Here is a 120,951-nt window from a genome sequence, read left to right as displayed (position 1 = left end):
CACATTTATTAAAAAGAGAGCATTTATCAGCAGTTCCCACTATGAAGATGTTCCACTATTAAGAGCCACAACTCAGAAAGGACAGGGCATCTCAAATGCTTTCAGTCCACTTTCTGCTGCCTGTAGCCCTCATGGGTGAATTAAATCAATAAGTAGAGTAGGATTCCTTATCGACCTTGATCGCTTTGTCTCTCACACACTCACACAATAGTCATATGGTGTGATTTACTTGCCCATGTGTAGTTTTTTCTATACCACTGTGGGGGACAATGCTAGAGAACATAATCAAATAAATTCAAGACTAGGTAACATGACAGCAAGTCTTTGGTTCTTATTTGAGGTGAACTAATGTAAGGTTGGGAATTAAGCACACCAAGATGTTAGGGGGAAAACAATGTACCGTGCAATGAAGTGAACAAGCACAACAAATAAGAAACATCAAAGCGGATGATGGTAAAGCACAAATGTATTCAAAATCAAGGCAACAAGGACTCAAATCAAAACACAAAACACATAAATGACCAAAATATACTGTTAACAAATAAACCAGTGAGTGCAAAACTTCACACCAATAAAACATCATGGTAAAACAAAATCCTGAGGAAAAATAAAGACATAAATCCATCTATCTTCAAAATATCTCCAGATTAGCCCCCAATCTCCTATTTAAATTATACAAAATAAAATGTAAAAACCCCATATTCTCAAACTCATGTCATTTGTCTTTCTGACAGTCAGGGTCTGCCTGGCTGCCCATTAAGTCCTTCTACTTTTACTGTGTACCAACAACCATTCAACCCAAGCAGAAAGGCCACATTTCTTCTTTATACCAGCAAACAATTAAAAACCCTAACATATTCATAATTACAATCAGAACAAAACTCTGATGAACAATAACCGTTGCCACATAATTAGCGTGACAGTGTACCTTATATACACACGCAATTGTGTAAAATTTCTGATTCGCCAAAAACAATGTTTGGACTTTGGTGATGAATTACATTATTTTTTTTATATTTTTTTTTTTAAAGAATAAAGGTGCATCTATTTGGCTATTAAATATTTGAACTTCTTGTTCACAAAATGACAAACGAACCAAAAACACAACCATAAACTGACCAGCAAAAATCTTAACTTCTGTATTGTCCATTCCACCAGCATAGAGGGCAACACCAAGGGAGTGAGAGGCGATTCACAAACCTGAATCACCCTTTACATGTCAAGTTTTTAAACAACTGTCAAACAGGTAGAGGGACTGGTAAAGTTTCAGACATACCAGTAGAACTGGTTTAATGAGCTAGTGGAACAGGGAAGGTTTGACATGCCCCTTGTTCTTGGAGATGAGATTCTTGGAGTCAATTTCAAACGACTCTAAGACAACAATTTAGAAATGAAGGAAGGGCTGCTGAAACCACCAACCTAAACTAAATCTAGACTAACATTTCTGGACTGAACACATTTTGCACAAGCCCTTGGAGTTTCTACAAACTGGTGCATAGCAAATATAGATACACAATTAAAAGTCCCAAGTTTTTATGTATTTTTTTATCAGCTGGGGATCAAAATGCGGATTCACATCCAAGCAGAAATACTTTTGACACAGAAACATTTGGGCCCTTTCTGGTTTTTACTCATGACACAAACCTGAGTGGGTTGACAATGTTAGATTCTTTTTTTTCCTCTCACCTGTTCACCTATTATTTCTTCACTACAGCACCAATGGCCTGACTTCAAAGGAAAATTCACTACAGCAAAAACATATGCATATCAATGTGTTATAAATGGTGACGTAGGCAAAGTATTGTAAAGAAATAAAATGCAACAAAAACACTCTTTGGTGAAATAAAATAAGGCATGCACAGTTGTAGTCAGTCGAAAAGGCAATTAACATGACAGCAGACTAATGATGTTTGTCTCTAAGATAATTTGTCAGGATTCAGATAAGGAATTTGTACCAATCCACTAATACTGGTTAAGTTACTGTGTCTCTCAAAGCAACACAGGCATTAAAATTGGAGGGCAGGCCCTTAAAAGGATTTCACATCTCTTACCCTGTTATTTAGCCCCATGTTCTACTACTGAAATGAGAGAATATAATAAGATTCTCCTATTGAGGTACTAATGAAAATCTTAAGCAAATTATTTATATAGATTTGTGAGAATGCTAAATTAGCGTTTAACAAAATAGCATAAGTAGTCCATAAATGCAAAGACATGGCTGTGAGGCTTATATAAGTCATTGTTGAAATCATCAGCAAGTCATATTATCCTCAATAACTCCTGAAATAATGGCATAGCATCTGTATCAATTTAGCTTTCTACAATACTAGAATGTCTGAGGGAAAAAAATTAAATACTATCTTACCAAATTGGCAACTGTTTATCCGATGTCCACTAACAGCTTACATTACATAACTTTCTCCAGCAAAATTAATTCCCAACCTTTACATAAAAAAAGGAAAATCTATCATTTTTGGGGTGTCATCACCTACTGAAAAATATTCAACCAAATGTTGAGTGCATCTACTGTAGATCAGAATAGCAGCTTTTCTTTCTTTGCAATTAAACCACACCCAATCAAATTGAAATGCACACAAATCAAAACATATGTGTTTGTACAGGAGGGACTGTGGCCAGTTGCTCATTAACTACTCATCAACCTTAGCACAGTGATGCTGTTATAATCCTGTCCTGGGTTGAGGAGTCCAAACTCATGTCTTGTGTTCGGTAAAATATAACATGTTCAAACAGAGTGCTAGATGTAAAACACACATACATGAACTCTTCATCGTATTCTCTCTACGCAACCTTTCAGTCAGTGCGGAAGGCGTTCCATAGTCAGTCTGCCCTGCATTCCATTTTAGTTGTCTCTCATTTGTCCTCTGTCACAAAGATTCTTCCCAAGGCTCTTCTGTTCTTTCTTGTCTGCGTGCCTTTTCCTGTGTCTACTGTTGTTTTGACCCCCTGCCCCCCCCCCCCCACCCCAACCCCAATCTTCACAGTCTCATGTCCATCAGGCTCCCCTGTTGTCCCCTCCATCTCATGTTCTCACAGTCGACAAAGGCAGAAGAGTGTGGGTATAAACACCCCGAACGCCACCAGGATAGGGAACATGAGGCTGCTGTTATCAGCAGCATATGGGTTTGGTGTTCGGGGTCCTGACTGGACCCTGTACTTAGGAGCTGCTGAGGCAGTCTTCTTACCGCCCTCCTCTCCTCCCTCGGGTTCTTCCTCATCTTCTTCCTCCTCTTCACGTTTTTCCAGCCCAGGGTGAGGTTGCAGTTTTGGTACATCTGAATTTGAGGAAAACAACAACAACAAAAAATGCAGGTGAAGAATGAACCGGAGATGTGGTTGAGTTTGTATCATCCAATGCAAGGATTATTGTGTAGTGATAATTGTGTAGGGATATGGGTGTAAAATAAGAGTGGATATTGCTGTGCCTTGAGAATGTTAATGCTCACCCTCCAATGTCCCCTTCATCACGTAGAGAGCACAGACCTTGGGGTTGTCATAATAACCCTGAAAAACATTGAAGGGCAGGTTATCACTTGAAAGTTGAGATAACGAATTGAGGCATGTCAAAATGAAGTGAGTGTGGTCATAACCCTCTGTCTAAAAATAATTAGACCCCAAGTCTTTAGAATACACTTCATATAAGAAATAAATACAGTGGTTTTTCATATGGGAATTAAAAGTCAAATGCAGTGTAATTAAAGTAACTTACCTTGACAAACTCCACATTGAGCTTGCCATTGAAGGTGGACACTCCCCCCTTAACACTCAACTTTCCACGGTGTATGGAGAAGGAGACTATCTCGTCATGAGCTGTACTGTGACCCACCCTCTCAAAAATATCCAGGTCATTCACCACCGTATGGCCATTGAGACGAACATCAAATACCTAATCAAATCACAACGTCAGACAGGACACAATTTAGAACATAGAAAATTATATGTGATATCTGATGACAGGAACTAAGACTGAGTTGGGGAAGAGAAAGTTGCAGTACCTTCTGTTGAGACTGGGCAAAGTACACCTCTGAATACTTCATGACAAGTATATAGTCCCCTTCCTCTCGTATTGGCACCTCATATCCAAATGTATCCTCATTGTAGCGCTCTGTCTGATAGAGAACCTGGTCCTCTGGACTAGAGCGTAGTATGGGCAATCGTAACCCATAATCTGAAGCTAGGGCGAAATAAAAAAAGATTAATATAGAAAATTAAAAGGCATTTAAGTCCATCATGCACCCCAAACGCATTACATACCACACAAAAACAAAGCTATTTAAAACATATGTGCACAGTGAATTAATTTAGCTAAGATTTAAACCGTGAGTTTACACACGTGTCAGGTTTTCGGTTGACTGGTCAATAGATAGCCCTATGCTGATTCTTCAATGGGTTGGGTTTAAATGCGGAAGTAAAAATCATGCCTCAGCTACACACTTCCAACTGGAATCAGCAGGAAAGAAATTGACATGAAAAATGGTCCTTACCTTTCCCAACCTTTCCTTCCAAAGGATCTTTCTTGTAATGAATACCATGCATGTCCGTGTGCGCTTCCCCGCCAGCATTTACTGCCCAAATAACTCGTTCAGCTAGACTAGGGCCCCCACCGTTGGCCCAACACTGTTCAGCCAGCAGCGACACCACTGCCGCGACCAGCCCGGCGACCAATGGCACCGTGACCCGCCGCATTGCCATACACTGCTGGACAAGCAAACACACACCAGTTGGTCCGATGACTCTGTGTGAAGGAAGGCATCAATAGTTAATGAGACAGTGAGCTGACTGGCATAACTAGCTTGCAAGCCAGCTAGCTCTATATACACGACAACATAGCCAAAACCCTCCCACTATTCCCTAGATAAGGCAGTCAAATATATATAGCTAGCTAGCTTTTTGCAGGCTCTAGCTAATTCCATGATTCACAAAGAACCAACTAAGCATTGCATTAACAGATTTACAATGAAAATGACAAATACTGCTACGAAATACGAATTATTGACAAAATAACTGGCCCCATTGGTCTGTCCATTTGGTAATTTAGGAACACACTTGGCTAGAAGTGGCTAGCAGGCTTGCTAACGATACCTGTCAGACAGAATTAGTTCATCTATCCTGTATTTGCTTTCTATTCTGCAGAATACTAGTTTTTGCTTAAAAGTGGAACTTGCCTCTGTTGCCTAGTCCTGCAAATGTATATAAAATCTTCTACAATCTAAAGTGCAGAAATCGTTGACAGCAAATGCGGTTGACTGACGTTGACTTCATACAATGTGCATAGAAAGCTGCTGGAGCGGCTGGTGAGGAAGGTGTGACCGAACGTGCTAGTTTTGTGTTTTGTCAGTCAAAATGAGATCTGTCCAATCGGCGCATACTTGCAATTCTCTATTTGTGGTTCTGTTATATTCTTTTACACATGCCTGTGATAATCAATATCACACAGTACATCAAAATACTGGCATAATTATATTTTATTCTAAACATAAGTATTCGCTAGATCAAAAGTAAACGTAATCCGAAATCAATCATAAACTGATGAACTGAAGACGAATAGGGCTGATGTTACAGGTGTAGTCAAGTTTGACTGAGAGGGACGTTGTTCTGCTGGCAAAATGCGGAAGACAGATACACACGTTTCCTCATGCGGGGAGTTCTCTATTTTAATTCTAATGCATATCCCCAACCAGCCACTCATGTACATGTACAAATACAAATATCACGAAACATATCGATGAATAACAAATATGCATTCTTACAATGTAATTTGAATCCTGTCTGATGGACCTAAATATATAGATATTTTACAAAATATCCTTTTTCTTAAGTGGTTTAAGCTACTGACAGTTCATCTCATGACAGGTAAAAAATAGATTGACAATCGGTATCTTGGTAGAACTATTGAATGATAATGCATAACCAATCAATAGACTACTTATATAAATCTATATGAATTATTAAATATATCGTTATTTTAGCGAAATACCTAAACATAGTCGGATTGTAATCCACATCTATCTCGACACCCCTCAAAGTAGATGTTTGGTATGTCTTAAAATATTGTCCAATCACGAGAGTCCAACGCAGCGCGTTCACGAGGTGCGCTCTAGATTTACCAAAAGAATGAATGAACCAAACGTTGTCATGGTAACGTCTTAAACCCGTTGCCTAAAGTAATTTTTTCTTTGCAGTCACAGGTTACTGACACCTTAAAAAAACAGCAATCAGTAATTGTTGTAGGCATCTCACAAAATTGACATGCGAACAATTCGCTACATCTCAGTTGCTCCCACTGTTAATGAGATCTATTATACGTAGACTAGTTACAGTCGTGCTAGCTGACTAGACTAGCGCTAGTTATATTAGACCTACTGTACACAGTAGTAGTCTAGCTAGACAAGTAAGCTAGGTAGCTACTAACAAAACCATTGCAAATAGGCATAAGTACATTTGTTTGATTTAAATTCAATCCAGCCACCGCAAGGTGGTGCCCTACATGTTTTTAAACATGTTTTTGCTCATATCAAGATATCGGACTCTATGTTCGTGTACTTGTAGACTGAAGTAGTTGCCATGCCAACCTGTACTAGCCAGACTCGGAACCAAAGGCACACTGGAAGTAGTTATTATTGTATGTAAAACATTCACAGCGTAAACATTGTAAAAAAAATGTTTTATGAGTTTATGGGAATAAAGAAGGAGGTGATGGGGGACTCAGTGAATTATATATAATAGCAGTTGTCCTTTTATTGTAAGTCACATTTCATATTTTACATTACTCATTCAACAGTGAGATATATAAACTCAAAATATGGATCTACATGGCTTTTATTCAAATTAAATGTATCTTTGGCATGCACAGAAATAGCAAAGATGAACACTTACTGTATCTCCAATCTTACTAGGCCACTGCATATATGAAAAAACACACCTAACCCTAAAAAAATCTAACAAAAGGTTTCTCAGCTGTTTTTGTAGTATTAGGTGTCCTTAATAACATACTAAAAGTTTACCAAAGTTTGACCACTAGAAAGGTGTAATTTTCAAGATGGCGTCCAAGATGGGCTGGAAGCCCTTAAGATATCCTAACTCCTTCGTTATTTGACCTAGCCAAGTAGTCTTGGTGTCTAACCCCATGTTTTCTGGGTCTATGAATCCATTGGACTTGTCTAAATTGCACTGACATGATTACATACTTATGGAATACATGATTTTGTGAGATTACTGTAAGGTTTTATCTTTGTTTGGGGTGAACCAGAGATGTAAACGATTTAGCATATGTCATGTAACTCCTACTCAGTACGTGTTTTTGGACACAGTCTTTTTGTGCTAAAACATAGACTTGACATTCAATGTAAAAGTTCATTCTGAATTAGCCTGAACAGAGGCCTGTACGTGAACTCTCCAAAATGGTCACTCATTTCAATTTGAATAAGGTAATACATGCATCCTAGATGTATATAGGTGACATTATACTAAACCCAACAAAACCAAATTCACAATTTTCAGCAATTCAGAAGATGGTGGAAGAGAATACTGACATTTGATATTGCTTGCCTCATTGAAATGTTGTTGGCAGCACAGTGTATACCATTTTGCTCAAACAAAATTCATCCTTGACTACGTAAACCCCCCCCCCCCCCCACCCCTCCTCCCTGGGAACAGTCATTTTCCCGCAGTCTTGCAACACCATCAAAGTTGCCCAAGACTGAATCATTGAACCTGCTTTGCTGTTCCAACGGTTCCTGATCATGTCAAAACTGAACAGTTTTCACTGGAAGATGTAATGAGCTATGAGCTCATTTCCTGCAGCCCTGTTCGAAGGAAAGGGTGACAGTTACGGTGCCATTGCACAGTCATATGCAGACTTTACCATACGCCATTATGGTAAAGCAACAGTTGTTTTTGAAGTTATAGCGAAGGTCCTTCCATTAAAGACAATACGCATCAGAGACACTCACCCCATCGTTAACATCAATGCAGAGACTGAGTTTGTGGGAAGAAAGGATGATTTTCTTTCCAGATCTTGCAACAAACAAGGACTTATCAATCTTATGACCGAGGAGCTGGAGAAGGGCTGCACTGTTATCAATGCATCAGGTGATGCTGACGTGGACATTGTTAAAGCTGCAGTCAAGGCCTCAGAACATCAGCCCACAACCTTGATAGGGGAGGATACAGACTTATTCTTCTCCTATCCTCTACTACCTCTACAAAGCAACTAAAGTGTACAACATCAGTGAGTTGAAAAACGTCCTGGGTAGTGACTTGTGTTCCCAGTTGCTGTTTATTCATGCCTTCACAGGATGTGATACAACTTCCCGCATTTTTTGTGTTGGCAAACAGACCGCAGTCCAGAAACTTGAGAATGGTGAATCAACCATCCAGTCCTGTGCAAATGTGTTTCTGCTCCCACATCAAGCAAGGATTGTCATAGAGGACCATGGGACCAAGGCAGCAGTGTTTTTTGGCAGAAAGAGTACCGATTCACTTGACTCTTTGCGCTACAACCTTTTTAGCAAGAACATTTATACAGCCAAATCATTTGTTACCCCAGAACATCTGCCTCCAACTGAGTCCTCAACCAAATACCACTGCCAAAGAGTTTACTTCCAGATCATGGTGTGGATTGGAAAGGTGGCACCCCTGTTTTGACTAATTTTACAGTACCACACAGTTCTAATGAATTTATTCTTTATTGGAATCAAAAGAATGGTTATGAACCACAGAAACCACCAACACTAGGCAAAACGATATGAGAAAGGAGAAATATGCAATTACTTAAGTAAAATTGTACTTACTTTCGCATAAATATGCTTGTAACCAATTGCTTTAATATATAATTGTACTTGTAATCACTTATCTATCATGCAAATATGCTCATTAAAATATTACATGGCCAAAACATGTATCAAGCACCAGTATTCCTGGTTTAGGAGGATAACGAAGGAGTAATGGTCATTTTAAGGACCTGACGGACGCCATTTTGAAAATGGGGCCTTTCTTGGAGTCAAACTTTGGTAAACTTTTAGGATGTTTTTAAGTACATCTGATAATACTGTAAACCACTGAGAAACCTTTTGTTAGGATTTTTTGGGGGTCAATCCATATTTGCAGCTGACTATACAGACAAAAACAATATTTCTCCAATTTGATTAAGAAGCATAAAATATCTCTTCAATTTTATATCTTCAATATAAAAAAAACAAACAACATGCAGACAATTTTTCCAACTATACCAATAACCATACAGATGTAAACAAACATGTACAAATCAACCATCAACAATGTCAATCAACACACACAAATGTGAGTGTAATGTACTCCTTAAGTTAACTTCCGTCCTCATAGCGTCAGATGTAAATTGCCTTTATGTGTAATGCTTTTGTCTCATACTTTCATGAGAGGGAATATGCAAATTAGGATGGCACATCACAGTATTTCATAAACTGCCAGGAGCCATTTTAAGAAATTAGGTGCAATGCTGCTCACTGGGTCTTTGGATTAGCACCACGGGTCACATAGAGATAACCTTCAAGAAGCAGCAGCGTTTCATTTGATTTCCTACAGGATGTGTTGGCTAGAAGCAATACAAATACAGCTGAAAACATTGCTGTAAAAATACTGCATCCTCAACCATGTAAACACAAATGTTCATTCTTCATTCAATTTGTTCGCTCTCTCACTCATAGCAAGGTGAATAATCTGCATGGTAACACGTACTCTAATATTGCTATTTAAATATGTAAATAAAATAAAAACAGCAGGCGACACATACTATGGGTTGTGCCTTTGCTGGGTCAGTGCAAACCACAGAAAAGAACTAAGATGGAGGTGTAAGCAGACAACGAGATAATACAAATACTTTATTAATTATATTCTTAAAAAAGCAGAACATAAGAGAAAGAAATATAAAGAAATGCAAGAAATGATATTTCTGAGACTTGACCCACAATTGTAGTTTGCTTATTGCTCATTTCCTCCCAAAAAACAAAACAAAACATTGGACAGTTACAGATGGTTTCAAGTGCAGATCCCATAGCTGGGTCAATCTGCTACAGTAGATTCTGTCTCAATGGGACAGTGGGTCCGTGGGTCAGTGTGTCCAGAGAGGTAAAGACTGCGATTCCAGTATTTCTCAGGTAAAGATGGCTCAGACTTTTAAGCATGTCTCTTTTTGGCTCAGTAGATGATGACAGAAGCGTGGAGGTTCACATTCAATATGAATAACTTGAGGTTGTATATACCATCCACTCCCTCTCAGCGAGACATCATTCGGACAAACTCTGCCAGAATAGGAAGTGAGATTTCTGATTTAGAATTTAAATATAATGATTGAATAATATGAAATGAAAATGAATATAATGAAAATGAATAATATTTTTTTTTCTTAATTTCTTCGTATGAAGATTATTCCATTTGCACCTGCAGTGTTTTTTAACTAACTTAATGTCACCCCATTTAAGGTGGTTTTATTACACAATCAAGAATGATTACACAAAAAACATTTAAGTGCCAAACAAATTGGGGCTTACCTTCAAAGTCAACATGCCCATCCCCATTCAAATCAATATCCCTAAGGATATCCTCCAAATCCCTGTTACCAACCTACAGTATTGGAATAAGACATGTATGGGCATATTTGAGTACATCAGAAAAAGTATTGAATACAATCATTAATAATTTCAGTAATATAATTACTATAATATATATATATTTTTTATTTTTAATGTCATTTTCACTTCTGGTCTTATTTGTATTTCTGGTAGAGGGCTTCAGTATCATAACACACCTGTTGGCCAAGCAACTTCTTCATAGCCTCTCTGAGCTCTGCTGTGCTAATCGCTCCATCCCCATTGGTGTCAAACTGAGAAGAGCAGAGGGAGGTCAAGAAGAGGCTTGAGCGAGACAGAACTATCTCTCTTTATCACTGTCATTTCCTTACCTCTTTAAATGCATCCTTCAGCTCTTTCACACCAATCATGTCTGCAGTTTCAGCAAGAAGTTTTGGACCCATTAACTCCACAAAGTCCTCGAAATCAACATGTCCCCCCACTTCAGAAAAACAAAAAGGATGTGATACAATAAAAGGGCATGTACTTGCAAGGTGCATGAATGTCAATACATGTTTTACTATGTAAACGAAACAGCAATGTTTTCTACATGCTTACAGTTCATGTTGATCTGTTGGCTCAGTTCTATCAACTCCATCTCAGTGGGCATATATCCCATGGTTCTCATACAATTCCCAAGGTCTTTGCATCCAATGAAACCATCTTTGTCCTTATCAAACTCCTGAAACGCCTCGCGCAACTCTATGGAGTGTTAACAGAAACAGAAAGAACGTGAAAATCCGAGCAGGTTACAGTTCCGCTGTAGACAAAAAAAACACAAACAGGTTGGTTGAAACAACTTACCGTCTATCTCCTCAGGTCTAAGCTCTCTATCCTGATAAAAAGACACAAGGGACAGTATTAGTAGACCAAATCAGAATTAGACACGTTGGTAAAATTAAGCTCCATATAAGGATATCTTATCTCATAATTAGATTAAACCTCTAGAAAACACAAAGGCAATGGCTGTAGTGACCTCTGAATGTGAACCAGAAACTTCCTCCATGACAATCTTCTGTCGATACTGGTATAATTCAGACAAGGGAAGAACACTTTATAGTACTGTGTGATGCTACTGGAATGTTTTCAAACATATTAATAGATACACGGATACAAACCTTGCATAATGACAGAGTATACCGGGAAACAGGCCACATTGGAGTGCACAAAAGAATGTAACAGTGTTCTTTTTACAGCTCTAGCTTACAATGAGAACAACCTTTAAAGGATATGGAGCACAGATGGGAGACAGACATATTCCAGAACACTGAGGGGTTAACAGCAGGAGCAATGATCAGTGTAAACAGAATCATCTGTGATGTCAGGTCCTATGAACTGTGTCTGACCAGAAACGCTGACACAGTTAATTCACCCAAAGTAGCAACTCTGCCAGATCATCTTACCGAACAAACCATGCTAACATATGATTCATAAATCTATGGATCCATGAGAGAATACTCTCTGACTGTCTCAACAGTCAAACTCCCCCAGATGTTGTCCTGACATCAGTCAAGATACAACATCCAAAAAACAAAGGATGTAAAAGCGTGATGCACTATTTCACTTATGATTATGCTCTGTTTCAGTATAATTTGTCACTGTCGTGTGTTAAGAGTATTTCAATTATTGACTGCTTTAAAGTATATGTGTTTCAGCCCAGACTTATGTACAGCCTGCTTGCTATCAGTCAGGCCCTTGCGCACAAATATGCAGGCTTGCCCCAATAAGTTGTGCATGAGAGCGCAGTTTTGTGCAAGGGCCAAGAGGGACTCCTGATTGGCCCCTTGACTCCCTCCCTGGCCCCTCTCCTCACAGCACTGCACCCCTCTGAGCCTCTTCTTATCACCCTGGGGCATCTTATCCAGGACGCCCAAGAAGGTACAGGTGGGGGGAGGGGGGGCAGAGACAGTGTTAGAGACCCATAGCACACAGAAGCTTTGGGACAGAATGGACAAGAGAGATGAAATTGAGAAGGAATGTGTGTATTGGCGACTGCAATGCAATAATGGTTGTTGTGTGCCGGATGTGCAATATTTTGACCTGTCAAAATTTTTCACTCATCTTAATGGAATAAACAACAGCTTTAGGGTTCGGGTTAACACTGCCTCAAGCCTCCTCATTCACTTAAGTGATATTTTATCAAGATAAGTTATCATATGCAGTGCAGTTGCCTGACAAAGTCATGAAAGATGCAATGAAGTGTTTACTTACACTAGATTTAGTAGATGAACCCATGTATTACAGTGCATGGCTTATTAATTAATTAATGAATTAATCAATCTATGTTTAATAATTTAGTGAGATAAACATAGACTGAGTAAGAGAGAATGTGTGAAAGAGTTTGAGAAGGAGAGAGAGGGGTGGATTGAGAATGAAAGAGAGACAGAGACATATAGCACACAACTGTTTTCACATCAATAAAAAAGTGTGTGGCCAACTTTCCATTCATTCATCATAACAGTTTACTGGATTCATTGTGTAGACTGTCACTTCAAATCTATACACTGTCAGACTTGGAGTAAACACACACAGGAGGAGAGAGAGAAAAGCAAGTGGATGAGAGAACCCGGTGGGACAGAAGAGAACATAGAAAAGCATAGAAATGTGCTCGTTCTCAATTAAAGCAAATGTTACGTCGAACTACTGTATGGTTGTACACTGCCAAATACATTAGTTTAAAATACACACCTATACATTTAGATTATACTTAGATGTTATATAAATTCTATATTTCTATAACGTAGCTGCAGACTGTGGTATATGTCAATACTGTTCAAATATGTAAGGCTGTACTATTTATCAAGCATTAAATATAATTGTTGGTAGGCTGAAAACTTGACCAACATGTTGATATCAACTGTAAAATATCTGAAGCCTTAGCAATAACTGCTAAGATCACCCAAAACCAAACTTTGGAATATACGACTTCTCTGTCAAACATGACAACAGACAAAGACATAAAATGGAAGGATTTAGAGAAAAAGAAGCACATGTGCCTCAAAGACCAGACCAAAAATAAACTTACCTTCTTGGAGATATTTTTAAGAGGTAATTTTATGCAGTTCCCCATGGCTAAGAAATTGTGTTCATATAGGAATTTAAAAAGACCACAAAGGCACTTTCCAAAGAGAGACTATGATTTGGGGCAGAGGATGGCTAACACAGAATTCAGTGACCCATGTGTACAGAGGAAAGACAAGTGAGCTGCTCAATACCTGAAGTTAGAGTGAAAATGACAATAACCACAGAGATGGGTGGAAAAAGAGAGAGGTTGTGTTTGAGAAAGGGGGGTGGGGGGGAGGGGGCTGTGCAAGAAAGTAAGGGAAGGATGGGTCTGTATAATAATACACCAAACATGAATACTCTGTCTCTCTCTGTCTGTCGATTGAGACGAGGTCACAGAGGGGAAGATATAGACAAACAGGAGGTGAGAGAGAGCGGGCAAGATAGGCAGTGCATTAAAAACCTATTCAAACCATCTTTTTATGCCAATAAGTGGGCTGAAAAAGCTATTTTGTTTGTCCTGTCACACATATGCTAACCGTCACATACAAGGATCTGTTAGGCCATGTCTGTTAAGGTGATCTGGTAATGTGTGTAAATGTGTCACTGGTGTTTTCCCTCTTTCATCCTCTCCATCACAGTTGTAAGAACGATCAAATTCATACTGAACATGTGGTGTGACTACCACCCTGATTCACAGAAAAGAACATAATATAGAAATTAAACACATTCTTCAACCTTTTATCATGATGAAACCCTTCCAAGTAACCTTCAAAGGGTAATGAACCATCATCATCATAGCCTCAACCTTTTCATCAATTCATGAATAAATATCAAAACATGCAAATATCTTTTGTGACCACTTCAGAGTTTTTTCTTTTAATAAATTATATGCCAACCTCTTTTCAGCTTTTAATTATCGATGGAGACTAAATTAATTTTGTGTGTTTCTATTGATGAATCATAAAAAATGTCACAAGAACGTACAGCAGGAATACAACATGTTGATTGTTTGAGAGAAACCGTTTGGTTTACTGTGGTCTGTCATCCCACCTTTTGGTTAGGTGGTGCTAAAGTCACACGGTTAATTGCCAGAGCTTAACACTGGATTAAAATCTATAATTAATGCCAATGATTTCCCAAAGGCTCAGGGAGATATTTAATGAAGATGATTGCAGAACACAATGGAAAACATGACAGTTAAATCATGCACCTGTCATCAATAGACCATAGCCTATGCTGTACACTTACACAGGTGCTATTAAGGGCTGATGGTCTACAATTATGTCATTCAGCTTCAATACTAATTATGTAGTCTACAGATTCTTTATGAAGTCATGTGTAGTCTAATTTAAAAAAAAAAGTATGTCAACTTCAGTTAAATTCAGACGAATGCTGAACTAAAATAAATGTGTTTATGGACACTTGAGAGCAAAATCATTAACTTTTGTGGCTCTTCATCTGGCAAGGCTCTTACCTGGCCATAGACCGAGTTGAGAATTGGGCGCAGATTAAAATCGGATGCTGAGGATGCTGCACTGGACCTCCGGGAACGGCGCGAAGATTTACTGGACAATGGGACCGGGGATGACGATGCTGAGGATGGGATGTTGGCATCTCCGCCAGTCAAAATGGCCTTGTGGTCCCTCGGTTCAAAGAAGGGCGCTGTGTCGTCGTTGCAGTCAGAGAATGACGGTGTTCTGGGAGGTAGATGAGTGGAATGGTGTGCAGGTGCGGGCCCGTCCCGAGTCGATTTTCTTCTGTGATGACGGTGTGAGTTTTGGGAAGATTTACAGCGTTCCCTTGATCTTTGGCTCACAGTTGGTTGCTCAGGAGAGTCATCCTTGGAGTGTGACACAGAGACATCAGGTGCGTGAGACCGGCTTTTACCCCGGGATGTTGCACTGTTCCGGTTACCGAGAAGGGATGGATGACACAGGGGTCTTCTTGCGCTAACGTCGCATTCGGCTGACCAGAAAGAATCCTCTGCAGTACTAGCCACGTGAGTAGCTGCGGGACGATGGTGATGGTGATGCCGGGGTTCTGTTGTGCAGTCAAGGAGGTGTGTCGGTCTCCTGCTAACCGCGGTAGATTTCAGCAGAGAGGTTGCAGATTCAGATTTTGGAAAGTAGCTCATAACTGCAGTCTTGTTTAGGCGTTGTTAATCAACGTTTTTACCGAGTAATTTCCCCGAATAGGCGAAATGCTGCATCAGTAACATAATAGCTGCCTTCTGAGCCGTCAGTAAAAGTTGCATTTTACCACCTGATTGCGCTATGGCCGCACCACTAGGGCGCGCGCAGACGCTAGTAACCAAATTCTGGGAGTGGACAATGTTCTTGTCGCGTCACCTTTTTTTTTTTTGCTAATGTGACCGTGCTTTAAATTTGGCACTACTCCCCATTAACAGGGAAAACATTAACTCAAGACCACGTCTTGGCGCATGACGTAAAAAGCTCAAATATTGTGCAACCACACATCTACCCGTGCCACCAACACGGTCTACTGTTGAAACAGACACATTTTCTATAATCTCAGTTTAGTCTGTAAGATTAAGTCCTCTTAAAATCTCGTTTCTAAAATATAAGAACCTGCAGAGGTCTACAGACTGACAAACATGGACAAATAAGTCACTGAATTTAAAACGAAAATCGGACATTTATTAAATATATTGTTTAAAATCAGCACAATGATAATCTATGAAGGAATAATTACACAATACTGTTGGTATGATTTAACGATCAATTATGTTAAATGTCACTAAACAATAGTAACACCACGTGAATTAACAATTAGAACATCAACTGATTTGAAATATTAACTAATTCCCACTTTCTGGTGAATAAAGAAAAAAGTACTATACTGTAAAAGCAGTTAAAGATAAATGAAATGCCATTTTAAACCCTTGTGGTTCTTAGTACATCAACCCTATTTACAGAAATACAAAGTTGATATCAAATCCAACCATATTACAACTATTTCTCAATTAGTAAATTTAACAAGTAACAAACATTTCTCCAGTGCAGCAACAGCACAGGATGCCTCGAGCAAATCATTTGACCTAAAATGTGCTTATCCAACCATGTTTTGTGAAAGCTGTATTGATTTTAAAAGGAGGACACAGTACACTTATCACACATGGGCAGGGATAATCACGCATTAAGGATTGTGTTTGTAAACATTTATGCAACATTTGACATTAGTTAGTCAAAGTCGTTAGCTGCTAAGAGAGGATACAGGGAGAAGTAAGGTTAGAAGACAACTGAGCATATATACACAGTGTGCTTGGGTACAGGTAGAGAAACTAAAGCTGTTTCCCATTCCCACTGTTCAATTCACACAACTTGCTCTCTGCTGTTTTCACACAATTACTCTCTGTCTCAGGTGTTTTTTTCACTCACTCACTCACTCACTCACTCACTCACTCACTCACTCCTCTTCTCCTCTCTTCTCAGCGTCCTGGAGTGAAAATGTAGTCCAAAGCCTGTCTCTCAGCAGCAGCCACATTAGGATGCCACAGGTCCACCATAAAGACAACTCTGGGACCATCCTCAGGACTCCCTGAAAACAGAGACGCCCAAAGTTGACAAACAGAACAAGCGCTAACTAAACCCTTCCCGTTCTCCCCACTCACTCCTCTCAGCGAAACCCCATTTTAACAGCTTCTACAATGACAGCACAAAGCAAACTTTTTTCCCGCCACCAGCTCTCCCACAAACCTCACCCTCATGGAAGGCCCTGTGCAGGAACGAGTCGTCAAAGAGCAGACAGCTGCCCTCAGACCAGCACTGTGGTTCGCCCCCAACCACCAGTTCACAAGAAGGGGGCACTTTGAGACCTGTGGAGGAAACACAGCAAAGGGTGATAGGCCATAAAATATGCCAACAGCTGGGGACATAATTACATAACATTACACCGCTCATGTAACACATCCATAGTGTATGTTTGAACAAAGACTTATGGTGCAAGCATAAACACTACAGAGCAAGGTTCAGGTGCCTCTATCTATGCCAGTACTATTTTTGTAAACGGATGCAGCCCTTTGGGCAGCTCCTACTCTCACCTAGGTGGCAGCGCACTCTGACATTGGTCGGGCCGTAATGCTCCGCGATCAGAGCCCCGGGGGTGAGCACAGAGAAGCAGGCGTTCCCAAACACGTTGTTAGCGATGAAGGTGCGCAACTGACCGAGCACTCGCCAGGCGCGGGGGCACCTCCGGGCGTTGAGGGCCAGTGGAGTGCCCTGGTTCACCAGGTAGAAGGTCCACCACTGTCCATGAGGGGTGGTGTTGGTTTTCCAGCCCGGAGGGAGGGCAGAGCCCGCCCTGGCAGGGGGGTGCTGGTAGATGTTCTCAAACTCAGCCAGCAGGGCGGGGAAGCTGCGCTCCAGCAGCTCTACATCGTGTTTCTGTGCGTCCCGGGAGAAGAAAGGTGCAGAGGGCAGGTCTGGGAGGAAAAACACTTCTGGTCTCTGGATGGTGGGCCGGCTGGTGAGGTAGCGGCCCTGGTCCCGCACCCCTTTGTGCACCCTCCCCATCCCGGACCAGGTGTAGCGCTTGGCGTAATCCTGCAAGCTGTGGTACAGCCTCTGGTTCAGACCCTCCCCAGTGTGCGAGCAACGGAAACACTCTGTGGACTGGCAGTAGGCGAAGCCATTCTGCTCCTCCACGCCGGACACCTGCCTCCCGTTTCCCCTGCCACCGCCCTCTGGGCTCAGTAAGCCCCCCGCGGCCCCTCCCACCCGACTGGGCTCTGTGCTGTAGCCCCCACGCAGAGGGCTGGAGCTGTGCTCACGGCCCACCCTATAACAATACCATACGAAGAGCAACAGCAGACACATAGCTGTGCCAAAGGCACTGGACTCACACTCCCTCATGGACTGCATTCCACCAGCCACCATCTCCCTAACCCACTCCAATGACCACTCCATCATAGAACCCTGTTGAGTTGGAGTTTTTTTTTTTTTTTTTTTTTTTTTACTGCAGTCGAAAAGGTCAGCGGGGGAAAAAAAAACTTTCTTAACACTGATTTCGAATGACAAAATTCTCCCTGTGTGTCTGTGAGCTGGGTTTCATGGAGCTCCTATCAGGCCCCCTGAGGTGTGAGTCTGACACTCTCAGACAGGACACACACACCCTGTTTCCGATCTTAACATTTTAGCACTCGAGGGGGCGATCCCTCTGCGGGGTGTGCGGTATTTGTGCGGCTCCCTTCGTCCGTCATTGGGGCGAATGCAGACAGACAGCCCACCTGAGGGAAGCTCTGTTCGGCATCAGGGGAAAGAAAAAGAGAGCAACAAAATGATATTAAAGACAAGCTTTTCATCATTAATGTAGCTAACATTACAACTGCAATCTGCATCGGTCCACCCTCCCCCCCTCCCCCCAACCTGCCTCCTCACCCCACCCACACACCCCTGAGAAACACCTGCTGAAACCCACACACCACCCTGGACACGCACTGACTGCATTGGCTACACACACACCGTACACACACAGTGAAGATGACATTTTGAAATTCAGCCCTCTAAACACACACAGGCTACACCTCCGCACTGCACTGTACAAAGCCATGAGTCATGAGCACATTGCTGCATTTAAACACTAGAATCGCTCTCACTATATAACCCTCTCTCAATATCTCCATCTCTTTAGCTCTCTCTCTTACACTCACACGATTACGCAAATGTGAATAGACAGTGATGGTATCCACCCACATGAACAAGTAGCCTAAAGCCTAAGAGCTTTGTAGGCTACACGTTGTATGTTGAAGTCATTTTTTTTTTACAGCGTTGCTGACATCAAGTTAATTGGGATAAATAGGCTACATGATGTAAACAAAACATGCGACAAAAGCATCACCAACCAAATAATTATCTGTCACTGCAAGATGCTCCAACCGCAATCACGTCACGCACAAGTCAGACTGTAATAACATAAACAACTGCCAAGGAGAAAGAGAGAAACTTCCTTATTCAGCTCCTGCATATGCCACCGCACCAACAACGGTTTGGCTACTGCTTGGACAGAATCGTTGGGAACCCCCAGTCCAACAAGACGCTCCCACACATTCTTCCGCTCTGCCAGGTTCAATCATTGCTTCAAGAACTGCGCTGTTAAACATAAAGCATATGGGCCCATCCACAATGTCCATCTCTCTCTCTCTCTCTCTCTCTCTCTTTCTCTCTCCTTCTTTCCTCGTTCCTTGACACCCGCCAACTCTATTTCCCATAGCCTCCTCCATATCCCTGCCCAGAAAACCCATGCGCCTGCCTACACACAAACCGTAGTCGGTTTTATGGGATACTAGTCGGCCATCAAGCTGTCTTCATAAACCCCGACAGATGCTATAGCTGTCGTAATATAAAGCACCAAAAATAATTATTCCAATAACATTCATTATTATAAGGATATTAATTCCAGCTATAATAATAATCAGGCCTAATAATAACACAGACATTGTTCAATCTCACCTATGTTTCATCTTTGTGGATCATAGGCTACATACTTGTCAAATGTCCACGGTTCGCCTTTCTGCAGCAATAACCACGTATAGTTGTCTATGACCGACGTCGTTCATGTTGCCCCATTCCGATAAACTAAGAAATCTGCGTTCACCGCGGTGCAACAGGAAGACAGTCGAAGAGAAAGGATTGACGGATATCACCAGCGCATCATAAAGTGGGCCTATTCGTATCTTTCATTGAGGTTGTTTCAAGTCGCTGAACTACAATCGTCGAATTTACGAAACAATAAATGTTAACCTAGTCCCAGGTCATGCAGCTATCAAACTCGGAATCTCACTTGAAAGACTGCTCCAACAGAAGCAGCGCTTGTTGACTTCACAGTAAAACGACATTTCCCAGATTCATTGCTAGTCTGAGCAGCGTCCAATCAGAATCAATGTGCCGCGAGTCCGGTGTTATAATGCAGCCACAAGCATTGAAATTATGGCAAATTACCTTTTTTTCTTTCTGGTCATGATCTGTTCGTGCACACACTACATATCACCCTGTTCAGAGGTTGCCTATGTTGTGGGATTGTTTGTCTTGTTTAAACAAACAAACAAACAAACAAACAAACTGGTGTTTCAGATTAGGCTAATAGCCAGAAGTGTTCTCGACCAGGTGTAACTCCATTGCTCTAATCCCTCAACAGCTCCACCCACCACATATTATTATTTACTGTAGTTAAATAGGCCAGATAATTGCTGACATGACATGACTCACCAATTTATAGGATTTCTATCCCTCTCGCGCGCTCGTAGCGTCTGGTCCTTAAATTGTCTTAAGGGGTGGAGATTTCTACCCATCTGTTCAGGGGAGGTCTGAGACTAGACTTTTTAGTTTTAGTGAGTGCCGCAGTGGGAATTGACGACTATGGCTAGATCAAAGGCTAGGTTATACACATGTTTGTCATTAACTGTATTATGCGTTATTATTATAATAGTTTGTATAGCTGTGTCTGTGAACCGCGGGTGTCCCGAGGAGGTGTATAAACACGCAGCCGTAGCTGCAGACTCAGAAACATGCTCAAAAGTTGGACGGTAAGTGTTCTGAATTTGTTCCGTTGGTTATTTTGATATAGGTCAAACTGTTTATAGGCTACTTAATTCCATTCAGACACGAGCGCAAAGAGCGCACAGGTTTGGATAGCTTGAGGTGTGTGGTTTCAGTTATAGTTTGTTAGATTCAGTTATTAAACAATTAATTGAAAGGGTCTGTAATGCTCTTATGTGAGGTATAGCCTATTACCTTTAGGTGCACGTATACTGAACGACCCATTCATGATCTGGGGTAATGAAGAAGTAGACTGTTTGTGCATTAAGTAACCTGATAAAAAGTCGGGAAACATTAACTTTTCCTATTGACAGAACCTTTCTAAATTGTTTCCAGAAACATCCTGCAGAAAGGAGGATCAGCAGTAGATGGAGCCATTGCGACTTTATTATGCACTTCTGCCATCCACCCACAGAGTATGGGCATCGGCGGGGGATCTATATTCACAGTGATGGATAGCAACGGTATGGGACGTAATTCATCAGCTCAAGTGAGAGATCCATGCTATAAACACTGCTGATTTAAACATGTATTTGGGTTATATAGGTGTTGTCAAGATCATTAATGCTCGAGAGCGTGTCCCTAAGAAGTTAACAACGGACTTACTGAGCGAATGTCCTCAAACAGGTAGGCACACCAAAATTCCGAGTTATTTTATCTTAGGGTGAAACAAAAGGTGTTTCAAGCGACTTGCAGTCTTCACAATATTTTTACTTACAGTCTGAAGTGCCTGCTCAGACCTGCCCACCCGCCCCCAAAGCCTCTTCTTTGGGCCAGCTTCCATTTTATAGGCTCCAGTTTGTTTTGATGGCCACTGCCCATTTACCCTACTTCTCCAGTCATTGCCAGAGGCAGATGGTCTTCTTCTCTAGCCCTCCCCCTCCTCAGAACAGTCTGATCATATACTGACAAAACAAGAGCCCTGGTATGGCTAAAGCAATGACATAACAGAACATGCTGAGTTCAGAGCCAAGGCCACACACAAAGAACAACTGTGTGTTGTTCAATATTTGTTAAGCAAACTATTTTTCTCTTCTGTGATATGTAAAGTCTTCATGAGCTTGACTCAATATGCAAAATCCTGATCAGTATGAATGTGGAGAACGCTTTCATTATTTCCAGCTCTTATTTTCTTATCTTATTTTCTTTCCAGGCAGCCTTTGGATTGGTGTGCCTGGTGAAATTCGTGGGTATGAACAAGCCCACCGACTATATGGGAAACTGCCCTGGGCCAGTCTCTTTCAACCCACTATCCAACTAGCTAGAGATGGATTTCCTTTACCCCCAATCCTGGGACGTTTTGTCCCTTTAGCTGACAGGAACGACACACCAGCATTACGGTGAGACACAGTATTTGTACTCCCAACATTTCAGCCTTCGTAAGGAAAGACTGGGATGGGGTTGGGTGACACGGTGGCATGTGTCATTTCTAGTTCTTACTCACTGTGATAATGTTCCCATTAGTATTGCTTTGTCTGATTTGTCTTTGCTTTGTCTTTGTTTCCCAGCCAGCTGTTTTCAGACAAGGATGGGAACATGCTAAAGGTTGGCGATACTCTGAAGTTTGAAAAACTAGCTGATACTTTGGAGGTCATTGCCAACCAAGGGGCAGATGCTTTTTATACAGGAAAAATCGCTGAAGATTTAGTCCGAGACATTAGAGAATCAGGTAAAGTACAAATTAATATTCTGAATCCCTTCCCTCTTCCATTCTGATAAGGCTGCCCCACATAGTTATCGGATCTCCAGTGGACAAATCGATGTTGTGAAAGAAAAAAAATCTATTGGAATCTAATTGAGCTGGAGCATGAATGTATTGAATTTCCCCCTTACTGCCTCTCAGGCGGGTCACTGACGATGGAAGACCTGCAGTCCTTTAAGGTCACAGTGACCGATGCATGGACTGTTCCCCTGGGAGAGTATACGATGCACCTCCCGCCACCCCCAGCAGGAGGCGCTATCCTCAGCCTCATTCTCAACATTATGAAAGGTTAGAGTTGCAACACCAAAGATCTAGAACCTTCCTACATGAATTTGGATCCGGACAGAACGAAGACATCCAGTTTGATCGCCTAATATTGTTTTGACCATTTAGGACAAAGCATCACCATGAGTGTATCCTACTGACAGACGATGCAATGTCGTTGCTAATTAGATACTGAAGACGCACAGCATCCTGACAGTTCAATCCGTGTTGATCTTTTCCTAATGTCATTGTCTGCAGGATACAATCTGGACGCCACCGCAGTGATGGGTGAACAGAAGATCCTCACCTACCACCGCTACATAGAAGCATGCAAGTTTGCCAATGGACTCAGGAAATACATACGCGATCCTCAGTTCAACCCAGAGGGGGTACGTTTTTGTATAAATTGCTGGAGATGGCAAGGAAGTCTGTCTCCATTAAGATCAATGCCAAGGCTGTAACAAAAACATTGATGGTTTTATCCGTTTTTTGGACGGAGCAGTCTCTGGGTCATGTAAACCCTCAGAGGAGATGTTAATGCTGGCAGGTGTGGTGGGGATGTTTGTCCAAATCCAACTCCTCTTACGGCCATCCAAAAAACATTGACGTTAGCTTCTCTGGGTCCCAGGTCCAACACAATGATCCCGAGGAAGAATGTTGATCTCCCTAGAATTGTTTAATTCCCTCTCATTCCACACCAAAAGAAAGTATTGTTTTGTTCTTTTTGGGCAATGTGGGGAAAGGCATTACCAGTGGCCTGGGCCAGCCTGAAAACAGAGCCACAGTTTTATTGAGCTTTCTCTATAAGGGTCAGCTCTCACCAACAATGCAAAACAAAGCTCAATTAAGGTACTGCAATCAGTCACATATAATGTCTTCTCATTGTGTTTTTTCACTTTTTTTGAATTACATTTTTCTACTGAATCTGTGTGGCTTTCAGTCATTTCACTATGGATCGAATCATCATTTTAGGGAGACAGTCCTAACAATGTCCCCATCTTTCTTTAGAAAGCATTCAACTTCACAAAGCAGAACTTTGCTGACCACATCAGGAGTAAGATCAGCAGTGACAGGAGTTATGATGACCCGTACTATGATGTCACTCCATACGTGGACAGCATGGGGACCACACATGTGTCTGTTCTGGCTGAGGATGGGAGTGCAGTATCTGTCACCAGCACCATCAATCACATGTACGTTATGTATGGTGTCTGGGTGAATATTATCGGTATAATCTCTGCATCCAGATGATCTGTAGATAAATATAAAAATACATTTTCTCATCACAGATTTGGATCAAAGGTTGTCTCTTCAAGCACTGGCGTCATCCTCAACAACGAGTTGTCGGATTTCTGTGGGAAGGCCGATCACATTGTTGCTGGTAATGCAAATGAACGCAAATGAAACTCAAGCCACCCTTTCCTCTAAATTCTTTATGGTATTCCTAACCTTTGGTTCTTTGTGAAGGGGGCTCTGTAATACAGTACGCCCTTTTGTTTTCTCGCAGGAGAGCAGCCCCCTTCTTCCATGTCTCCTGTTGTGCTACATTCCAAGTCTAAGACTCTGGTGATTGGTGGGTCAGGTGGAAGCATGATCACCACTGGGATGGCTTCGGTGTGTGTTCAGTGTGTCCACATCATGTGATCAACACACATTTACTGTACATAGATCACGTGAAATCCCACCCCACTGTATGTTCCATGACACACACTCAGTGTCCTTAACTTGTCACGCCGTGGACAGAAGGACTTTGTTCTTCCTCCTCATGCTGTTCGTTCTCTGTCTCTTTCCCAGACACTTATGTACCATCTGTGGTTTGGAAAAAGCCTACATGAAGCTATTTCAACCCCTATTGTCTTTGTGGATTCGACGAACGCGCTGAAATTTGAACCAGACTTTGACAAGGTACAACATTTACATTTACATTTACATTTAGTCATTTAGCAGACGCTCTTATCCAGAGCGACTTACAGTAAGTACAGGGACATTCCCCCGAGGCAAGTAGGGTGAAGTGCCTTGCCCAAGGACACAACGTCAGTTGGCTTGACCGGGAATCGAACTGGCAACCTTCGGATTACTAGCCCGACTCCCTCACCGCTCAGCCATCTGACTCCCTATTACACATAGTTGATATGAACTTCCAGAACGTTCTGACATGTAACTGGTCCAGCACTATGCAAGGTGTGCATGGCACAGGTCCACCCCCTGTCCAATCACTAACATCGTCTTCTGTTCCCTAGTCGGTCGTCGAAGCTCTGAAGGCTCTGGGACACACAGTGAAGTCGCAGAGTTATTTCTTCAATGTGGTCAATGCCGTGAAGAAGGAGGATGGGTGCATCCATGCGGTTTCCGATTCAAGGAAATTGGGCAAACCAGCTGGGTACTAAGGTACTGTCAAACGACCGCCGAAATATGCCAGCAGACCGGCGCTATCGCATGGCTGTCATACCACAGACAGAATATGAGACTTCCTTGTTCCTGTTTTAGCTGACTCCCAGGTCGTGCCTGTAATGAAAGTGATGAGTGCTTCAACATCCCCCTGAAGGTCAACAGCTGGTGACACTGAGCTGCAAATGGTACTGTGACAGTGTTTTAAATACCAGGTTATTTGTCCTTGTTCCTTGTGATCTTTTACTTTTAGTATATGCTATTACTGGAGAACATGATGTTCCACTGCTATAATGTATCCATCTTGTCGAATGTATGTACACTGTCTAGTATTTGTAATGTGCCAACAGATGTAAATGTTAAATTTGTAACCCTTTTGTTTAACTCTTATTTAACAACAGCAGTGGCTCCCTCTTAAGCTATGGTGTTTTGGTGGTGTTTTATGTATATGAAGTGTTTAAAACTTCTTGAAGTGAATGCCTTGCCATGGGGCTTACAGTATAGATGAAGCATATTATAAGCAAAGCCTTAGCAGTTGCTAAGGGACTTTAAAAATCGAATGTTATTGTTGAATCTCAGCGGGGAATCAGTGGGTTGGCCGCCCATATTTTATAAGCCGAGCTCATCCCTATTGAAATCTACTGGGTATTTTTGTAGTTCTGTGCCATATTTTGAAAAGAGCTGTCAGTCAGTTATGTTTTGTACTGGAGCATACGGATCTGGGAAAGATAATCGGATCAGAAAATGACTCACAACCGATACAAAGCTCTTTCCTAATTCAAAGTTTTGGAATAATATGTCATTGTGGATGTGTATCTCTGACTTTCTGATTCTATCAGGTGCCGATAACAATGAATGTTTTCATATGCATTTTTGTATTTTATTTCGTATTGCAAACTCAGTGATAAATCAGTGATAATTAAATCACATCAAATCAGTTCAGTTGGTAATTACTCAGTCTAATTAAATAGACTGGGTAGTCGTATTAAATATTAAAGACTTTAACATGTATTGAAGACATTGTTATTTGTTTCTAGCAGATGATTTCCCTGTGGTATTGATTAGGTAGAGTATTTTCCAGGTGACTTATGTATGTATCTGTAGCCTGGCCCCATGGTACTCAGCCCTAAGTGGTGTGACAGTCACAGTGCTGTGACCTTCTAGGGACCCCCTGGTGAAAATGTCACATTACCATCTCTGCCAGCAGGGAGCAAAGGCTGGGCAGGATCGAGGGCTGGGACACCAGACAGAGACCCAACCTCACCCCGGGCGTTGAGGGCAATTCACGTCTTTCTCTAAGGGGACCAATTACCCATTGATGAATGGCACACAGAGAGCCCACCATTTCAGTCCAGACGTCTTCTTTATACTGCCTTTAATGTGCATGCGGACCTGTTCTGATAAGAGACTACATAGGTCCACACATCCTGTTTCTCCCATTAAGAAGCTGACCTGCAGAGACATCAAGTGATTAACAGCCCCTCATATCCTCCCCTGGCCAGCCCTAACATTAACTCTCCAGACATAACAAATCAATCAACGCTAGCACACAGTCTCACCCACACAGGCTCTGGAGACTGAAACGTCCTTTTCTCAGTCTGGAACACATCAGCCTGACCAAACCAACACGGTACCTTTGATTGTTTTATTGGCAGTTAATTGTCATTCACAGTCAATGGCATGACAAATACAACTAAGAGAGTTGACAGAGAGTATAACATTGACACACAATGCAATGAGTGACCTAAGCAGACAGCTAACAGTAAATCTATTGACACAGAGAACGCTTTAAAACATCTTGATTTTATATATATAAACATACACACAATTTACAAGGTGAGCACATATCTGTACGATGTACTGAAAGCTGAATTTTCCCAACACAGTGTGCATTTAGCTCAGAAGTCAGATGGTGAACATTATGTATAGCCTTATTAAATGTCCACATTGTTTGTCTCCAAATTGGAAAGCTTGGCGGGCTCAGCTTCACAATTAGAATAATTACTGTAATTGACAATAGACGAAACACCAAAACAATAGATACGGCAATTATTAGACATTATACAGCTTTGAACTTTCACACGTTATACTGTTTTAGATATTAGCTTAATGACTAATATTGATCACAAAATGTACATTAATCTGAGTTTATAAAACAGACTAGAAGTTATAATGAGACTGAAAGAGTACAAGTTCTTGCATGTTTTCCCAAAGTGCATTGCAGTGTGAAGTAGCATTATGTGCTAAAACATCTCAACTTATTTTTAAAACATTCTGGTCTTCAGTCAGAATAAACATGTATTATTACTTATTATTTAACAGTCAAGTTCCTCTTTGACTATAAAGAAACACAAGAACTAGAGTACTAAACATTGATGAGTTCATTTATCATAGATGCAGTATGGCAGTTTGTAGTGTGGGCAGTATGGAGCACTCAACTATGATTTCATTTGAGGTAGCCTTACTTCAAAGAGAATCAGTGGTCTTCCCTTGGGGTGTTGTCATGGCACCCTGTCATTTCTTTCTGAAAAAAGTGTGGTGGGCACAATAATGACAATACAACCACCAACCAAAATGAAGAGGTGAATCTCAGAGTTTTGACAACTGCAAACAATCAGTGACAGCAGTCCTTTGTTGAGTCCTACCTGTTGTCTTCTAAGATGGCTTTGTTCACCACCAGTGCACAAAAATAGCCTGTGGAAATACAACAGAGCCATGTTTTGTGTCATCATTTACATCTACACAAGTGATGCGTGGGTATTCACAAGTGGACATTTCGAAAGGGGGGGAAAAAGCAAAAAGTCTTGACTTAGCAGTTTTGCCGGCGTCACGTGACGGGTCGTCGGCTCTATAGTCTGTTGAACTTGTTTCATAGCCTTTGTTGAGAGATTAACAGAGAACACACAATGTGGAGCTAGGCCCTGCCTGCCAGAGATAGTCTCAGTCCTGGTAGAGAACCCAGAGGGATCTACTGCTCTTAAACGAAAGCGCAGCTCCATTTCAACCACCAGCAATATGCTGCTCCTCTGTCAAGCCATCTGATCTTTGGACCTAGGGATCTTTCAGCTGCCACTGAAAGAGAAGGAGAGAAAGCTCGCCCTTTTCCTAAATTCTTCCAGCCCCCCTCCAATGAAACCGCACCTCGTTCCCAGGAGCCAACACAGTAAGTCGCCGTCACTTTACGTCACTTCCTGTTTTCTCTGTGGGTTGTAGGGTCGTAAGGATGTTTTGAGATAATCTGGTGGCTGTGTGGAGGCAAAGCTCTTGGAATGTGTGGCGCTGAACTCCCTCGGTGCCACAATGGGTGCGTGGGCTCATAGTGTGAGGGCAAGATGGGCAAGGTAGATACTGAGAGCTATGGGAAGACATCAACCACAGCTACGCTTTAGCCAGGGGAGCGCGTCTGATCACCTCTCACAGTAGTGGAGGGTGAAGTCCTTCGAGGCTCTCTTCCCCCCCAGTCCCCAAGGCTCCAACTCCAGCTTATCCCCCGCGTCGTTCTCCTCCTCCTCGTCCTCGTCCTCTTCGTAGTGGCTGGGCTCCTCTATGGAGGTCTCCATGTGGTAGCTGTAGGGCTGGCCCTCGGTGTATTCGTAGATGGTGGGCAGGCTGCTCTTCAGGCTGCAGCGTCTGCGCAGGGCCACAAGCAGGGGCTGAGGCATGGTGAAGATATCGACGTTGTTGCCCAGGTCGATCCAAGCCAGGCTGGAGAACTCCTTGGGATCTTTGAGGATCTCCGTGAGGTCTTTGACTATGTCCAGGGTGAGCCGGTTGCCGTTGAGGGCCAGAGTGTTGAGTTTGGGCATGGATCCCAGCGGGGGCAGAAGGAGCCGGAGACTGTCGTCCTGGAGTTCAGTGAAGCTGATGTCTACAGCCACCACGGTGTCTCCGTTGCTCTGTAGGTAGAAGGCCACGTGACGGACGTCTCGATTGGAGAGGGGAATACCAGACAAGTCTACCGTGTCACTGGAGAGCTTTTTCTGCAGGGTTGTCTTGAGACTGTAAAGGACAACGGGGGGGAAAAAAAGTATAAAAGTTCATTTGAGTTTAAAACACATTGGGTGATAAAAACACATTGGGTGATAAAAATACAAGCTCCTTTTCTTAGTTCTGTGAGGAGGAGATTGAAACAGGGGTGATTAATATGATCTGGTATTTGTGTTTTAGCTTTATGCGTGACCTGGGAACATGGCCCTTGTGTCATATTTAGTTTCCTGTGTTGTATGAAGGAGTGGGATTGGACAGGCGTCGAGCGGAAGGCTGACATAGATTCTCCAGCATGAGGATTTACTAGTGTACACAGTAGAGCCAAAACATCCGACGCAGCCAACAGCCCAAGATAAGAGCACTGAAAGAAATATACTTGAATATTTCTTTCTCTTTTCCTCCTTTCCTCTTCCTATATGTTGCATGTATACATACAAAATCAAAAGGCCAAATATTTCGTTTTTCTTTAACATTTTAAGAAAAACAGTACACTTAATTTCACTGGCAATTTAAACTACAACTGTATTGCTGATACTGATTGCGTATACCCTGGCTAAGAATTTTGTAAAGGGGAATGATTGGGTTCCATTTAGCCTTAATAAGATGCTGAAATTCAATAATCTCCTCTGTAGCTAATCAGCACAGCAGTGGATGTCTATGTCAGTGCATGGCCTGTCAGACAAAAATCCTCCTGCCCTTTTAAAAGGTGACATTTGTGTGATCTAAGTATCTGAAGCTAGATCGTATATAAAAAGGTGTGGACTTTGATGTTGTTTCAACACTTTACTTTCTTGTGGTGGGACCAGACAGTCCATCTATTTTCTTTCTATCTATTGAGACAGAAACAGCATAATATACTGCACAGTACAGAGCCAAACTCATTACGCAATGCCTCTAAATCCTCTGCCCACATCCAACAAATATTTTATATTTAGTCGGTACACGAAAGTGATTGACCGATCCCCCTCCGCCGTTTGTTTGATAATGGTGTGGTCCACTAAAGCTGAAGTATCCTGGCTGCTTGATGTAGTATTTGTTTGACTTATGTCTACAGCCACATATATTACCCCACCTGCCTTCCTCCTCTCTCATACAGCCCATAGAGAGGAGCGAAAACATGTCGACATTTATGATAGGCTCTACACAGTGCAGGAAAGTGTCCATTCATTCATCCCAATGTCTGTCAATGAGCACCAGACACTGTTCGGTGTCATGTTTACCGTCACCTGATATAAGACCGTCGTAAACGTTGTTACTCCACAACGACACAAAAGAATCATGAAGCATAAAAGCGTAGCAGTCTATCACTGGATGTGAGTAAAGGATCTGGATCTGTCACTGGGGGTGAGTAAAGGGCTTGGATCTGACCGTGTGGAACCCAACAGACCAACTGTCACATTCGAAGACCCACGGAGGGAGACTTACAACACAAAAGAATCCGTATCCCCCCAAAAATGAACAGAGAGACGACTTACTGACAGAAGTCCCATGCCCACCCCTCTCCCCCCTCCCCCCCTTCCCCAGCTCTCTCTCTCTCTTTTGTTGACTCGATATTCATCTCCCATGGCCTTTTGTTAGGCCAGAACCTCATCTCTCCGTGACAGCACATAACAAGTTTTAATGGCTGCCGGCTGCCACTGCTTTCCTGCAGGTGTGAACAGACCCTGACCATCCTATTCCCATCTCCCCGTACCGAGGGAACAGAGGGAGAACTGCTAATGCACCCTCAAAGAAAAGCCTCTTTCATCCTACAGTCGCTCCCCCGCTAGGACGTTTTCTACATCAGGAAATTGGCTATTTATTTTATTCTGCTATTCTTGGGGTATTATTTTCTATTTCCAGATAGATTTTATGGCCGTAAAATCAATTTTAGCTTCTCATGGGGGTCACTGTTTTTTTATTTTGCTGGGCTTGACACAGTCACAGTCTTAAATATCTTCAGTTGGTGTTGAGCACAAATGTAACAAACTACTTACAAGGATTCAGGCACGGTCACTATAGATGTAGCAAGATATTTGGACTGCAGATGGAGTGAATATAAAGTTGGTAGAAATAGCTCTATTTAGTGTCAAGTAGAGAGCACTAGCAGATGGCTATGAGAGGCATAGTGTTGTGCACCACATTTACATAATTTCTAGGAGGATTCCATTTTCCCCTCATGTCCCCCTAGGGCTATTATAGCACTGGGCACATTATTTTGTTTTTACAGAGTCATTAATGTTTAAGCTTCACTCTATTAATCATTCATTTGCCTCAGAGGCCCATGAAAACTGCACTGAAGAAGCAGGAACAGAATGTCAAATCAAGCCCCACCCAGCAGTGAATCTTCCCCGCTCTGCTGACCTCCAGGCCCTGCACTGTAGGTGTGTCACCGCCCACTCCCTGACTGTCTGTGGGGCTGGGGAGTCAACATGAGTCAGACAGCTACTGACATACCTCGCTAGCAGATGTCATGCTCTGTTGCACCTACTGTGTGCAACATACGTGTCATGTAAGGAAAAGCCACTGACAGAATTCTGTACCAGAGGGCTCACACATTGTATGAGTTTACATATTAAATACCAACACTGCAGCATTCTCATATGATGGAGAGGCACACAAAAAACTCTCTATTTGTCGTGACTAGATCCAGCTCAGCGAAAGGAGAGAGAGAGGGGAGAGAAGAGCTGTATAACGGGGTAACCGTATAATCTAATGTGAGGAGATTGGTGTGGAAAACACTGAGATTGCGCTGCCACTTTCAACTTGAGATTCACAGATGTGGGTTTATATATAGACCTGTCACTACAGAGGGCTGTCTTTCTAAAAAGAAGAAAAATAACGGAGTCTATACGGCAAGCTAGGAACTTGACAACAGGCAGACAGTCATCGAGATATCAGTTATGACTTACATTGTGAAAACATTGCATTCACATTTGGATAAAAGATGGAGATGTTATTAGGGTCACTCATGTATAAGACTAGGGCTAGACTCTAAACTATTGAAAGGATAAGTTTGATAATTAGTTCACAGTCGTATTATTTTAGACATAACAATGTTTGTACAGAATTTAGCAGTAGCAGTGCCATGTTAATACCAGATAATGTGGGTATTAAAAATCCAGGGGTATTAAATACGTAATCCATTTTTAGAGAACTGTGAGTGCAGAAAAAAACGTAGGAGGTTTGATGTTAGCTGTGTAAGTGTAGATTCTCTCAAGCTGAACCAGGATGGGGGTTTCTGACAAATTCTTGTCCTGCATGTCTCAGACAGCGTCAGACAGTCTCTCTCTCCTGGTTTTATGGTTTTATAGAGCCAACAAAATGACTCAACATTTGAACCTTTCGGTCAGTCTCAGTTTTACCTACTCTCACCCCTCGAGTGATGTAGAGGTCCATTGGTTAATGAAAGGTTTCAGAATCAAAGAGGTATCAAGTTCTATCCAATCCACTCTATCCAATTGAATTGATATTCTCTCGATGTCTCTCCACTCTGATACCTATGGCTGAGTCACTGTGAGTCCTCACCAGACTGCACACTTTGTCTTGTTCCTATTCTCCAGTATATTCATGTTCAGAAAAGGTATTATTTCTACCGTCTATCAATCTGCCAAAAGGAAATTACCGTAGCAAACATAATTATACAGTTCCTTCGACAGGCTGTTTTATTAATATACCCACGATTTTCATATTTGCTTTTTGCAAACGGATGTCATTTGATTGTACTAACACGAGCTCATACAATTTGATGTAATCCACATACCCCAAAAAATCATTTTTGCCCGTTTGTTCACTGTGTTGAATGTGTGTGAAAAGGTGTCAACCGCACACAGATGTTACTCACTTACTCACAAACACTCTAAATACACCATCAACATTGTTTTTGAGACCTGAACGCAGCTACCTATCGGTTTGATACATCGGCAAGGGGGAAGTCAAAGGAGATTAATCAGTGGTCACTGTGTTGAGACGGGCTTACCAGGCCTGGGATTTCCGTCGGGACATGCTCTGTCTCAGCCACTTGGAGTGTGGCGTCAGGTGGTAGATCAGCTGTCGGCAAATCTTATCGGAGGACTTTATGGTGTCAGTGTCCTGGGGGGAAGACAAGTCGGAAAAATGAATTCTACAAAAAACGTACAGAATGAAAAGGGTAACAAAATGGTTACAAGACCTGTCAAGCAACGGTTTTTCCAGTTGACCTTTTCAGCACACTTTTCTTTTCAGTTCAGGATGATTTTTCATGTTTAGTCAGGTCAAACAACAGTAAAATTGCTCTGCAAACAATATCATCTACAGTCCCTCTACCCGTGCTTGCTTGATAGGGACACAACAAATAGGCCCCGAAAACACTTCCAACACTCCTAGTTTAGGCGTTATTATGAATATGAAAGAGGAGCTGTTATTGTGTCTAAGCTTGCTGGAGCTAGCTAATATAATAACAGGCAGGAAAACAGCAAGGATGGTGTAGAGAAAAGAAGGCGAGATTCAATCCAGTCTCTGGTAAAAAAAATTCTGTCTTGTTAAATCTATCCATTCTGTTTAGGCCACCACCGTTTCGTAACTAAAAGATTAAGCCAGTGAATTGTTCTAACCAATCCCTCAGTGCATGCACAACATGGATTTGATTCCCCTGCTTTGTTCTGCTGGTTGTGTAAAGAATAATAAAGCCCTAAGACTCCCGGCTGAGGGACAGCGTCATGGAAGTAGTGTCGTGGAAAACTCACCTTCTTGGGGCACTGCATCTCCCGTGCAAGGCTCAGCAGCAGCTCGTGAGAGATGGGGTCCACCAGGTTGAGGAAGGCAGCATTCTTATATAAGATGTCATTTAGAGATGTGCCTTCCAATCCCAGATCCTGCCAAATCCAATACAAAATACCCACAAGTCTAAGTGGTTTGCAGAAAGATGATTAAAAAAAAGGGCTCAGATATTTGTAGCATTTTTCAAGACAATGATTTCGATTTAATCTGATCAGAGTTAAACGCATTCTGGTTCAAGGTCATGAGTTTGTGATAAAGAGGAAATAAAGAGTTCTGGGCAAAATGTGATGGTGGGTAGCAGCTTTAAAAAGTACTCAATACTTTTTAAAATAATTAATTGAAAGGAGTACAGGCTTTCATCTGAGGAGAGCTGTACCTGAGTAATGTGTTTCATGTGTCTTTTTCCAGCCGGCAGCCTGTCTTGTGGGATACCCAGTATCCGCCCACACTTCTGTCATTTGAAGTGCAGGCACATTATTATGCCATACTGCACACTCAAGATCAAACTGACTGAAAATACATGCGGCTGAAGATTGAGAGTTTTTGTTGTTGTTGACAATAGTAGGTAATGTTTTCTCTCATTGTAGCAGTCCTATTGTTTTGAAAGCTCTAAAAGCATAGTTGAGCTGTGATAGATAGCAATGCTTTTAGAGAGAAGCCAGAGGGAAAAACATGCTTGGACACACCACTCTTGAAATCCTCTTGAGTGTGAGCAATTAGGTAAGTCACTGTTGGAGTAAAATGAGCTGAAAAGGACAGGGTTGAAAATCATTTCTGCTCTAGTGTCACTACAAACATGACTAGTCCTGGTCTACCCTACGCCTCAGATCTACAAAGCCTTAATTAGAAAGGCTGTGTAATGGTCTGAGATGAAGCAGCCATAGAGAGATGTAATGAGAGGACACACACATACACGCACACACACACACACACACGCACACACACACACACAACAGGCCTTGATTGCAATGGACAATTTAGACTGGGAGTCTGGCAGACATACTGACTGCCCTTTTAGCAAGGGGAATCGTAAACACAGACAATGCACATGAAAGGTGAGACCATCCTTCTCTCGTACAAAAAGGAGGATGGTGAGACCATCCTTCTCTCCTACAAAAAGGTGTAAAAATAACTGCCTTTTTATCATTTGTCCTTGTACCCCATAGCTGACCATATTCGACCAGAGAAGATCAATACAGATGTACCAGTACAGGGCCTGAAGCTCAATTGGGAGGTTCTCGTGTGTAACAGGGCTCCGTTTTTGACTTTGGTATTTTTCTCCCAAACTATTAACAAACCATTTGTGTTCCAATTAACACAACAGTTAATCATCCATTGAATTGAGTTGAGCAGGCCAGAATAGAATTTCGAAGACGTCTGCCCATTTGCAATACCGCGAGAGCTGATGAAACAGGGCTTGTTTAATGAAAGTGGAGCTCATTTGAGAGGGCTGAGTTCTGGTCCCCTGCGATGTGGCTGCCATGCAGCTGGGGCTTCCTGGGTTATCTCTTCACTGTGATTAAGAAGCTTCTAGACTCTCCTCAGTCAAGCCTGTGTAATTAACTGAAGATTGGGGAATGGCTGGATGAGCGACACGCTCAGGAGGGTGCTGGAAAAAGCTGACTAAGCTTGGATATGATATGGTCTGTCTGCTATCGCACCCACGTTTTCACGATGGGTCTTCGTCTTATAACATGCTTTGAAAACGTATTGCCCTCTCAGATCAAAAACTACAGATTGAAATGGGAAGGTAATGTTATCCCGATAATTCTAGATACAATCAGAAGCTTCATTTCAAGATATCCAAGATCTGATGACGGCACAAACAGGAAGACGTCCTTTGCAGGACAAATTTGTGACGCGGCACAAAAAGATAGCTCTCCTTGGGAAGATCTCTCTCGAATCAGGGAATTTTCTTTGTGTCTGGAATTCTGTGCCAGTTTCTCACCTGTTGGAATGGTCCATTACACAGAATGGGGGAGGGGGACATTAGGAGCGATGAGGGAGGTGAATATTAAGCTCAATGGGGGCATTACAAAGCTAAGAAGAGAGATCTTGTCGGGGGCAATACCTGAGTGTTAGGGAGAGACAGAGGGAGGTACTGTGTGCTATGACATGAGAACACAGGCATAGGCTGGAAACTCTGTTATCACAGATGTTATTAGTATGTGGTGGTAGTGGAGATACCAGTACATTGGTAAATGCATTGATCACAGTATGAAAAACCTATTTGCTTTGAGAAGATGACTTTTAAATTGGGATAACCCAACCCAGATGTATCAGAGAGCCACTCTAAAGGAAGGGTGCAGAGCTTTGCCCAGTTTGCATCCATTATATGAGATGGAGATCTGCTGATTACCTATAACCACAGCTGTTAAACTGAAAATAAAAAACGTGGTGCCAAGAAGGCATTGATCAGCTATGACGCCAGGGTTTATTGTGGGTCATCGAGAGTAGGCCTAATTACCCACATGATTGGTCGGTAATTTCACACCTGTGGCTGCTCAGGATGTATCACAAATGAATGTTCACCGATGACATTAACATATCAATTACGCATTGTTCAAGAAAAGGAAAAATAAAAGCTGTCCTTTGTACATAATAATGGCCTGGCGTTTAGAGGATGGTTTGAGCAACATATAACTGACCTTTCACATGCGGTATCATTTCCTTACCTTCCTCAGTAGTTTAAGTACGTCGCCAGCAGGCTCTATCCTGCGATCGCGAAGGAGCTTCTGAATCTCTCGGATCCATGCCACCCGTCTCACGTAGGGGCTGTGGTTTGTCCTTCGCAGCATCCCAGGGAGCTTGTCCGATTTCTGCATCAGCGTTGTAAACAAAAAGTCCCCACCTCTACCACTACCACTGTCGCTTTCCCCTGTGCTATCTAGATGCTTGCGTCGCCTCTTTGAAAAATTGTCATTGTCCAGACTATTCTTTCTGCTCAGTCTGGAACCCATGTTAGTTTCTATATGACAACAATTTCACACTTGCACAATGCAACCATACTAATGCAATACCAATACCTTTGCCGTTGCAAACTCCGCAAATAGAAGTGTAACAAATGGTGTCAAATCATCAATAGTAATAAATCGCATTTACTGTTGTCATTAAAAGCTTCTGTGGAGCTGGAGACAGTATTGCTTTCATTAATTTTCCCTACCTAATACAGCACGCGTGACACAATTATGAAGGCAACCGGAAGCTCTACTCTGTTGATGTTTTGATTATAAGATAATAAGTATGCCTACTCTTTGAATGCTGAATGCTCGTTGATCTTGTAATTCTTCCGTCGTCCGTGAATACGTTGCTGTTTAGTTCGGTGCGATGTTGCACGGCAGACGCCAGCCTCGTGGAGCGCATAACCAATCAGAGCATTCTGTGCCATTGCGCGCCTGAGCATACGCCCTCTTGCCTTGAGTGTAGAAGTCACATACTGGTCTTCATAGCAGAAACTACGCTGTCTTCCCTCCTAGTGTATATCATCAGGTGGTTCACGTTCAGTTTAATGATGCTGTTCAGGAGTATGCCATCCAGGTGTTGTTTCCAGGGTCAGCTCGTATCCTATCAAAAACCTCCTATCACCTTTTGTTGATCATCTAGCCTGGCCTGACCTGAAGTGAAAAGGTCTTATCCTCTCATTCCCCTGGTCACATCCATGTCATGCAATACTTGGTTACGCTATTTAAAAGGCTGAGATACAGCCATATTAATTATATGATTATTGATTTGGTTGCCGCATGAATTTTTATCTTCAAACATTGTACGCTTTCTGTGATGTTTTTGGATGTAAAACAATTGTCTCTGAAGTCTAAAGCTTACAGCCAGGAGGATCTCCTAAGGCGGTATTTAGAATTATGTTCACATTTATGAAAATAACATCCATGCTTCTGATTGGGAGAAGTTCAGATTTGTGAGATCCAGACTGAGATAATACAGATAAGAATGATACACCCTAAGATTCAGCAGCCCTGTATTGTAGCAATTCACAGCCTCCCTGTTTCATCAGCCTCCGACAAAGCAACAGGATTGCGCTGTGGATTAGCCAAGGTAACAGGGGTGGGGGAGGAGGTGTCTGTGTGTGTGTGTGTGTGTGTGTGTGGAGGAGAGGCACTGCCGTTTAGAACCTCATGTCACTTCTGCTGCCAGTTTGGGCCTGTGTGCTGTGTGAGGACTCTGGCATCTCAATTGCTGTGAGGACACCAGTGGAATAAGGAATAATCCAGACCGTGTTTTTGCTGCCGTGGATACCGTCACTGATGCACAGAGCTGTAGGCCGGGACAGAACGCCGGCGGCATGAGGAAACAGAGCTGCTCGTCTCGTCTCACCTTTGATTTGACAAGCCTGCTGTCTGCATATCAGCGTGTCCCTGAGACCAGACAGCGGAGAGAATGGCAATACGAGAGATTGCACCTGTCACACAGGTTCAGATAAATCTGTTTTTCTATTTCAATGTTTCAATCAACAGAAAATGTCACAAAGTCAGACGAATGTTTATCAGATGCATGGTTTCCGAAAATACTCTATTTGGACTAAGGCGTGAAGTCACATTCACAATGAAGTGGATGATGGTGGCGATGATGATGATTACGATGGCTGTTGTGTACTCACTTTAAGAATCACATGTACATCAATGTATGTACATCAGTATGTGTCATTGCCATCCCTGTGCAGGAAAATGGTCAGGAAGTCCTTGGTTGCTGGGGTGGTGGTGCTGCTGGTGGTTGCTCTGGGGCTGTTTGCTGGCGTCTTCATGGGGATGGGGAACACAAATCCCATCTCCCCCTCAGACCATTACTACTCCAGAGCTGCTGTGGCAGCAGATGCTGGAATCTGCTCTGAGGTGGGCAGGTAAGTCACGCCTACGCAACTGTCACCCGGACTTAGGAGTGACACAGGGGGACACAGTTACACCCGCACCAACACAGTTACAGGACAGCGAAACGCAGTGTTGACACGTGTAATTGTAATGTATATTTTTTGTAATATATATATCGATAAAAATGTGTTGTTTGCTTGCAGCGTGTGTAGTCTGGTTAAGGAGTGTTTGTGTGTTCAGGGACATTCTGAAGAAGAATGGCTCAGCGGTGGATGCATCTATCGCCGCCCTTCTGTGTGTGGGGCTACTGAACGCACACAGCATGGGCATTGGAGGGGGGCTGTATTTCATCATCTACAACGCTACAACAGGTGAGGACAAGGCTCCAAACGGGAGAACAGAAGCTTCCACACCCACAGGATGTGAAGACGTGCTGATGATTAACCCAAGAGACCTGGATTCATTCGTCTTTGTTTGTATTTCTCAGGGAAGGTTGAAACAATCGACGCGAGGGAGACTGCGCCCATGAACGCGACTGTAGACATGTTTGGCAATAACACCCATCTGTCTCGGAAAGGTAACAATGTTTTGTTTTCCGGAATATTCCCTCGGGTACATATGGAAGATTGATGCTGCCTTTAATAGAATTGTCGGGGAAAAAAACTATTCCTGCATCTTCACAAACGTCTACCGAGTCTCTAGCCTCAGAGGGGTTAGGAGGTGCCTGACAGGTCAGACGTCCAAACATTGTTCTTGTATGACAGGTGGATTGTCCATAGCCATTCCAGGGGAAATCCGTGGTTACGAGATGGCACACAGGAGACACGGCAGGTTGCCATGGAAGGAACTGTTTGTGCCCAGCATTGCTCTGGCGCGTGATGGATTCCCCATTGGAAAAGCTTTGGCCAATGCCATCTCCAAAAACAAAGAGTTTATTCAAGGAGATGCTAATATGTGGTGAGAAACAGAACATCAAATAAGAACAAATACAATCAAACTATGTCAACTCTCTGCAAAGAGACCAACTCCTCTAGCTACCTTTGTTCCCATTGAAAACCAGACTGCCACATTCAAACTCAGTGAATCCGATTATGAATGAGTAGCTTGCGGGGTGGATGTTGGTTCCATTTGGCACTGCTTCTCTTTCCCTGTGTTTGTTTTTCCAGTGAAGTGTTTTGTGACTCTGAGAGAAACATCTTGAAGGAAAATGACATTGTGAGATTCCCCAAACTCGCCGAGACTTACCAGAAGATAGCAGAGGAGGGCCCTGACGTGTTTTATAACGGGACAATGGCAGAGATCATAGTGGAGGACATCCAGGCAGCAGGTCCTCATCAGCCCACCTCAACTCACATTCACATGAAAATGTCAATCACATGACCAGTCACATGATCACACCCAGCCTATGATGGATGCCTCCTTCTTCTCCTTCTTCTTCTTCTTCTTCTTCTCCTCAGGGGGGATTATAACCCTGGAGGACCTGCTGGACTACCGGCCCGTGCTGAATGAGAACCCCCCCAAGCTGAACGTGGGGGAGTACACCATGCACGTCCCCGACGCCCCCTCCAGCGGCCCGGTGCTGGCTCTCATCCTCAACATAGTAGACGGTGAGCAGTGTTGCAGGCGGCTGGTGAGAGCAGCGGTGCAGATCCACAACATGGTCTCCCTCTGGGCCTCCTGCTTGGGAATTCTTCTGCCTCTGTTAGAACCAGCGGGTTAATGGTGACTAAAGAAGTGCGTGAACACCATTAGCGATTTGTTATGATTAGCAGTGGTTAAAACGAGGGTATGCTGTGTGTCCAGTTAAAAAATGACATGTGTGTGCTCCAGACAATCCTGGATTACACTTCAGATACAAACTCATCATCTAACCTTAACCCACGTTGTCTTGGAGGAGATTGTCAGTCCTGGTTTCAATCCAGGATGGTTTTGTCTAACACTGGTTATCTATGTACTCCCACATAAACATCTTCCCATCTTAAAAATTTGTTGAGAGCGTATCTAATTGGATTAAAAACGCCAGCTCACAATCTATAAAAAGGCACAGGGACCTCATCTTCAAGTGACAGTTTTTTAATTTTTTTATTTAACCTTTATTTAACCAGGCAAGATCATTAAGAACAAATTCTTATTTACAAGGATGGCCTGAGCTTCACAATACATCACCATGATGGATATGTTTAATTTTCTGGGCGTTAATGAGAACGCTTCTGAAGTATTTGTCTCCTAAGCTGATTAAAAATGTATTTTTTGTTTCGTTTCCCAGGATACAACTTCACAGACACCAGTGTCTCGACAGCAGAGAAAAGGACCCTGACCTACCATCGCATCGTAGAGGCATTCCGTTTCGCTTATGCCAAGCGGAGTAGGCTTGGGGACCCACGCTATCTCAACATCACTGACGTGAGACCCTCCATGTCTTAGTAACATTAACAAACAAATTCCTATTTCGTCTCTGACACACTTCAGGCTCACAGCAGTCCAGAGAAGACTGTAATGAACTCCTATTCTCCTGCTGATGCTGTTATGCTCCCCCTCAGCTCATCCACAACATGACCTCAGACTACTTTGCTAATGGCATCAGGAGCAAAATCACTGATGACACCACTCATCCAGACAGTTACTACGAACCTGATTACTTTGTTCCTGACAACCACGGAACAGCACACCTGTCTGTCATCGCAGAGGACGGGAGTGCAGTGGCAGCCACCAGCACTATCAATTTATAGTAAGGCTGAAGGGCAAAGGAACGGCAGGGCAGTCACTAAAGGGAAGATTAACTCTTATGTACATGGAATAATACAGAGTTGCCAATGTATTTTCTTTTTCTGATCTTCATTCATTTCTCATCCATTTTTTTGTTTTTTTTGTTTCTTGTTTTCAGTTTTGGCTCAAAGGTCATGTCGAGATCAACTGGCATCATTTTCAACGATGAGATGGATGATTTCAGCTCCCCATACATCACGAATGGCTTTGGAATCCCACCTTCACCGAACAACTTCATCCAGCCAGGTGAGACACAGCAGGATAAGAGAGAGAAACTAATAACACACCGTCAGAAACATTATCCACTAGAACCACTCAGGCTCTGTTCTTTGTGCGGAACCTTCTAGTTGTTCTAGTTGTACTGTTTAATTCTATTAGGTAAAAGGCCCCTGTCGTCAATGTGCCCGACCATAATCTTCGACAAAAATAATAAAGTGAAAATGGTGGTGGGAGCTTCAGGTGGAACTCAGATAACGACAGCCACAGCTCTTGTGAGTCAGCCTGTACACACACACACACATGCTTACAGAACACGCACACACACACACGCAAACGTACATCCTTACATGTGATTCTTACAATGCCTCTGTTTTACACAGGTTATTCTGAATTCCTTATTCTTCAATTACGACCTTAAAAAAGCTGTGACCGAACCCAGAGTTCACAATCAGCTCAACCCCAACATGACCGTGGTCGAGGACGGCTTTGAGAAGGTGAGCCCCGCTCGGTGTCCCAGCTTCTTTTAGATTCTCTTGATTGTTCCATGGAACAGGAAAACGCTCACCTTAAAACGTGACCTACTTTGTGTGTGTGTGTGTGTGTGTGTGTGTGTGGTGGACTCGGTGATTGTATGGCAGAGTGTTCTAGATGGCCTGGCACAGAAGAATCATGTGACAGAGCTGCTGAGGACTCCAGGTTCAGTGGTTCAGGCCGTGGTGCGTCACGGGGAGAGACTCTGTGCCGAGTCCGACCCCAGAAAAGGAGGCTATCCGGCGGGATACTGAGGCCGGTCGAAGCCTCCTACTCCCCCAGCCTGTGGGTCTACTCAAAGACATAAGGACAGAACCATACATCTGCACAGGGAACCTTTGAGAGAGACTCAGCTGCAGAATGCCTCCACAACGAAACACAGCTACTCTCGTCTTTCGACTGAAGTTCATTTGAACTCATAGGGGATTTAAAGAACACTCCATTTCATTACCTCTTCCATTCACAGAGAATGGTCTTCAGCCTTTCTGATTTTTTTCAGCGATATTTATTTATTTTGTGTTTTTTGAGAAAAGTGAGATTGCACCTCTGATAGTAGCATTTAGAATCCTGTCTGTATGAGCAGATCATCCTTGTTGGTAGACGTGAAGAGGAAAGTGTAGTTGTGGATGTAGTGGGATAACAGGACTGCATCTATACTTGACCACTGCACTATCAGTGGCTCCTAATCCAACTGGAAGGTATAAATCATCTATTAGACACAAGTCACCTATTAGAAAGCCTCATGGTGTAGTATTCCGATCAAATACCACAGAGGCAGTCGTTGACACTGTGAAAATGAGCAATAATTCTGTTTGACAGAAATAGCCATTCATCTGAGATTTCATTGCAATAATGTAGGGGAGACTCGGAGTAACAAATTGTCTGTGTTTTTTGTAGTAACAATTTGTCTGGGAAAACGGTAGTATATTAAATGTGGAGAATTGGCTGTTTTATCTCAACCAAGGACAGGCAGTCTTTATGTTTTAACCGTGTAAACATGTCTGTCATGGTGTCAACTCTGAGTTCACATTCAGGTCTGCTGATTGCTTTATGAAAGCCACAGGTTGCTAACTACACTTTTTCTCTATGAGGAGAAAGAGGATTCGGGTTGGAATCTGTATCTGACAGCATCTGTTTCTCTCATTTCATCCAAACTCTGACCATGTCTGTTGGTAAGGGCTTAATTATTTGCTGCTTATTTGCTACCATGGGCTAATTTAAATGATATTTTCTTATTTCTTGTGATGCAGAGTGTTAAGAAAGAAATTGTTCATGTTTAATATCGAGTAAGACGGTAGAGATTAAGTGAATGTATAGTGTATTCTAAAAATACATTTGCAGATATATTTTTCTAAACATGCATTGTTCATATGCCATGCTTGTTGCCATGCTTGTTATTAAACATTTTTGAACAAATACATTATTTTTTACATGTGGAGCCCCTGGGTGTCTGTCTGTCAGAATCTGTCATGCCAAGACATTGTAGTATTGTAGACACTTTCAAATTACAGTTGAAAGGCTTTATGAGAACCTCTTCACACAATGATTAATTACAAGGCTACAATTCCAACCTGTTCGGCTTCCTCGAACTATCCACAAAACAAAATGGCCAATAAGCTCGAAATATATTGGCAAGATGTTATATTTAGCAGCTAGTGGCTTTCACAAAATCCACCAAATTGACTCAGCACTTCCTTTGTTAGTAAGAGGGAGAAAACGAATAAATGAGTCCAGACACCTCCGCTTTATAAACTGCTCAAAGGCTCTCCATGACAAAGACAGTTACCCTCGGCTCCCCTTCTTCCATGTTAACTCCTTTCCAACTTCTGTTTCTGAAAGCACTTCACCCTGAAATATTCAAACCATGTGCTGCAATTCATAAATACACAGTAAGCTTTCATCTGTCTTCAGATATCGATACACCCATATTATTACCGTAGTATAACCATATTATTTAAGAGGTCACATTTAGTCTACAGGCTTAGAAGATTTCTTTTTCACTTTGTACGAGAAGTGTCTCGTACAAGGAAGGCCTGGACGTTTGGATCAGCACCCATACAAAAACACCAAGACGAGTTATGTGAAACTGTATCCATTTACGTAAACAGCAGAAGGCCATCTATCAGTGTGGTGACACACACCCAAACCGGTCTTCCTGTGAGTAATTTGTCAAAGATGTAAAGATGTTTTTAAAGATTACATTTAATTTCAGTCAAGGCAAGCGTAGTATGAGCCTGGTATTTTTACAAACAGCCTACAAATTGGAGTACAAATTTGTTTTGTCACTATGGACGTTACTAACTGAAGACCCAGAGTTGATCATGTAACCATGATTATGCTACTTTCAGGAACTAATTATTTACATACCAGCGCTAGGTAGTGTTTACATTGAATTAAACTCAGCTTCTTTATGCAAACCAAAGGAACATGTGTTTCAAATGTGCCGTGCCAAATAGAACTCTTCGACCCACGTCATCCTGGAACACAGAGGTGTGCTGCGGTCATGACTGTCACGGCACACTGAGAAACCTTTAAATCAGTTCATCTTCCTGCATCAGGGAAACCTGAACAACCTGTGAAATTAGTTCTGTTCCACAACATCGGCCCCTTTCTATGAAATACGGGAAGCCACAACCGCCACGATTGAGCTTATTTCACGCACACGGAAATCAATTCGTTGTATTACAGACATCTAATTTCATGTCCCTGTGTTGGCACTATGTTACAGTATAAATGTGGTTATAACTATAAGGGAATTCCCTCACTGAAACAAATTCCTTATTTTTCCTGCTGGAAAAAAAAGGGAACTGTTCTCTCTGAAACATTCATCTTGTGGCTGGCTGGGATATTACTATCATTCATCATCATGGAGGTAAAACTGGCCCTCTTTGACAGCGCTTGATAAATGAATACCACCTTACACAGAGAGAAACCTTCCAAACAGGGTTGTTAGACACCCTGGACTAGCCACCTCTGACCGCTTTACCAGACGTCGTGCAAGTCCACTACTGCCACAAATCGAAGCACATTGATCATGTTGATGACAATGTCCAGAATAATCACAAACGACGGGACCAGCACCTCAACAGTGTCTCTTCCCACAGTGTCTTGGGCCACACAGAGGATAAACCATAGAGTTAATATGGATAAACAACAAGTAAAAACCAAGATGAGCAAGCCGTTTCCTCTTGCTGTTTTCTGTGCTGTGATCGCCATCTAGTGGGCATGACAGACCCACCACCGTAAGACAAGAAAACTAATTCCAAACCAAAAAGGAGAAATTGACTAACAGAATCATTCACAGTTACAGTCTGATATTTAATGTACAACCACAATTGTTGTGCCGATTTTATCATACATCGAATTTATAAAACCACCACAAGGAAGTAACCAAACCTGCAAAGTCATTGACGGTCGACTTCGTACGCAGGTTATGTGTGCTAATGAGCGGTGTGTGTTAATGGATGTCAGAGCCTTGCCACGGTCGCCGCTGGCGACTGCAGCTCCTGATCCAGCAGTCTGAACAGCAGGGCGCTCTGGTTGCGCTGAGGCCCCCGTCCCAGGGAGTGGTGCAGCTGGGCCTGCAGGTAGTACACGTCCCTCAGACGCTCCTTGCAGTCCAGCAGGGAGAAGTAGCCCGCCGCCTCCTCTAGAGTCTGGACAGCCAGGCCCAGGGCTGGAGGTGAGGAGCAGAGGGCACGAGAGAGACACGCTACGTTTATCAAGGGGCGAACGAAAACCACGTCTTCGATTTCGTGTTCTACACGGAAGGCGGTGAAGTGTGAGGCGGTGGTTTACCTTCGTGCTTCTGGGCGAGGGGCCTGGGCCCGGCCATGGACATCTGACAGCGGGCCGTGAGCAGCAGGGCGCGGCCCTTGTCCATGACGGCTCCGTGGGCCAGGACGGGCTCCATGGCCTCGTGGAGGACGCTCAGTGCCTGCTCAGGAACCCCCAGCATCAGCTGCAGACCGGAGAAGCCGCGGGGAAACGAGAACTACTATTAAAGGACTGTTTTAGTACCGATACCCGTCTTCACGTAGCTGGGTTTGTGGTTGTGAGGCTGAAGTGACGGTTTGGATGTGTGACTGGACCAGAGTGGATGTTTCTGGTGTCTGTTCTGGTGTGCGTGTCAGACAGACAGCAGGTGGTGCTGACCTGCGTGAAGGCAAGGTGCAGGATGGTCTCAGAGGCCAGGGCCTGGAGGTGGTGCTGCCTGGCCAAGGCCAACGCCTGCAGCAGGAGAGGGAGCGCGGTGGCAAACTCGGATGACTCCCAGTGGAGCTCGGCCGTGGTCAGCATCACCCTGAAACAGACGAGCACACAAACGTCCGTCCCACTTCCTGTCAGACCGGACACCGATCCCGCACGATACGATTCAAACACAAGAGCTGCCATGACTTGTCCCAAGTGGATGTCGAAACCACCCTTGGAATCGTGGTCTACCTGATAATCATCTCTGTGCCCTTAGTCTTCTCACAGTGTAGCTGCAGCCTCTGTAGGATGCTGTAGGCTTCTGTGGTGCGATTCAAGGCCTTCAGCACCCGGGCCTTCCTGTCAGCGGAATGCACACACACAATTATCTACTGGACCGAGGATGGTGCCGAGGCCACATAGGCTACGGGTCCAGACCGTCCTCTGAACTTGCCTGTAGAGCCCTTCGGTTTTGTTCAAGGCGGCGATGGCTGTAACGAGGGGCTCGGCCACGTGGTACTTCCCGTCGTTCATAGACCTCTCAAACTGGATCTTCAGGTCACACAGCATCCACAGCTGGTTCACAGAGAGAGAAAGAAAAATGGATGTATTCGCACAATATTCACAACAGTGTGTCCCACAACAGTGTGTCTAACGAGTCATCTTAACCCCCCTGTGTCGCTGACTCACCATCGCGTTCTGAGTGTGAGGGGGGAACTGCTCCTTCAGATGCTTCAGGATCTCCGACACAGCCCCATAAAGGCCCTGCGGAGGAGGGGCAGGGACACGTCAGACCAGGTCTGCCTCCGCCCCAGCCTGAGCCCAGGGAGCCGGGGAGGGGAACCCTGGCCTGCTCGGGGAGGGACGGAGGAGGACACGGAGGAGGACACTGACACATGCAGCGCGGAGCAGGCGCTCTACCTGTTCAGCGTGCAGCGCGGCCAGGTGGCAGAGCGCCACGCAGAAGGGCTCCGTGTTGTTCTGATGGACCCCGAAGTTCACCTGTTCCAGACTGTTCATGTTGAGGAGAAGCTGGGCCTGCTGATTGGCCATCGTGCTGAAACACACATGGGAGAAATCAAGAATCAATTACACACATCAACAGCACTCAACATGATCACATGGCTGGTATAACTATCTACTGATAGGTTATCTAGTCACTACACTCAGCTTATGGTCTGACGGTGCCTGACTGTAAGAGACTGACCTCTTGCCATACATCCTCCATATGGACGTGGTCTGGGCCAGACTGATCTCGATGAGCTCTGACAGGCTGTGCTTCCAGTGCAGGATGTCTGTGTCCTTCAGAGCATCCATCAGCTCATGAGCCATCCTGCCCTGAATAGCCCCTTCCTGGACCAGAGACTGGATGCCCAGAGACGCCAGGTACTAACACAGACACAGATCAAAAGAGACAGAAAGAGGATGAGAAACGGACAGAGAAAAAGTGATAAAGAGAGAGAGTGAAGGTTGACGGATCCCTTACCGGCAGACAGAAATGGGCAGCTATCTTGACCGAGTCTTCAGTTAATACCGAGCTGTCCGACCCTTTCATCTGTTCCAGCGTGTACAGCCAGCTCTGAGACACAACCACAGACGCACACATTCATTAGTCTACAACTGAAAACCAATTGCAACATAAACATAGCATTTGTCGGTTTTTGACTCAGTAAAGTTCGTACCAGGCAGTGCTGCAGACACACATGGTCGTTGGACTCCTGAGCGATGCGAATAGCCTCCTGGAGAGCCAGGTCTGCCTGTTGACTGAGCCCAAACAACAAGCTGCATTTCAGAAGGAAGCTCTTAACAGCCTTCTCAACCAGACAACCACCACCTCGGTTTGGAACCAAGAAGGTGGATGAAAGCATCTCAGAGATGTGAATGAGTCATCTCTGGTGTTTCCATAAGGAAGCCTCACTGCCCAGACCCGCTTACTAGTGGCCGAAGCGACAGTGCAAGGCTGCCAGGTTGAGGGCAGCGTAGCGGAGGCTTCGGCCGTAGCCCTCGTCTCCATTGCTCTTGCCCTCGCTCCCAGACAGGATGAGGCGGTCGAAATAATGCAGCAGACTGTGGGTGGAGATGTATATGTCCTGGACCCTCATGCTGTTCAGGTAGCTCAGGTAATGCTGCGGAAGGACGAGACATCGTTCGGTTCTACATTTACATTTAGTCATTTAGCAGACGCTCTTATCCAGAGCGACTTACAGTAAGTACAGGGACATTCCCCCCGAGGCAAGTAGGGTGAAGTGCCTTGCCCAAGGACACAACGTCATTTGACACGGCCGGGAATCGAACTGGCAACCTTCAGATTACTAGCCCGACTCCCTAACCGCTCAGCCACCTGACTCCACCGGTTCTCTATTAGGATGCACCGTAAGTCCTGTGCGGGATTTATTTATTGACTATTTATTTTAGTCACTGTTAAATAAACTAAAGGCTGTAAAAATGTTTTGGCAAGAACTTTACCGCTTCTGAGAAATCTGGGTTGAACTTCAGCATGTTGTTGAGCTCGTCCTGCAGAGCTGCCGGCTTCAGCGCTTTGTTCTCATCGTTCTTCAGAAGGTAGGCCTGCGTGGAACCACGGAACATCGACACAGCGGTCTAGTACATGCTTAAGGTGATGGGCAATCCTATAACCAAGTACCACAAACACAATTAATAATCACACTGACCTGTCTGGCAAGAAAATATTCTGCTTGCTTTTGAGAGAGGGGTCCTCTGCTTGGGGCATCTTCATCCCTAAGAAAGACAGGAACCACATTGACAAAAAAGAGGGGGGGGATAATCAAAATTTTAAGCATTGCGATTGACAATTTGATAACACACAGGATAGCAACATATTCTTCTGCAATCACATTCTGCTAAAGTCTTCACAAACTGGAGCTCTGACTTGGAAAGGGGCATATCCAGGTCCTCCTTCTCCATCCTGTCCCCTACTGTGTCCTCTGTGCTGGTGAGGTCCATGTCGGAGTCGTCCGCAGCCAACGCAGGAACCTCCCCCTGGCCGTTACTGGGCTGGGCATAGTGACTGTGGTAGTAGTGCTGCAGGGATTTATACAGCTTGTACACCTGGCTGAATGACAGCTTGTTGTAGGCCAAAAGCATGTGTCTCATAAAAAGCCCTAAAACACAAGATACGATAAAGATTCATTCAACGATTGTCATTACAAAAGCAAATTGCCTCAATACACGACACCACTCCTTTAAAATATCCTACTCATCACATATCATTAATACCCACCAACAACACTGGTTTTGTAAGCCTCCGAATCAAAAGCGGTGAATGGATTAGGAAGGGTGGCAAAGAAGTATTCCATGTCCTTGAGCTCTCCATCTGCCATTTCATGCAACCTTTGAAAAATAAATTCAGAAGACTGAAAATAAATAAATAAAACTGTCTGCAGACCTTGACATAATCTAATTTAAGCTATACATACCTGAGTTTAACAGCATATGCCGTTTGGGGGCAACATTCTTCAACACTCTTCAGAAACTGGCCAAGGTTCAGGTCGGGGCCCTTGATGAAGAGACACATAATTTCTCAGTGGCAAATGGATAACAGCAGGAAAAACAGGTCAGAGGACATTGACTGTCAACTGTAATAGAAGTGTGAAGCATAGCCAAACCTGTTGAAGGGGTAGAATTAGTTTGTTCAATCGCCTTTTTTCTTGAAGAGCAATAGGTTTGGATGTGGTCATCTCGTATAGCAACGCGAGAACAGAAATTTTGTAGGGAGTGACCCAATCTTTGATGCCAAATACATTGGCATGAACTACCCCATTGGTCATCATTGGGTTAAAATATAAACTTTCATGAACGCTCGCCATTATTCTGGAAAGGAGAGTTACCTAGCTAGATGATATAGGTAATAATGAGGCTAAAATCTTTAACCAGTAAGACGATAGTTAATGTCCCTAGCTAACTGTGCACGTTTTGCAAAATACTTGCAGACAAGTTTCCCGAATAGCACTATTAAAGTAAGAAGATCAAAGCCAAAACGATGAGTTGTTATGACTGTACTGTAGTTAGCTACCTAGCTATCAGTAAACTGGCACATATTAGTTATAAGCTTCGCCAAAAAAAAATATCATCGAATGCAACGGATTATCTATTGGCATGTAGCGCTAGCTGCTTATCAAAATACATTTAACTATCATTTTAGCTACATTTTTAAAGACACTCTAAAATGATAGCTTCAAACTCCCCTCCTCTGTCCCTCGATATTTACGTCATTGCAACAATGGCGCGCTGACTCTACGTATCAGTCAGCGTACAGCAGTGTGGGCCACAGACACATCGATCAGGCAATACTGTATTAAATGTAAATATGATATGAATACAGCTTATTAAATGTTTTGACTTTCCTAAAAGTATTTGCATCATTTTGCTTTGGTTGTGTGGCACCGGCAACCGTCAGTGCAAGTCAACACCCATAAAATATGATTGGACGTTACATGAGCTGCTGCAGCTATCCTTACTCTGATTGGGTGGGAAGCATGTCTATCATACCGTGTCGTGCTCGCTATCTTGTCAAGCTCATCAAGCAAGAAGATATCCCTCTCTGAGCAATATACTTAAGACAGTCAGTTTATCAAGAGAGGATCGAATGGGCTGTTGCAATGGTTAGACAATCAATTTACTTTCCCAAATCCCTCAACTCGGAGTGGCTATGAAGGTACACTTTCTTTCTCTATGATAGCTTGTAGACTAAGGCGCTTGATGCAATTTAAGTTGCATCTGCCATCTAACGTTAAGCCAGTCACCAAATCTTCTTATTTCAGCTGCTATAGGTAGATAGCTACTTACTATCTGCATTTTGCTTATTAAAATGGTTTAACTAGATAGTTGTAGCTAAAGTCAGTATGACTTAATAACCAAGCTGTCTATGGGCTAAAAAATTATGTAATTATGTGCCACAAGCTATTTGACTGGCTATAGCTAGCTTGTTAGATCATGCACAAAACCCATGGAAGATAACTAACTACAGTAGCTAATTAGTTAGAACACCTGGAATTATCATCTACTAAGAAACCTAGTGATTTCCTGCAAACTGAGTCCTATGTCTATGCCGTTGTTGACTGTTATTGCCCATGAGTGAATAACAATTAAATGATATAGAGACATTTTTCTGGATTGCACAATATGCTACTCATCCTCTCTCCGAGCAAGCTTAAAGGAATGTCTAATTTATTTAAGTAACTACGTGCAAGGATAGAGATTGTACGTAGCTATATATTTCAGTGGCAGTTTGGCAGCCGATCTGTAGTCTGGATCAGTGTGTATAAGGATCATTACGCTACAGTATATGGTCGATTACTAGTTTATAGATTCTCATTCCATAAAACTATTTTAGTCATGCTTCCTTCCTTCTATGGCCACGACATGGTTCTTAATTTTCTTACTCTCAGACTCCCAACATTTAATAGTGGCAATCATGCAAATAATGCAACCCAGTCTCCAAACTGGAGTGAACTACCACCCTTGAAATGGATACCTGTTGCATAAACCTATTCCACAATTTTAGACTCAACATTTTTGGTCAGATAAGGCCAATACTAGGAATTAGGTAATCATGCAGGTTTAACTCACAAACTAATTCACGCCGACTGCACGCTACCACAGTATCCTACTTTATTGCACCATTTCACCTTTTACCAGAAGGCTTACCTTATAGAAAAATATTGGTTGAAAATGAAGGCCACTAGCTGTGTTGTGATTGGGTTGGTCTGTCTGCTAGAGGCAACCTCCTATATACGCGTGCTATGACCAGATATGTGTGCTTTTATCAACCTGGGTATAACTCAGTGAAGGAGGTCCATGTGAGGCCCTGTTGTAGAAATACCAAGGGTATTCCATTATGACATTGTGTTTCCATGGCCACTTTATATATAGACGCTATTATCACATGTGCCGCATCCTGTGTGAACCACATCTGAGCACAAAACCAATTCATTTGAAGGTATGCCTCGTTGACTGTGCGCCGGTTACCTGGGGCGACGTGACATTTGACAGGGAGGCGTTACCGAGGCGACCGTAGGGCCTCACGTGTGTTCCGTGTGTTCCATGTGTTCCATGTGTTCCGTGTCTGCGTGAATGGCCAGGCGGGGGCCTCGTCCATGTGGGCTTCGTGCTGTGGTCTGCTGAATGAAGTCATGGGCACGGGGGCGGTACGAGGCCAGCAGCCCGGGTTCGGAGCGGGAGCGGGACCCTTTCGATTTGCCCCCAGCGCGGGCTACTCCACATACCCACCCACAACCTCAGGGAGCCCCAGCCTGGTGTGCAAGGCCTGTGGACAGGCCTTCTCTGTGTTCCGAAGAAAGGTAAGGAGTTTACCCAGGCGAGCATGCTCACGTGAATTAAATGACGATAAAGATATAGTCTGGTTGATTTAAGAAGACTGTTGACATGTCTAATAGCCTTAACATTAATCTGCTTATGTTTTAAAATCTGTTCTCATTATCTAATGGTGATGTTGAAAGTTGAGCTGTAATCTAATGCGTCCACAAATTGTGCCAGTTCAGAGACTCTAAATAGAGATGGAGTGTTACGTCAGGAAACTCTCGGCTACAGGCTTTTGTCAGCATGATTTGACCATTTTGATTGGATACAGAAATCTAGAGTACAAGTAATTAGGCTGAACTTTCTCAAACAGATTTAGCCCACAACCTCAAAACACTTGACCTCTCATGAGGATCGCTAGAAACACAGCTGAGAGACGCAGACTGACAAAGTCTCGTGGGAGGGAGTCGTCTTCAGCTGGGCACAGGGTTCCATTCATTTACTCTGCGTGTTCCCTTCTCTGTCTCTTGGTCACCGTGCCAGCCTTGCGTCAAATCCCTCCCCCTTGCATGTATTACTGTTTGATGTTTTCTGACATGAAAGCGAGGAACTGCCTCCAGTCTGGCTGTCTGCAGAGGGAGGGGAACAGATGTGGATGATTGAAGAATGCAGCGACATTGATCTGCTTCCTCAAGACTCGTTTGAGCTCTGATGTCCCACTTTCCAGTCGTACATCCACTGCTCGCCACGATTCAGCTGGAGATAAATGCGAAATTTTAGACGCATAACGACTTTATTTCCGTATTTGAAACCAGATATGGTTTAGTCTTCCACACTTCCACATTACAATGAAAGGACATTTGGAGTTTCAGCAGTCTGTGGGAAGGATGTACAAAACCTATTAAAATGTAGCCTTCCCCCGGGCCTGTCTGCATCACAGTCCCTGTCGCACTGCGTGGAGTTCTTATCCCCATCTCCACACTCTCCTCTCTCTCCTCCCAGCATGTTTGCTGCGAATGCAAGAAGAGCTTCTGCTCGCTGTGCTCCGTGCTCCGGGACAACCAGCGCACCTGTGCCACCTGTCACCTGCTGAAGGGCACGGCCTTCCAGCGCCCGCTGCTCATGCGCCTGCGCGTCAAAGACCTGCGCCAGTACCTGGTGCTGCGCAACGTGCCCACCGACACCTGCAGGGAGAAGCAGGACCTGGTGGACCTGGTGCTGTGTCACCAGGGGGCCGGGGGGGCGGAGGAGGAGGAGGACGACCTCGACAGGGCCAGCCTCAGCTCCCGCGTCCTCTACACCCCGCCTCCGTCGGCGGCGCACTCGGCGTCCGAGCTGACCGCCCTCGCCGTGTCTCAGGGGGAGGCGCTCAGCCCGAGTGACAGCACAGGGACCAATCAGGTACGCGCACACATTAACAACGCGTGTAGTGTGTGTGTGTGTTCTTCCTCCTGGGCTTGGAATGGGTTCTACATGAACCTGATCTAACCCTGAGAGTTGATCTGTGTGTTCAGGTAATAACACAGCTGTGATAGCCTCCGTGTTGTTTACCACTGAGAAGTCTCAACATCAGTATTTTGCTGGGAGCCACTTAAACAATTACTGTAGAAAGCATCCAGGATGGTGTGACCGGGAGAGGGGACCAGAGAGTGCTGAAGGCATTAGGACCGATATGGAAATGACTTCTCTACTGGAATAGATCATTCCAGGTTCTCTGCTTTAAATACTCAGAAGGTGGTCAGTGCTGTAATCTTTACTGGAAATAGATTTGTTCACTACGTATCATTAGCCCAAACTATGGATTACTAATCCTAATCCTTGACAACTGGCCAAGCCTACCTTAGACTGCCAATGGCTTATGGTGTTTACTCCCTGCAGCACTCAGTTATGTGTGTGTGTGTGTGTGTGTGTGTTACCTGTCTAGGATCTAGGCGATGTTACGTCTTTCTCCCTCTTGAACTTGGAACCCAGTGAACACACTCCAGAGGTGAATATCTCTTCAGGGGTTCTTTTGAAACCGTCAGTCACAATCTTCTCAGGCAATATACTCCAACATTCTCCATCCTTTCCATGAAATACAGTATACAATGTACTCGTTCAGGGTGTGATCACAGGCGATTACAGACGATAGTCCTGATCGCCCCCCCCCCCCCCCCCCCCCCCCCTGCAGGTGAGCCCTCAGACACGGAGGCAGGCCCGGGCCTCCCTCTCCGACATCTCCAGCCACAGGGACATCGAGGGTCTGTCTGTCCGGCAGCTGAAGGAGATCCTGGCCAGGAACTTTGTCAACTTCTCAGGGTGCTGTGAGAAGTGGGAGCTTGTGGAGCGCGTGGGCAGGCTGTACAGGGAGGCTGAGGACAACAGGAAGCCAGGTGGGGATCTGCCTGTTGTCAGGCAACAGCAACCGTGGTTGTAAAAATACTTTGATAGAGACAGTAAGACAGATGCAAGAAGGCAGGGGGAGAAAGAGAGGGGAGGACATGCTGGAAATTGCCCGGGCTGGAATTGAACCCGGGCCCCTGCAGTAAGGCTTTAGCTTTTACTGTTCCTCGTAACATTTATTTTTACTTTACATTTGCTGCGAGGAATCAATAATTCAGTGTAAATTGAGCTCCCTTGATACAGTGCAACTGGTCTGCTATGAATAAACGGATGTGTCATCTCTTTAAAGTATCATGTTTTCTTTTCCCTTTCAGTGGAAAACGTGAGCACGGCTGTCACTGCAGGTAAGAGATTATCGATCTCTCTCCTGCTTTCTACGGTACCCTTCACAAGCCTCTGCTGACCACAATCCAGTTTGAAACGTGGGATTGCTACTAAGAATAGCGTATTTAATGCTCCTTATCAGAGTCACTATTACATGTCTTTTACTTTACTCCTCCTAACAAGTGGTAGCCTACCCACCTCCTATCTGCAACGGTGGAGTTGGAGGTAAGGTATCAGAGAAGTCCCCCCCCCCCCCCCCCCCCCTCTCACCCCAGTCAGTCCACTTGTTTGTGACTCGCCATCATGTCCGTCCTGAACCTGCATGAAGCACAAACGCCCCTCCTGGTGCCCCTGGACAGTCTAGCGATGCGTACCGCGGCCCCGCACCCAGATACACATTCTCCACACGTCCTCTGGGATCTTTGTGGTCTCGTGTGAAGTGCTTCATGCTTGTTTTTTTTCCCATACGCAGGAAGACCCGTTTTTTATTTTATTTTTAGCATCTCATCCACTATCCGTCTCCTCATCAGAACCATGGGGCTGTCGATGTGTTTATTACATCTGCAAACTTCAATCCATACTTTGAAGTATCAAAGTCCATTTTACGATGCTAGATATATATTTGTGTTTTAGCCTGGTAAAAATTAGAACCTTTGTCGGTGCACCTCAGGTGGTGAGGAAAGTCTCATTGTCGGGTAAACAAATCACCCCTCTCCTAGACAATGACATTTCCCATGTGTCAACCTGTGTTGAGCATGCTCTCTGGTTTGTAGTAATTGACCTTTCCAAGACAAAGCACTCTGGATAAGAGGGGATATCTGAGTGAGCTCTCGAAGACCATGTCACACTGTCATACCCCCACAGTCCATGGCGCCATCCTCACTTTGTCCCGTCGTGCAGAGCCCCCCCCCCCCCTCCTCCTCCCTGAGTTCTCCTCCTCAGTTCTCCTCCTGGTTCGTTGCAGACGGCGAGCGATCTCAGCTGACCAGCCACGACGACAGCCTGTGCAGGATCTGCATGGACGCCGTCATCGACTGCGTGCTCCTGGAGTGCGGTCACATGGTCACCTGCACCAAGTGTGGCAAGAGGATGAGCGAGTGCCCCATCTGCAGGCAGTACGTGGTGAGGGCCGTGCACGTCTTCAAGTCTTAACCCGTCCCCTCCCCCCCGCACTCACCCCTCACCCCAGCCCCCCCCCCCCCCCCCTCCATCACCACTTCCTTAAGACACGCCCACCTCCTCCAGCGGATGTTTGGGACCGTCCGTGTCCGAGACCAACCATGCAGCTCACAAACCTACCAGACTCTAATCAGTGGATTTGCTCCGTTTGTCATTTTCTGAAAATGAAAACGACAAACGCAGTGTTCAATCGTCTTTGATTTAAGAGTTTGACGAAGCACCGCTTGACCAATGAAATCCACCCTCACGTGAACTCATTCCGTAACCTAACACGTGTACTGGTCCCAAGATGTCGATGTTGTTATGCTTTTCTTACTAATGTTGACTTGAATATGAATGTGAGGTATTCAAACACGTGCAATCTTGTCTAACATGACGTGTCACTCATGGATCTACCTATGGACTGAGAACATGCTCAGAACACAAAAAAAATTACTGACACTTGCTGCATATCTTAGTAAGATACATATGATTAATATACTGTGTTTAACTGTATTGAGATCCGCAGGGTGAGGGATGTAGGTGCCAAATAAGAAGTGGGATGTCCTCTTCATTTCTCACCCTTGTTCTCTCCGTGTGTGTGTATGTTTGATAATTAGCATGTCATACGAGTATCTGTACCATATTTTCTGATTTTACACATTTTGTGCACCACTGTTCACATCAAATTGCATCCATGAATCTGGACTGGGAGCTTACTTCTCTTGAATGAATATTCAACAGACCATATCAATCTGTAATGGTATAAACGTTATACTGGTTGCTTGTTACCGTGTGTTATGTCTTCTGATAATAGCAATATCGCTATGGATTATCTGTGACAAAAACAGAACCGGTGCTAACTTAAATTCAACTATACTCTGTTTTCTTTTGTCTTTACACCTACTTTGTTGTGTATTTGTTGTTATGAATGTCTTTGTTTTCCAGGAAGTCAAGGGAATACCTTATTATGCATTTTATGTCTGCTGATGCTTTCTTATTATAATGTTTTGGGATCATCAATATTCTGCAGTTGAACTTTTTTAACAACTAACTGTTCAAAGACGTAGCTGTAAGTTTACAGACACTTGTAGCATGTAAACAATACAGAAGGAAAAGTGACTTATATAGTTGCAAATATTGTTTCATATCACTGAGATGTACATATCTATATTTTTTCCATTTAATTTAAATGTGTAATGACATGTTCAAGATGACCATCAGATTAGGTTAGTTTATTATTAAATGAAAGAGTTATGTTTCACTGTCAGATCGTTTGACTTTCATTCAAGGATTTGCCTAAGCTTAGAAGCAGAGCATGAGGACAACTGTCAAGGCACGGGACTGAATACTTAATTTTCCCTTCTGCTCTTAAAAAATATCAAGCACTGTACTGTATCACGTCTACATTGCTGCTATCACAGATACGATGTCACATGCAAACCACAACAGCAGTTGAGCAGGTTGCACTCCTTGGGAATGGTGTGTAGAACTATATTGTGTGCAAGGTTTGGTCTTTGTATTTCGGAATGGTAAACTTTTTATTTTGGTAATTAAAGATTTAAATTGGAAATACATTTATTGTGTCTTTGTCTTTAGCTTCTAACATAAGCAGCCTCTCGAACAATGGAGAGCATTGAAGCCAAGTTACACTGTTGCCTGGAAACAGACAGCTGCACCCCGCTTCAGCAAGATAAAAACGTGGTGATACCGACATGATCCTTGTTAAGTTGAGTAAAGGGCTTCTGAAGGGCACCCAACGGTTGTTTCTACTCAAAGAGTAAGCAACCGTAGGTCAACTATGAGCCTGGCATTTTTCGAATGCTTTGGTGTCCCATGTCAACATGTCTGTGTCACCATCAGCCGGAACTTGGGTATTATCAGCCACTGTATAAAATAACTGATGATTGCTGAGAAAAATATTTTAAATCGCAAAATATAGGAACACAATAGGGTGTTCCTATATTGGGAATCCCAATTCCCATACTACAATAGGGTGTGTATAGTATCTAGCATGCTAAATAGTATGGTAGTATGGGTATTGGGACCTACCATAGGTTTAAGATTTACTTACATTTAACATGTGCATCTGTAAAAGCAAAAATACATTTTAAAGCCATTATATTTTAGTCATTTATTGACCAAATATTCCATTTAGACATTTATGACAATTATATCAAATTTTCATATTTTAATAAAGTAAATCCATCCAAAGTCAGTCACTTTGGCACGTGTCATGGAAACCACAGCATTCTAAATATACACCTGGGTCAAGGCAGACTTTATAAGAGCACTATCCAGTTCTTAGAGATATCTGAGAACCATTCAACAAAACTGTATCTGGGAGTGTGTGGAACTGCAAACATTAAATTACTCCAAAAATGTTGCCTTATTGCCAGATGTGTAAATTATGGTTGTATAAAAAATATATTTTTTTACATTTAACACATTTCTAACAGGTAGAAATACACAGCCAATTCAACAAAACCACAAACCATTATAAAGGTACAATCTAAACAGCACAAAAACACTCATGCTTTGACTTTCCTCAACACCTTTTCTCCAGGAGTTATACATCCTACCCCTTTGTACAAAGACTCCACTTTGAGTGTGTTGAGGTGCGGTAATATCCATAAAGACACCAATGACAAGAACAAGGAACGTGTTCAAGATACTGCTTCTCCTCTGACAGTGAGGATTCAGGAATCTGAGCACAGAAGAGGAAATAAAATGTACAAAACCAACCAGGTTCAATGGGGAAACCTTGTTGCTCCATTTAGTGCATTTCGTTAGTCTTTTGTTTGAGTGTACATTTGGACCTCGGCCCTAGTTCTCATAGAAAACTAGCTGAGCTTCTGCAGCAATTTATCTTCCTTCAGTCCGAACTGCACACTCACAGACATCTCCGCTATGAAACGTTCGCAGGCTGTCTTGGTCACCTGTTTGCAGTAGCGGAGGTCGATTTGACAGATGCTTCCACAGCGCTTGAAAAAGGTGAGGGAGTGGTCTGTCACCCTGTTACACACTGGAGGGAGACACAACAACACCACACAATGAGCTCCAACGCCGTGTGCCGATAAAATAATGAGAAAAAGTCCTGGCACAGCAAGTGTGATGCAGCGATGAGGCCCGCTCAGCCAGAAAAAGAGCATTCTCACCTGACAGGTTGACGACTGTTAGGGAGTCTCTGGTGGTGGTACCTGCCGCCGTCAGCAGGTTGACCGACTGGTCGTTGATGTGGTTGCAGTAGCTGAGGTCCAGGCTGGACAGGGAAGGCATCTGTCGGATGATGAGACGCAGAGACGCGTCGGTGATGTCCAGGCCGGCCAGGCGCAGGTCCACTATGTTCCTCAGCTTACAGCGGTTGTCCATCTGACCTGAAGGGTTTGAAGATAACACACATGGGTCAAACACTAAGCTTTAGCTAGTTTTTAGGATGACTAAAATGATTTTATTTTAACTGACCAGTAACTGTTAACTTGCTCTTAACCACTTCAACCGTTTTGGTACTGGTTTGCTGGTGCCACCAGGGGGCGATCTAACACACTTAATAATCAGTTTGATTCTCCACCTGGTCTGTTGTCTGTCGGGGGGGACAGCAGGTCTCTCATCTGGGCGTCTTTGAGCCCCTCCACCCACTGGACGTCCAGGGTGCGGAGCGGAGGGCAGCTGGAGGTGCACAGGGCCGACACGGCTACCCAGGAGCAGCCCGACAACAGCAGCACCCTCAGACCTGCCACACACACACACACACACACAAACAGAGAACACATCAATTCTGAGACACGATCAAAGCATGCGGATATACTCTGAACGGATCGGTAGAGATCAGGCGCTCCTCCCTCTCAGATGACCAGCATGTCAGGTCGTGTTGCTCTTCCTGGCTCGCCTACCTGGTAATCGGTTGATGAGCCAGCTGAGTTGCTTCTTGGAGATGTTGGTCCAGCTGAGATCCAGGGAGACGGGCTGTCTGCGGATGATCCCACTGAGCATGAGCGGTGAGATGGCCTTGCAGCGATTCAGGTCAATCCGGGTCCACAGCCTTTTGTCACAGCACCTGGGCAAGGTAACAGGCAGGCAGACAATCGAGTTCAGCACAGTCCTTTGTTGCTAGCAGTGAAGGAATTTACAGTGTGAGGGTTGCACCTGTAACGTACTGGTAAGGTATTTGTGGGCCTCCCATGACTGATTCAACTGACTAAACCAAGGTAGTAGCAGAGTTCTAGACGAACAGAGCCCTTACCATCTGTTCCAGGTCTTGCAGACCCGCATGTTGACACACAGCTCCTTGTGAGGGAGGTACCCGAAGATCTTCATCCAGACCTCCCTCTGCATGGCGTGGGTCTTGCCGTCCGTGAGGGGCAGCCTGTCCGGAGGGGGGCTGATGGGGGGCGGGCGGATGACGTGTCTCTCCATTTGGACACACTTGGGCGGGGAGCGCGGGGGCAGGGGCCGGGTGGCGGGGGAGCTCCTGTTGAAGCCCAGAGGGGTGATCTGACTGGGGTAGAAGTGGCGCAGCTCCCAGGGGGTGCCGTTCATCTCCCTGGTCCTGAGGTGGGGCCGCTCACCTCCCAGGTCGCCGCCGCCGCCGTTCCGGAAGGGCCTCTTGGGCTCCTCGTTCTCGCTCTCGGGCTCCTCCTTGAGGGGCTGGCGGTTCTCATTGGCCAGGGACTCTTCGGTCTTCTGGATCTCCTGGTTGAGGGCTTTGCTCAGCTCCTTGCTCAGCTCCTTGTTGGGGATGCGGCGCTTGCGGCGGGCTTTGGGCCGCGGGCCCTTCTCCTGGGTTTCGCTGCCGCCCTCGCTGCTGGGCCCCGCCCGGGGGGAGCTGCAGTGCGATTGGTCGCTGTCCAGAAAAGGCGTCTTGAGGTGGGGACTCGGCAGGTCGGCCTTGCTGTCCTCTTCATCGTCAGCTTCGTCCCTTTCAAGGACACGCCGGTAGAAAGGTTCCCGCTCCTCCTCATCCTCCTCCTCTTCCTCATCCTCCTCCTCTTGGTCCTCTTCCTCCGTCTTGATTTGATGGAGAAGTTTGGGGAAGAGAGGATCAGCTGACTTGCCCTGCGAGAGTTAGAAAAGAGGAATTTATTTAGTACAGCATGGTTTGTACAGCGCAACATGACACAGCTCCATGTTTGCGAACAACAAAAAGTCAAACGATCGTGAAAAAAACAAACAGGTTCATTATTAGTAACAACGAGCCTCATTATTAAAAGCCCCTCTACCTTCTTCCTCACGCCGAGGTCCTCTTCCTCATCGTCGTCGAACAGCTTCCTCTTCTTCCTCAGTTTGTCCTCCGGTCGGGGCCGAGGCAAGCAGCTGGGCGACAGGAGAGGCGGCTGTCGGCCGACGGGCTCGTCCAGCCGGTGCCTGGGGGTCTCCTCCCTCCTCCGGACCGAGCCCCCCGCATCCGCCTCCTCCTTGGCGGCCTTCTGCTCCCTCAGCAGGGAGCCTGGGAGGTTGGAGGCGTACTTGAACCCTGGACCTCTTTTTTGCTTGCAGACCAAAAGGAGAGAAAAGGGGCAAGACAACTTTATACCTTTTGCCTATCGGAAGGAGGTCGTCAGACCAGCAGCTGCGGGAGGTCAGAGGTCAGGTCACCCTAACTCATTAACTACAGTGCATGTGGTTGGGTCTTTGCTTGGCCCACATGTAACGATCCACTGTCGTACCCCTAGATTGCTCTGTGGCAAACACCTAAACTGTAACAAGAACATCATGTGACGCTGTTAGCCAGGCACACAGGAAGTGGAAACCACAATAAGAAAGGCAGGGCAAGATGTTTTTGACATTGCAATCTTAAGAAATTCAGTGAAACACCATCTGTTGCACATGTATCTGGTTTACCTGTGTCTGGTCATAAAAGGGTGCATTTGCTCTAGAATATAAAGAAGCCTTAAAATCCTGACAGGGGTACTTTGTATGCGATCCTTTGGCCTCATGTTGGTACTCACTTTTCCAGTTTTCCCGGCATAATTGCATTTGGGACACTCCCAACAGTTAGGGAGCTCTTCGTTCACCACGCCCGAAGTATCTTTAACCTAAAACACCGGCAAATAAAGTAAAAGAGACACTTGTGAAGTAAAAGCTAAATGTAACCATGAAAAGCAGAAGAGAATTATCTTTTGTACAATGTGTTCACAAAAAGAGACATGACAGTGATATGAAAGTTGAATTGGAATGAGGAAGCTGGATGCTTTTTAACGTTTAAATACCTCAAACGTCCGCAGCTGCTGCGATATGTCACAAAGTGCATGGCACCAGGAAGTGACACTTGACTAACATACTGCACCACCAAGATCTCTACCATCTATTAGTCCCAAGAGCAGCAAACGGGATGCGCAATATAGCTAAGCTCTGACGCACTGCAGGTTTCAGCAGTTGTGCTTAGGCTTGTTCCGTTTTGTAGTACGTGTCTTTCTGGCTTTATCTTCTACTTTGCATTTAACTCAACCTGTAACATTCGCTTATCCTGCAGCGCCTCATTGCAACATGTCTCCTTCCCAGGCAACACCACTTCATTCAAATTAAGGGGAAAATTACAAGTTGGCTCAGTAAACAGGAAGTTCGTGCCTCTAAAGCCCTTAGTCAAAGCTTTGGAATGACACTACATTTGCAAATTCCAGATCCATTACTCTGTCATGTGAGTCACAGAGCAAACAAATCACCTGACTCAAGTAGAGGCAGCCACACTCCTCGGCCAGGTTCCCCTCACCTTGAGACAGTTGGGGTGAACTATCTCATTGCAGATGGAGCACTCCATGAGCATGACATTGAACTTGTCCTCTTCCTCCTCCTGCGTGTCCTCCTTGCCTGCCTCACCACACACCACACACACGGCCGTGTGGGGAAGAACAGGCTGGAAGGGGAACCAGGCAAAAAAAAAAGGGGGCAACATGAACATTCAGCAACAGCTTATTTGCCGCGTTTAGCACAGCAGAGGATAACCTCAGAACTGATAACCGGTAACGACGCGTCCGTGCATACTCACCGCGATGCACTGCCTCATGATACATGACTGCTTCATGCGACCCGGACCTCCAAACTTCTTCATGTCTTTGCAGAAGTGACACTCGCCACACTCGGTCCGCAGGCATGCCTCACACTTCCGACAGCGTGTCCGCCGGCGCCTCGCACCAGACGAGCTGCGATTGGACGGCAGCTTGACGGCAGCTGGCGTCCCCATCTTGGGCTTTGGCCGATTGGCTGCCCGTTGCTGGAGGATATCAAAAGAGACAATTCTGGTCAAACATTCATCAGTGGGATGCTATCACCTACTAACACCAACAACTAACTGCAGGAGGCCCTAGCAGGAGCTACAAATAATAGCATTTATAATAGCATTCCAGATGACAGTGCCACGTCTGAATATAACCTCTTCTCTCTATGAAAACACACAATAATATAGGAGATAAAAATGTGAGCCAGTGATCCCGCTACATCCCCAGAGCTTTTCAGTGATTTTTTCTAAACCCTCACAGATACATATTTCTTGCTGCAGATTCCAGTGTTGCCAAGGCAACACTTTGCTTTGCTTGTGCTCAGCATTTGAAGAGAACTTATGGGGGGAGGAGAAAATAGAAACAGTTCTTTAGTTGTAATGAAGGCTTGGAGGAATTGTGAACGATTATAATTGACTCGAAAGAGAGCCTTTTCAAAATGGCTTTTGCGGCAGTAAAACTGGTGCTTTTTCTCAAGGAGAACACAAACCGGCCTGTGGTTGTATAACCAATCAATAGTAGAATAATGACGTTTTTGATTCATGCGGTGGCTTCGCCAGATTGTTCTCCCAGGGGCGGTTCCAAAAGGCATTGGTATGTGGCGTGATCAATGAGGGAAATGGAAAGCAAATCTCTGTATTTGTTCCTCCCTCGCTCGCTCCGTGGAAGGGGAAAGGGCAGGGGCAATTGGAAGACAGACCTTGACATTCCAGTCTAAATGAAACTTGAGATTGGGTTCAGATTTTCAGATTATTGAGTCTGTTAAGGAGAGAAGACTGGAGTCTGATGACTACCACTGAGTCCTCTCATTACGACTTCAGGGTTAGTGTTCTGTCCTGCCTCTCCTTGACAACTAAGTACATAATAAAGGAGCACACCTTTGACCACCATATTTACTCATAAGTACCTAATTACAGGGCCAGAACTTTGTAAAATGATGTAACTGCTAAATATTACATCACCCAACATTTAACATGGACAAGAAGTCATTCAATAAAAGCAAGCGATAAATGATTAAATTAATAGATATAGATAACTGATTAAATGATGAAACCGTATGCCCTTAGGTAAAATGCTAATCTCAAATTAGCAAGTGCTCTTTAAATCACGATTAGTCAACAACTGGAGAAACTGCTCCACAAGCACATAACTGTGTCATGGCTCTTACGTAACCTCCCTTCAGGAACAGATATAGCCAATACAGGACAAAAACATCCTTAATCTTATGAAAACAAACGAACAAACGAATTTTTGAAAAGGGCTTAGAAGGTAAGAAAACCCAACAACACTGGTTCCCCGGGAACAGAGTGTTCCTCAGCGGGGACGAGAATAACCTTTTCTTCAGGAAGACGTTCCATTATTGCAGCTATACAAAGAAGAGTTTTCAGGTTTGGTGAGCTTTGTTGTGTTAACTGTTGCCTGTATTGGTCTCATGATTTGCCACATAGCGCCTGTCATGAACCTCAGGTATAAAAACCAAACCAAACTGGTCTGCCAGGTTAACAGAACAGCATAACAGCACAGCTCTAAACAGACTGAAGAACAGGAGACATCCATTGCTACTAGTGATGCAATTTACAGCTGGGTCAAGGACAGATTCACTCTTTTCACAGTAAATCTGCAGAGTTAGAAATGAGGAACACCTCAGGAGGGAAAAAGCTGCAAAGGTTGAGAATATCAACAGTGCACAACACTGAGTGTGATTGGAAAATATGATTCCCTTTTCGAAAACTTTGATCAGACGTGTCCTTCCTCCCATATTAGATGCATAAATTGAGCCTGAGAACTCAACTACTTCCACCTGAAACATATATGGGATCTCTCTGTCACTCAAATTACATGTTTGCACGAATTCCCTTCAGTATGACAAATCCACAACAAACTGTCCGACAGGTGACAATTCTTCAAACATGTAGTTCGCCTTAGGTTCCCTTCAGATCTAACAGCAGAATCATAAAACAGAAGTTTATATTACATAAGTGCAAAGGGCCTGATATTCCTTTAAGGTAAGCTACAAAAACAACAGACTAGCATTTACTGTAACTTGGTTGAGTACCATGCCAGGAATGTGAGGCCAGTTTGCTGAGGCCTCAGAACACTAACTCAAACCCCTATCTGAGTAGTCTTCTGACTCATAATTTCAGTGTGGATTTCAGTGGGAGGAAGTCACAAGATTCACCATCTGCCTGACTTTAGCACACAGATACCACAGAACACATAAGGGGGGAAAAGGAAGGTCCACAACACCCCTGTTACTCTGCCAAAAGAAAAAGTGGTCTAACCAAGCTCCTTTATGAACAATTGGTGTGTGGCTTCATGTGTTGTGCTGCAATGCTTCTAACCCTGAGCAACCATGCAACAATGTACTCAAGCTTGAAGCAAGGGCTTCAAAGTGTGCTTCTATTTCACTGTTACACTAATATGCCTGCGCCTAGTGTCAACCCATTTGAATGTACTCTTCTTTCTATGATCTACGATACCCACTGGTCTTGCATGTATTTGCTGCTAGTAGAGTAGCCTACAGCTTAAAGTAGGCTAACAGGCAGAAGCGGTCAAGTGCTGTGAGAGCTCTTCATTGTTCCTTTTCCCCATCCCCCTCCCCAGTTCCTGCGAAACAACATTGCCTCAAGCCTTCTTAAAGGCACAGAGCAGTAGGGGATATAGTATGAAGAAAAACGAAAACATGATAATTACTTAAATCCAGTTTGGTCTATACATTCAAGTCATAGTAAAGAGTTGTTAAGAGAGGTTGAGAAGATCTCTATGACCTCAGTTTGTATGGGCTAGCATGCACTGCTTGACTGACTGTAAAAAAAACAAACAGAAAAGACAAAAAAGTACATTCCTAAAGTCTTACGCATGTTTTCGGAAGCAAAGGTCACGACTGTTAAAAGGGGCCAAAAAATCCTGATTTTGAACAACATGATTGTATCGTTTGTTTAGTGGTGAATGTGGCACTGGGCCCCAGGGATAGTGGAGAGGGACATTCACATGTAGAGTCATGCTGCTTCTCACTTGCTCACTCTCTCTGATCACTGTTCACACCGGATCCTTAAAGGATCGCTTTTCTACCTGGTCGAACCTTACCCTGACAAGAAACAGGACAGTTCAATAGCTGTGGAAGCTGTTTAACAGATGTAGACCATCCATCCTATAACGCCCTTTCTGTTAAATTTTTCTCTCTAATACTTTGGCTCGGTTCCGTTTCCGAGCAAAGGGAAATGAACTGGTGCCCTGCTAACACAATTCTATTATTTTACCATTGAAAAGGTAAATAAGACCAGATCTCAAGAGTACTTTATACACAGTAGCGTACCATACCATCTTACATCTGCTAGATTAGAGAGAGAAGGTGGAAGATTTAGAGGGAGGGGAAAATAAGAAAACATGTAGCTAACAGTATTACTTGTAGCTTGTAGGCAGCATTAGGCAAACAGTCAAATCCAGCGTTCTCTGACCTGTTCAGATTCTGAATCGTAATCCTCATCGTCCGCACTCAGTGACATGGCCATGGTTCCTCAGTTCTCATCGTTTGTTTGGTGTCGAGAAAACTGACATGGCTGAATTCAGCCCAGAGCTTCTCTGCTGTTCCAACACTCTCTTCCGTCCCCCTCTCTCCCTCTCTCTTCACACACAGCTCAGGAACAGGCAGCTGCGCAGGCACACACAAGGGCGACAAGAAGCCTCATGAATATGCGTTGGGAAGGTCAGGGAGGGAGGGGAGGGGGAGGGGGGGGGTGCAGGCCAAGCCAATGGAGAGGCAGATGGCATTCGGTTACGGGGTTGCTTACAAAGGGCGCCTAGACCATGGAGGTATTATGGCCCAGACTCAGGAAGGGTGGGCCCAGGGGGACTTGGGGGGAGACAGCCACAGGAATAGCTCAGACAGAGGGTCACTGGAGGAGAAAGGAGCAGGGGGAAAGCATCTGTCTCCTTGGATATTTGGATATGCGGGGGGGGGGGGGGGGGGGGGATTGGATGGTTGGTTTGTTTGGAATATATACTGTACAACATATTGTTGTGTGAGATGTCACTCATTCAAGTTTCTCAGTTAGAAAGATATACGTCTTTCACTTTAAAAAGCAGGAAGCAATCCATTTATCTGAGTTTGATTGCTCTTCCCTGGAACTTTCTTGTTCCTTGTTTGTTTCAGCCTGCTTGACAAACAAAATGTTTACATGACGACTACATTACTGGCTACATTACTGTAGCCCAGAAGTTTACAGGTCATATTGTAGCCTATAGGTTGCCAAGTCTGATTGATTTTGTTTACTATGTAAGTGCAAGTTGTGCATCTTGTACATAAATACCTGACAAAACAATGTGTTTCACTGTGCAATTCCAGAGATCTGAGGAGGGGTGATGTCAGGGTATCAATAAAGGGAAGCAATTCGATGAAATTACAGTAGTATACTTAATGTGTATCACAAATAACCTTGGCCACAAATGTAAGTTACACACAATCGCCATAATTCTTATCTATCCACAAGATATCCACTATAATATCCACCAGATGGCAGTCACATATCACTGCTTTGTTCTTAGTTCAAACCATAGACTGTATGGTTCAAACTCATAGATAAAACATAAAAACATTTTTTTTAAAGCAAGACAAAAACATGTGGGCTTACACGGTTGCACGTTAATTGTTTCTGTATACTTATACACATTTCATATGTTGCCATTTGCCGGACCACACCTTCACAATTTTAATTGACTTACCTGGTCCAATTCTATGTGCAGCCTAATTAAGATTAATTACTAACAGCTGAGAGGGAGTTGAAAGAAATCGAGCAGAAGTCCAATATTCAGGTGTAAGGCTAAATAAAACATCAACAGTGTAACTAATACACGGTTAAATCTGAGAGATTGAGAGAATGTCTCATGTATATATATATATATACACACAAATTAAAATCAGATGTGAACTCATGTATGTATGACCAAATGAAACTAATTAAAAAATAAAGCTACATTATCAACCTTACCTCGGTTTCAGCAGAGCACTGTAGGATTGTGGGTGGGTAGCACAATTTGTGTTGTGAGTTTCCTGAATTACAAACTGCTGCACTAGCTTGAAGTTTTGGGATGTAGCCAGCAAGCTAGTTGCACACTTTTTGTATATAGTCTCGTTCTAGGGAGTACATTGTGATTAGACTTTAAAAAATATATACTTAAATCACGTGAACTTTAAGTCAAAGTCTACCAAACGACTTCCAAGTGCTGAAATAGAAAAGGTTAATTGTTAGCTAGTAGCACAACATTGCTTGCTAGAAAGTTTTTAAAAGTTGGGAAAGGTAGCAGAGCTAGCAACACCAAAATGAGTTTGAACGAACACTCTTTACAAGCTCTATCATGGAGAAAGCTATATCTGAGCCGTGCCAAATTGAAGGCTACAAGTCGGACATCAGCTCTTTTGTCTGGTTTCGCAATGGTGAGTAACGTTACAATAGACGGAAAGTTGGCTAAGGACGAATGTTAATGCACATAGATAGCGACCTGACCCGGTCTGTCATGCCCTGTCAAATGAAATGTGCAAGAACGCTCGCTAGTTCTAGTTGGCAACATTTGATGACATATCTAGGCTACGGGTAACCACTTAACTGTGTATGTTTAGTAGCAGGGTGTTAATAGTTTAAAGTACATACAAGTCAATGTGTTGGTGTAAACCACGATAGGCTACTCTGCAAATGTGTGACGCAGTGAGACTTCGTATGACTCGCGCGTGAAGTTTGGTGTCAGCAATCTTGCCTCGAGTGTAATTTAGAAGCCATTGACGATTTTAACGATCAATTTTGGTATTCTTTATTACAGTATGTTAACTGCATTTGCATATATTGAATCAAATGGTATACATTGTAGCTTTGAACCTTTTATTTAAATTTGTATTTTTGTCTAGGTGGCGATGGTGGAAGTGCAATTGGAGCCAGACCACACGTATCCACCGGGGCTGCTGATTGCCTTCAGCGCCTGCACTACCGTCCTTGTAGCAGTGCACCTCTTCGCTCTCATGATCAGCACCTGCATCCTTCCAAACCTTGAAGCGGTGAGCAATGTCCACAACTTGAACTCAGTGAATGAGTCTCCCCACGAGCGTATGCACCACTACATTGAGCTGGCCTGGGCGTTCTCCACCGTCATCGGCACCCTGTTGTTCCTTACGGAGGTGGTTCTCTTGTGCTGGGTCAAGTTCTTGCCACTCAGAGGTGGGAAGATCAACGGGACCATCAGCTCGGGTGAGGCAGCAGCCATCGCCTCCACCTCCATCATGGTGCCTTTCGGTCTGGTGTTCATTGTGTTTGCTGTGCACTTCTACCGCACACTGGTCAGTCACAAAACTGACCGGCAGATCAAGGAGCTAGAAGAGCTGTCCAATATCACCCGCCTTCAGAATCAACTGGACCACAGGGGAGAGGCTGACTGTCTGAGCCCTGTTGTCCATTTCTAATACTGATCAGAAACACCAGGTTTTACACGTTCAACTACTTTGTGAAACATTTGATGATTTTCTTTCGCATTTACATAAATTCACCAAGTAATGGTGTCAATCTGTTTACTGTAATTCAGCACTTCACATAAACCGAAATACACCAGAAGGGCTTTTCAGTTACTCAGAGCTACAGTTTACAGAATCAATCAAAAAACTAAACGAGATTAGATACTATCACTGCCAATTTCTCATGTCATGTTGAATCAGATTGTATAGTCTATCAGTGAAAAAATGGTACATGTACTCTTGTTAATGTATCATAGCGGTGTTACAGTTAACAAGTTCTGAGTATTTTTAAACATTAACTTTGTGGTATCTACATTACTGCACAGTCATGAGAAACTTAGAGACGAATGACTGATCATATTAACCGAATTCCTGAAAATGGATTTCTGTGAATGTTGATCTTTTGTGAAGTGTTTTTTTTTCCATGTATTTTGTTACAAAGAAGCTGAGATCTAACCAAAGATGTTAGATGCTTTAAAATACCAAACTTAGATGAGCTCCAGAATTTTGTAAGGATTTTACTCTAAGCCAATTCTTGTACCCCTTTACAAAGAAAGTTAAAACAAATTATAATATTTCTGTAATGAATGCATAGCTCTGAATGCATAGTATGTATTGCTGTAATACAACAAGTGTTACTTGTGGATTGAAAACGTTCAGGTTGCAGAGGTTTCGTTAAAAAACAACAACAAAAAACAAAAAAATAAGTTTGTATATCTGTAATGTCACGAAGAAGGGATAAGGAGAACCAAGGCTGGGTACAGAATTGTCTAATACTGTATGAAGACATCTGGACATTCAGCTGATAACCCTCAGCTAAAAGGAATGTAGGCTCGTTGGGAAAGGTTGTCAAGGATACAGTAGATTGAAACTGTATTGAGAAGTATGCCAAACTGTTTTTAAAGGGTGAACTGATGACAGTAACTTTTATACGTATTGTTTTTGCATGATAAGGCTCACTCCAGCTATATATGGTTCCTGTGTGGATTTTTAGCTTTTTAAATGACTTGTCAAGTGGCACATCTGAAATGTCTGTCACATTATGTGCAATCTTCAGACTGTTTCATGTGAAGTAACATATTCTAAGCAGAATTACACTTCACACAGATGGATATATATATATATATTTAGACACACACACACACACTCATACACACTGTATATTTCTCTTCTCAGTTAGGTACAGATAACCACTTTCAGGAAAATGACACATACTGCATCTACTTCTAGACAGACAGTATACACGGCATTGACCATTGAATGTGGGTTACTTTCATGCTTTGCGGTCTTGGTCTGTGTAATAGGCCTACAGTATCATTTAGGAAATATTTTGTGCTCTACAAATATGTAGTTATGAACATCACAGAGGAGATTGGTTACATGCTCCCATGAACCATATGAACTGTTTATTTATTCTTAAAGCTTTTATATATAGTATATCTTTTCCTTTGTTTTCAACATATGCAAGAGGCCAATTATGACTAATAAAGGATTTTATGTCTAAATTTGAATGCTACCATTGGCTATTTCTTCTAGTCACAGTTTTTGCATAAACAGTGTATTTTCCTGAATGTGCTCGGTAATGATTGGAAACCACAGAAATGTGTCAGCAAAAAAACTTTACAGTAGATATGTTTAGTATGTGGATGTCAGCTGTCATTCAGGCAAAAGTTTGGTTGTCTATCTGGTCAGTTTTCAGACTAGTGTTAGCTTAGCGTTTACTTGGTGGTTTCGTGGCTGTTACAGAAGTGCACAAGGCTCCCTCCCCTTCCTCTCTGGGTTTTTGGGTGGGTTCGTTGCTGCAAGGGCTTTCTTAGTCGCCTCCCTGAATATGTCATCCACGTTTTCATTGCACTTGGCTGAACATTCCATATACAGCTCAGCATTTATTTTCCTTTTGGTTTCTTCTCCCTGTTGAGGAAAATAATAAAATTATGATTTAGATTTCAGGAAAAAGTACTCTCTTAGTCAGTGTACAGGTAAGTCCATCCTTTCATTGATCTAAAACCATTTGGACACTACTGGTATGTGTAGAGTTCGTACCTGGATGTATGTGATAAGATTTTGGCCTGAGGACCAAAGCTTTCTTGCCAGGGTTTTGTCCTTCCGTAGATCTGCCTTGCATCCAACCAGGATGACTGGTACACCATGGCAGAAGTGACGCACCTCTGGGTACCACTGAGAGCGCATATAGGGAGGGAGTCAGGTGGCTGAGCGGTTAGGGAACCGGGCTAGTAATCTGAAGGTTGCCAGTTCGATTCCCGTTTGATTCCCAGTTCGATTCCCTTCCGTGCCAAATGATGTTGTGTCCTTGGGCAAGGCACTTCACCCTACTTGCCTCCCTGTACTTACTGTAAGTCGCTCTGGATAAGAGCGTCTGCTAAATGACTAAATGTAAATATATAACGCAATCATGAAAAATGTTGGTGGAGATTTATACAAAGGTCGTGTAAACAATGCATTACTCAGACCCTGCAAGATAACACCCGATTATCGATAATCGGTTATAGATAGATCGACTAGAAGATAGTTGTCATGGCATAAGAAAACAGTGCGGTACCTTTATCAAAACATTCTCAAAGGATGAGGGGCAGGTGACATCATAACAGATCAGTACCAGGTTGACATTCTGGTAAGAAAGAGGCCGTAATCTGTCATAGTCTTCTCGACCTAAGGTTAATGGAACAGATATTACCACATTGAAAATTATGCATGTTCATAGGCTTTGAATAAAGCTGAAAACAATTAGCATGGCTTTACATTCCAGTCAGTCCAATCACTAACGTCCTCCAATTATACCTAATGCTCTAACATTCTTAGGTTGTAAAGGCATTGCTCAGACACCTTTGACTTGCAATGCAAAATGTCCACTATACCTGACATACTTGTTTTGCCGGGTGCTTTCAAAAGCATGTGTACAGAGTAGGTTCCAGACCTTACCTGCAGTATCGTAGAGGTGTAAGCGAAACTCAGCCCCTCTATACCTCACATTGGCAACCACATTTTCAAACACAGATGGAATATGTTTCTGAAAGATAAATGTAAGATTGTTTACTGTCACAATATGTTGTCAATAATGTACACACTGTTTAATTCAAATGTAATTATTTAATTAGCTATACAATGTAGAGCGATGGTATTCAAAAGTGTCCTGTTCGTAGGACTGTTATAAATCATACACAATATAGTATCGTACAGGTTAGTAGATGATCAAGATCAGCGAGTCTTACCTCTGGAAAGTTTCCCTTTGTGTAAACCGTTAAGAGGGATGTTTTTCCACATCCCCCATCACCAACAATAACAACTTTAAAATCCTCCCTTCTGCTATGTCCACTGCTCACCCCTGACACACTCTTTGTCATGCCTCTCAGAATGCAGACAAGGATGTGGGTAGTAAAACCGACCTTTTCTTTGTCAAGACTTACTTCCACAGGAGAAATAGAAGCACCGTATAGTGATACCCAGAGAGCCAACACACAGAGCCTTCCCTCTGCTAGATTTTGTACCTTCTACAACTTCCGCCAGAGTAAATAGGACTCCTCTTGGTTCTGTAGTGCCTGCCCTGCCGTGCAAGAGAGTGGCTCACCTGAGACTTTAGTTCCCATACAGATAGAAACCTGTTGACTTTACCTGCTCCACCCACTTCTTTGTGTACTTTGAGAACTTCCACCTGAACTCATGCATAGAAGAGAGATGCCAGGATACTCCTATGTGAAACACCCAGAGGGAGAGAAGAAGACGTGTACATAGTTGAGGTCTACCTTCCAAAAGGCATAATATAATACCATCTATTCTAGTGGACTTGGAATACATGTGCCTATTTAACCATATACCTATGTTTGTTAAAAAGTAAATTCTCTTAATAAAAAAGAAGTAAAACAATGAATAAGTGTATTCACTCAGCAGACACTTAACCTCTGTGTAAGACATTTACATTACATTACATTTAGTCATTTAGCAGACGCTCTTATCCAGAGCGACTTACAGTAAGTACAGGGACATTCCCCCGAGGCAAGTAGGGTGAAGTGCCTTGCCCAAGGACACAACGTCTTTGGCATGACCGGGAATCGAACTGGCAACCTTCGGATTACTAGCCCGATTCCCTCACCGCTCAGCCACCTGACTCCCCACATCTGCATTGAGTGGGAGGCTATAGCTGTGTCCATATCCTGTGAGCTACCACAAACCACTGACATACATCTTATTGTTTCCTGTAATTGTCACAGCAGCGGGCTGCACCGTCGGGCTGTCTCAGACCCCCCACATTGCAAAGGTTAAAAGAAAATGCTATTTATTTTTGTATTGGGCAAAATTGGGTAAACACAACGACAGTTCGTTGTGAACCTTTGGGTCATGTGACCCAAAAGCAGCACGAGGGTTAAAAAATGCCAGGAACATAAAAGGGGATTTTGTATGTGTGTAAATATGGGACATTTATTCAAGTGAGTTTTATGGCTAGTGTCACATTCCTTTCTAATGAAGTCACCCTGTTTTAGCATAAACCATTAAGGACCTTTATACATTTTACACAAATTGTCACAGTGATACCATATGAATAATTGTCAATGTGTCACAGTGAGATGCTAGAGTGTGGAGCCAAGCACAAGGAGAGGCCGGCAAGACAGGGTCGAGGAAATCAAAGTATTAATTTACCGGAAACAAGCAGAGTATACTCAAATGTACACAACAAGGAAGGGACCATACAAGCGCACCAAACTAGACACAGGTGAAACTAACTACAACAAACGAGCAAAAACTGAAAACCTGACGTAACGAGACACAGGTGAAACTGATGACACAGAGAACACAGGGAAACACTAGTGCAGGGGTGTTGAATCCTGGTCCTCAGGGACCGCTGTCCTGCATGTTTGAGATGTTTCCATGCTCCAACACACCTGATTCAAATGAATGGGTTGTTATCAAGCTCTGTGGAAGCCTGATAACGACCATACATTTGAAAAAAACAAGAACTGGGCATGACACAATATTAAATGCTGTTTCTTCATGCTCCTAGGTGGCCGTGGTGGAGATGGACCTGGAGTCGACTGACCCGTATCCCCGTTGGCTGCTGGTTGCTTTCAGTGCCTGCACTACCACTCTGGTGGCAGTCCATCTCTTTGCCCTTGTGATCAGCACCTGTCTCCTTCCACACTTTGATGCGCTTGCCAGACTTGACATCAAGAATTTGGTGTTTGAGTCTCCCCAGAAGAGCTTGCACTCCTACGTTGAGGCAGCTTGGATCTTGTCCACTGTTGTTGGCACTTTGCTCTCCTTGGTGGAGGTGGTTCTTGTAGTCTGGATCAAGTTTTTGCCGCTTAATCCAAATAATCTGGAAAAAAATGACATGAGCTCAAGCGAGGCAGCCATCACTTCCTCCTCCATCATGTTGCTTGTTGGACTGTTGTTCATTGTGTTTGCTGTGCACTTCTATTACACGCTGGTCGTTCACAAAACTGACTGTCAGACTGAAAAACTGAAGGAGCTGGACTACATAACCAAGATTTTATAAAATGATAGCTTCATAAGCTTCCAGGAGTGTGTGTGCTTACCAGAACCACATGGCGCAGTGTTAAAATATATAGAGCTCATTGGCCCGTTTTGTATTCACTGAGCATGTATGTCTTTTTACATTTACAATTTGGATTTTTCTATCAGCAGTAGAAGAATTTGACCATTGTGGGAAAATATCGATGTTATTGTTAATTGTAAAAATAAATCGGATATTTTCTTCAATGTAAACTTCCAGTATGCACATCCTCTGTAGATCTCACCTGAGATAATATAGAGATGTCTGCTCTTTTCTAGTTACAGAGGGGATACACATTTTTCACCTGATATAATGTGTATCCCCTCTGTAACTTTTGCTGTCGAAACAGTGCCCTAAAAACCCCTTCAATAGGGCTGCGCTTTACCATCGCCATCTGATGGTTTACTGTGAGAACTGCACTTGTAATGTTCCCATTAAACCACTAGGTGGCGGTATCGAAGCGCAGCCCAATGGCGCTGTCGAAACAGTGTCCCTTAAAAACCTGTTCCATAGGGCTGCGCTTTACCATCGCCATCTGGTGGTTTTCTGTGAGACCTGCACTTGTAATTTGCACTTTAAGACACTAGATGGCGGTATTGAAGCGCAGCCCAATGGCGCTGTCGAAACAGTGCCCCTTAAAAACCCGTTCCATAGGACTGCTGGAAAAGAGCAGACATCTCCATATTATCTCAGGTTGTTCATTGTGACCAAAAGAACACAGAAAATAACATACATGATGGCAGGACAGACCCTTTGCATGTTAGGGGAGGGGATACACATTATATCAGGTGAAAAAACGGCTGATAATGTCTATCCCCTCTGTAACTTTTGCTAGAAAAAGAGCAGACGTCTCCATATTATCTCAGGTTGTCAGAGGCTGTCAGAGGCTGAGAGGTTAGGGAGTCGGGCTATTAATCAAAAGGTTGTTGGTTCGATTCACGCCCGTACTAAATGATGTTGTGTCCTTGGGCAAGGCACATCACCCTATACTTGCCTTGGGGGGAATGTCCCTGTACTTACTGTAAGTCGCTCTGGATAAGAGCATCTGCTAAATGACTAAATGTAAAATGTAATGTTGTTCATTGTGACCAAAAGAACACAGAATAACATACATGATGCCAGGACAGACCCTTTGCATGTTAGGGGAGGGAATACACATTAAATCAGGTGAAAAACGGCCTGATATAATGTGTATCCCCTCTGTAACTCATATGATAGACAGGTGAACAAAGCGGTTAATTGAAAAGCCATATTAAACTAAATTAAAACAGAAATCACGTTAGGGCAGGGAGGGACATGTTAGCAAATACAGGGCATCCTTGTCAGACCACACCTGCAGAGAATGGACAGATGGAGGTAGCCTAGATTTAGCCTAGAAGGAAAACATATTGTTCATAAACCTGCATGTGATGTCGAGTCACATTGATAGGCCCATCAGTCGGCCTATGTAGATAAGGTGCATGGCAATATGGAACTTTGGAAAACACTGTCGATTAATCCACAATACAACTGATGTTGAAAGTTAATACATTAACACGCCCACAACTTACTTTCCAGATTTTTTTTGTGGACCTATATTTTGTTGCTTGTGTGAAATGTATCCTAGTTATACTCTTCGGAGTATCGAATGTGCGGAAGGATTCACAAATACCCTGGCCTGTATGAACCTCTGAAATCACCGAGGGAGACAAGCGCGATGACGACAGGTGCACAATGTAGGTCCTTCGTGAAGGAAACATCCGTACAGGTAAATTTGAAATATTTTACATAAATTAATATATAGCCTACGGTCTAAAACATAAAACAATTGGGACAGTTACTTTTAATGTACTTATAACATAAGTGAAATCCTATAACACATTATTAGTAAGGATACAGGTGATTCGCACGGTCTCCATCACCTGCTGGGGCGTACCACAATGGCGAGCGTCGAGAAATATTCAGCTCTTACGCCTTCAAAAACATTGCGATTATTTATGTGATTAATTACAGTGTACCATAGACTACGTTGGTTTGAAAGTCGTTTTTCATAGTTTCATATTGAAATATTTCCCTTTCTACCCGATAATGTGAATCTATTTGAATGTTTTCAGGTTTAGTGAATGTAATGGAAAACAAACATCAGGCTATTGACCGAGAGAACCAACCACCTCAACATTGGAGAAGTTGCAAATTGATTATAGATCCAGTGTTATCAAATGGATTTTTTAAAGTCTATCGTTATGATGGGCAGCTTTTCAATATGCCTGTAAGCTTTTTTACTCTTTTACTTTTTATATATTTGCTGATTTGAATGACTGTAACACTGTTTAGACATCAGAACAAATCAATACATATTAAATGCTAGTTTATTATATTGCTACGTTGACATTAAATGCTATGTTTTCTCGTTAGGTTCAAGACTTAGGAGTGTTTGCAGTGGACACAGTCAGAGACCCCAGAATATGCCGTCTTTGGACCAAATACGATGAGATTGATCTTCTAGTTCCTAAATTTAAGGTGGTATCACTTACCTGTGATGATGGTCAGACAATTATTATCGGAAAGTTGTACTGAAATTGTTCTGTCACATGATTTGTGTTTCAGGTTGATGAATGCTATGTCGGCCCAATTCCTCCCAAAGAAGTGACGTTTGCACGGTTAAATGACAACGTCCGAGAGGGTTTCTTGACTGACTTATGCAAGAAATACGGACAGATCGAAGAAGTGGACATTTTATACAATCCTCAAAACAAAAAGCATTTAGGAATTGCCAAAGTCATTTTTGACACAGTCAAGGCCGCTAAGGATGCAGTACAGCACCTTCATGAGACATCTGTCATGGGGAACATCATTCATGTGGAGCTTGATCCAAGAGGTAAAGTGAAGAACAGGACTGTCCTCTGTCCCTTATGTATGTTTGTCTAGAAATCAATCCATCTGCAAACATACACACATGTAAATCCAGCTACATGTATGTATGTGTTGTAATTCAATTATAAACTATTTGCTATGTTTTATACCATATCTTTCCCAGGTGATAACCGTTTGCGATATGTCCATCTTCTTATTAATGGACACTACACTCCTCAGACTGTGCCAGTGGGAATCAATGACGTCACCCTCCAATATCTAACTGATCGTTTTCTGGTAACATTTTGCTATGTTTTTTTATTTATTTAAATTTTATTTTATTATTTCTCACAAAAACCGCATCAAATATTTCTTGATTTATCTGTCCCCAGTGACATGCTGAGGCCTGGAAAGATCCAGTCATTTCTGTTCTGTACTTTCCATCTCCCTCAGGGCACCAAAACTACCCTGACACACAATGATCAGATCTCCACATTCACGGGGTGCATTTCCAGTCCGACCAGCATTGCGACGCCTCTCTCCCTGGACACAGCATATTCCAGTATTTGGCAGGACACTCCAGGAAGTTTGGGGCAGACGCCCCAATCTCAAGGCACCCCTCGCACGCCCTGCCTGTCTGGAACCCCTATGTCTCAAGACTCCTGCTACTCCAGCCAGCAGACCACGCCCATCCACCAAGCCAGCCAGGGGGAACACTCCTCCTACAGTGTTCACAGACGCTCCAGGAGCGACGGTCCGGGCGGGAGCCTTCGCCAGTCAGGACGCTACCAAGGGAGATTCCACCGCAGCTCCCAGCTGAGCTCCCTGTTCCAGCCACTCCACCCACCTCCTCCACTCCCCCTCCAGTCCCAGATACACGACTCCGCCGACAGCCACAGGGTTTCCCTTCCGTGGTCTCAGAACACCCACCCAGGCAAAGAGGCCCTCTCTCTCTTCCCCCTTCCCTCTCTGGGCGGCGGTTCTGCCCGTGTCTCGAGCATCGCTCCCACACCTGTGGGTCAGAGGGCAAAAACGGCAACGGCGGAGCATCATATCTGCATGGCGGACTCTCCCCCCTCGCCTCCGGACACTTCCGGAACCCCCGCCCGGGAGACGCAGAGCCACAGCTTGGACACTCGCATCGAGATGCTCCTGAGGAAGAACCAGGGCTCCGGCGCCCCCCTCCCCGCCTCCCTCCTCGCCCCCCTCCTCGGCGACGGGGGTCTGAAGACGGCGGAACGTCTGCAGGAGAGCCCGGTGCTCAGCGGATCTCGCTTCAACGGCATCCCGCGCACTGCCGGCAACCTGGAAGACGGCAGTTCATCCCACGTCCCCGGCGGGGAAGAGGAACAGCTCGCTGCTGTTGTGGAGCCCTTCACAGAGACCCCTCAGACCTCTGGAAACATCCCTCTAACGTTAAAGATTAAAGGCCACACAGACCAGAGCACCTCCGACCAAACGGATGTGAAGACTAGACTCTTACCGACCTCTTGGGTAAAGAAAGCAGGGTTATCATTAATATAGAATAACTATTTATATTTATAATAATTCAATTTAATATTTTTTCTCATTTCCGGATAAGGTTATGAGAATGTGAGATAGTAGTGTACTTTGGTCCACAGTGGCAGGTGTTTGTGTAAATTGTAAAATGTTATGTGCTTCAATCTGCCATAGATTCTTTTATAATTGTATTGCTCGTTTTTTGTCATTGCAGACACAGGTCCTGCCTTCGTCAGAAGAAGACTTCCACATCTCTGCACCTCAGCCTCCCACTTCATACTTCAGTGGAAACCTTCCAAACCCTGTCTCTAACCCGAAGCCCTCAGCTTCGCCTGCGAATGGTCGCACACGAATAATGCCCTTTAACCTCCCGGTTCAATTTCCCCCCAGGAACCTTCACCCTCCAATCCCTCCTTCTATCCTACCCTTTCCAGTCCCTCTCTCCAACGGCACCATTCCTATCCCCCCTCCTGGCTTTGTACCTGTGCCTGGTCAGGGCATCCCACTACCTCCTCCCCCTCTCCCCCCGCTTCCCGCTGTCCTCGGACCCCCTCCACCTTTAGTTGCCCCCCCCCCTATCCCGCCCCTAGCGTACCCCTACCCAATAAGCAATCAGCAGTCGGACAAGATTCTTTACCCACCTCAGAGAAACATGCTCGTTCCTTTCAGTGCCCCCCCTTGGCCCCTGCCCCCCATCCCAAGGTTTGACCCCTCCGTGCCCCCACCAGGTTACCTTCCTCCAAGGAAGGACCTGCACAAGGTCACTGTGGACAAAGTCATTTCCTTCATCATCGACGAGCTCAAATCCATCACGAGGAAGGATATCACTCGCAAAATGGTCGAAGGGGTGGCGTTCAGGGCGTTTGACGAGTGGTGGGATGACCAGGAGCAGAAAGCGAAGGTGAGCGCGTCGCATGCGTCGCAGTAAGAGATCTCACGACGCCCCCTAGTGGATAACATGAGCCATGTCTCTTTCTGGTTTGGGTACGTTTGCAATGGTCATGCCTCCCCATGTCCCAGACTGCTGTGATGCCAGGGAAAGGAGAGGAGAGAGCGGAGGACAGGGCGCACCCTAGAGACCCTCTCACGCTGATCGCTGGCCTGCGTAAGACTGTCCAACTGCCTTCTTTCAAGGTACGGCTGTTACCAAACTTCAGATGTAAAATGCCAGATGTGATTAAGTTGAGAGTCATGACAACTGAAAATTATTTTACACGCAGGTGAAGAAGAAACGGCTCGGTGATACTAGTGAGGATCCCAAACCAGAGGTCGGCCTCTCTGCGCATGAGGGGGATGGACACGGGGTCACAGGTCAGTGCTGGGGGGTCATACGCAGTCGGCAGAATTGAACTGCGCTTATGGCGGCACTCGTATGGACAGAAATAAGGTTTTTGTCATTCCTCAGCCGAGGCGCAGGAGGGTGGCGTGGCGGGTCTCACCCCGGACCAGACCTCTCTCGCTGGGGGCGGCAGTTCGGCCGTTAAGCGGAGACATGCGAGGCCTCTTGAGCTCGACAGTGAGGGGGAGGAGGAGGAGGAGGAGGAGGAGGAGGAAGAGGAGGAGGAGGAGGAGGAAGAGGAGGAGGAGGGTGCAGAACAAAAAGAGGAACGAAGTGAACAGAACGACTTCTGTCCCAACAGCCAGGTGCTCTAAGATTTCAACTGTTCATGTGATGAGAAATTGATTATTATTGTGTTGTGATATATGTTAAGGTTGATGTTGCTGATGTTTGCTCGATGTGATGTTTTAGCGGTGTGAAGAGGGTGATGATGAGGAACAGAATGAGGATAATAGACTGGATGATGATGAAGTCGAGGCAACAGGAGATGAACTTTCCACAGAGGGTATTTGTTTTGAAAGGATTTTTAACGCATACTGTGCAACTAGATAACGTCTCTACTGAGAGACAGCTACTGAAACAACTTTCTTCCTTTCCAGATGACAAAAGGATCTTTTCAGAGCAAGAGTCTTGCTCCTCCTCCTCTTCTCCCTTCTCCTCGGAAGAGAGTGAATCCTTCTCGGACTCTTCGGAGTCTTTCTCTTCAGAGTACAGCGATGAATCCCCAGACTCCACCTATGGAGAGGAAGAGGAGGACGAGGAGGGCTCACAGGAGGGGGCTTGGCAACACAGCAGAGTGGAGTGTGTGGTGATATCGTCAGACGAGGAGATGGAGCTGGAAGCGCCCCGCACCCCCACAGCCCCCCGCACCCCCACAGCCCCCCTCACCCCGGGCACAGAGCTGGAGGTGGAGCTAGCCCTGCTGGGGGGAACCCATGAGGGTCTGGAGAGAGATCTGGGGGAAGCCTTGTTGGGTTACACCAACAGCCTCTTTATACCAGACCCAGTATCCCAGCATCTACTTAGTGAACACCAGCACCCACTTCAGGCACCTTCTCCTATAGGACTCCCAGGTAGAGTATGTGGTTAATGAATAAATATATATTTTTTATGAATTGATCTTCAATTGTTGAATATATACCACAAAAAAATGCCATGTGTTTGCCACTGTTTCTGCAGTGGTGTGTTCTGACTTTGAGGTCGAGACTGACAGTCCTGAGTGGGAGATGGACTCACCAGAGACCCCGAGGCCGCTCACCCCCACGGGCTCCCTGGTGGACAGTGACCCTGACGTGCTCTTCAAGAGCAAGCCGACCCCCCCTGCTGTGCTAGAGGTGGAACTGCCACAAACCCCTGGTCAGGGCGTGGCTTCCTCCCTGGACAGCGAGGAAGACTTGATGGCCCAGCTCCTGTATCTGTCAAACACTGATCCCAAAGAGCGTGCTCTCGCGGTCTCGTACGCGGCCGACGAGGACATGCCCAGGACGCCGGGCGCTGAGGAGAGGAGCGTCTGGACTCCGCACAACTCCAGTCGCGTTCCAAAGACACCTGGCAGGGAGACCACCCCTTCAGAGGGGAGTCTGGTGATGAGCCCGCCTCCACCTCTTCCGCGGAGCCCCTTCCACCTCCCCTCTCTGTCCTCCAACCTGTACACCCCCCGCACGCCCGGCCGGGACATCACCCCTCCCAGGAGGCTGCACAGACATCTCCGCGCCCTGGGTAGAACGACGGCGGGCCCCTCACCTCGCTCACACGCCCCTGCTCTGTCATCCTTGGTGTATGACGAGCGGCTGACAGCATCCTCCGTCATTTCGCCCCCTCCCTGCAGCCTGTCCTCAGCGGAGTCTCCTGCTTCTGGGGACGTGTGCCCCGGGCCCCGGCCCCGGGGCCAGACCCCCCTGCAGGGCCTGGAGAACCGGCCCGGCCTGGTGGACGACAGAGAGAGGGGGAAGCTGTTCTGGAGGAGAGTACGGCAGAGGAGGAGACGGAAGAGGAGGAGGTGGAGGAGGGTGCAGCGCCGGGAAAGGACGTGGTCGGCGCAGAGAGCGGCTGCCTCGCTCTGTCCCGGTCTCTCCCCTCACCGTCGCTCTCCCGGCGGAGAGAGGGAGGTCCTCCACAGGGTCTGGAAGGAAGGCTTGGACGAGGAGGACTGCAGGCTCCTGCAGGCTACCTACGAGAGGAGGCTGCAGCATGACAACGTCCGCTGGCTCACTGACGCCCACTGGGTCCCTCACCCTCATATCCTTCAGTCACAAAGCCATGCTGCTTCTTGTCGTCGGAATTGATTTAGTTACTGTTAGCCTGACGTTCAGCTCGAATACTCTCTGGTGTGTCGTGTCAGTATGACTCTCAAACCTTCGTTTCCCTTAGCAACTCTCCACTCACCAGAGTCCTGACAGAGGACGTTGAGGAGGGCTATGATTGGCTGCGGAACCACGTGACCGGCTCGGCCCGCAGCGAGGGATTCTACAAAATCGACAAGAAGGACAAGATCAACTATCTCAACAGCACACGTCTGGACACGCCCTCTCGCCCGACAAATACTCAGGTATTTGTTTCCGTTCCAGGTCTGTTTGGATCATCTCTGACGAATGTCAGTCTCAAACTACTGACTACTACTGAAAAATGACTACAAATATTTCTTTCTAGCAGATCTTATGAGTTTTAATGATCGAATTGTATTTTATATTGATGTTTTACTTTGTTTTTATAATATTAACTATAGCACTTTGAGATTTGTTTTAAAATTTGAAAAAAGGCAAAGTGTGTTAGAAATAAAATCTATTATTATTATTATTATTATTATTATAATGATGTTGACGCTGATGAAGAGCGCGTGTCTCTGCAGGGCGGTAGCCTCCCAGCCCAGCCACAGGCCGTGCTGCGCTCGGGGTCAGAGTTCAGGGCGGAACAGCGCCGCCTGCTGGCCTCCTTCAGCTGCGACAGCGACCTGGTCAAGTTCAACCAGCTCAAGGTGAGGACATCCGAACACCAAACAAAGTCCAGCGTTGAGACTTTTTAGCTCTGCGGTCCCGGTTCCATTACCGTGCACCAAACAAGGCCCCGCCCCGGGGGGGATGTCCCGCTCTTTCAGTTCCGCAAGAAGAAGATCCGATTCTGCCGCAGCCACATCCACGACTGGGGGTTGTTTGCCCAGGAGCCCATAGCTGCAGATGAGATGGTGATCGAGTACGTGGGCCAGACCATCAGACAGGTGAGAGGCTGGAGCACACAAGACACACAAGCAGAGCTCCAGGCACTACAAGGCCTCACGCTGACATGCCAGGGACTGGATTACTAGTAACGATTACCACACAGGGTCGAGCTTTGTCTTGCTGGGTACATTTACATTTAGTCATTTATCAGACGCTCTTATCCAGAGCGACTTACAGTAAGTACAGGGACATTCCCCCTGAGGCAAGTAGGGTGAGGTGCCTTGCCCAAAGACACAACTTAATTATGCACGGCCTGGAATCGAACTGGCAACCTTCTGATTAATAGCCCGATTCCCTAACCGCTCAGCCATCTGACCCCCCCCCCCAGTAGACGTGACTGACTGTGCGTCCTGCCCTCAGCTGATAGCGGACATGAGGGAGAAGCGCTACGAGGACCAGGGCATCGGGAGCAGCTATCTGTTCAGGGTGGACGAGGAGTACATCTTAGACGCTACCAAGTGTGGGAATCTCGCCAGGTTTATTAACCACAGCTGCAATGTGAGTAGTGCCACTCAGAAATATAGAAACTAATTATTGTTTTTTGAATGTGTGACAAATTACCACATAATCCTTAACGTAATCATGTATTCTGTTGGTTCCAAATACAGAAAATACCATCTTATTGTGTTTTAGAATACGAATATACAACTATACACACGAGAATATGACTATGTAATGAAATAAATACAAATCTGATGACTCATGGTTAGGTGTACTTTTGTGCACAGTCTATTGGTGAGGTTTTTCCCAACGTGTTCAAACTTCTTTTTATTTAGCCAAACTGCTATGCAAAGATCATCACAGTGGACTCGCAGAAGAAGATTGTGATCTACTCCCGGCAGCCTATCAGCGTCAACGAGGAGATCACCTACGATTACAAATTCCCCATCGAGGATGAGAAGATCCCATGTCTGTGTGAAGCAGACAACTGCAGAGGATCCCTCAACTGACATGTGGTCTGAGCACCCACCCCTGGTGCTGATTGGTCTGACCATCATGGGCTGATGTCCAGCTGATGTGGACAAACCCACAAGCCTGTGCCTCAGTCCTGAAGAGAAACCTGTGTATCTGGACCATGTTTTCATTCATGAGAACTAATGACAATGCATTCAACTTGTATCAAGTATTTTAACTGATTATTTTGGTAATTTGGTGCAATGACAGTGTATGTAGACTAATGATTGTACCTCTGTTTATAATATACATAAAGATCTCTTTTTACAAAGTAAGGAGACTCCAGGTCACATTACCCCTGTTATATTTATAACTTCTAGTTCTCTTTTGTCTCTGTTTTGTTTTTTAAACGAGTCACAATCCAGTAATATATTTTATTACATGTACTTAGAATGAAAGCACTTCAGTATAGAAAGCACATTTGAAAGAGTACAAAAGCAATTACGGTAAGAAACAATTAATGTTTGGACTTTTTTTGTGGTTAATGCAACAATTAAATCACATTGTGCATTGATATTGTGCATTGAGGCATTATGTTTCATATGTAACTCACATCCTCAAGGAACTGTTTGTCATGTTTACAGCATAGATCTTTAAAGCAATGTTAACAGGCATCAAGGTTGAGTATAAATAGCCAATGTGGTACAGTTAAATTTGTTATATAGTGTGCAGGAGATAAGTAACAAGTGAAGTGTCGTTGCTGGCTTCAGATGTTCTTGCTAACTCCATTAGGGGTCAGGATAGTCAAGTTCCCCCTGGCGTTCTGGTCTGCCTCGATGGCCTCAAAAAGGGCCTTGAAATTGCCGGCTCCAAAACCCTGGAGAGAAAAAGAACACAAGGTGTCAAAGACACCGTCATGGTGACGAGTTCCCTAAAAGACTATTTGTGTTTGTCAGATCTGTCGTATGGAGCCAGAATCACTAAGACTTTGATGTCCTTTCAGTGTGAACACTCTGTGTGACCTCACCTGGTGGTTGTGTCTCTGGATCACTTCCAGGAACACGGTGGGCCGGTCCTGCACCGGCTTGGTGAAGATCTGGAGCAGGTAGCCACCGTCATCGTAGTCCACTAAAATCTTCAGCTCCTGGAAATTCAAATGTTTACATTCAAAAACGTTTACATTTAGTCATTTAGCAGACACTCTTATCCAGAGCGACTTTCAGTAAGAGCAGGGGCATTTCCCTGAGGCAAGTAGGGTGAAGTGCCTTGCCCAAGGACACAATGTCATTTGGCACGGCCAGGAATCGAACAGGCAACCTTCCAATTAATTAACATAACCAATTACGTAATATCCTAATCTGACCCTCCCCAACATATGACTGAAACACTTCAATTAGGAGGCACGTCTTGGAAACCATACAGTGTAAATGAGGACAGAATAGATATCAGTCCTGTATCTCAAACAATTCTTTGTAAAAAAAAAAAGCCTCACCTCCAGAATGTCCAGATCCTCTGTGACCTTAACTTTGGAACGTTTGAGATTCTCTCTCAGTTGCAGATAGTATGTGTCCGGAACAGTCATGAACTCCATCCCTCTCTCCTTCAGATTACGGATCTAAAAGCAGCAAGCAAGATCCGTCAACAAAACGAATCAAACCGCCCACGAAGGACGCAGATACTGGCTTTTATTTTGAGCCACAGATGGACTTACTGCAGTGATGATGTTTGATGTGTTCATGGCAATGTGCTGGACACCTGGGCCCCCGTAATACTCCACATACTCCTGTTAACACAGACGAGGCGGTCAGAGAGGCGGAAGTGAATCTTAAAAAAAGAAAACAAAGGGTGCGAATCAGTGCGGACGACTTGCCTGGATCTGGGACTTGCGCTTGCCCATGGCCGGCTCGTTGATGGGCATCTTCACCGACTCTTCGTAGTTGGCCACGACGATGGAGCGCAGGGCGCTGAAGTCTGTCTGCAGCTGCTTGTCATCCACAGACCAGAACCGATGGAACATGAGGTTCCTCCTATACCTGCGGGGGCAAAGGTCCTTCAGGTTGGGGAAGGGTCGCCCTGCCCCCCTCATGCTCGCGGTCGTCTACATTTACATTTAGTCATTTAGCAGACGCTCTTATCCAGAGCGATTTACAGTAAGTACAGGGACATTACCCCCGAGGCAAGTAGGGTGAAGTGCCTTGCCCAAGGACACAACGTCATTTGGTTGGCATAGCCGGGAATCGAACTAGCAACCTTCTGATTACTAACCCGATTCCCTAACCACTCAGCCATCTGACTCCATCTGTCTAGCCCACTGAACCATCTTGTTTGGAGAGCAGCTTCTCTCTTCCTTTTGATCTCAGCCCCACTATGGGCTCTAACTCATCCCAGATGTGAGGCACAGGCAGAAAACTGTTGAGTCATACTAGCGCCCGGTGTTTGCCAAAAAGGCAGGGTTGCATAATACCTACCGCCTCCCTCATTCACTCTTTTCTCTAAACATCCAGCCAAACTTGACGTAAAACTTCACTTATTTCGGTGGTGGACGGAGAAACTGTGATTGGCTGTGATTGAATGCGAATTTACCATTCCACCACAGGCACCATCTCATCATCTGGCTGGTTCCCAACAACATGATCAATAAAGTCGAGGTGTCCACGTGGGCTGTGAATACAACAAGTCACTGTTACCACAAAAAAAGGCAAAAAATAATAATATTCTACAGCGTTATACAGAATTCCATATACTTACAGCTTTTCCAACAAGGGGTCCAGGTGTAAAGGGGGTTGAAACCCTGGGAGAAACTGACCCTTGTACCCTGTTCGCTCCACAAATGTGTGTGTAGTGTCACCATACTGCAGAAACCAGGACTTTCGGTTAGACATCAGTGCACTAAAAGATGCATCTACGAGTCCAAACTATATCTAAACAATTCAATGTGTTTTTGTTTTACCAACCGTTTGAAGAACAGCCAGCTTTACTTTCCCAAATTTGTCCTCGAGTACATATGGCTCTTTCACAATGATGGCACCCCTCTCTCTGGCTTTCTGTGGAGGTCATTGACCAGAGAAACCATGTCAGAGATAATTCACTGTCGGTACTACAAAGAGAGTGGCTGTGACCGAAAACTATCTTGTTACCTGTACAAGGAAATCACAGTTCTCCACCGTAAATGCGATGTCTTTGGCTCCGTCACCATGTTTCACCAGGTGCTCTCCCATTTCTAAACACACGGGAACAGAAATACGCTCTGTTTCACAAAATACGCTCGAATATCACTGAAACCAAACAGGCTAGGGGCTCAACCCCTCACGCTTGTCCAACACTGCGTTCTGTACCTTTGTTCCCAGGGTTGAGGGCAGAGGAGAACACATACAGGATCTGTAAATGACAACAAACCAAACGGTCACACGATGGGGTGGGCCAGACTTCCACTGCATCCCTTTAGTGGAACCTGACGGTGCTCACCTTGCCTTGCTTCACCACGTGAGACACCACATCCCGGTTACCTGTCTCCAAACCCTGATACGCCACAGGTTCAAACCCAAGCTTGTTGCAGTAGTAGGATGCTGCCTGATGGGACAGGATGTAAACTACTTAGACACTCAACAAACAGGTTTCACACACGTCAACTGGGTTCTGGATCTCCATGTGGAGCGAAACAGATTGGCAATTTCTTTTCGTTGATTGTAGGGTGAGAGCGACCACGTTATGTTAACCTCCCCTTTAAATGACCCTGTTGCCCCCTTTAAATCCAGGCTGGGCATCTCTCCCCGAATGAAAAACATGCGATACATTTCACATAATGCACAGAGAACTGTTATCATGGTGGGGGGAAAAACATTGCGTGTCAGTTGAGTGAAGGATCGCCTTCTGGTAGTGCAAAGACAGAGCTGGAGCCCTAGTATGGATCACATTAGGAGAGGGATGATGGTGCGGTTTGGGGTTTCATGCTATTGCCTCCACCCCTTAGGAGAACCAATAGCCATCCACACACAGAATACTCCTCCGTTTGTGAGAGTTGAAATGGAAACAACATGCAAAAAAAAAAAAAAAGAAGCTAGACTGACATACAGAGACAACAATGTCATGAAGGTCATTGTACCTGTTTGGCATTTCCAACCCAGAATGTGATGTGGTCAAAGCAGATGAACCTGCCTTGCTCATGCTGAGACAAAAGTATGACAGTTAGATAGACAAATACAAGAGCAATTTAGACATGCATTTCATATAATACAACTCTGCCACTTCCTACAAACTACACTGGAGTTCACTTAAGTTTCTTAAACTTATATCATAATAAAAGTCACCACCGTCATAATGCCGTTTATATATTCGTTGTTTCATACTGAAACATGTATTTGCTTTCAAGATGTATACCAGTACCTTTTCACCTTTATCCGTGTAGGTAGTCTAGAAGAAAAAAAAACAAGCCTATCACATCAATTCAATGTAAAACAGCCATTGCAATTACAAGCTAAGAATTTCGAAAGTTTTTGTCTTACCATCTTGTGCCTTTCTGTCTTGCTACAGTTTGAAAAAACCAGCTAGAGTAATTTGCCCAGCATTTAAACGATCAGAGCTGGTTTCCTCTTCCACGCCCACCGGTGTTGTGGAGGAGGAGAATGCTCATGCTTGCTTTGTTACACAATAATTGCACTTGTCAGTCTTGTAAAAAAGACCAACAATAAATAATCGATTTCAATTATTTCATCATTCTTTCTTTATGGAAAATACTGCTGGTTACGCATCACAACTATTAATTTTGAATCAGATCGTTATGATTGAATAAACATGTATTATAACGTTCTACATATTGCAACTTATAAACCGTTGTTTTAAACGTATTTTTTGTTTTGAAAGTACCTTAAATATAGTGTGGATAATGCAGAGGTAGCCGGGCGCTCTCTGCCATCTCCACAGCAAGCTAAATCCCACACATGTTAGTGTTTAGGGTTCGGAGGAGGTTCACTCAAGAAGGTTTCTTATTGGCTCCTTGGTGTAGTAAGTACATTCAGGAGCCAACGATCTGATCATAATAACTTTTGCATTGTAGAAAACATCATTGTAGTCAGAGTATAAGTGTAATGTAACTATGTGTAGAATGTATCAGTCCATTATTAGTTCAAGAACAAATATGGTATAATGGTACAGTTGTACAAAAAAACGTTATATGGAAATATCTTTTTTTTTTTACATAGCAGCAGTAGCACTAACCCTAACTGCCCAAGCACAGGTCCTCTCCACAACATATTCCGTTCCTTTAGTCTTTCATCTGTATGGTTCAAATATCATCTGTGCATGATTGTGGACAGATGTTCTGGATCTATGGTAGCCTACGGGTCAGTACTCAGAAGAGGTGTTTTCAACTCTGCAGGTCACCTCTGGGGTTTGGATCCACATGGAAAACAGAATCGTTTATCTGACCCCATCACATTCTTCCTGCGTCACCCACACATGCCCCATGCGTCCACTGGAGATCTCAGCTTCTTTCTCACATGCTACAGCTTTAAGCCACCTCTCACCTAGAAAAAGGAACCTATTGCTAAAACAACACCGTCTAAAGATTTCACGTATACAACAAACATCTGTTTGTTTCACATCGTACCCATGAGTGCCATCAGGACTTATGATATCAGTAACACAAACCGATGACAAAGCAATACCACGCTAATGAGAGAATCACTCTCTCCCTGAGAGCTCCCTCTGCACCTGTCCCTGAAGGACGTTGTTTTTCTCACCGTTACCATGAGACAGGCTGCTGTCAGGAGATGCAATTAGAGAAACTGACTAATCAGATGATGGGAATGTGCGTATCTGTGATAAGGACAATGATGATGATTTGATTGGTTATGATGGGCTACTGTTGTTGTCCACTACATCTATGTGACAAATCTAGATTCTTTATCGCTAATGTCGTTAAGGCTGTTTATTATCTATCCTAAAACGTTTTCACAAACCTGAATAAGTGCTTAGAGATCAAGTACATGTTGGATTGCACAAAATGCGCAAAGGCCTCAGAAGTCACAAGGTACTGTTCTTGTGTTTCTATGTCCACTGTGTATTACATATCAGGTATGTGTGTCTGTGTGTCTGAAGCAAATTACAATTCGTTTCCCACGACAGGAACCCCCAAGGGAAACGGAAACCCCAGACAATTTGAATCCTTCAAGACACAGGGCACAATGTTTAGTGTGTGTACTCAGTGCAGTCAGACATCAGTAGAGCACAGGCGAAGCACAAGCTGGAAGACAAAAAAATGAGTCATTTATCCACAGAAACAGCACCTCAGTCGCTAGAAGAGGCATCCCTTGATGAACAGCAGGGAGAATGTTGTCCTTGCTCTGATACAATGCCGGACCCATCTCAACCCATCTTCACACTGACTGAAGAGACTGTGGAGGACAACGTCCCACAGCAGGCAACGCCAGTGAAGATGAGCTCCTTCTTCCAACAGGTGCGCCAGCAGATCAAATCGCAGGCGGCCACAACCGTCCCCAAGAACGGCATCCTGGAGCTGGTGCAGATGGTCCAAAGCAAAGAGCTGGAGATGAACAGAGATCCAAATGTCAACCAAAGCCAGGACACAGATGACAAAGCTGAGGAGATTTTGGCGGTGGAGGCATCCCTTGATGAACAGCAGGGAGAATGTTGTCTTTGCCCTGATACAATGCCCGACCCATCTCAACCCATCTTCACACTGACTGAAGAGACTGTGGAGGACAGCGTCCCGGAGCAGGCAACCCCAGTGAAGATGAGCTCCTTCTTCCAACAGGTGCGCCAGCAGATCAAATCGCAGGCGGCCACAACGGTCCCCAAAAACGGCATCCTGGAGCTGGTGCAGATGGTCCATAGCAGAGAGCTGGAGATGAACAGAGATCCAAACGTCAACCAAAGCCAGGACGCAGATGACAAAGCTGAGGAGTCTTCGGAGGTGGAGTTGGAGTGCACGGCTGAGGTGGACCCAAAAAGGGAGATGCTCGTAGCGCTGTTTCAAAGAGAGGTGGAGGCGGGTAAGGATGCCATGAGGATCGAGTTCAGAAAGCAGATGGAGCAGTTGAGGATAGAAATGCGATGTTACACCGACCTGGCCCTGGCCGTGTCAGAGTCCAGGATGCAGAGCAAGCCGATGCACAGCAGACACGTGCTCCCACGTTTGTACCAAGCTGGCCCGTCAGAGAACAGGATGCAGAGCAAGCCGATGCACAGCAGACACGTGCTCCCACGTTTGTACCAAGCTGGCCCGTCAGAGAACAGGAGCCTAGAGAAGAAACCGAAGCCTCCAGGTGCTTCCTCCCTGGTTCCGGCAAAACCGTGGAGGCTGAGCCGAACCATGACGACCATCACACCCAAAACCTGCCTTCCCATCGTCCTCGGCCCACGCTCGAAATCTGAGACCTTGAGCACCTCCAAGAAGGAGAACGACACTGTGCTTCTACTTAAGGATGCAGACTTCCACGTTTTTGCCTCCCAGAACCACAGGCAGCGTGGACGCCTTCCTCCAGCTTGCCCCCCAGTCAACCATCGCAAGAAGCTTCTCCGCACCAAAGATCATGCTTGAACTGTTGCCCATCAGAATAATATATATCGTAGGTATAGTCACGTTTATCACAATTCTAATTTCAACTGCTTAGCTTGTCACGTGTCTAAACTGAAACTTGTGTAATTGTAATAAGAACATTTGTTTTGTTCTGTTTGCTTGTTCATAACCATTTTAATAAAATGACATGTCCTAATAGTATATTATTCGGGGTTCCTTTGTGAAAATCATCTTCTTTGGCATCATATTAAATACAACCAATGGTATTCTTTATCATATCAATTGTACCACAATAAAATATATATATTTTTTTAATTAACTCTCCAATGCATACCAGCAACTGCATATAACACTGCATGTAACTAACTGAAAACGTTAATTCAGTCTTCCAACTTCAAGTTTATGGGAAAGTGTCATACAGATCAGAAGTATCCACCCCTGATCCTGGAGAACTACCTGCCTGTTGGTTTTTATCTCCAACCACATTTATTTGACTTGATTCAACACTAGTTACCTTGACAACCATCTCATTATTAGAATCAGGTGGGCTAGATTAGTGTTGGAACGAAAACTGTAATTTGTGGTAGAATAACACTTGGTCTAGTCTCCTGAGTCTACCTAATTTATCAGCACCATTGCAACATTTATTAAATTGAAGAATACACGCTGGCTTGATGCTGGAACTACCGGCAGTTTCTGAGAAGATGGTGGCATATCTCAATACTCTGACCAGACGTAAAGATGTGGTTTGAGTGTTGTGGACATTTCTCTGAAGTAGGTCATTTATTTATTTACCCGTCTGAATAGTATACAAATGGAAAGAACCTCTGTGCTCTCAGATATGTGCAAAAATATTAATCAAAACCTCTTCAAAATACTGGTCCTTTAGAAATTACGATAGCACTTCAAACACAATCCGATCCGTACACTAGGGGGCAGCATCACACCACCATAGCAGAGATTAAATAGAGTTTAATTGTTTTTGTCGTAAAAAAATTGAAGCAGTGGAACGAATCAAGTTGATGGACATTTATTTCCTTACAGTAAAACAGCAACCATAATCACCACAGAACCACAACCAAGACCACAATAACAAACAATGCTCTAATCGGAAAACTATGCTAACAGGCATACATAGTGTAGACCACTGACCTGGAAACAGACACGTCACACGTTTCTGCAAAGTTTGCATTATCAGCACACTATATTTTGAATAGAACAGAATATCGTGAGAAAAAAAAACATCTCAAAAATACAAATGCGTCAATAATAAATGCACTGAAACTTTTGGAATACATCACCAAGACTGTAAAGCAAGTAAGCACGAGAGGTCTGTATGTTCATCAACTATGACCCCAACTGTCTGACTCCCCAGGTTAAGACTTTATATCATTTTCTGCCAACAAAGAAATCATGCACAACCACTGATGCACAAATAAATAAATAGAATTCTAAAAAGATGTTTACGTCAAAGAAAACTGCCATTATTCATTAAATTTAGCCAAATGTCTTCAAAGCCTCCTCAAAAATACATTTGGTTGAGCAAATACTGTCAGGTGCACCAGTTTATTCAGGGCAAGTGGGGGTTTAGGTCAAAAGTTTATTTCAGGTATATCTGTCAGAAGAGAAAAAAGATTGTTGAAAGGTGTCAGGAGGTATAGTCATATTTTAGCATCACAAAAGTCATGAGACTTGTGCTCTTTTGTAAGGGGCGAGAAGTAGGCCTAATGCGATTGCAAAGAAATACATAGGAAAATGTTTGTTTTACGTTAACTAACCTTTGCCTCCAGACCCGAAGCACCTGAACAGATCCAGCTGAACTGGCATTGGAGACAGGCATTGACAGGGGGAGCATTTAGGCCTGTAACAGGCATAGAGGCTGTGTGCCCAGAGACATCCCTTTCACAATGGATGGGATAGAGACGGTCGTGAAGAGGAGCTTTGTATCCTGGGGGAGGATGAGCCGTGAATCCGGAGGGCCGCGGGTGCAGCATCATTCAGGTCCAGCCAAGGAGCGCTGTCACCGGAAGCGGCACGTTCCGCCCTAACGATGTCCTCTGAAATCTGAATAGAACGCATGTGGCCTCGTTGTTTATTTATTTATTTACCATTAACCCCTTTTCTTATCCTTCAATTTTGGGGGGAATTCCACTGCAGCTATCGGCTGTTTTGTGCTTCTGTCTACATGCCCAAATACAAACAGACATTGAAGTCCAGGGGAGAGAAGTCTCATGACCATCAAAGGATGAGGATTCTGAGGTATGGTGACAGAATGGAAGGGCCCTTGAGGTGTATGTCTTTTTGCACACTTGTCCAGCTGGTTGAATTTTCACCTCAACAGACTCATCTGATGTTTGCTTCCTCGGGTGGAACAAGGTGTGGTTCTGAATAGTAAAACACTTAGGAATTACCGAGAGATGTCCTCACAGAGATGTCGTCACAGATGCCTGCTTGTGAATGTCTCTGTCATTCCGGCCCTGGGTCATACCAAATGTCACCATTTGGTATGACCCAGGTATGACACATTTCCACTCCAATGCCCTGTAAACAAAATGACCTTTCTACAGCAGTACACATACTGCAGCCCAGGCATGTGTCTCCTTCATGTATGTGGAAACAGGTTGACAAGAATAGAGCAAGTCCAGGTGGAACAGGAAAAGAGGTTTTGTCATCAGGTAGATCGTAAGATCAGCTTTCTTGAAGAGCCACTCTTCGGCCATTTAGTTTATACACATGTTGTCTGTATAACAATATACAGTTTGAGAAAAAAAAAAGGTTTCAGGTCATTTTTATGTTTCTCTTTCTTGGGTTGTCATGACCACGAGAATAACCAAAGGAGTTTGTTTTGGTTATGTGGCCTCTGTAACAGGGAGTGGTGAAAGGAAACCTAATTGCTCTAGACAGTATCGTAATGGGTGTGTATTGGCCATCCAATAGCCTCTCTCTTCATTGTTATACATACAGACCTGCACTCTCTCCCATTAGGTTTGGTGACAGGGTCTTTAATGGCATCTTTGTTAAGATTCATTTCCCAATTATTGCATTAGACAACAAAAACGTGTTCTAATTTATACCCTTTTTTAAAAGTTGAAATAATTGCGCTTTTCTCTCCCCTGTATTTGATTTGGTTTCTACAAACAAATTCAGACGGCATTTCACAAGACAACCCGTAAAAGTGTTATCTTCCATTTGACCCCGAAACCATTGAGAGTAAGCGTTTGGAGTATTGATCTTCAGTTTGCCTGGGATGCCATTTGCCGAGTTCAGAGGTCGGCCCAGTCCTCTGAAGCCAGTGTATGGGCCGCTCATCATGAAATGAGTTCATGTTTGTGCCGTGGACATAAGAGGATTATGTAGAGTCCTTGCGGAGTAGTCTATAGACTGTGTGACTGCATAGGGGGGGTCTACCCTTTGATCCCAGCAGATTGGAGCCTGACATGGTCCCCTTTGTTGAGGGTCGATGCATTCAAATACGTCAGACTTTTGGTCACATTTGGCTCATTATCTATATCGGCTGTGGAGTAATCTTTTCAGAGGTATGTCAGTCGGCCAACGCTCCACCTGCAGCAATGACTCAGATAATCGTCTCTAGAACGGATGATCTTGCATTGCAGAATACCAAGACGTATGACATGTTACAATGCTGTAACATCCATGGGACTTGTTACGATTTGAACTAAAATCTCCAAGAAAAGACTCACTCGCAAAATATATCCATCTGGAGGTTTCCAAAAGATGAAAAGAAAAGCACTCAATTTCAGATTTTCCTTGCGGTTGCATTGTTGCATATTTAGCACCCCCCCCCCTGGGGTTGTTTGTCGAAAGACAGACTCCTTTTAGAATTTGGTTCTAGTTAAGAAGTTGTTTACATTGATTGAGTAGTCTCTGGTGTAGTGTTGTTTAACCTGAAGCTAATGTACCTCTTTGGTCTAACTGCTCATTACAATGCTGTGATGTGGAAGGGGGCATTTAAAAAACATCAAAAGCTCTTGCTTTAGGGCTGGTTCCCCTCGGTGCGAATGGAGACACTGAGTAGAGAACGGCCGAGTACACAAGGCGTGTGTACCGTAAACCACAGCAAAGCGTCAGAGGGTAGGAGGGGGCAAGGTCACCTAAAGCAGGAGTAGCCTAAGAAATATTATTGATCGTAACAGCTGGTGATGGCTTCACATGGCTGCCCCTGGGCAAGACCGGATAACGAACCTATCCAAGGATAAATTAGTCACCAAATAATATTAACAAGGAGTCAGTTGGCTGAGCGGTGAGGGAGTCGGGCTAGTAATCCGAAGGTTGCCAGTTCGATTCCCGGTCATGCCAACTGACGTTGTGTCCTTGGGCAAGGCACTTCACCCTACTTGCCTCGGGGGAATGTCCCTGTACTTACGGTAAATCGCTCTGGATAAGAGCGTCTGCTAAATGTAAATGTAACAATGACTTTGTAAGGAAGTGGAATCTCTCAGTCTTCATGAGAAGCCCTATGCCGGCCTACTCCCTCAGATGGCGTGAGGCAGCCTTCCACTTTCTTGGATCCAGCTCAGACTCTTGTTTTGGTGGATCAGAGGCTCGGCTGTCTAGACTGGTGTGGAGACCATGCACAGACACATTAAGTTATTAACAGTGTTGTGTGAGTCTTAATCCTTCAGCTGTGTAGGGTTTCCCTCAGCGGATGTCGCCTCTCCTCGCATCGCATGCTCAGCTCTGCCTGTTTCCTTCATCAGTGAGGGCCCATGTAACATGCTACACGTTACAGCCATGGGATTACCGATCATGCACTCTCGTGTGTTCTGGGGATCGTATTTAGGGATGTCAAACCAGACTCGACATCCCGAGCATCCTGCGGATGACAACGAAACCTTAACACAAACTGAAACCCGTACATATCTGTCTCTCTTATTTGACTGCCTGCTCTATTTCCCTTCCATGTGGGAACAAATGTGGCCATTAAACATCCTCCTCCGCCCCCCCCCCCCCCCCCTTATCCCCTTCACTTGAGCTCCAGAAGACTCTTTGTGTGCCTGCTTCACAGGTAGGACAGGGTCTAATTAATATGCCCTGCTCTAAGCAGGATGACACCCCCAGCCTCTTTGATCTGGGGAGGCTAGCGCCAGGGGGAGGTGAGGGGTCTCTAAACCTCCGCCCCAATGCACGCTCACCAGGCTCTCTCTATAGTAACTCCACTAATTGTTTGTGTAGGCTATCAGTTACCTTGGTAATGGGTGTGTACACTACACATTCGCCTGTATATTTATATACATACAAATGTGTTTTTATAGAGGAAATGTGTCCTTTTGTGTGCACTGCACAGTCTCAGGTTACAGGTGGTGCGCTTACTTTTTTTGTTTTGAAATGTAATATGCCTTAGGGGATGTATGTGTGTGTATGTGACCGTGCGTGTGTGTATGTGTGCGTGTAGATGTGTGTTTGACTGTGTGTGTATGTTCATGAGACAGGTGGACGGATGCTGAAGGGAAAGTAGCCACAGTGTTGACAGGCTGTGGAATGTATCAGATCTCACACACACACACGCACACACACGGCAATTACAGTGTGTTTGTGTTTGTGTGTGTATGTGTGTACATTCTTAAGAAGTGTGCATTTGTTGCCATGTGGGTGGGATGGGGCAGCGGGGACACCCGAGGGGGGCTCCAGTAAGACGGACACCACCAGTTGTGTTTGGGTTCAGCTGCACGGCCTCACATGCTCCATTTGGGTGTGGTTGCTCACACGCTAACAACAATGATGAGGACAGCCAACTGTGTCTGTTCTGACACACCAGGCCAGTTGGAGGGGCTGTTGCATCACTGGGGCACAATTCGTTTATTGGTTATTGATCAAATAATGTACACAGGCAGCAAGCCATTCTGGGTGTTGACTAGAAGGGGCAGCTGTGACTGATGACAAACAGCCTTCCCACACCTGCCCACTTAAATGAAGTTATTCAAGTTGTTTTGACCAATAGAAAAAGAGTACTTCTCTAACACTGTAGAGTGATTTTGCGGCAGCATACTCCCATTCACATGAACTAAAACCAAAACATAATTCACAACCACGAAAAAAGTCAACGCCTTACAAAACTCACTTTATTCACCCGCTGCGTTCTTCATATCCCATAGCTGCCCTGGTCAGCTGGTATTCTGGGTGAGTTTTCCCAAAGCGGCCTTACATGCTAACGCCATCAGACAAGCTGTCAGTCCAATTCATTTCAGTCACAACAACAAGTCTGACCAGTCTACCATGTCAAAGAGTGGCTCCAGTGGGCCTCTCCTCACTTCCTCCCCTCAATGTTTACCATCAGCAGCAGTCGGGTGTGGTAGTCCAGTTTAACACAATGTCTGTAAACGGCTGAGCAGCAGTGCATTGCTGTTTTTGTTTTCAGTCCAGCCATGTGGTAATATTCTTCTGTAGATTTTTTTTCTGAATTCAGAATCACCACTGTGTGATTTATGTCACCCATCATCACTGTCAAATCCACATTCCCCCGATGACAAATGAGTAACACGTGATGTGTCTTTCTGGCTGTGTGATTGGATCAAGGATCAAGTATAAATACATTGGAAAGTTAATGTTGTATTTCAACATTCCTGTCTCCTGCTGTTCTACCTTATTCAAAAAAATCCTTCTTGTCTCTCCTCAACTCTCCATTTGTTTCTGACATCCAACAAACTCTTCCGATCTTATTGGTGGAATCTGTCCGTTTGAGCATCTGCAGAGTCTCACCCCCCCCCCTCTCCCCCCACCCCTCTCCCCCCACCCCCCAAGACCTCAACTCCCCACCCCCCCAAGGCCTCATCCGCCCACCTCAGTGCTTCTAACTGCAATCTATTGTCAACAAGAACAAATATTGACTTGTTCGGCAGCCCAACTTCTGCCAGGATCAGGACCCTCCTCCTCCACCAGCAGTACCTCTAAACTGTGATTATGTCCAACAGAGGTCATTACTGCCAAATCAAAGGGACCCTCAGAGGGCTCACTCATTGGTAATGACCCCATTATTCAGCCAGCGTGTGGAGGCTGAGCCTGTGGTGCAGAGAACCCAGTCTAGAATAACTGGATCTGGAGGTTTCTTTACTGGTGCCAGGAACAGGGAAGGGATTTAGGAATATGCGAGTGGGTGATTTTTTTCCTTATCTGTAGCCGTAGAAACTGACAGGTTTAATGCCATTCCAGAGGAAGACTGGCTTTGTTTGTTGTGTGAGCTTGGTGAGATTGAGAATTTGGTTTATTTTTTTTTAACTGTCCTGTCCGCGAGGACACACAAACTGATGGATTGCGTACAAGTCAAGGGAAATGTGTCATCTGTCGTATTAATCAATTGACCATGATTTTGGATGAATGTTATTCTGCATAATTCAGTTATGTCTGGATTCCGGTTTTAATTCAGTAAAGGTCTGTAATCTGTCATGGTGTTAAACCAAGAATGAGACATTCATCCTGAAACTGCAGTCCTTATCACTGAAATAACAGGATGGTGTTGAAATGCTATACTCTCTGGTGAAAATGGGAGAGTTCAAGAGTAGAATTAAAGTCGCAGAAACACCCTTAAAAAGAGTTGAACTGGAAACAAACTAAATTAGCAGACCACACAAAAAAAAGATTCACAGAGATTCAATTCATAGAACACATTTAATACAGTAGTTAGTTACAGGCATGTCAAAAAATAAAACATATATGGATAAACATGAAAACATTCATGAAACATCCCTTTCCCCCATGGCACCAGGGGTGCACTGTAACCCCCCCCCCCCTTTCCCGTTTCCCCTGTCCCCGACAACATTTGTCAGCTGCCATCTGCCTGTCTGCCCCCTGTCTCCTCCTCAAACTATATAATTAAGCTGCAACACCTTTTCTCTTCTTATGTAACCCCCCCCCCAACCCCTCCATAATCTTCTACCTTCACAAACAACAGGATAAAGAAGAGCTGGCAAGCCCTTGTTGCACGCAAACTTTCCCCCTCTTTTACAAGAAGTAATTTGACAAGTGCTTCTAAAACAAAACATCAACACATCTGAAACAGCAAAAGTATGAAAATACTGTACACATTTGTGATTTACCCAGTGTAAACAGATTTGGACTCGACTAAACCCTCCAAAGTTTTTTTTGTCTTTTGTTTCGTAAATGGTCCCTCATAGCGTAACGGAGAACATAAGCAGGACAAGAAAAACGTTTTTTGTTTTTTTACTGTGATAATATATTTACCTCCTTGTCATCTGCAGCAAGTTTGTGGACAAGAGAAGCTTGGAAGCTCAGCCAGCTGGCTTCAGCCCCAGAGTCCTGAGGCCAGAGAGCTGCAGCCAGACCAGACCTGACACCCCGGCCTTCTTCCCTAACCACTGCAGCATCTGCTCGCCAGTTGAGGGTGAAACACATGCAAGTCAGAAGACACAACCTATGCAAACTCATGTTTAAGAACCCAACGGTTTTACGGTTCAACGTCTCATCACTAAAGCAGTCTCTGAATGACGATCGCAGAAAGTCTCTGCTTTGAAAAGCAAGCGTTCCTTGAGGACGGCAGACAGGCAGGCAGGAGCTGCCAGCGGCCCCTGCCCCACCTCCCCCTCTCCTCCCCCTCTCCTCTCCTCCCCTCACACTTTGGTGGCTAGAGACTGTATCTCGGACTTCTGCGTCTGGGCACTGAGCGTGGAGGACATGGAGCTCATCTGGCCGTGCATGGCCTTCTTCAGGTTGAACAGGCACAGGCACTGGGAGCGGAAGCGCAGGTCGAAGAAGGCGTAGAGGAAGGGGTTGAGGCAGCTGTTGACGTAGGCCAGGCAGGTGGCGTAGGGGTGCGCCAGCAGGAGGAAGCGCAGGAAGCCGCACGCGCTGGGGGCCAGGTCCAGGTAGGAGAGGGCGTCCATGCTCTTCAGGACGTGGAAGGGCGTCCAGCAAAAGGCAAACACCACCACCAGCGTGGTGATGATCTTCAGCAGCCGACGCTTCTTCTGGTCCTCCTTGCGCAGGTTGTTGAAGTGCCGCGTCACTGTGCAGCCGATGAAGCAGTAGAAGATGGTCATGGCCAGGAAGGGGAGCAGGAAGCCCAGCGCCGAGGACGACAGGCTGAGCCCGGCGATCCACAAGGACTCGTGCCGCTGGTTCCGAGCGACCAGGCTGAAGTCCATGGCGCAGATGGTGCGGTTTCGGTCGTCCATGGTGGTGCGGAACAGCAGCGTGGGCACGGCCAGCAGGCCAGACAGCAGCCAGATGGCCCCTAGGGAGGCCAGCATGGTGCCTCGCGAGCGCAGCCTGCTGCTGGACAGAGAGTGCACGATGGCCAGGTAGCGGTCGAAACTGAGGCAGGTCAGGCAGAACACGCTGGCATACATGTTGACCAGCACCACGTAGCTGCTGATCTTGCAGAGGGCCACGCCGAAGGGCCAGTGGTAGCCCAGCGCTGTGTACACCGCCCACAGGGGCAGGGTGACCACGAAGGTGAGGTCGGCCAGGGCCAGGTTGCCGATGTAGACATCGGCCGCCCTCCGCTTGGATTTGGACCTCCAGACGGTGAAGATGACCACGCCGTTGCCGGACAGGCCCAGGATGAAGATGAGCATGTACAGCACAGGGATGAGAGAGTAGGATGGCTCCCACTCCGAGAAGTCACAAGCAGTTTCGTTGTCGTCATAGTAGTCATAGTTGTCCCCGTACTCCGCAGAAGTGAGATCCATGACTTCAAACAGTGAGTGACTTGGAAAAAGTTGGAAGTCCACTGAAAAGTTGTTGTTTTTTTGTTAAAATCCCCTCAAAAGTGTGGAGAATCCTTCCTGGGTTGACGTGCTGAGCTGAGAGAACGCAGGCTGAATGAGAGAGCAGGGTGGTGCTGCGTGCCTTTTTAAACTCAGCCATCCACACCCCCTGTTCCCTCCCAGTACGACCCCCCTCCCCCATTAAACACTTGGCTCACTACCCCCCTTCTCTCACCTCTCCAGCGCACAGACTCCACAGGGATGACTCCCGTCACGCTTTATTGCGCTTAAAATTCTCTAGTGAATGTATATAGAAACCGTATTGAAATTTATATAATACCTAGAGCGGGCCTGTGATGGAATACCTAGACGTGATTCGCACTGCCTGTACAAAATGGTCCACTGACTAGTTTCTTCCCGGCCTACATTTCCATAATCCTCTTGGACTATATTATAAACACGTAGCAAAATAATGTTTCTTAAAAACATTTGCTGCTCACAAACAGTGAAATCCACAGTTGGACAGTAATACGGACATGTCCGGACAGGCAATATTCAAAAGTACTGGACCTATAGGGTTTAATTAGAATGTTAAAAGAATATTCCTTACTTGATGGCCTTGGTAAGTCCCGACTACTTAGTGACCTTGTTCACAATGAAATTCTTTACAACTCTTCCATAATCGTATGGTCACCATTTTCTTGCCAACAACATAAAACACCCCATCCGTCCCCCTCTATTTTAGAAAAGTAAACCCACACAAGATTATTATTTATACATAATGATGTGAATGTGGACATAAAGAAACGTGTTTTAACGAAAGAAACTTGTTCCAATATAAACAAATACTAAATAAGATAGATACGTAGAGAAATTAGAATATGCTTTGCGGATTGATGATTAAATGTAAACAGCTCAAGGGATGTGTGAATTTAATTCTCACGTCTAGGGATTAATTTCCATAATAAAAGACTCGCAAACACTAAGGATAAACAAAAACAAAAGGAAACACCCGGCTCAAACTCTTTTTGGGCTTTGATCCTATAGGCATCCTACTCAATACTCATATTTTCACCGCGTCAATAATTTGTTTAATTGATAATCAGGTTGGTTAGCGAATACTTGCCCCCACAACAATCATTCAGCATACTTTTCCCCTTGGCCAATTCTGTCACAGAGATCGGATACATTATCAGTTTTGTAACTCAACTCATCACTGTGTTAACAAAGCGCAACGGTTCTTGGTGAAGGTATTTGTAGGCTCGATTGGCATCTGCGAGAAATGCGCCACCTGGTGAATATTCTAGTGTAGTGCAGGTCAAAGAACTGAATACTTCATTTAATTAAAATACATGTTGCATAGCCTACTATTCATCTTCCACAGTGTATGATGTTTTTTTGCAGGTGCAGATGTGTGTGTATGCAGTGTAGTTTTCACGTCCTTTCTTTACATAGAAAGTGACCAACCAATAGAACCACTGAAATCCCCAGATCGACTGCTTGCAAAAACAAGACCTGTTGAACTATGGGAGAGGAGCAGCTGTGTGCTGTTCATCCCATCCAAATGTTTGACTATTTACAGTATGTGAAGTGGACCTTTCAACATTCTTATTACACATGCTTTTCTACTACTACTATTATATCAAACGTTTCATTCACAAAATCAGAAAAGTCATAGTTGTCTCTTTTTGAGACCCTCAAAGTCTTAATTTAAAAATAGTGTTCAGATTCCCCCCCCCCCCCCCCCCCCCCCCCCCGATACAATCTGGGTATTTCTCCAGGTTGTATCCTTTATGATCAACATTACAGTGATGCAACTGTGTTGGTGCTGATGGTCGCTGGAAACAGAAAACCTTCCTCAGAAGTGTAGCCTCAACACGCACAAAGCCCTCACCTTTGATGTAGGCTCTGATTCTGAGAAAGAAAGGCAGAGGGAAGGGGGAGAGAGAGGGGGGAGAGAGCGAAGGAGAGAGAGAGAAGGAGTGAGAGAGGGAGAGGTAAGGGGGAGAGAAGGACAGAGAGGGAGAGGGAAAGGGGAGAGAGACAGGGAGAGAAAGGCAGAGGGAAGGGGGAGAGAGAGGGGGGAGAGAGCGAACGACTGAGAGAAGGGTGAGAGAGGGGAGAGAGAGGGGAGAGAAGCAGAAGGAAGGGGGAGAGAGGGGAGAGAGAGTTGGGAATGCCCAGGGTCCACAGATGATTGGGCTCATTCCACACTCCTGATCCTTCTCTCAACAACACTGAAGCGCTGGCGCCCAGGCTGCACTCAGCCAAGACACAACTACCGTTCCACAGCCCTCCCTGCCGTCCTCTGTGGCCCGGCGTCCCTCTGGGAGCAGGGCTCTGAGCCCCGGTGAGTTCCGTTATGTGCTTCGTACTGTATGTATGTTTATGAATGCGCGCCCACACCAACATCATTTTTTTCCCTCCTCCCTGCTCACATCCATAGATCCGAATGCATCGTTAGTCCCCCTAATCTTTTGTTATTGGTGTAGGTTAATGCACACACATCGTTGGAAAAGCAAACTTGCATGAAATAATCACACCCCCACTTCCACCTCCAGCAGTACCTCCACCCCCACTCCACCCCCTCCCTCACACACACCTACTGGAGGACTCCGCCTCTATCTGACACCCCTGGGAGAAGATTGGATGCCTGCTGCTTTCAGGCCCAGGATCCGTTAGACAAATAAATTCACAAATTAAAAAAATAAAAGGGAGCAGATAAGAAACAGATGGTCAGATTAGCCCATCGTCTAGGATTCCTTTACAGTGGGTGTATTCTAAAGTTCACCCACTCAATACAAACATCAACTTGATTTCTTAAATCACAACCGGATCGCTCTGAACTGATCTTACTTAAGTCTTATAAATCCCAAATGTTGTCAAACGTATCCTTACAGTAAAAAAAAAAGGGTTTTACTGTATTAAAGCCTACATTCCATCAGCACTGCTCCCCCGTACAGTCAGCCAATACAGAAGGGCTCACGGCCCCTGTGTTCCAGCTTTGTTATGCTGTTTCAGGGTGAGACCACACATGGGAGAGCTGCTTTTGGTTGTCCCTGACACAGCTGTGAGTGCTTTTGATCTGGCGTTGAAATGACCCTGCTGCTGCAATACCACTGGTCGTGTCTTGCCCTAGCCGTGAGTCTGTTCACGCCCCCGAGGGCCACTCTGGCTGAGAACGTCACAGACCATCACATGACCATCACAGACCATCACGTGACCCACAATATCACAGGCTTTCCCAGGATTAGACCCTCCACAGGCCATGAATGTGACACTATCACAGGCAGAGCCAGTCTGGGAACACCAGGCATGAAGACATTTGTCTCCAGAATAGATGTAGAATTTCGTCTATCAGATGGACTGTAGAACGGCATCACCTTCCGGAGTGGGCCGTCCAGAGGGTCGCAAGTGAGCAAGGGGTGCTGTTTGCGATACCTTCATCTGTCTTCACACATGGCTAGTTCAGATGACTCGATAACAGGGGACTTTTATAATGGACACATGGCAACAGTGGTTGGAGGGGGAGACAAGTGAGCGAGGGTGTTATCTGTAAACCGGGGACTGTTTGAAGTGTAAAACTGTCAGGCACAAACAGTGTCCCTCCTGATTTGTTGGGGCAGTGTAGCAGACCCCAGGCCCCACAAATCACGCCCAGGCGCCCAGGGACAGGGGCAGAGGGAGGGGGCTGAGGTCACAGTCTGGTGTCACATGAGTAGGGCTGGGTGAGGTTAGAACCTGGGCACGCGCTCGCTGGGACCGTGGAGAGGGTTCTGGACACACGTCTCACTTCCTAATCTGAAATCAAATCCCTGGAAAAACGATTTGTTAAGTGTGGGTTACGTCATGAGTGTGTGTTGCGCTGGCACGACAAGGGTGCCGGTACAGAAAGGCGAGTGTTGCTCTTTGTCCTAAACGTGGTATTTGTGGATGCTGATTGGAGTGCAGCCAGCGTTTGTGTTGACATCATCTTTCACCATGGCTTCTTCTGACCTTTTTTCGAATCTGCTGGCAAAGCACCTGAACTGCCGTGTTAGACGACATCTATCTTCTGTATCAGGGCCCCAAAAACCCCACCCCAGGTGTGCCTGGTGCCTGGCAGAGCTGGTAACCCCTGGAAACCTCTGTTTATTTACAGGACGATGGTGTGCTTTTATCTGTCCATTTTCCTCTTCTCAAAATGACTAAGATGTCAAAGGATCAGAAACGGATTTGACGAGAAGGTTCGATAAACGCACATAAGATTCGATGGAATCGAACACTGTAAATGAATGAGCACTCTGTTTGAACCAGAGAATAAACCTAACTTGGCAGTATAACAAGTCATTGTTTATTCTTTATCTTGCCTTAAAGAGGCCCGTAAGGTCTCCGTCTCCAAATAATGTCCTGCAGACATTGGGGGAACCTAATTAGCTGTTCAAACATGAAGTCACCGCTGATACAAACTTCTATCCTTTATCCACAGCTGCCTCACTTTGACCTTGGCACTGCTGAGCAGAGAACTGAGTCTAACTCGAGTGTTTTGGCTGATAAAGGTGATCTATTGTTTTATTTCAACCTCCCACAGCACGTTTCTGCTAATGAATAACGCACCTGTTTCTAGAACTGAGCTCTGATCTGCTCTTAAATAAAGCGAGCGTTTTATTTCCCTACAATCTCAGCGGATGCACGAATGTCTGAACACACATCTGAAAATGGCAAAGTGTGTCACATGGCAGGAAGTGGATCAGAGACATGAATCTAAATTCTGACATCAGAAGTATTTTAGTCATAATTTTGATCAACATTTTAACAGTCAGTTAAACAGTCAGTTTTACGTCATCTTTAAACGCCACAGATGGGTCAGATGGAGCAGACAATTGGTCTGGACCAGTAAGCATCCATTGTGAGCCTTGTAAACAATGGGAGCCAGCTACCCCAACCAAAACAAGGGCCAGAGATCTAGAAGGATCCGGACCTTATGGTTGCTATGACAAACAATATTCTATTTGTTTATTTAGAACTTATCTGTCTTCCTAACTGAGCTGCTGCCAAGAAAGGCACAAAAGAAAACACAATTGCCAAATTTCCATCATGTGCTATGCGGTTTTATCACAGCAATTACCATAATGTGTTTTACAAAAGAAAATTACGTTATCTTTAGCGATGTGTTGATAAGTGCTATTGATGTGGGGCAAACAGTTTGCACTCAATCACAACTCTCTCAAACAACAAACTCTTCAAATTGCGGTCTGGATGGGCGGACACATTTTGATAGTTCCAAACATACAGTAGTTGTTGTTTGTGTGACGGCAGTGTCCCCCCTTCTTCCTGGTCCCTCTACCCTCAGTAGCTGTGTCATGGAAGTAACAATGGGGTCACAAGGTGTTTCCCCTCTCCCTGCTCAGGACCCTGGACCACCCTGGACCCCTCCTCTCTGAACCATGCCCCCTGTCAATGGACAAAACAGCAGGCCGAAACAGGATGTGCTATAACTGGAAGGTTTGTCCTCCGAGATGCACCTCTGTCATACTTGTTTTACAGCGGCTGAAGGTTGGGGTATTTATTTGAAAGATGGCTGTTAATGTAAATATTGTTTTTGATATGAAAGCTTGCAATCCCGGTCAGTTCTTTTTACGGCGCGGTTAAAAATAGGTAAACACTCCTGTTATCACAAGAGGTGACATGAAAGTTCCCCTCCCTGTCTGATGGTCTCGAGACTTCCAGATCGCATTGTGTGCATGTTTTAGATGTTTCCCTGCTCCAACACACCTGATTCAAATGCATGTTCATTACCAGGCTCCTACAGAGCTAGATAACGAGCCGTTCATTTGAATCTGGTGTATTGGAGTAGGGAAACATCTAAAACATGCAGGACAGGGGGTCACTGAGGACCAGGATTGAGAACCACTGATCTAAATAATAAAGTGATGACAGAGACTCAATTTATTTCTTAAGTTATCTTTCATAGTAGATAGGTACAACCCTACCCCTAACCCTAACCCTAACCATTTTCTTCACCTAACCTAGCCAGAGCCCTGTTATTGTTCCGATTTTAATTGATTTTCTAGAATTTTCTTCACCTACCCCTAACCTTAGCTCTAAAACTCATTAACAGGAATATGAGGTAAACCTCTGGGAACATAACATGAGGAGATGAACAGAGATAAAGCTGATGACAGAGGGGAGGAGAGAGGAGAGGACGAGACCTTTCCTCTTGGCGAGAGAGAAACGGTGAGACAAAGGAAGATTCTGATGAGAGGGTTGGCGGGTGAGTCTCTTGGGTGTAAGGGCCCAGCTCAGGGGGGGATAATGACAGGGATTAGGACCAGGAGACAGTGGAGGGGCAGCCTGCACGTCCCACGAGGACTGTGGGAATTTGACACTGTTTGGGCCTCAAATCTCCTGAACCACACAAAATAAAACCTTGTGGTTCAGTTAGGAGAAGGTTGGCTGGATATAGGACCTGCTTCTCTCTGGGGAGCATCAGACGTTCTCTAAATGGGTAGATGGACATGGTCTGAGGTGTTTGAGGCTGCCTGGGAATGTCTGAGAATACTGTTGTTGACAAGCGGCCATTTTAAGTTTCGTTCTCTGGTGTTTTTCTTTTTATTCTCAGCCACTGAGGGTTGTCCCTTTTTCTCCTCAGCCAATGAGGGTTGTCCCTTTTTCTCCTCAGCCAATGAGGGTTGTCCCTGACATGAAGTGGAAACCCAAACAGTGTCGTAGCCAAGTGCTCAGACTTGACACGCGTGGCCAATGTCTGCCCGGAACCTTCGGCTGTTACCTGATACCTTGCCTCAGGATGGGAATGAAAGGCCAGTCTCAAACCTCACTGGCACTGACAAAGGCCAGGAGGGAGTTAATCATGCTCGAACGACACACGCCCGCTAACGACTTCCCGGGAAGGTCTTGCTTTATTTTAGTCATTTAAGCAGATTTCCATTTGGTGTGGAAAGAAATATACTTTAGTTGTCTTTAACATAACCGATGAAGAAAAAAAATAAACATCTCTAAATTGGAGCAATGCCAGTTAAAAGTTCACATACCCCCCCCAAAAAACATTGCACGTCTAAAGTGACTCTCCACTATTTGCAAATGCTAGAAGTAGCCCTTCCGTTGCCGCAGTACTCTGGCCTCTGGAGAGACCTTGTCACAGGGACACACACAGCCCTGTGCTGAAAAGGGCCAGTTTTCTGGCTCGTATTAGCAATGAATAAAAATGTTTTTGTTGGAATTTAAAAGGGGCCAATTCTCGTTTGAGCACCTATGTTTATTCACCATATGGGTGCAGTTAAGAGGCCGTGCCAACTGTCTCTGGTTCAAGTAGAGTAGAGAGAGCAGGTCTTTGTGCTTTGTTAGTCCCCTGAAGTGACATCTAACTGTGAGATGATGTTTTAGCTGTTTAGATGACAGGTGGAATACTGGTCAGATATGGGGACAAAACAGCATTGTTGACATTCTAAAATTAGACTTTTATTGTAGCAGTTAACCTGCAGGATTCTACCTTGCATTCTAGCTAGAAGAGAATTGGAGAGAGTCTATGCTGTTTCGACAGGACACTAAAGAGGTGTTCCCATCTGTCAGTTGTTTGACAGACAGCACCACGCTGTAAATCTTCCAGTGCTGAGTTTAACACAGCCCCTCTAACACCAAGCAGTGTATATTCACCCTCACAGAGCCTCTCTTTCCTACCATGCTCATTCCAGTTCACTCTTTCCCATCTCCAGAATGACTCCAGAAACGTTCACCTTTTTCTGCTCGAATACTGGACCGGAGACTTGAAAGCTGTATAAATATCATAGTTTCTGTCAATAGTTCTAGTTAAGGTTGTAAACCGTTGAACAAGAGTTGTTCTTTAGCTGTCTGTAGTATCACCTCAGTCAGCCACCAGAAGCTAGGGCTCCTTCATAAACAGACAACTGCTTCAAGTAGCCAAACAATAAAATCAATCACGGGTGTTTTAACACTTAGTCGACAGCTTTGATGTGCAGTCGAGAGGCGAGAGAGGGAGGTGGAGAGACGGAATAAAAACATCCACAGCCAGGCTCTAATTGTTTCTACATCTGTCTTGGTGACACAATTCAGTACACACATCCAGGGAGCATGTGAGACAAGCATCTCTCTCTCTCTTTCACTCTCTGTCTCTAACACACACACACACACTTCCCTCTCGGTCCATTTCCTCTCCATTTCTCTGATTGTGAGAGCAGGCCACATCCATACAATCTCTGCGTCTCTCCTCACCTGCCTCTGGGCTTACATTGCATCACGCATTCGATGCTGAACGACCTCTCAATCACACCTCTCCCTTCCCCCCCCCCCCCCCCCCCCTCACCGGGCAGCTGATTATTGCATTAGCCTTATTACTCCTCGTGATTATTATCATGGAGACCGTCTAAAGCCGTTTACCAGACCTACTTAGGAGGTTGGAGGGGAAGAAAACACACGTCAGCGGGGCCGAGAGCCGCACGCCAGGGCCTTTTGTGTTTGAATAGGAGGCCCCCGTCCCGAAGCTGACAGTGGAACGGGATGGACATGTTGAAGAACGTGGCCTTTCAATTACACCCCTACTTCAGGGTCCTGAAAGAGGAAACGGGACGCTGTTAAAACACAAAAGGCCCAGAGGAGGGGGCCCCTCCAAACACATCTCTCTGTCCGTCTTGTGCCGAACGCTGACAAATTGGCCGTTAACGATGCCAAAACAGGACCAAAGTCAATGTCAAAGCCATGTGCCACTCTTCCAGGGTCTGTCTGAAGAAGCTTTTACAGCCTCCAATAAGAGGAGGGGACTCTGAGAAAATATTTGGACAGAGCTCGCTCGCTATTTTCGGGTTTTCCAAATGGAGCAGTCCACATAGTCTCCACATGTTGTACCACTTCATAACTTGAGGGTTGGAAAACATCGATTGGCAAGTGAATTACAGTAAAATGGAACGGATGTTAGCTGATTTGGTGGCAGTCGAGAGAGAGTGAACATGGAATGAAACTCAGTTGAGAGGGCTCGGAATCTTGGCTCTCGAGGTTGCCGTGGAGATGGTGTGAGGAGCAGAGGGATCTTCCACCAGCATCGTGCCTCAAACACAAGACAAACGATCAAGAGCAGTTTATCTGCGTAGGGCTGGGGTGGAAAAAGGGGTACAAAGCAATCTCATACTTTCATACAAAAAGTATGTGTATGTGGAAAGACGTCATTGAATACACATACCTGGCAAGCTGTTTCAGTTACAGAAAGACTGGTTTAACTGACGCTGGTCAACAAACTGGCCCATGGTTACCATCCATAATTTCAAAAGCACTTACTCCAACTTAAACTTTAACAATAACAAAGAAAAAGCTGCATCGACCTGCAAAATCGTGAGTTACCCTCAGAACAGGCCAAGTTACCAACTGTGCAAAACACACACAAAGCCAGCATGGTGTTTTTGTCACACCTCAAGACTCCCTCCACACCTCTGGGATGTCTAGTGTCCACAGGCTCTGTGGAGACGAGGGACTCTATGTGCTTGTTTACAGGCCTCTCAGCGCCCCAGTGAGTCTCCCTGTGCAGGGAGAGGGGAGGCGAGTCCTCACGCAGAGGATACTGCAACAGGGTAAACACTCTTGTGTGGCTCATGGTTGTGTTCACCTTGAACACGGGGCTGAGAGGCTGAGAATGCTCCGGCCAGGGTATAGGGTTCACTGGACCAGCCCTTCCTGGCATTGTTGGGGTTTGTTAGGGTTGGTGACACTACTTTAACGAGGTCGTGCCTTTGTGCGCAAACCTTGCCCTACAGGTTCATGTAGTGAGATATGACCAAACATCCTCTACCAGTTTAGTAGTTGCAGATACTACTGTTCCACTCAGAGGCCTGGATGAGGACAAGGGTTTCTTACTGCTGGGAATCGGGTTGAGGAGCAAAGCTTTTACTGAAACATAATATTATACCTGCTGGTAAAATCGAGGATGAAGTCTGAGAGGGCGAGCTAAAACCTGCTCCTCTCTCTCTTTAGCTGTCACACTCATTCACTTTCTCTCTGATCACCAGTGTTAAGAGATTTCAAAGCCTCCTTTTAAAATTGGAGAATCAGGCAAAATGCTGATTTCATATTGATAAACCACTGGAGATTCCCATAATGCCACGGTACTGACAGCGAGTTCAGACGGCGAACCCCAGTCATTCACAGGCAGGGTGAGCCCCCCCTCACACCTGTGGCACGGTCACCGTCACAGTCCCAGGGGTCAGTGAGCTGGGTGACTGCCAGCCCAAGGTTGAAGGATTTGAGAAGAGAGTAGTCACCCCTGTGGACACCTCAGCCGGTGTTCTGGGGATAATCCTTCTCTCTGGGGCACTGAGGGGCAGGCTTTTACCGGCCCCAAAGTCAAACAGCCATCAGCATTCCGAAATGGCAGGTCGGTGTGTCGGATGGATTGTTCCATTTGTAAGGAAAGTAAACGGCGACTCATCGCTTTGCTCTTCCCAGCACGCTGCCAGGTATCGAGGGGATTTGTCTCAGGAGAGAGTAAGCACACCTGTCAGGGGGGGGGGGGGGGAGGGGGGAGAGAAAAGCCCTTTGGCCTGGGTACAAAGCGCACGGCTGATTCTCAGGTGAAAGAAGCCTCCTTGGTTCCCCTCCCTTGACAAACAGCCCAGAGCAACTGTCAGTGTTCTGTCGTGTGCCACGAATTCAGCGCGCACTCTCCCTTCCTCTCCATCTGCGAGTCAGGACAGCAAGATGGAAGCTCTCAATCCTCCACCGTGATAGATGGGACGTGATTCATATTTGTTTTCTATGCTATTATTGTGACTTCCCTGCAGTCAAAACCTAACCTCCAGCTATGGTTTGAAAAGGTCACCAGGCAATGGCCTTGCTGTGCATATCTCAGTCCAAGCGCGAGCATTTCGCTTTTCTTTGTTGAGATTTGCGAGAATCCAATTGTTTTGTCTGCCCCTCCCCGCCCTGGCCTCCCTCCCTCCCCCGTGTCTATCAGTGGGTCTCTGGAGGAGAGCTGGTTTCCGTAGACGTGATGGGGTGATGTTTCCTGTGGCAGGTCTGTCTGCTGCTGATTAGAGCCCATCCATCAGCCAGACCTCCGAACAGCAGACAGAGGAACAGAGAAAGGGGGGGGGGGGGGGGGGGGGGGGGGGGGGGGGGGGTTAAGGTCAGCTCTCTCTCCCAAACCAAACCAACCTCTCAACCTAGGTCACTTTTCACCCTGTCACTGTAGTCTGGTACCCTCACACAACCTGTCACCGTGACCCGGTACTCCCACACAACATGCAACACAAATGAGGGGGCAATGTATTATTTTGGACAGACAGACATTCACTGATTCCAAATTAGAAGTGGGTGTAACCTAAGACTATAAACAGTGAGAGAAGCAAATTTATTATAGAGCCAGTATTTGTTCTACCACTGACAATAACAGATAATTTTTGGCATCTCAATCATAGATAAAGGTGTCAAGTTTAGACAAAGAAGTTGGACACATTATTTGTGGACATGAATACATGCACACACACGTTTTCTACATTACAATGCAGACTGTCGGGCCCCGCAGGGCTCTGTGTGTGTCGACTGAAACAGGCCTCTGCAGTAAATCTGGACCTGGGGGCCCAGTGCAGAAATCAGCCCTCATCAGCTCAGCCGCTCAGTGATGGATCACTCTCAATAACAGTCCTGGGAAGGTCTTTCTCTCACTCTCACACACACACACACACACACACACACACACACACACACACACACACACACACACACACACACAGGACCAGTACGCCACCCATGTCCCACAATGACAGGATGGCTTTGGTCAGAAAAGATCCTGCTTGCCCTCATTACAGCTTGTAGACTTTTGTTTTTCCTCCACCACTTTCCTTGGCTTCCAGCAGGCTGGTAAACAGCAGACTGGGAGGTGTCCTCCCAGTACAGTGAGAGGACACACTCACTCACAGGGCCTGAGGACTGGTCAACGGGGAGGTCACAGGGGGGTGTTGAGTCTCAGGGGCCATGTTGAGGCTACCGTCTATTGTGCGGGCCCGGGATTGTTTGCGGGTAGTTATCGGCAAGTATCTTGGAGTGATCTCGTATGTAAATGTGCGTGCGTTCTTGTCTGAAGCGGTTGGAGAGGGACACCATAGTTCCCATGGCGATGAATGACGGTACGTTTTCTGGGAGGGTTGTACTTGGGCTAAACGGACGGGGTCATAAATTGTTTTTCTTTTTCCGTAGCTCTCCATTTCTGCCTGTGGTCTACACAGGCATGAAGCTTGATTCAAGAAATCAGCTATTGTCCTCCCTTCTCTGCAATGTTCAATGTAAAAACTCATTTACAAATGTGAATGTTACAACACGAGTCACAAATCAGTTGATACAGTGTGATGTTAAAGGCCATGCTATGACCCCTGTGTCAGTCACTTCTCCATGGCCTCTTCCAGGTTTGTAGTTGTAAGGATGTCAAATTCCTATGAGAGCAGCAAGTGACTAAGTACTGCTGACCGCACTCCTCGCCTCACCTGACAGACTCCTGGACCTGAGGCTGACTGAGACAATACTAAGTTCAAAGGTCATCTGAACCACAATCCCCACTAGCAAAGCATTCCATTACCAAGAGTTAACCTTTGACCTGCAAAAGGGGTCACTGAATGGAGCCCAGGACAAGTCTGAACGCAACGTCCTCACAGAACCTCCTCCTTGGTGGAAGCAGATTCCCCCCCCCACCTTCGCGCTTCTTAAATAAATAAAAAAAACAAGTCAAATTCCACGTATTCTCACTCTTTGAGACTTGTCTCACTGGATTACATCACATGTCTTTACCGTCCTGAGGCAAAGCTCCACAGTCAGACTGGCGGGAGGCGGCCCTTCTGGCAGGAAGCCAGCCAAGATGCGGGCCAGGTCAGGCCCGGGGATGAGGGCCGACCCCACACACACCGGAGGAACTCAACGACTTGAACGCCGTTATTTAAGGGTTGTGGGGTGACAGGGGCGCCATTGGCTGCTGAAGAAGGGTTTTACTGCTCCGGCAGAGATTAAAGGAAAAGGAAGAGATGTTTACCTTACACAGAGAGGACAACTGGTGAAGCACTCTGACAGGGTTACAGAGGGAGGATTCCACCATGACCGTGTGAGAGAGTATTCTGTGGAGGTGCATGGAGGACTCGACACAGGGCTGTTTACACTCTGCAGTAGTATTGGTGGTTCAAGAAGTAGTCCCTACTGTTAGTCTGAAGAGTGCTGGCAGAGCAGAAGCCGTGAGGCAGTCTGGAGATCAACACCCAGAGGATGTCCACTCTGAAGCTGCAGCTCTCTGTTCAGTGATACTTTGGGGAAAACATCCAGGTGAAGTTGGCCTGGCTCATCTGCAGTCAGCCCACAGAAAGCAGGATGTGATGTCGCTCCACGCATATTGTTTCCTCATCTCACACGTTTTTCCCTCCATACCCCACCCAGACCCCACCACACCTCGACCCCGAACCCAATCACTCTGGGGAGAGTTTCGTAATACCTAACATTCCGTCTGAAATCGTGTCAGACCAGGAATGTCCATGGATAAGCCAAAAATTCGCAGCTAATAAGGTCCATGCTGAAGGAGAGGGAGGAAGATACAGTAAAGAGACTTATGGAAAATCTGAGGAATAATACTGGCACAACTCCATCGAGAGTAATTGCATAACTAGCATGGCAGTCCTTCATGCTACACCCTGTGGGGTCGCACAGTAGTTAATTTCCACAAATACAACTTCTGTTATGGACCTGATATGATGTAAGTCCCGCAAGACCAGGTTCATATTCCCAGAGCTGTCCTCAAGGCATGCCTTCCCCTTCACTAATGCGTTCAGACAGCAGCTGAACCACAAATGACTTCTTAGTTCTAATTGGAGCTCCTTGGTCTGAAATGGCCGGTCACAGAGACCTGCGGGGGGCAATCACTGAGAGAGTGCCTGGGACTCGATCTGCCTTCTTCCTTTTGTTGCCATGGCGTGGTCTGTCAGGGCGGGCGTGTGTTTGGGCCGTACGTTGTGCGGGAGAGATGGCGTGCCAACGGTTCAGCGAGAGCTTGCTGTCGGTGCGACCCGACGCTGGCCCCTGACCTATAGCCAATCGGAGCGCGGCTCAGCGGCAGGACGCCAGCGCTGACATGACAGCTCCCGCCGAGAAGTTGATGGTGGGGCGCTCAGGTCTGACCCCCCCCCCCCCCCCTCGCCCCACAGACCCCTCTCCCCCAGCTGCACACAAGGCTGGTACCCCGCCCAACACACCCCTCACATTCCTGCACATCACAACACTGCAGGAGCCCAGAGAGGAAGAACCCCCACAGAGCCCCTGGAGGAGAGACAGCGAGAGAGAGAGAGAGGGAGAGACAGAGAGAGAGACAGAGAGAGAGAGAGAGAGAGAGGGAGAGAGGGAGAGAGGGAGAGAGGGAGAGAGGCAGAGGACTTCTATAAGTATCCCAAAAATGCAGCACAGCACAATACAGTCAGCATTAACAATTGTACATCCATAAGAGTGAGCCATTAGGACATGCACTGGCGTGTCCTGGATAGCGTGAGTGAGAGTGTGTCCGCAGGCGTGTAGACGTGCAGAGTCGACGAGGAGGCCTGAGGGCTGCAATGCCAGTGGAAGAGATTGCAGGATCTCAGAGGAGGTGTGGAGGAGAGATAGGGAAAGATGCTAAGGGGCTCCCTTAAAGCAATTACCCTGGCATGCAGATAAACACATACATACGTCTGCATGTGTGCACACACTCTCACACACTCTCTCTCACACACACACACACACACACACACACACACACACACACACACACACACACACACACACACACACACACACACACACGGACCAGGAACCAGGTCAATCAGTGCAGGGCAAAACTCCCTAAGCTCTTTCTCTCCAAACACACCCTCTTCCTGTTTCCCTAAGCGGAGCACATGGAGATGGGGAGAGGAGAGGAGGAGGAGGAACGGGGAAGGAGAGAAGCCCAGCCTCGGGGCAGGCTCTCCCTCCAGGGGGCTGTGCAGGGTAGAGAGGTCTGGGAGATTCAGTCTCTCTTCAGGGGGCTGTGCAGGGTAGAGAGGTCTGGGAGATTCAGTCTCTCTTAAGGGGGCTGTGCAGGGTAGAGAGGTCTGGGAGATTCAGTCTCTCTTCAGGGGGCTGTGCAGGGTAGAGAGGTCTGGGAGATTCAGTCTCTCTTCAGGGGGCTGTGCAGGGTAGAGAGGTCTGGGAGATTCAGTCTCTCTTCAGGGGGCTGTGCAGGGTAGAGAGGTCTGGGAGATTCAGTCTCTCTTCAGGGGGCTGTGCAGGGTAGAGAGGTCTGGGAGATTCAGTCTCTCTTAAGGGGGCTTTGCAGGGTAGAGAGGTCTGGGAGATTCAGTCTCTCTTAAGGGGGCTGTGCAGGGTAGAGAGGTCTGGGAGATTCAGTCTCTCTTCAGGGGGCTGTGCAGGGTAGAGAGGTCTGGGAGATTCAGTCTCTCTTAAGGGGGCTGTGCAGGGTAGAGAGGTCTGGGAGATTCAGTCTCTCTTAAGGGGGCTGTGCAGGGTAGAGAGGTCTGGGAGATTCAGTCTCTCTTCAGGGGGCTGTGCAGGGTAGAGAGGTCTGGGAGATTCAGTCTCTCTTAAGGGGGCTGTGCAGGGTAGAGAGGTCTGGGAGATTCAGTCTCTCTTAAGGGGGCTGTGCAGGGTAGAGAGGTCTGGGAGATTCAGTCTCTCTTCAGGGGGCTGTGGAGGGTAGAGAGGTCTGGGAGATTCAGTCTCTCTTCAAGGGGCTGTGCAGGGTAGAGAGGTCTGGGAGATTCAGTCTCTCTTCAGGGGGCTGTGCAGGGTAGAGAGGTCTGGGAGATTCAGTCTCTCTTAAGGGGGCTGTGCAGGGTAGAGAGGTCTGGGAGATTCAGTCTCTCTTAAGGGGGCTGTGCAGGGTAGAGAGGTCTGGGAGATTCAGTCTCTCTTAAGGGGGCTGTGCAGGGTAGAGAGGTCTGGGAGATTCAGTCTCTCTTCAGGGGGCTGTGGAGGGTAGAGAGGTCTGGGAGATTCAGTCTCTCTTCAGGGGGCTGTGGAGGGTAGAGAGGTCTGGGAGATTCAGTCTCTCTTCAGGGGGCTGTGGAGGGTAGAGAGGTCTGGGAGATTCAGTCTCTCTTCAAGGGGCTGTGCAGGGTAGAGAGGTCTGGGAGATTCAGTCTCTCTTCAGGGGGCTGTGCAGGGTAGAGAGGTCTGGGAGATTCAGTCTCTCTTCAGGGGGCTGTGCAGGGTAGAGAGGTCTGGGAGATTCAGTCTCTCTTCAGGGGGCTGTGCAGGGTAGAGAGGTCTGGGAGATTCAGTCTCTCTTAAGGGGGCTGTGGAGGGTAGAGAGGTCTGGGAGATTCAGTCTCTCTTAAGGGGGCTGTGCAGGGTAGAGAGGTCTGGGAGATTCAGTCTCTCTTCAGGGGGCTGTGGAGGGTAGAGAGGTCTGGGAGATTCAGTCTCTCTTCAGGGGGCTGTGGAGGGTAGAGAGGTCTGGGAGATTCAGTCTCTCTTCAGGGGGCTGTGGAGGGTAGAGAGGTCTGGGAGATTCAGTCTCTCTTCAAGGGGCTGTGCAGGGTAGAGAGGTCTGGGAGATTCAGTCTCTCTTAAGGGGGCTGTGCAGGGTAGAGAGGTCTGGGAGATTCAGTCTCTCTTAAGGGGGCTGTGCAGGGTAGAGAGGTCTGGGAGATTCAGTCTCTCTTCAGGGGGCTGTGGAGGGTAGAGAGGTCTGGGAGATTCAGTCTCTCTTCAGGGGGCTGTGGAGGGTAGAGAGGTCTGGGAGATTCAGTCTCTCTTCAGGGGGCTGTGGAGGGTAGAGAGGTCTGGGAGATTCAGTCTCTCTTCAAGGGGCTGTGCAGGGTAGAGAGGTCTGGGAGATTCAGTCTCTCTTCAGGGGGCTGTGCAGGGTAGAGAGGTCTGGGAGATTCAGTCTCTCTTCAGGGGGCTGTGCAGGGTAGAGAGGTCTGGGAGATTCAGTCTCTCTTCAGGGGGCTGTGCAGGGTAGAGAGGTCTGGGAGATTCAGTCTCTCTTAAGGGGGCTGTGGAGGGTAGAGAGGTCTGGGAGATTCAGTCTCTCTTCAGGGGGCTGTGCAGGGTAGAGAGGTCTGGGAGATTCAGTCTCTCTTCAGGGGGCTGTGCAGGGTAGAGAGGTCTGGGAGATTCAGTCTCTCTTAAGGGGGCTGTGCAGGGTAGAGAGGTCTGGGAGATTCAGTCTCTCTTCAGGGGGCTTTGCAGGGTAGAGAGGTCTGGGAGATTCAGTCTCTCTTAAGGGGGCTGTGCAGGGTAGAGAGGTCTGGGAGATTCAGTCTCTCTTAAGGGGGCTGTGCAGGGTAGAGAGGTCTGGGAGCTTCAGTCTCTCTTCAGGGGGCTGTGCAGGGTAGAGAGGTCTGGGAGCTTCAGTCTCTCTTCAGGGGGCTGTGCAGGGTAGAGAGGTCTGGGAGCTTCAGTAGGGATGTCCTGAATGAAGCACGTTCTGGGATGGGAAAATAATTGGGTTAGCGCAGGTATTCAACAAACATTGTAATTATTAAACTTTGATTATTTTTCATTTGTATTACTATATGCTTTGTAGCACTCAGAGATTGCTTATATATAGAGTGCGATATAAATATTATTTATAGTATTTATAGCGAGTGGTATCATCCTGGGCATGACCAGAAACAATCATTTTTCAAACATGTTTTATACTTCAAATGGATGTACAACAAGAGAAATGTAATTTAGTGTATGCAACGTCAAAACCCTACAGTACTAATTCAGCATACAGTCAGACACAGGAGTACGAAACTGTATCCTCGGCTTCCCTGTGGCAGACAAGAAACACTGAGAA

General features: G+C 45.2%; 14 protein-coding genes and 1 pseudogene across 22 annotated transcripts; 6 read left to right on the top strand and 9 right to left on the bottom strand.

Annotated features, from left to right (window-relative positions):
- Positions 1-2,995: 2,995 nt before the first annotated feature.
- Positions 2,996-4,743, bottom strand: mlec (malectin). Its single transcript, XM_067231583.1, has 5 exons — positions 4,503-4,743; positions 4,014-4,192; positions 3,728-3,904; positions 3,465-3,522; positions 2,996-3,293 (listed from the first exon to the last, which is right to left on the bottom strand). Exons 1-5 carry the CDS (start codon positions 4,708-4,710, stop codon positions 3,049-3,051), a joined length of 867 nt encoding a protein of 288 aa, XP_067087684.1. The 5' UTR covers positions 4,711-4,743; the 3' UTR covers positions 2,996-3,048.
- A 5,335-nt stretch (positions 4,744-10,078) lies between these two features.
- cabp1a (calcium binding protein 1a) lies at positions 10,079-13,692 on the bottom strand. 2 transcript variants are annotated; one of them, XM_067231480.1, is made up of 7 exons: positions 13,648-13,692; positions 11,427-11,457; positions 11,181-11,324; positions 10,955-11,064; positions 10,802-10,876; positions 10,545-10,617; positions 10,079-10,295 (listed from the first exon to the last, which is right to left on the bottom strand). In XM_067231480.1, exons 1-7 carry the CDS (start codon positions 13,690-13,692, stop codon positions 10,270-10,272), a joined length of 504 nt encoding a protein of 167 aa, XP_067087581.1. In that variant the 3' UTR covers positions 10,079-10,269. The 2 variants fall into 2 exon arrangements, with proteins under 2 accessions (XP_067087581.1, XP_067087579.1); XM_067231478.1 differs by lacking the exon at positions 13,648-13,692 and adding an exon at positions 12,293-12,358.
- A 2,567-nt stretch (positions 13,693-16,259) lies between these two features.
- asphd2 (aspartate beta-hydroxylase domain containing 2) lies at positions 16,260-20,412 on the bottom strand. Of its 3 annotated transcripts, none has more exons than XM_067231096.1 (4): positions 20,096-20,412; positions 17,689-18,885; positions 17,350-17,463; positions 16,260-17,186 (listed from the first exon to the last, which is right to left on the bottom strand). In XM_067231096.1, exons 2-4 carry the CDS (start codon positions 18,554-18,556, stop codon positions 17,077-17,079), a joined length of 1,092 nt encoding a protein of 363 aa, XP_067087197.1. In that variant the 5' UTR covers positions 18,557-18,885; positions 20,096-20,412; the 3' UTR covers positions 16,260-17,076. The 3 variants fall into 3 exon arrangements, with proteins under 3 accessions (XP_067087197.1, XP_067087198.1, XP_067087199.1); XM_067231097.1 differs by having other exon boundaries at positions 20,131-20,412; XM_067231098.1 differs by lacking the exon at positions 20,096-20,412 and adding an exon at positions 19,489-20,046.
- A 492-nt stretch (positions 20,413-20,904) lies between these two features.
- Positions 20,905-26,540, top strand: ggt5a (gamma-glutamyltransferase 5a). Its single transcript, XM_067231284.1, has 12 exons — positions 20,905-21,168; positions 21,518-21,645; positions 21,728-21,808; positions 22,335-22,521; positions 22,690-22,850; positions 23,025-23,171; positions 23,406-23,536; positions 24,156-24,340; positions 24,437-24,528; positions 24,655-24,761; positions 24,942-25,052; positions 25,388-26,540. The coding sequence occupies exons 1-12, from the start codon at positions 21,002-21,004 to the stop codon at positions 25,532-25,534; spliced, it is 1,644 nt and encodes a 547-aa protein (XP_067087385.1). The 5' UTR covers positions 20,905-21,001; the 3' UTR covers positions 25,535-26,540.
- Positions 26,541-27,175: 635 nt separating this feature from the next.
- On the bottom strand, positions 27,176-37,604 carry lrrc75ba (leucine rich repeat containing 75Ba). Of its 4 annotated transcripts, none has more exons than XR_010875237.1 (6): positions 36,935-37,604; positions 34,636-34,710; positions 34,226-34,354; positions 33,481-33,593; positions 28,181-29,534; positions 27,176-28,059 (listed from the first exon to the last, which is right to left on the bottom strand). XR_010875237.1 is itself a non-coding variant. In XM_067231357.1 (5 exons), the coding sequence occupies exons 1-5, from the start codon at positions 37,217-37,219 to the stop codon at positions 28,943-28,945; spliced, it is 1,194 nt and encodes a 397-aa protein (XP_067087458.1). In that variant the 5' UTR covers positions 37,220-37,604; the 3' UTR covers positions 27,176-28,942. The 4 variants fall into 4 exon arrangements, 2 of the variants coding, with proteins under 2 accessions (XP_067087458.1, XP_067087459.1); XR_010875236.1 differs by having other exon boundaries at positions 27,176-28,055; XM_067231357.1 differs by having other exon boundaries at positions 27,176-29,534.
- Positions 37,605-38,932: 1,328 nt separating this feature from the next.
- ggt1a (gamma-glutamyltransferase 1a) lies at positions 38,933-43,884 on the top strand. The gene is made up of 12 exons (XM_067231365.1): positions 38,933-39,111; positions 39,320-39,450; positions 39,567-39,656; positions 39,844-40,036; positions 40,246-40,406; positions 40,537-40,686; positions 41,346-41,482; positions 41,620-41,807; positions 41,964-42,091; positions 42,224-42,336; positions 42,445-42,558; positions 42,703-43,884. The coding sequence occupies exons 1-12, from the start codon at positions 38,939-38,941 to the stop codon at positions 42,847-42,849; spliced, it is 1,725 nt and encodes a 574-aa protein (XP_067087466.1). The 5' UTR covers positions 38,933-38,938; the 3' UTR covers positions 42,850-43,884.
- Positions 43,885-45,888: 2,004 nt separating this feature from the next.
- anapc5 (anaphase promoting complex subunit 5) lies at positions 45,889-50,999 on the bottom strand. Of its 2 annotated transcripts, none has more exons than XM_067231574.1 (17): positions 50,413-50,999; positions 50,224-50,303; positions 50,028-50,137; positions 49,665-49,908; positions 49,459-49,525; positions 49,253-49,354; positions 48,722-48,912; positions 48,469-48,550; positions 48,273-48,365; positions 47,994-48,175; positions 47,708-47,843; positions 47,477-47,551; positions 47,237-47,362; positions 47,039-47,142; positions 46,751-46,898; positions 46,394-46,556; positions 45,889-46,271 (listed from the first exon to the last, which is right to left on the bottom strand). In XM_067231574.1, the coding sequence occupies exons 1-17, from the start codon at positions 50,611-50,613 to the stop codon at positions 46,063-46,065; spliced, it is 2,313 nt and encodes a 770-aa protein (XP_067087675.1). In that variant the 5' UTR covers positions 50,614-50,999; the 3' UTR covers positions 45,889-46,062. The 2 variants fall into 2 exon arrangements, with proteins under 2 accessions (XP_067087675.1, XP_067087676.1); XM_067231575.1 differs by having other exon boundaries at positions 49,677-49,908.
- Positions 51,000-52,890: 1,891 nt separating this feature from the next.
- rnf34a (ring finger protein 34a) lies at positions 52,891-58,734 on the top strand. Its single transcript, XM_067231312.1, has 6 exons — positions 52,891-53,106; positions 54,068-54,466; positions 54,990-55,052; positions 55,236-55,437; positions 55,762-55,791; positions 56,736-58,734. Exons 1-6 carry the CDS (start codon positions 52,903-52,905, stop codon positions 56,921-56,923), a joined length of 1,086 nt encoding a protein of 361 aa, XP_067087413.1. The 5' UTR covers positions 52,891-52,902; the 3' UTR covers positions 56,924-58,734.
- A 314-nt stretch (positions 58,735-59,048) lies between these two features.
- Positions 59,049-67,800, bottom strand: kdm2ba (lysine (K)-specific demethylase 2Ba). 2 transcript variants are annotated; one of them, XM_067231404.1, is made up of 10 exons: positions 67,602-67,800; positions 63,915-64,139; positions 63,639-63,782; positions 62,878-62,964; positions 62,149-62,427; positions 61,173-61,984; positions 60,823-60,986; positions 60,501-60,662; positions 60,088-60,306; positions 59,049-59,954 (listed from the first exon to the last, which is right to left on the bottom strand). In XM_067231404.1, exons 1-10 carry the CDS (start codon positions 67,653-67,655, stop codon positions 59,773-59,775), a joined length of 2,328 nt encoding a protein of 775 aa, XP_067087505.1. In that variant the 5' UTR covers positions 67,656-67,800; the 3' UTR covers positions 59,049-59,772. The 2 variants fall into 2 exon arrangements, with proteins under 2 accessions (XP_067087505.1, XP_067087506.1); XM_067231405.1 differs by having other exon boundaries at positions 62,149-62,418.
- Positions 67,801-69,213: 1,413 nt separating this feature from the next.
- LOC136938015 (calcium release-activated calcium channel protein 1-like) lies at positions 69,214-72,150 on the top strand. The gene is made up of 2 exons (XM_067231217.1): positions 69,214-69,577; positions 70,043-72,150. Exons 1-2 carry the CDS (start codon positions 69,464-69,466, stop codon positions 70,589-70,591), a joined length of 663 nt encoding a protein of 220 aa, XP_067087318.1. The 5' UTR covers positions 69,214-69,463; the 3' UTR covers positions 70,592-72,150.
- Positions 72,142-74,201, bottom strand: LOC136938017 (rho-related GTP-binding protein RhoF-like). Its single transcript, XM_067231218.1, has 5 exons — positions 73,870-74,201; positions 73,580-73,667; positions 73,200-73,309; positions 72,683-72,817; positions 72,142-72,550 (listed from the first exon to the last, which is right to left on the bottom strand). Exons 1-5 carry the CDS (start codon positions 73,999-74,001, stop codon positions 72,380-72,382), a joined length of 636 nt encoding a protein of 211 aa, XP_067087319.1. The 5' UTR covers positions 74,002-74,201; the 3' UTR covers positions 72,142-72,379.
- A 1,302-nt stretch (positions 74,202-75,503) lies between these two features.
- On the top strand, positions 75,504-76,325 carry LOC136937826 (calcium release-activated calcium channel protein 1 pseudogene; annotated as a pseudogene).
- Positions 76,326-78,273: 1,948 nt separating this feature from the next.
- LOC136937825 (histone-lysine N-methyltransferase SETD1B-A-like) lies at positions 78,274-86,455 on the top strand. Its single transcript, XM_067230942.1, has 17 exons — positions 78,274-78,414; positions 78,561-78,665; positions 78,753-79,023; positions 79,183-79,295; positions 79,485-80,492; positions 80,713-81,399; positions 81,519-81,632; positions 81,719-81,809; positions 81,904-82,142; positions 82,249-82,342; positions 82,437-82,910; positions 83,017-84,075; positions 84,219-84,385; positions 84,686-84,811; positions 84,932-85,051; positions 85,413-85,550; positions 85,829-86,455. The coding sequence occupies exons 1-17, from the start codon at positions 78,274-78,276 to the stop codon at positions 86,000-86,002; spliced, it is 5,121 nt and encodes a 1,706-aa protein (XP_067087043.1). The 3' UTR covers positions 86,003-86,455.
- Positions 86,456-86,458: 3 nt separating this feature from the next.
- Positions 86,459-90,476, bottom strand: hpdb (4-hydroxyphenylpyruvate dioxygenase b). The gene is made up of 14 exons (XM_067231172.1): positions 90,449-90,476; positions 90,330-90,356; positions 90,049-90,111; positions 89,412-89,516; positions 89,282-89,324; positions 89,084-89,166; positions 88,901-88,990; positions 88,695-88,798; positions 88,530-88,607; positions 87,817-87,979; positions 87,658-87,729; positions 87,439-87,561; positions 86,974-87,090; positions 86,459-86,823 (listed from the first exon to the last, which is right to left on the bottom strand). Exons 1-14 carry the CDS (start codon positions 90,449-90,451, stop codon positions 86,713-86,715), a joined length of 1,182 nt encoding a protein of 393 aa, XP_067087273.1. The 5' UTR covers positions 90,452-90,476; the 3' UTR covers positions 86,459-86,712.
- Positions 90,477-101,289: 10,813 nt separating this feature from the next.
- On the bottom strand, positions 101,290-103,208 carry aplnra (apelin receptor a). The gene has a single exon (XM_067231363.1). The coding sequence runs from the start codon at positions 103,143-103,145 to the stop codon at positions 102,066-102,068; it is 1,080 nt and encodes a 359-aa protein (XP_067087464.1). The 5' UTR covers positions 103,146-103,208; the 3' UTR covers positions 101,290-102,065.
- Between the last annotated feature and the right edge of the window lie 17,743 nt (positions 103,209-120,951).

Source organism: Osmerus mordax, chromosome 28 (genome assembly GCF_038355195.1).
Source record: "Osmerus mordax isolate fOsmMor3 chromosome 28, fOsmMor3.pri, whole genome shotgun sequence".
In the NCBI taxonomy this organism is placed as follows: Eukaryota; Metazoa; Chordata; class Actinopteri; order Osmeriformes; family Osmeridae; genus Osmerus; species Osmerus mordax.
Note: the sequence above shows the minus strand (reverse complement) of the source record. Positions and strands in the feature narration are given on the sequence as shown.

Excerpts from the sequence above, each read along its gene's own strand:
- LOC136938015 (XM_067231217.1), top strand. The coding sequence starts at position 69,464 with ATGAGTTTGAACGAACACTCTTTACAAGCTCTATCATGGAGAAAGCTA. Across the intron at positions 69,578-70,042 it reads TTTTGTCTGGTTTCGCAATG|GTGGCGATGGTGGAAGTGCA; the intron begins GTGAGTAACGTT and ends ATTTTTGTCTAG.
- anapc5 (XM_067231574.1), bottom strand. The coding sequence starts at position 50,613 with ATGGCGAGCGTTCATGAAAGTTTATATTTTAACCCAATGATGACCAAT. Across the intron at positions 47,844-47,993 it reads TGGAGGATGTATGGCAAGAG|CACGATGGCCAATCAGCAGG; the intron begins GTCAGTCTCTTA and ends TGTGTGTTTCAG. Across the intron at positions 46,557-46,750 it reads TGCACCTTGCCTTCACGCAG|CTGATGCTGGGGGTTCCTGA; the intron begins GTCAGCACCACC and ends TCCGGTCTGCAG.
- hpdb (XM_067231172.1), bottom strand. Across the intron at positions 90,112-90,329 it reads ACACGGATAAAGGTGAAAAG|CATGAGCAAGGCAGGTTCAT; the intron begins GTACTGGTATAC and ends CTTTTGTCTCAG. Across the intron at positions 86,824-86,973 it reads TCCAGAGACACAACCACCAG|GGTTTTGGAGCCGGCAATTT; the intron begins GTGAGGTCACAC and ends TTTTCTCTCCAG.
- rnf34a (XM_067231312.1), top strand. The coding sequence starts at position 52,903 with ATGTGGGCTTCGTGCTGTGGTCTGCTGAATGAAGTCATGGGCACGGGG. Across the intron at positions 54,467-54,989 it reads ACAGCACAGGGACCAATCAG|GATCTAGGCGATGTTACGTC; the intron begins GTACGCGCACAC and ends TTACCTGTCTAG. Across the intron at positions 55,792-56,735 it reads GAGCACGGCTGTCACTGCAG|ACGGCGAGCGATCTCAGCTG; the intron begins GTAAGAGATTAT and ends GGTTCGTTGCAG.
- LOC136938017 (XM_067231218.1), bottom strand. The coding sequence starts at position 74,001 with ATGACAAAGAGTGTGTCAGGGGTGAGCAGTGGACATAGCAGAAGGGAG. Across the intron at positions 73,310-73,579 it reads ACACCTCTACGATACTGCAG|GTCGAGAAGACTATGACAGA; the intron begins GTAAGGTCTGGA and ends CATTAACCTTAG. Across the intron at positions 72,818-73,199 it reads TTGAGAATGTTTTGATAAAG|TGGTACCCAGAGGTGCGTCA; the intron begins GTACCGCACTGT and ends ATGCGCTCTCAG.
- cabp1a (XM_067231478.1), bottom strand. The coding sequence starts at position 12,358 with ATGCACAACTTATTGGGGCAAGCCTGCATATTTGTGCGCAAGGGCCTG. Across the intron at positions 11,065-11,180 it reads CCAACAGATCAACATGAACT|TGGGGGGACATGTTGATTTC; the intron begins GTAAGCATGTAG and ends GTTTTTCTGAAG. Across the intron at positions 10,877-10,954 it reads TGAAGGATGCATTTAAAGAG|TTTGACACCAATGGGGATGG; the intron begins GTAAGGAAATGA and ends TGCTCTTCTCAG.
- asphd2 (XM_067231096.1), bottom strand. The coding sequence starts at position 18,556 with ATGATGGAGTGGTCATTGGAGTGGGTTAGGGAGATGGTGGCTGGTGGA. Across the intron at positions 17,464-17,688 it reads CAGAGTGCGCTGCCACCTAG|GTCTCAAAGTGCCCCCTTCT; the intron begins GTGAGAGTAGGA and ends TTTCCTCCACAG. Across the intron at positions 17,187-17,349 it reads GCACAGGGCCTTCCATGAGG|GGAGTCCTGAGGATGGTCCC; the intron begins GTGAGGTTTGTG and ends CTCTGTTTTCAG.
- aplnra (XM_067231363.1), bottom strand. The coding sequence starts at position 103,145 with ATGGATCTCACTTCTGCGGAGTACGGGGACAACTATGACTACTATGAC.
- mlec (XM_067231583.1), bottom strand. The coding sequence starts at position 4,710 with ATGGCAATGCGGCGGGTCACGGTGCCATTGGTCGCCGGGCTGGTCGCG. Across the intron at positions 4,193-4,502 it reads GGAAGGAAAGGTTGGGAAAG|CTTCAGATTATGGGTTACGA; the intron begins GTAAGGACCATT and ends ATTTCGCCCTAG. Across the intron at positions 3,523-3,727 it reads TCAATGTGGAGTTTGTCAAG|GGTTATTATGACAACCCCAA; the intron begins GTAAGTTACTTT and ends AATGTTTTTCAG.
- kdm2ba (XM_067231404.1), bottom strand. The coding sequence starts at position 67,655 with ATGGCCATGTCACTGAGTGCGGACGATGAGGATTACGATTCAGAATCT. Across the intron at positions 61,985-62,148 it reads ACCTCGGCGTGAGGAAGAAG|GGCAAGTCAGCTGATCCTCT; the intron begins GTAGAGGGGCTT and ends TAACTCTCGCAG. Across the intron at positions 60,987-61,172 it reads TGCAAGACCTGGAACAGATG|GTGCTGTGACAAAAGGCTGT; the intron begins GTAAGGGCTCTG and ends TACCTTGCCCAG.
- ggt5a (XM_067231284.1), top strand. The coding sequence starts at position 21,002 with ATGGCTAGATCAAAGGCTAGGTTATACACATGTTTGTCATTAACTGTA. Across the intron at positions 24,762-24,941 it reads TCACCACTGGGATGGCTTCG|ACACTTATGTACCATCTGTG; the intron begins GTGTGTGTTCAG and ends TCTCTTTCCCAG. Across the intron at positions 25,053-25,387 it reads TTGAACCAGACTTTGACAAG|TCGGTCGTCGAAGCTCTGAA; the intron begins GTACAACATTTA and ends TCTGTTCCCTAG.
- ggt1a (XM_067231365.1), top strand. The coding sequence starts at position 38,939 with ATGGTCAGGAAGTCCTTGGTTGCTGGGGTGGTGGTGCTGCTGGTGGTT. Across the intron at positions 41,483-41,619 it reads GCTATCTCAACATCACTGAC|CTCATCCACAACATGACCTC; the intron begins GTGAGACCCTCC and ends GCTCCCCCTCAG. Across the intron at positions 41,808-41,963 it reads ACCAGCACTATCAATTTATA|TTTTGGCTCAAAGGTCATGT; the intron begins GTAAGGCTGAAG and ends TCTTGTTTTCAG.
- lrrc75ba (XM_067231357.1), bottom strand. The coding sequence starts at position 37,219 with ATGGGTTCCAGACTGAGCAGAAAGAATAGTCTGGACAATGACAATTTT. Across the intron at positions 34,711-36,934 it reads TACTTAAACTACTGAGGAAG|AAGTGTGGGCGGATACTGGG; the intron begins GTAAGGAAATGA and ends TTCAAATGACAG. Across the intron at positions 34,355-34,635 it reads ACATGAAACACATTACTCAG|GATCTGGGATTGGAAGGCAC; the intron begins GTACAGCTCTCC and ends TGGATTTGGCAG.
- LOC136937825 (XM_067230942.1), top strand. The coding sequence starts at position 78,274 with ATGGAAAACAAACATCAGGCTATTGACCGAGAGAACCAACCACCTCAA. Across the intron at positions 81,633-81,718 it reads TCCAACTGCCTTCTTTCAAG|GTGAAGAAGAAACGGCTCGG; the intron begins GTACGGCTGTTA and ends TTTTACACGCAG. Across the intron at positions 84,386-84,685 it reads CTCGCCCGACAAATACTCAG|GGCGGTAGCCTCCCAGCCCA; the intron begins GTATTTGTTTCC and ends GTGTCTCTGCAG.